Consider the following 143,825-nt stretch of genomic DNA (forward strand, 5'->3'; position numbering starts at 1 on the left):
AACCCAACCCATACCCAACCCATATTAGTAAATAATATGGGTTGAATTATGAGTTGGGTAAATTTAATTTGGGTTAAATATGGGTTGGATAATACGGATTGGGTTTACCCGTTTGCTCACCCTTACTTGTAATGAAGATGTGACCATTCCATTATTTAACCCTAAGATGTAACATCATGTCTTGAAAACCATTTTTTTTTTTTTTTTTTTTTTTTTTTTTTTTTTGTCACTTAACATAGATAAAATTATCATAGTTGGTGTGGTCCACAATCAAATTATGACCTTGTTTTTGAAGTTAATTACATAACCTTACTAAATTTTGATAATTATTGTTTATGGAAGAAAAAGAGAAATTATTAATTAGAAGAAAGAAAGATAATTAAGAAAGGGAGGGTTGGGTTATGATTGTGTCTATACTAATTAATGACTGATTAAGTACTAATCTCATTTTGTTTAAGAGAAAAAAAAAATGATAGAAAGAGAAAGATGGAATTTAAGAAACTTGATGACTTTTGAACTTGGTGGGTATCAATGATTTAAGAAAGTGGTTAGGATTCGTTTAATTTATTTGTAGTATAATTCATTCCATTTACTGGTTAATCACTTTGATACATAACATTCAAGAAATATATAATAGAGAAAAAGAGAAAGAAAAAATCAAACTAGTCCTATATATGACAGCTAATTGCAGCATTGTTTGAATTTGAATGACATTTTATATAAAGGGAAATTCCTTAATCATTGTCACCTCCAACCTCATTGCTAGTTGCAATAATAATCAAGCTTTTATTTTGTTTAGGAAAATGAAACTTTTGACTTAAATTTTGTATGGTTAACATATCCTTAATTAGATTAATTCTATAATAGATTAGTATAACAACTCACTATAATGATAACATGTTACTCTAATGAATCAAATGTTTGTAAATAAGAAATAAGTTTTTTAAATTACTCAATTGTTTTTAAGTATTTTCTAACTTAACAAATCTAAACACAATTCTCGGATGAACTAAATAAGGAAAAGTGAAATAATTTACAAATCAAACAAATTGTTATCAAATCGTTCCACTTTGATTATAAATATGTTACATTCTAATAAAATTAGATATTGGTTGATAAGTGAGGACAATATTTTAATCCCTTAAAAACAAAACAATCATTTTATACCCTCTATCTTAATTTATAAATTATTCTTTAAAAAAAATTATTAATAAATATATACAACTTAAATAATGTTTCAATTTTTATCTTTTGACTCGATTTATTCTTGAAAATGATTAATAACTCCTACATTTTAAAAGATATTTCTTTTACGAAGAATTAAAAATTAATGTATATTCAATTTTTAACATTATTCAATTGAAGGTTTAATCATGAAAATAATTTATTTTTTTTTTGCTCATTTCAATAAATTTATTGTAAATTTATAAGAATTCAAACTAATTAACTTCTTGTTAAGAAATATTTTGTAATAAAAACACAACAACCTTCAAAAATTTCAAATTAATATAATAATTATTTAACAAATATTTAAAATATAAAAACCAAAAAATAATTAACTTACTATATTTTGTTGTTTTAAATTTATATTGAAACATTAAATCAAAATTAATTAATTAATTTAACATAATATTTTGAAAAAGTTTTAAAAAATATTATATTAAATTTTAAAATTAATAAATGATGCATTTTATTTTATTTTTATCAATTGAGAGATAACACTAAAAAGGTGGTTTGATGAGAGTTATTTGAGAATTTTTATTTTAAAAATATATTTTTTATTTAATTCATCAAATGGACAGCTAAAATACAGTTGTTTATTTGTATAAATTTAAAATAAATAAAAATACTATAATAATTCAACTATCTCCCTATTCAGGTAATTTACTTTTCTTTTTTTTTCATAATATTTTTACCTAATAAAAATCTCAAATAATTGAATAGCATGCCTTAAATATTTTATTATTAAAAATTATTCATCTTCTAAAAAAATCCAATTATGGTTTTGGGGGTTATTGGTCGGATAGACATCACCACAACTATCCCAATCCTTCCGTTTGTAGGACCCACAAATTAATTAAGTACATGTTTGGTTTTGAAAAATCAAAAATGTTCTTCTTCCTTTTAACAGATGGGCTACTTATTTGGGCCCCACTCTAGTGGATCCCACCATGTTAGGCCCTTCTTCTCAAATAAATAGCCAACGGCTTTGCGTTGCTTTTCCCTTGAAAGACGTAACCAGACATTCTGGGTCCCACACGACCAGGTGGCAAATTGACATTTGTTGTGACGACAGCGTTTAGCCGTTATTAATCATGTCTATGGGACACCACATCGACATGTGGTGGGAGAGAGAAGAACTATATTCACAATATTCTCCTCTTTTATTTTTCATACAAAAACTACTCTATTATTAATAAACTAATCTATTGTAAGCACATAAACTTATTAAAAATGAAAATTTGTGAAAATTTAAATTTGTGAGTAGGATTTGAGAGGAAGATGCAAACTATGTGCTGTGTTGTGCTATGATGTGTTGGCTTTCCATAATGAAAAATATGTTTGATTTTCTTTTTTGCATTCTATCCTTACAAAATGGAGGGTAAAAAGGTAATTGACAACAAAGACTTTAATCATCTTAGACTATCGAACTATTATCACGACTTTAAAGATAGAGTAGTGAAATCGAAAACACTCATCGAGATATCAAATGAATTGTCTTCGTGAGAAAATTATACTTTTGTAAAACCATGATTTGAAATATGACCAGAGTTTGAAAGTCAATAGAGTATCAAAAACAAAAACTAATAAATCACAAATCCAAATAAAAATGTTCAAGTTGAACAATTATGTAAAGTATAATTGACATGTTAGACATATATTAGATTTGTTAAAGTTTATTTGCTTCTCACGTTATGTTATAAGTTTTCGAGTTTAGTTTTGCTATCGGAATTATAATTTTTATGACTATTTTAGTTATAAAATGAATTTATTTAGTTTGTTTTTCTACACAAGTGTGAACTGTGTATCATTTTTTCAAACAAAATTTTAACTAGGATTTAGGACGTTTGGTTGGGATCCGATTCTTGTTACAATCAAATATTTGCCAAATATTTCCTTCATAACTTGGATAGATTAAATATCTCCTATAAATCAAAATATAAAAATGTTTTTCATAATTTATTTTAAGTTTAAGTATTACCAACTTATAATCAAGTCATTAAATGAATTATAATAAATTAAATCAGAATAAAAACAAAACATAAAAGGAAGATTTTAGTCCGGACAAATCATAAAAATTGAAATCAACTAATACAAATTTTAACATTTTAAAATTAAAATGTAATAACAATTGTACTTGTAAGTTAAATAATTTAATTTAATTTTCATAACATTATTATAATTATTATAGTTAAAATTGATACCTGTGAGTTTTAATTTTAAATGAAAATAAAAACTAAAAAAAAACAATTTTCAAACACGACAAATGTCATGTTTCTACATCGGCTTAACTTAAGGTATAAACATGTTTATTCCTTATTATAAGTACAAGTTTAGGGTTACATCATCTGATAATGAAATAAATAAATAAATAATTAAAGTTATAAATAGTCTTTTTATTTGCTGAAAAATTATATATAAACAGTCTTGATCAGATAACAAATTATTTATCCAGATACAAAGGAATGTGGGACTGACTAATTAATTTGTTTATATATATATATATATATATATATATATATATATATATATATATTTATTAGGAGATAAGATTCAAATCTTATCCAATATTTGTCTAGGTTTTGTTTGATTTAAGCTTTAATTTCTTTAGCTTTAAGATTTGTCTAGGCCCTAATATATATAATAGGGTAATTGCCATCTCATAACTTAAAAAGAAAATATGCTTAGAATAAAAAAAATAGTCTAAACATTATGAAAAAAATAAATTAGTTTAAACTAACTATATATATATATATATATGTGTGCGGTTACATGATATTAAAAAACAATCTACAATGAGCTCGCTCCACTATACAAACTTTTAGAGTGATAATTGCATTAGAGTGCTGATGTAAATAATTTTTATCTAATTATTTAATGGGGTGTTATAGATACGTATTTATGATTTATTTTCTAAATATGAAAAGAAAAATTGGCGATATCGATGAAGTTGATAGATGTTATATTTTGGTTCCAATACGATAGTTTTGATCCTGGGAAATGATTAAATATAGTGAATCTGATTTTATTGTAGATCATAATTGTTATATGGTAGAAGCATTACTGAGTTCATGGTTTATTATATTGAGTTGTGTTACAGTTTAAACTTCAAAATTAAACAAAACAAAAAAATTAGTAAGCAATTTTGGTGAAATAGATTGACTGTGTTATTGAAATTTTGTTGAACAGTATATTAGTATTTAGTTTTACATTGGAGGGGGTGAAGAGGCCTTAAGGGTTGTAAACGTGATAAAATGTCGGGATGCGATGAGTTTACTTTAACTTTTTTAAAATGCGTAACATTTTTTTAAGACTGAAATTATGGAAACAATTGATCATTTATATCGATTTTCATCATTTGATAAGAGTTGAAACTCTATTTTGATATGTCTCATTCGTAAAGTTCCATAAACTATTCATGATGTGAAGAATTTTTACATGAAGGTAAATGAAGATGTAAATCGATTTGTTAGTGTTGACGGACATTATAGAAGTCGAATACTTTAGTGGAAGACGAGTGATTCTTTTTAAATACAAATGGTTTGATGTCCATTCGGGAGATCGGTGAATAAAAACACACATACATGATTTTATAAGTGTTAATGTGAACCGCACTTTAAAAAAATTAGAATCATGAACCATTTATCTTAGCAAGTCAAGCGAAATAAGTGTTTTATGTTTCTATGGCATCAAGGTCGGGTTGGAAAATTGTGATGACAGTAAACCCGCGTTAAATGGGAAGGTTTATTGCGACAACGGCACGACATGGTCCAAACATATTGGGATCGTGGTTCGAGACCCCACTGTGATATCACATCGTTTGCTGCATCGGTCAGACTTGAGCTCCACTGATATATAGCATCTTTGAAAGTTGGTAACGGTAAGTGTTAATATCTTATTATATTAACTTTTATTCTCTAATACATAATAATAAATAATGAATAACTTAATCATGTGTCTTTGTATAATCGTTTTGGGTAGTGCCGGAACCTATCGAGTATTATCAGAAATAGATAATGGAACATGTTAAGGTGGATTGAGATAGGTTCCGATGTGATATCAACCGAAATCATGTTAAAGCTCGTGATGGAGATGTAGTAGCTAGCAGAGCACACATCCCGGATGAATATACGAAAGATGATTGGAGTTATATTTTGGATCATCACTTTCTCTAAGACGATTTCAAGGTGAATTTTTAAATTCTAAACTTTATACATCCTTGTTTATAATGTAACTAAGTATTAATTGATGTTTTCAAAAATATGTAAGAAATGAGAGGAATTCAAAAAATAGGGAAAATTTTCGAATGACACATCATGCGGGAGAGTGTTCATTCTCTCAGATAGCAGCAAAAATGATTTATTCGAGATTCAATAATATGTTAACTATATTTTGATAATTAACATTAACATTTAATATTCATAGGAGAGGACTACGGGTAAGGCACCATCACACATTGACCTTTTCTACGAGACACGCAGTAGAAAAGGAACATGTGATGACTCTACTCGTGTGGTGGATCTTTATATATAGGAAAAAATTGTAAGTGTACTTTATATTTCACTTACTTATTGATGTTATAATTAACTAATCAACTTTTGTTTCATTTTGTAGGATGTGATGCGTCAGATGTTCGAGAGAAATCCCTATATGTCCGTTTTATGAGCTGACCGAGATTATTTTTAATAGACAAAGGCATAGGAGGGTCATTGGAATTCTGAGGTGAGGCCCACCCAGTTTAGAGGAGATTTGTGGGGTGGAAGGCAATCGCAGCTGAGGGAGCAAGAGTATGAGCAGTTGCGTACTGAATTACAAGAGGAGTTTCGAAAATTGAACAGCTGGAGTCTCTAATACATGAGCAAGAAAATGTGATATAAGAGCAAAATTTTGAGTCACAAAGACAAACACTTGAGTCACAAAAACAAGCTTTTGAGACACAAAAACAAATGGAAATACAACTAGAAAGACAAAGAGAAGAATTCTAGAACCAGCTGGTGATATTTATGGCGAGATATCCTCCACCTCCGGATCAGTCTAGTATATGATATATTATTTAAACTTGCTTTTATCTTTTAATACTTTGACTCGTATATTGGATGATTGGGATTTTGATTTATTGGATGATTGTATTTTTGGATGAATTGAGTTATTGAATGATTGTATTGTTGGATGAATTGAGATTTAAGTTTATTGGATTATTGTATTTTTAGATTATTGGGATTTTGGTTTATTGGTATATAAAATTTGGTTTTTTTAATTTGTATATGATTTCCGTCTGAAATTGTTTTCGTTTAAATCGCTAATATTTGATTTCATAATCGCTGAGAGCGATAGGCTTCTGCTTTCGGTAAATATTTAATACTTTCGCCGAGAGTCTGTCTAAAGCTCTCGGTAATTATTTAACACTTTCTCCGAGAGTAGAGCAATGCTCTCGGTAAAAGAGTTACATTTTCGTCGAGGACACTCATTGCTCTCAGTGATAATTTATCTCCGAGGGATATAAATGCTCTCGGAAATACTATTTTTCTTTCACCGACAGTCGTATCACCAAAACATTGTGAGAGTATTTATCGTTCTCGGTGAACCCTAACACTGAAGACATTTGTCTTTTTTCGAGGGTTTTTGTTTTCCTTAAAAATTAATTTTTTTAAAATTTTGTTAGAAATCTAGGATTTGGTGGTGCTCCTCGTGTACTTGTATTATGCCAGAATTCCACTTGCAAATGATTTCCAAGACCTCGGAAGAAAGAGGAGAGAGACAATTCAATTGATGTTCACCAAAAAGACCATTCAATCCATGTTTATTGTGGGATCAACATCCCATGCATTGATATCATTGTTTATTAAGGGTTGGAAGTTTGGAGGCAAGTATTTATTTGAATGGTTTAAATTATAAGTTGTGTTTTAAAACTGTTTGTTTATTTATAACATTTTTTCAGAAAATTCATCCTTTATACAATTCTGAAGTAATGTCGAATATACAAAATTTATTTTTAACGAGTTAAACATGATTGATTTGTCAGAATTTTATGCCATATGACACCATTTTTGTTCTAAAATAAATTCTCGTTTATTGGTTTTATTCAATTCGTTCCGTCACCATTTTTTGTGACTGATATATATTTTACAGTCGCTAAAAGATGGTAATGGAATAAATTCTCATCCCTAAGGGCTCGTGGAGAAAGTTTAACACCGTCCCCCTAAATGCATTTTAGGACAATTTTTCCAAATTCTAATTTTATTCAATGTAATAATATGGAGGCTTAAATAAGCTCTAAAAATATTTCAAATACATAAACAAGAAATTTGAAATCATCAAAATATACTAGCCATAAGGAAGAGTATAACTCATATATATTTGTTGGTCTATTGAAACTTTATTGACTATGAAATAAGGATGCATTTACAATGTGATTTTGGTTATTTAGATTTCAGCAATATTCTCTAACTTTACAAATGGGTATGCTCTAATGTTAATATAGATAAATATATTTTTTTATTCTTCTTTTATCATAATTTATTATACTCTTTAATTTGTATTTTGAATGTTTTTTCCTATTTAACTCATCAAATAATTTATATATTTGGTTACAAAAATATTTTAAAAGATTTAGGAGGATGAAACTATTTTGCTCTTAACCGGTAGTGAAGCAAGCAGAAAAAAAAAAAGAATATTTTTAAATATTGGTTGATGAAATTGATTTTTTTTTGTAATTTGTTTTTCGAAATTAGTTTGATGAACTTAATATTATTATTAGTTTTTTTAAAACGAGCCTTGTAGATGAACATTGGAAGTGCATATTAGAATGAGACGCGAATTCTACATAGATCATTATATATGCACAATTATAAATATTTAAACAAATTTAGTTGTTTGTATTGATTTTAGAAAATAGTAAATATGTGAATCAAACATTTACACTTTATAATGTTACAATTTCATTTCAAGCTCTTATCTTCAAATTTTATGTTGCCTTTTTTATTTATATTTAATGACAACTATTTTCAATCATATCTATATATATATATATATATATATATATATATATATATATATATATATATATATATATATATATATATATATATTTAAACTAAATGACTGTATACCAAGTTATTAAGAATGAAATTATATTTATTGAATATTATGTCATCTTTTAAAAAAAATTGAAGTAGGTAATTTTCATGTTAGGTATAAAATTAGAAGAAAAAAATATATCTACTAAGCTTTTTAATCCATAACTACATCTATTTAAAAAGATTCATGATGTTATTTCTTAATATTTTGTATATTCAATAACTCCATCAATATTATTCTAAAATAATATATAAATTATGCCCTCTAAAACTGAAACTTAAATGTTAATAAATTATTCTGATCAATATGTCAGTTATTGGAAAATTTTACTTACTTAGAAAATGTAATTTTTTTTTTTAATTTAGACTTTTGAATTGTGCAAGAGAATTAAATAATTGAGAATCATATTATCATATCATTGGAGATTAAGTTTTACATTATATTACTTACAAATTATTTTTTTTAAGATTAGTTTTAGTTAGTGTAGTGTCAATATAATTAAATACAATATTTTCTTTATGAAGAAATCAATTTCTAATTTCATTGAAATTATTTAATAATAATTTGTGATAATTTTGTTAAATATTTTTATAATCAGTTTGTTTATTATATAATGTAAAAAATCTAAAATATAAGATAAAATATAGTCTTTATAAGCTATTATAGAATAGATTGAACCTCAAGTAAACAAAGAATTGTCATTCAATTTTGTTTAATTATATTTAATGTAGAAATTAAAATTTTATTTTAACTCGGAAATTAAAACTTACTTTAATCCAATAAAATAAGTCAAATGCTATTAAGATAGACTATTTAGGACATGCATTTTAATTTACATGTTTAATTTTGAATATGTAAATAAAGATAAGAAGTCACTTCTCATAATTAAATAGGATAAAACTTTAATCTATATTGATCATATAAATATTATTATTATTTTAAATATTGTGGTATTTTTTTAAATATTATTTTCAAATTAGTTTTTGTACTATAAAACATATATTAATAATTAAATTTGAACGATTGATTTATAATTCTTTTATTATAATTTTTTTTAATTATTATAAAAAAATTTAAATTTAATTTTAAAAATAATTATCAATAATAGTATTGAAATCTTTTTTAGTATAAATATATTAATTTGAATGACTAATTGTATAACTTTAAGACACAACTAATATAATATATTATAATATATAAGATTATTTTATATTAGAGAATGCTTATAAGAAATAAATTATGTATATTGTCCCATACATTCAAACAACCTAAAAGTAAATTCTTGAAATTCAATTTGGATTTCACTGTTTTTTTTTTTAATTCAACATTTAATAAAAATATATAATCTTAAAAAAATGAATGACTTCAAAACAGAGTCATATAGTATAATCTTGTCAATTTGAAAACGTCCTCCACTCCTCTTCAATCTTTATTTCAAACTCAAAATACATTTTCTTCAATTTCATATTCTCTCAATTTCTTATATCGATTCTCTTATTTTAGTTTGGTTATAATTTATATAGTTTAAACGTTTAATGTATTTAAAATTATAAATAGTTGTGAACTCAAATGTTACTATTTAACATTAAAATACTCTAACTATTCTCGTTCAACAAAGACCTTGCTTTATTAGGTCAAATAATTAATATTTACTATTTAAAAATACGTTTAAATTAATAATTTGATTAAAAACAAAAACAAAAATGTAATTGAAGATGAAATTAATCTATTTAAACCACCAATGAAGCCTAATTTATTTAAAATTATGATTAGATGTATAATGTATTTGTAGCAATATATATAAGTAAAAAATGCCACACAAAAATTTCATTATGATTGTTTTTTTTTCATGCAAAACATTACAATTACCCACATTCAAACGGAAAAACACTTAAAAAATACTAATATAGTTAGAAAACATTTATATTTATTTGGAAGATCTAGACTAAATAGAGTAAACAATGCAAATTGTCATAATCTAACAGTAATGCTTTGTGGAAAGTAACTTAAATTCTCTAAATTATAAAAGGAAAAAAATTACCAATTTTTAATTAAAGGTAATGTATTTTTTTATTGAGTTTTGCCTATATTCGAAACAAATATGAAGATGGACAACATTTATATTTTTTTATGTATATAACTCAAAATATAAAAAAAATATTTTGATCAATTATTCATTTATTATATATAAGTAGTACCATGATATTCTTAAAAACAAATAATGAAATAAATATATTGTGTATACATTAGCTAGGTGAACCTCTTACTATTTTTTTAGTGAATATCTAATAATTAATAATCAAAACCTTTGATATGCTAATAAAATATGTTGTGTTTCATAATTTTTTAACAAATAATAATTTGTATTTCAACATACTAGATGATTTGTGGAAAAAAAAAATTTTGAGATATGACTAATCAGATTATTATTATATTATTTACATAATTATATCATTAACTTAAAATAACATTTCGTCATTTAATTTAAAATATCATATTTTACATTAAATAATATATGGTTAATTTACCAAATTAATTATTATAATTAAATCATTAAAATTATACTCTTCGAACAAATATAAAATTATAATAATGAAAAAATATTAATAACATATAATCTAAATAAAAACATGTCAAACTAATTATTTTTTCTAAATCAATGTAAAAATTATATAAATTAACCATTATCAATAATCTACAATTAAATTCAAATAATAAGATAAATAAATGATGTTTTTAAATAAGATAACAACAATAATTAAAAATATAATATTGTATTCACTACTTATTATCCTAATTGCTAACTATATATAACTATTACTCTATAATCTGTATTTATAAAATTACTTATTTTTTAAAATTTATATCAAATTTGTGAATTTTGAACAACATATAACAATTACTCTAATCTACATTTTTTATTGACTATATAACTATTATTTTCTAATATTTTGTTTATTAATATTTATATTAAATTTGTGGATTTTAAAGATTATAACTATTATATTAATTAACTATTGATTTATATTTGTAATTTTACCCAAATAATATGTATATTGACTAACAAATTACTCTATATCTATTTAGATTTAAAAATCTAAATTAATAAGAATTGTGTGAACTATAATTAATAATTAAATATTATAATATATATAATAGATTAAAAATATACAACAAATGAAATAAAATTGGCTTCTTTAAAGATGTGAATATAAAGATACCTTTCAAATTAAAAGTTTTACATTGGTAATATAGCCCATATTTAGTCATTTGAAAGCTAAATAAAATAAAGTTCCAATTTGGTTAGATTTCATAAAGTATGAATAAATAGTTACCAAATTGTTATAATTATTTTAAGAAAAAAGTTATTAAAAATAAATAAAGAATAAATATATTTTATTATTCATGGAATAATCTGAATAGTATTAAGAGTGTTTGGATTACTAAAATTGATATTAGAATTTTAATTTTATAAGAATAGGTAATAAATTATAATTTAATTCTTATTTTTGAAAAAATTATAATTTAATTTCAATACTTATATTTTTAAAAACATAATAAAAATAACTTTAATATATATATTATTATTTATATTATTAAAATATTAGTTCCACATTATTTATTTAAAATTATTAATTCAAAATATTAATTTACTAAATTAATATATATTGGTTTCACATTCTAATTTTCTAAATTAATAAATATATAAACACATTGATCGTGTTAATGATTAAAAAAAAATTATATTTGAAAAATAAAAATATATATATATTGAAATTATATTTTCAAACTAAAAATTAAATTAAATTATAACATCATATCTGATTTGAATTTTAGTCGAATTCTAATTCTATTTTCAATTTTTTATCTTAAATAAATAATCTATCAAACCTAAAAATTAAACTCACTAATTTCAATTCAAATTCAAATTTTATGATTACTAAACACATATATTAAACAAATATTTTGTAACCTAGTTTGAATGCATGATCAATATTTGAAAAAAATTATAAAATAATCTAAATTTTCATCAAATGTCAATTTTTTTATTTAAACTATTAATTAAAATATAATAATTTATTTTTTTATATTTGTATTATTTTATTTTAAACCATTCAAATAAATCACTTTTGTTAAACTATTTTTTTCCTTCCAACTAATCCTATTATTTTTAAATGATTAAGATCAAACAAATTCTCTTATATAGTTTAATAATGAATAAAAATATTTTTTTAATTTAATTGTTTAGTTAAATAGGAAATTAGTTTAAAATAGAAAGAATAAGAAAACAATACAAAGGATTGTTGAATTAGTGTTTGAAATTATTTAGAACAAAAATCAGATCATCCTCATTAATCTTATCAATTAAAATATTTATATTTTATAAAACTTCTTTTTAAAACTTATAATAAAAAATAAACCAACAAAAACCATTTAAATATAATATTATTTATGTTATTAAGTTAATAGTTTATACACCATCTTAAATTACTAAATTCAAACAAAAATATATAGGTGATGTATGTTGAATTTTGAAATTGAAAAAAATATCAATTCAACTTATTAATAGGCTGGGTGTAAAATGATAAACTAATAAGATATTTTTTTTTAATAAATATTATAATTCCTATGTAAAAATAGTAAAATGGATAAAATTATATTGGTTTGACATTGTAATTTTAATTTAAATTCCAAATTTTAATTTAAATGGTCTATAATCTTAAAAAATTAAAATGATATACTCTGAGTTCCAAATTCATGATGATGAAACATGTTACATTCAGGATTTGGTTCATTTTGATTTATTTAAAATCAATCTTCAATAAATAAATAATAAAAATAAACTAATTTCAAACAAAACAAAGAGCTCTAGGAAATAGGGACAGAGAGGAACATAGAATAGAAATACCAAACAAGGGGAAGAGAGAGTGGTCCCCACGACAAGAGTGCTGAGAAGCTGGCATTACAACTCTCTCTTTCTCTCTCTTGACAGTCTGTCTCTCTCTCTACTCTCTCTACTCTCTCTCCTCCCCACCCACCCACGCCTTCACATTTTATACCCCTTCTCTCTCCACTCTTTCTCTCCACTCGCCTCTCTCTCTCTCTTCCTTCTTTCTCCTCTGTTTTCTTCTTCCGATTATGGCTGAAGAAACTGATCAGAAAAAGGCACCAGAAGCTCCTCCGGCGACGGCAACTACGGTTTCCGATGAGTCACCCGTAACGGAGAAGATTACCATCCAGACTAACCCATCTCCTGTTCCCGAACCCGAGCCAGAATTAGCTGAGAAATCGGTTGTAGCTCCGGTCGAAGAAGTTGCAGAGCCTGAAAAGGCAGCTAAACCGGAGGAAAAGATTGCTGAATCCGCTTCCTTCAAAGAAGAAACTAATGTCGTCGGAGAACTCCCCGATCCTCAAAAGAAAGCCCTTGACGACCTAAAACTTCTCGTTCAAGAAGCCCTTAATAACCACCAATTCACTGAAGAGGAGCCAAAACCCGTTGCTGTAGAGGAGGAGACGAAACCCGTCGCCGGAGAGGAGGAGCCGAAGGCTGTTGATAAAACAGAGGAGAAGACTCCTCCTTCGGTGGTGGTTACCGAGACAGAAGCCTCGGAGAAAGTTACTGTCGCTGTCGTTGAGCATGACGGAGTTAAAACTGTGGAAGCTATTGAGGAAACAGTGGTGTCAGTTACCGCGGCGGCGGTGACGGCGGAGGAAGAGAAACCAACGGTAGCGGCGGAGGAAACTAAGAAAGAGGAAACAGAACAAACCCATGTTGTTCTTCCACCACCATCGCCGGAAGAAGTAACAATCTGGGGAATTCCATTACTCGCCGACGAAAGAAGTGACGTAATCCTTCTGAAATTCCTCCGTGCACGAGATTTCAAAGTGAAAGAAGCTTTCGCCATGTTAAAGAACACAATCAAATGGAGGAAAGAATTCGGAATAGAATCTCTCCTAGAAGAAACAGAACTCGGAACTGGGTTAGAGAAAACCGTCTTCCTTCACGGATTCGACAAAGAAGGACACCCTGTTTACTACAATTCCTATGGAGAATTTCAGAACAGTGAACTTTATCAGAACACGTTTTCCGATGAAGAAAAACGACAAAAGTACCTTCGTTGGCGGATCCAGCTTTTGGAGAAGAGCATCTCTAAGCTTGACTTCTCTCCTGATGGAATCAATACATTTGTGTTCGTCAACGATCTGAAAAACTCCCCTGGTCTACTCAAAAGAGATCTCCGATTAGCCACAAACAAAGCCTTGTTCTTACTTCAAGACAATTACCCAGAATTTGTTTCCAAACAGGTTGTCATCAATGTTCCATGGTGGTACTTGGTTTGGTATAGATTGAGCAACACTTTCTTCAGTCAAAGATCCAAGAGCAAGTTTGTCTTTGCAGGATCATCAAAAACAGCTGAAACCCTCTTCAAGTAAGTAAATTGTAAACACTTATAGTTAACTGATTACTCTTTACAATTGGTAATAATGAATCATGATGAATGGAAACTTGTATTGATTTTTAGATACATAGCACCAGAGCAAGTTCCTGCCAAGTATGGAGGACTAAGTAAGGAAGGAGATGAAAAAGAAGAAGAATTCACCACTGCAAACGAAGCTAAAGAAGAAATCATCAAACCTGGAACTAAACATACAATTGAGATTCCTGTTTCTGATTTGGGCACTTTTGTATGGGAAACTAGAGTTGTTGGATGGGATTTGAGCTATGGAGTTGAATTTGTTCCCCAAGCTGAGGATGGGTATACTGTAATTGTTCAGAAGTTGAGAAAGGTTGGAGTGGCTGAGGAGAATGTTGTTAATGGAAGTTTTAAGGTTAAGGAAGTGGGTAAGATTGTATTGACTTTTGATAACCAGAGCTCAAAGAAGAAGAAGAAGGTTGTTTATAGGTACAAGACAAAGAGTGATTGATTGATTATTGAGAAGAAGAAGAAGAAGAAGAAAGGTTACAACTTTGGTTTGTATTGAAAGTTTTTTATTTTTATTATTCTTTGAGTTTTGATTCATACTTTCAATGTTTTGTTTTTGGGGATTTGTTTGTTTGTTTGTTTGATATGATTTAGGTCAACAATTTGATATTTTTCAATTATTGTTTATATTATTATTATTATTATTTAATCTTTTGTGGAAGTTAATGTTGTTAGAAACTTAATATTGTTTGTTTAATATATTTACATTTTTTTCTATTCTATTTGGATTTGGACAGTTCTATTTGGATGCACTTTTGATTGTTTTTCTTTTTATTTGTTATGTTGGGATGTTCCTAATGTGTTTGGATTTGGTTGTTATTTTAACATTTTTATTTTGGAACTTTATGTAATGAACAGTGTTTGGTCAAAGTTGGATATGCAAAAGAAATTATAAATTTTACTTTTTTTGTTAAAAGATAAAATAAATTTAGAATTGAAGAATCCAATTTAGGTTACATGAATTAATGCAAAGAATATAACTGTGTACTAAATTAATTAGCATTTGTTGATTTGTACCCATAAAGGAAAGAATGCCGATTTTATATCGAACTATAACAGAATATTCATGTATATCACTAAAATAATTTTTGTTCGTTTATATCACTGTAGTTGAGTTTAATGTTCATCTATGTCACTGCTGAACAAAAACATCCAAACCCGTTAAGTTTTCCGTTAAATGATGACACGTGTGATTCACGTGTCATTTTCTTAAAAATTAATATATATTATATATTTGTTTTTATTTACTATTTCTAAACAATAAAACTTAATTTACATTTTTAAAGTATTAAGCAAACAAATTATACATTTTGAGAAGCATTAACAATAATTCACTTTTTTTAATTAATATATTTTCAACATTTATTTTTATTAATATTTCTAAATAATAAAATTCGTTAATAAAAATAAATGTTGAAAATATATTAATTAAAAAAGTGTGAATTAAGTTATCTTTTAAAATGTCTAAATTATTTGGTTAATGTTCTCTGAAATATAAAAGTTTTATTATTTAAAAATTATGATTAAAAATAAAAATATAATATATAAAAAATGACATATGTCATCATTTAACGGAAAATTTGTTTTTGTTAACTAGTGATATAGATGAACATTAAGTTCAACTACAGTGGTATGAACGAAAAAAAATTAGTTCAGTGATGTACGTAAATATTCCGTTATAGTTCGATGATAAAATTGACATTTTTCCCTTAAATTAAATGATAATTCACTGTAAACTAATTTGCATTAGTGAAAGTCAAATGTTAAAATGAAGTTCAAATGAATTTTTTTGTACTTTGTTAATAAAATAAATGATTTTTATTCTTAATGTATGAATTTTGAAGGGTTTTATAACTATGCATTTAAATAATAATTTCACATTACAATTTATCTATATATTTTTATTTTTATTCTTTTATATTTTTTTGAATGAAGAAGAATTAATATGACGTCTCACAGTCATAAACCCGCTTAAAACTCATTACAATTTATCGCTATATAAAATTCTAGTAAAAAAAATTACTTTAAACCCTTAAATGAGAGTAAGAGTGAAAGTTACGATTTACGACGATTTACGACGGAAAACAAATTCTAGTAAAAATAATTCCGAGTTTTCGACTATTCTTACCTGAACAATTTTCAAATTCTTCACTCGCCAATCTTCTTTTGAACCCGGTGATGGTAACTCGAGTATTTGTTAAGTTTATTGTTATAGTGATTTTTTAGTGTTAAATTATTGAATGTTCCGTTATAACTTGAGAAATATTTACTAGTGAAAAACTTTAAAATAAACGAAAAAAATGAAATTATTTTAAGAGAAATGTGTCAAACACTTATTTGAAATCAACTTTATTTTTTCGCATTATAATTTATTTGATTTACTCGTAGTTTTAAAACAAGACATAGCCATTTCAATACTCTTTATTATCTATTTGAAATCAACTTTATTTTTTGGCATTATAATTTATTTGATTTAGTTGTAGTTTTAAAACAAGACATAGCCATTTCAATACTCTTTATCTTTGATAACACATTTCCCAATGCAATTTGGATGAGAAATGTTTAATAATAAATTAATAACTTGTTCACATTTAGATGCAAAAATATCTATGTAGACCCATGAATATAATAAATTTATGGTTATAGGTTCTATCTATTATTGACAAGTGACGAGACTAAGGTATAATCAAGTACTTGACCAATTAATTTTTGGACCACCACAAAATTTCACAACAATTGCATGAGACATTTATTAGCCCAGGAATCATTCATTTTCAAAGTACATTTCATCTTAAAAGCAAGTTTCATTATCAATATTTTTACTATTTATTTATATATTTGTTATTTTGCATGCATTTTAAATTTTCTTCTTACTTAAGACTAATTAAAAGTCATGAAGATAATGGTAGGGTCGGGATTCATAGCGAAATTGTAGAGGACGACAAGTTGCCTTGTTTGGTTTTTAAATTTCAGTAAAATCAACCTTTAATTTGAAATATAATAAATAGATAGGAACTTGTTTGATGTTAGGTTATTTAGGATTTTATTTAGTTTTTTTTGGTAAAAAATAATCTTTGATGAAAAATAAAATAAAATAGGTTACTTAAGTTTTTAGTTAACTAAATTATGAGTCGTGATAGGGGCAATGAATTTGAAAATGAAAGTAAAGTCACGAATCTGACAGAGAAATAAAATAAAAAAAATTCATGTTCGGGATAAAAATCTCCAGAACATCATTTTCCTGAAAAAAAAACCTCTCATGCACATGGACACAAAAATCTCCTGAACATAGCCATGTTACATGGTAATTTTTCCCGATTTTTTTTCTCTCACCTGTACATGGCCACAAAAAATTTTCGAACATAACCATGTTCGGGACAAAAATCTCTTAAACATAGTCATGTTCGAGACAAAAATCTCCCAAACATAACTATGTTCGGAATAAAAATTTCCCGAATATGGCAGATACAAATCTTTGAAGACAGACATTATTCAATATATATATAAATATTCTAACGTTACTATTTTTCGGAAAAAATAAAAAATAATAATAATATTTTTTAAAATTTCCTGAATTGGGTCATTTTTTTAATTTTTTCTTTAGAATTTCTTTGTTTAAATCATTTTTTTTAATTATTATAATATTTTAAATTAAAATTTATAAAAATAAATTAAAACTATTTTATTCTATTGATTGACTTATTAGATAATTAAAAATAAAATTATCATCAAATCAAACAAGTTCTCGCCTTTCTTTCCGGGAATGGTTCTAGCCTGAGATTGTGGCCATATCCATTGTTAAACATACATTTTTAATACTTATATATATATATATATTAATTGGGATTTTTGTAGGATGAATTAATTTATTTATTTTTATATTAAAATTTTTAATTTAATAAAAGTAAATAAAAAATATTTTAATTAAATTACTTAATAGTTAGAATAATATAATAATAAAAAGATAAAAAAAATAAAAAATAAAAACTCAAATCAATCAAACTCTTGTCGACAAATTAAAAAGAATTTTTACTTATAAAGAAAATATTTTATAACACATTCATCTGTCTATCTTTTATGGTCATATTTTCCTCTTCACAAATCATAACACATTCCTCTTTTCTTTGTTGAGTTTTTTTTTCAGATCTTCTTTTTAAATATTAGTATTTCTGAGTTGTTTTACAAAAATTAAAAAGAAAGAACAATTTAGATGAAATTGACACGAGTACTTTATCTGATGATGATTTTGTAAATTATTTGGTCGCAATTTGTCTTACAAAGTTTGCGGAACATTATTTATTGAATAGTTCAACGTTTACCTAAAGATCCTTTCACTCATGGTGTTGAAATTGTACAGGTCTTAATGAATAATGATAATTCATGTTTTCGAGTTGTAAGAATGAATTGTGAATGTGTTAGACGGTTGATAAATTGTTGTGTAACACATTACAATTTAGTTGGTGGACGTAAAATTCAATTGAAGAGGAAGTATTAATCACTTTAGTATATTTTGCCAATGGTGAAAGTATGGGAGCGGTGAACATCTTTTTTTGTGATTCAAAATCTACGATGTCTAAAATAGTATCAAAAGTGTTAAAATCATTAATACAGCTATACAAGGATGAGATGCAACCCATTAATCAAACACAAGTACATGTTAAGTTCACCACAACTAACATTCGAAAATTATTTAAGGTAAGTATTTTTTTTCATTTTTCATGTTTAATAATAGTTCATTTGTTTTATATATTATTAATAAAAAATCCATTTCATGTCTTGTCTTTAATAGAATTGTATTGGTGCTATTGATGACACTCATGTACGAATACATCCTAAGGCAAGTGAGTCACTAAATTGGCGTTGTCGAACTGGTTGTACAACTATAAACGTCATAGCGATATGTGACCACAATATGTTATTTACATATTTTGTCGCTGGTGTTGAGGGTTCTATGCACGATTCATCAGTCCTTAACAAAGTTCGGAATAATCCAATATATGGTTTTCCGCATCCAATACCATGTATATTAATCACTTAATTGTTTTAATTGTGAAATAAAATATGCAACAAAACTTATGTATTATTTTTGGTAGGTAAATATTACCTAGTTGATGCTGGCTATAAAAATATGGTTGGTTACATGACACCATGTCGCCATACTCCATATCACCCACATCACCCACATCAATTTTTGTCACAACAACAACAATCATATAATGCATTGAGAGAACTTTTGAAATTTGGAAAAACAAATGTCACATAATATTTTATTTGGGTTTTCTTCGAGAATTTTCAATTGAAAAACAGTTGAATATTATTAATGCAACTGCGAGATTGCATAATTTTATCCGAATAAATATAATAGAAGAAATTCCCATTAATTTTGATAGACATCGAAATGAAGGAAGAACTGGGACTACTAATGACGATTAGTAGTAGAAGACGATGAAAAATATATTGAACCAAATACCATTAATATTTTTTAAGATGAAATTGCCACACAATTTTATGGTTGTATTAATGAATCTTTAACATTTACTATTTTTTATTAGTATTATTCTTGTACCATATAAAAAAATTATAGAAGGTGCTAATATTAAAATTTTGTTTGATTTTGTTTATACGAATTTATTAAATAAAATATAATAAATAAAACCAATATCCATTTCTTATTTTGCCTCATTAGTCGAGAAGCCCCTCCTCCCTAGAGAATGATGAAATAAGTAATAAACTAATTATGCTATTATTTTTATTAAACTAATCAATTATAAAATATAACAACAAACTAGATCTTAGTAAAAAGTTATTGAAATAAAAAAAATATTTTTTTATTAAAATTTAATATTAAAATTTTTAATATGTAAAATATAAATTTAAAATTAAAAAAATATTTTAGTCTTTTAGAAATAATTTTAAGTGATGTAATGAATAAGAAATGGTTAATTTGAAAAGTGATTTTGTGGAGATTAAATTAAAAATCTTACCCGAACAAATTATATTTAGAAGTTCCGTTGTTCTAATTTATTTTTAATTTAATTCACTCCTGATACCAAAATCGTCCGTAAAATAGTATTTTACATAATTTTTTAAGATTATTTGTATAAATCAATTTTATTTGATTATCAGGTTACCCTAACTATACTTTGACTAATCTCAATATAAATGTTTGAAAATTGTTATAATTTTTTAATTGAATCGATATATTTTCATGAGTTTGATATTTCAGAATAATAAATCTTAAAAAGAAATCAAGACTTTTATTATTAAAAATTATACTATACATGATATTAAATTTTTAGTATATAATTCAAATTGTCATATAAATTAATAATGTAATGCTTAATCTAAGTAGTCAATAAAACAAATATTAAATTGTCAAAACTAAAGCTTCTTATTTTGGTTAATTTAGATTTCACCTGCTTTCCAATCTCATAATTCTTATATAAAATAGTTTAACCGTTTCAAACTAATTAATTTATTATATACATGTCATTTATAAATAAAATATCAACCTCATTAATTTAATTATTGAATTTTAGCAAACAAAATGTTTTAATTTTGACTATTAATTATATAAAATCCAATAATTAAATTAGTATCATTCATAACATAAATAATAAGTTAAACGCGTTTGTAAACTATGTTAGGACAAAATTTCATTTTGTATAACTTTAACAATCAGAAGTTTGAAAAAAAAAATCAGAAATTCAAATTGTAATTTTTTTTGTTTACAAAATATTTTTTTTATTAAATATATATAATTGAAAAGATAAAATATTATGATAAATATTTTTAAAAAATAGGAAAATATAAAATGAACTTGTTTTTAAATGGGCTCAATTAGTAGGCCCATTTTTTTTATTTTATGAAATGATCATATTCCTGAAACCTACATTTTCAGGCCCTCACGAAGTTCCGATCATCATCATCGTCGTCGAGCTCAATTTGCAGTATAGAGAGAAGAATCCTGACGCAGAAATGGTAGACGACAGCAAGGTGGTTGTTCCGCCGCACGATCTGAATGCCAAGTGGGATGCTTGTCTCGATTTAGGTCTCCGTCGATTCGTCTATTCTTCTTTGGGCGGTTCCTTCGCCGGTCTTCTCCTCTTCAGTGAGTGTCATCCCTCTTGTTCCTCCACTTTTCTTCTTCTTCTTCTTCTTATTTGAGGTAACTGTAAAGACAAGACCTTTTTCTATCTATCTATTCAATAAACTCATGTGCGAACTTCCTCTAGATTTAACGCGAGATGGAGAACCGATTTTCTTTTGTAGAATATATAGCAGGATTGGTATTTGAATTATGGGTCTTAGGTTTTTATGCAATTGAGACTTGAATTAATAACTAAATATTCTCGAATTTGATGCATCAGGGAGTCCAGTAACACGTTGGGCATCAGTGGCTTTTGGTGCTGGTATTGGCATTGGATCTGCATATACAGAATGTTCATATAAATTTGATTCATCAACTACAAAGTTGGTAGCAGCTCCAACCAACCCAGAATCTCATTCATCTCTGGTAGGTTGTTCAATGATCCTACATGTTAAATGTTTTCATACTTCAATTTTAGTTTGATCAAAACAAATCTAACTCTACTGAATACATTAGATACATACAGTAGAATAGTTGTCCCTGCACATCATTCTTATGGAGAATCGAAAGAGAATATGTAACTCCTCAATCCTCATATACTTTAGGGTAGAATAAGGGATGAGAATCAACAGAAAATGTGAGAGGAATGACCCATAAGCCCTTTAGATTAGAAAACAAAATCCATTTCATTCATCATTTAACTTCATCCATTTCATACATACATACATACATACATACTACTTCCTATTTATATGAGAAACATAATACTCAATTAGGGTTGAGCAGCCCAACCTGCCTTCCCTCTACCCAACCAAAAAAATCCGATCCGTTGGATGTATGGCCGTATACAAAGTCTTGATGGAGTATAAATAGATCTATTAGGTTCGGATTTATATTTAGACAAATAACCGAACCAATCAGGTCTATGATCAATCAAAATTGGTTACATTTATTCAATTCCAAAACTTTAGTTTTAAACAATTATTATTTGTTGGTACTAATAGACTTGATTTCGTTTAATTAACTTCTTTCAAGTTCACAAACATGTAATGTTTAAAGTTGGATATCTTGAAAAACCAATCCATACGATATAGTTGATATAGGGTGTTGATAGATCATATACCAATCTATTAGGGATAACCGAAACCAACCCTAAATTCAATGTCTAATGGTGTGTTAGAAAGACAATGGAATTATGAAGGGACAAATATTTCTAAGAGACCTGTTTATTACCTTTGGTTATTCAGTATATGCATCCATTTCATTAATTTTTTTATATGATTAATAACATAATAAATACTTTTTTTTAATTTTTGAAGGATGAACAGGAGTGAGAATGATGGTTTTTTGCATCTCATTTGGTTGAGGAGAACCTCTATAAGTTGAGATGAGGAAACTGTTTTTTTCCCTTTTGGCTTTTGACTTGTGGTGTGTAGTTTCCCAGATTGTTCTTAAATTGTTTGGACTGAAATCATCAATTGATGTTGTAATGTGTCTCATATGTCATAAAGAAATGAGATAAATATTTCTTGTTGTTGGAGCTTTGTTTTCAAGTTTATATCATTGAAAAACAAAACATTGTCGTCACACTAGCAAAATAAGATGGTTTTTATTACAAATGCAAACTCCTGAATTGAATTAGGTTTCTTCAGCAGCAAAGCTATTTTGTAACCAACTTCTCATTTTCATAAAAGCTTGTTCTGCATCATCATCTTCTTCAGGAGTTTGAGGTCTATGTGCAAATCCATGGCCTCTTCCTTTAAAGATGGCCAAACTCTTCCCATTCTCATTCTTCTTTACAATACCTTCCAAATCATTGATTGGACAAAGAGGGTCATTATCGCCCACGATAAACAGTATCGGCACCTTCACATCCGTTGCAACAGAGGTGTCGATCCTTGTTCCATAGAACGAAACCCCGGTTCTAAAACTCTTGCCTTTGTCACGTGCAAGAACATCAACAACTCTCCCCCCACCAAAACAAAAACCGATGAGTCCTAGCTTTTTAGAAATTCCTACAGCTTCGAATTCATCCAACAACCATTTCGACGATGCAATTATGTCAGATGTTACCCTTGTTGTGTCCTGCTTGGATAGCCAGCTTTCGAATAGATCTCTTGGCTTGTCTTTTGCCCATGGATCGCCACGAAAGAGATCCGGTACAAGCACACTGCAATTGGAGTTTGTATGAAACAAACACATGATTTAAACAGATAAAAATACATAAACAAAAGTAGTAGTATTTACTTGTATCCATTACAGGCAACACGATATGCAAAATCTCTAGTAGAGGAGTCTTCGAAACCAAAGATATCGGAAAGAAGCAAGATTCCTATACCATTATTGTTCTTGACTGCTTGAAGAAAATATGCCCTAATGCTGACATTACTACTACCACTATCCAACTCATCATCAGTTGAAATAGAAAGTTCCATCCCATTCACAAGTTCACATGATTCATCTTCTTCTTCAACCTTTATTTGGCTGTTCGATGATGATGACGACGATGACGCTTTGCAGGCAGAGTATGTTAGTATTGCAGATGAAGATGATGATGGAATTCGAATGGTGCACGTCCTCTGGACAACAACTGAAGCTTTATGGTCAGTTTAGGTAATATGATTAGGTTTTGGTAATCACATAAAAAGAAAAGCAGCAGCAGGTTTTAATGGATTGAAACTAGCATTGACGCGAGAAGCTTACAGAGAGTAAGAGCTGATGATGACGATGATTATGAAAACAGAAGACTGTTGACAATTGGCGGCGGAGACGATAGTGATAGAGATCAGGTTGGCGGCGGTTACGGAGGAAGATATCGTTACAGGTGGTGGTGGTAACCGTGGATGTCCTCATTCTATCTCAATTTGAATGGACTGACAAACTAAAAATATCTTCAACTTTATAACAAATAATTTACTTTTTTAATTTAATTTGTTAAAACAGTGAAGAATTGGATATTAAAAGACATTTTTTTATTCTTTATAATTTCTAAAAATGGAAGCTTTTTAAAATAAATAATTGTTTGAAGATAAACAATTATCAGTGTCCACACAATAAATAATGTTATGGACAGCCATTCAACAAGTCCCTACCAATTAGATTCAAGAGATAGATAGGCCTATCAGAAGATAAATATATAAATTGACTTAATAATAATATTAAATCAGTTCATTTAATAACTTTAAATGGCCAAATATATAAAATTATTTTTGAAACTTTTCTTTTATATATTAATAGAATCATCATCAAAAAAACAGACATTTAATAATAAAATATCAACATGAAAAGTTGTTTATTGTACAAACCAAACCAATGACAAAAATATACATATTTTTACCAAACAAAGATATCAACAACAAATTTGACTATGCAAGAGTTGATGAATTTCTAGAAGAAACACTGCCCATTTTCGATCCAAATTCCAAACATCATAATAGACGAGATAAACTGTTGTCCAATCGTAATAGTATAAGAGAGAAAATTTAACTGAAAAGGAGTAAATGTATAAGAGAACCCGATAATTCTATGTTTTACATTCTTCAATTCTTAATCCTTGGTTTTTTTACCTGGTCCAGTTTACTTTCGGAGCTCTGTAAATGTAGTTGCATCACGAACCTCCATGTCGAAAAACTAATGCAGATCGATAAAGGGCAGCGACGTGAAGGAAGCATATGAGTGCTATGATGGCATCATCCAATAGACCAATTATTCCCAAGATACCTGAGTTGAGGCAAAATATCGATCAAAATATGGATGTCTATAATAGTAAAACTAAAACAAACGGAGAGAGCTTACCTTCGGGAATTATGTCAACGGGACTGATAATATAGATTACACTGACCAGCATCTGTCCAATGACAATGTTAAAAAAAAAACTTATTTTCTTGTGAACGAAAATTATGATATATTGTTGTTATACATGGGTTTGCACGCATATATGACAATCCAGATGAACAACTTAACTGCCAAGTAAACGCGCATCCTCAGAACAAAAGGAAGAGATCTTTGGGGATTCATTAGATCCCTTGTTAACCTTCTAAGAAGAAAAGGGAGATCTTGCATCCTCTGAAAAAATAATAATTGTGGAAATAGTCAGTTGGATCCTATTATGTAATAGTCTAATTACCAACTAATTATATTATACAAGAAAATGAGATGTCTTTAATCACTCACAAATTCTCTTTAAAAACTCACAATAATGTATAATTATTCTTGAGGAAATAGAAATATCATACTAAGACGAGAAATATGTATATAATCACAAATGACATAATCTATATACCTGGACAAGACTGTTAGTTTGTTGACCAAAGTGTCTATTATATCTCTCAATCCTTCCAAAAACCTCAGCAACTTCTGAACTATTACACTCATTTGATGAAGCCCTACTTGGAATAAGCAGAGTAATTTCTCGACGACACAAAGGGCATTTACAAGGCTGAAAGGATGAGCCATGATCCCAAACCTGAAGAATGCAACGACCTGCAAGCATACACAACACAAGCTACAAACCCAATAGAAAAATAGTGTAATAGGCAGGATGAGGAATTGAGGATTATATACTTCAGTCATTTAAGCTTTAGAAATTGCAGTCCTCTTTCTTTTTTTTCCCTAGTGGAGGCTAGCACAACATTTCACCGCCATGACTCCCAACTTTAATAAAAGTGATTTTAGTGGGAATCGATTGGGTGAAATAGCAGTCTTGCAATTGTGTCATATCGAAGAATTGATCTCAATGGGTGAATCAATCTCTGACTTAATTTCCTGTTACAATCCTAAGGAAACCTTTTCGGATTATGCAAAATGATACACGCAAAGAACTTGAAAGGGGTGAGGAAGATGTGTGGATTTTACTTCTTTTCGGAGCATTTCATTCGTAAGGATGAAGGTAAAAATTACTTCAGGGAACCCGGGAGCTTAGAGCTTGTTTGATGAAAAGAAGGATTTTTGGGGTTATTTGGGTTATATGACTAAAATATCATTTGCATTTAATATTTAAAATGTTATAAAGATAGAGTAAAGGTAATTTGGTATTTTAGTTGATGGATTTGATTGATGCTAGAATAAGGAGGAATTAAATCCAAATAGCCCTTCATCAAACAAAGCTTTAATTTCCATTTGAAAATATGAACTTTGGATTGCTGTTGCATATTCAGCTCCTGTTAGATTGTGACAGCTGCTACTACTCTAATTGGAAAGATTACAATGCCTTTCAAAATTCCATAAACTTTCCAGCAAGCCCATTTGGAAACAGGTGACAATAAGTTGAGGCACAGCCGGATACATTTGCTTGTGAATGCTTTAATTTGAGTTTGTTGAACAGTTGTATTAGATGGTATTGACAGAAAAATGTTGAGCAGTGATCTCCATATATAATACTAAAAATGGAATACATTCATAAACAGAAAGGATTGGCATTTCCCCTACTATTTCAAAGTCATTGTAAAAAGATGGTTTTGATGAGTGATTTCTTTCTTCTAATTCACATGAATTTCAAGTCTACTTATTTCATTTCAGCATGAATATACACATGTCAAAAGGAGTCAATGAAGAACAATTATAATATTATGTAACTTAAGAACCCAGTAGTTGGTGTTTCAACCAAATCACCTTTTTCCTTCTTTAAGTACCCTCCAAATAATTTAAGGTCTTTTTCAAAACAATATTAGAAAAACTACAAATCACTATACAAGTTGAGTCTTGCATTTTCATATTACTATTTTTCCATCTGAAAGAGCACATCAAATTTCCTTTATAACATAATATACCTTTTCTAGTAATATTAGTAACAGAACTACCAAAGCACTCTTTTATTAGTATAAACTTGCATAACTTAGTAAATTCTTTTCAAAGTTAATCTTCTGATTGATGAACAAAAGAATATATCATTTAGAACATATACATTAAGACTCCCAGATGTTACCAATCTCTAACCTCGTAATGAAAAACTGAGTTAATACACTAAAATTACAAACTTGTGATGCTCTAGCAATTTATTCGGTTTGGCCCAATCCTTTCATATAGGTAAATAACTACATGGACAACAACCCATTCCTCCCCTTTTACATGGATGGGCTAAAGTTCATTAATGTAGTTTCAATCTATGAAGTCTGTGTTTCTGTGTGAAGATAATTTTAAATTCATTGATACTTGGAATACATCCATCATCAGGGATGAGTACTACACAATAATATCAAAATGCAAAATCCATAGGTTCCAATTTAGACAAAAGAAGAGTGATCTTACCACATCTCCTCAGTCTGTAAAGCCCTAAAAGCTATTGTTAATAGAAATCAAGACAATTATAATATAGAAACACATGAAAATGTGTCCTTACCTAGATACATTACTACATAGAGCGTTGACAAGTTTAGATAGGAATAATATATTAAGAGATGATTTGCAAGAGATAATAATGAGTTGAAACGATTGGCGATAAATAAAAAAGGAGGAATTGAGGAGAGGTACTGACCGCAGAACCAGTGGGAGCAATTGGCTTGACATGGGGTAGTGAAATTGTTATGGCATATAGAACAGAAATCATTCGTCGGAGGTCCGTCCATCTTCTTAATTAATCAACACAAATCGGAAAAACTTCAAGAAACCCTCCCTCCGACAGTCCTATCTCATTTTCTAACCAGTCGGTTCAGACTTTTTTTTTTTTTAATTAATTTGTTTTTGCTGAATAAGTTCTGACTTACACTAAAATGTTTATTCAACAAAAATATAGATTTGGTAACAAACAAACTAAACTCATATAATAATTAAAGTTTTTTTTTCATAATTGTTTAATTATAATTACAAAAAGTTATTCATATATTTGTTTGGTTTGAGTGACAATTATTTGAATATCCTACTTTAGAGAAGTTGAAAAATCATTTTATACATGGTCCTTTCGGTGCCTCGGTTAATATCGCAGGGTGTCTTATAAACTATTTAATCGGATTGAATTTACCATCTCAAATTTTTAATCTTTGGTGGGACATATGCTGCTCATACCTCCAATCGTGTTAGTGAAAATTTCTCGACATAATGCTTATTTTACCCTAAGTAAATTGCCCTAAGTAAATTGTTTTGGGGTCCATGATATTATAATACTAGGGTGTTCCAACATTTTTTTAAAAATAGATCAATATCAAACAGTACAATAAACACAAATTAAATAAGTGCAGAAGAAGATGAAAAGAAAAGAAAACCAATAATGTATAAAGTAATCATATCTCTAGCAAATAATTCTGTTCAATTATGCAGCTTTCTAAAATCTAAGGCAATGATGTCATGATATTATGTACATGGGTACTTAACAGAGCCAAACCTTCTAAAATTCTTTTTAAAATGAGTACAATGGAGCTTATAATTTTCTCTATAAAAAATAAAAACTAACATTGAGACCAACCAAATTAAGCCAACACTCCCTCCCTAGCCCACTCACTGTACATAATGTATATACAACAACGAGCCTGAAACAACTCTATACCCACCAGAAGCTACAAGTCCAAAAGATAAGGGGTGCTCGCTCGCTCTCTAGCTTGACAGCAATTTTTGGACTAGAGATTAAAACAAAAATCCATCAATTTCATTTTTTTAAACTACACAAGAAAACATTCATTGTCCAGGCTTTCCACGTCATTGCTTCATAAATATCTCAACCGAGCGAGAGCTATCAATCATGTTCCAATGGTTTATCAGAATAAGGATCTTGAATCGACTCATCCTCATTAGAAAGGCATTGAACAGGAACGTATACAAATCCCTTTGGTAACCGTTGGTTCTTCTTCAATGCTTGATCTGATGTCATTATCAGCTCCTTTTCAAATGTTTCACCAAGCTGTTACATTCAATACAATCAGATTTAAATATAGATAGTTTTCATTTATTAATGATGACAGAGACAATAAAAGGGAAAAAGAAAGATTGACCTTTTTTGGCTTTGTCCACTTATCCCCATCATCCAAAAGAGGTCTAGGAACCAACTTATGTCTGTAAGGAATGTGTTTCCCACCAAACAACACCCTATCTGAAGGTTTTTGCATAACATTTTGAGATGTGGAACTGTCATCAGTCTTTTGGTCGTTGTCCATTGACAATGTAAACCTAATGCGTCTCTTTCCCGAAACGGTGGTGGTGCTGTCAACAGTTACATCATCTGATCTCTGCACAGCTTCACTACCAGATCTACAGTCATCAGTGTTACCTTTGACAGAGGTTGTAGCAGATTCTGAACTACCATCTGCTGGGAAGTAGGGGCTATGAACCAGAGCAGATAAAAGCGAAGAATCTCTACTCGAAGAAACAACATCTTCTCTGCAGAGAGATAATTCACGCTGCAAAAACCATGCCACAACACACACACATAACTAAGAGTTGTGTCAAAATATAATGAACTACTCCTAATATTTGATAACGCAAAGTTTCATATTCTGGTTGCAAGGAAATAGACTAAAAAAGATGACTCAATAAAAAACAACAGCAATGCATAAAACCTAAGAGGTAACAGAGAATCAGAGACTGGAAAATTCCAAAATAAATAACAAATAATATATGTATATATATGGGCAAATGCTGGTCAGCCTAGGCTTCATTTGTTGGATAAGATAGTCTAAGGCTTCATAAACGGTGCCCATAGATCACACACATCCATTTTTCACCAAACTGTATGTCAAGTGCCTAATACTTCTGTTGAATGTAATTTAATAAATTCTATGATGTACATTCTATGACGTGATACGAGGTGATGAATATAATGTATGTGTACCCCTTTTTTTACTTTGGATACAACAATGTTGATTAAGAAATGAAAATAACAAGAAAAATACAGTTATTAAACTAACAAGCATGCTAAGTAAATGATATTTTAAATAATCCAATTTTCAGATGGAACATATAATTCTCATGTACAGACAAAAGTTACCACATGGAAAATTATTAGCCACACCTTTACTTTCTCTCTTTTAATAAGTCTCTCACATAGCAGCCGGAGTCTCTCCAATTCAACCTGAAAACAAAAGAAACAGAACATCACACATGGAAGCATCAAAAGAAATACTTATAACGTGGGAAACAGTTTTAAGCCAAGAAATCAACCGGAGACAAAAGGTCATAATTGTTAATAAGAACATGTCGTTTAAGATCAAATTTCAGTGAAATCACAATGGCGCTGAATAATTAATATTCAGCATGCCTCTCACTATCCTCCTTAAGCCAAGAAAAATGCATAATAGGTCAACAGTTACTACATGCATGAAGCTGTATATGAATCCCAGGACAGTTACAACTCCAATTGCTCAATAGATTTTCCTTGGAATTGTTATAGGAAAACAACATGTAAAGAGAGTGGGTGCAAATGATAGTGCCCCATGGTCGTGCTTCAAAGTGGGTACGCCAAATTATTTATGCCACACAATGCTAGAAATGCACAAGAAACAAATTAATCAAAGTTCCTATTTAAACGTCAGTTATTTGCTAGTGTACCAGAAAATAAGACTGCTAAGAAAAGAATTGAATGGATGTCAAAGAAATCACAAGGGGTATCAAGTCCTGCATATTCAGCTCAAAGCAATTCTTGCTAATTTTTAATATGCAAAAGGTGAGGCTGAAATGTGGTCTTCATTTCCAAAAATATATGGGATTCACATATTGAACGTAGACAACTACTACATAAGGTTCACTTACCCTAACTTGCTTTACATTCTTTAGTTCCTCAATACCATGTTTTTGAGTTCCAGCCTGCAGAAGAAATTCGACAAATATAACACATTACAAAAACAGTGACAATCAAACCATTTATATTTTCCTGCCATAAGCATATGTAATCCACCTTTGCTTTCTGTTCAGGACTATGCTTATCACAATAAGCTTTGTGCTGCCACTTCCCACCACCACCAGCCTTGACATGCATGTAGTAGCCAGCACTTCTAGCACAAGAAGGATGGAAGGTACTTGGACAATGGCCATAATTGCACTGTTGATCATAAAAATAAATCATTATCTTACCTTCCCAATAATCTCATTCGAAAACACTCACAAAACAAGTAAATGAAGAAATGGAACACTTCAAGCCAAGAAAAATATCCACCTTTATGCAGACACCTTTCTTACGGCAACAGATGAGGCAAACATCGTTCCCTTTCAAGGTTGAGTCCTATTATTTTTATCAAAATGGAACAATCAAATGCTATACCAAATTTTAGGTTGGCAAAAAAAGGACAACAAAATTTAATGACATTGTGGCCAAGTCACAACAGCTTCTTGTGAATCATGACCAGAACAAATACAATTCCATGTGATCTTCATATTGTGAATACATTAACAGAGCAACTAAAGAAATGAGTTTAATATACCAGTCTGCACACAGGATTCGCTTGACCCCTCTTGAATGATGATTCCATTGTCCACTATAAACACGATAATGCGTGTTAAAGAAAGAAAAAAGAGAACAAATCACATACCAAAGCCATCCATAGAAGATTAAGATTCACCTCTGCACAGAATGCATGGACCCACTGACCATCAACAGACTTTCTGAATGCACCAGTATTGCCACCACATAAACAGCATTCTGCAGCAAGTATAGGCCCATCTTCTGAATTAAGTGCTGGGACACTAGAGCTTCTAGACGTCAATGAATCCTCACAGAGTTCACAGTGCCATGTACCTGCAGTGTTAGTAACACTGCGGTAGCAATCCAAGTGTACAGACACCTGCTGCGGCAAGAACATTATTAGAACAGTAGAAGGTCTTACAAAAGAATACAGTTAAAGAGAGAGTGGGAGAAAAAATAAACCTTGCATCTAGAGCAGACAAGGACAGGGCTCAAGATTGTCTCATTGCGCATGCAAATCTCACAAATTCTGAGATTGTCTTTAGTAATGTCTCCCATAGACTGGTCTGAAGCCCTATCCATCAAGACCAATTGAGAAGACAACCTTGTCGCAGCATCTTTTGTTCGTTGTTGATGAGAGTACATGCTAGAATTCCCACCCAAAGCATCTACTTTTAAAAGACTCTGTACAGAGATGCAAGTATTAGCAGTTGAAGTTAAATGATATACTAGAAGGCTTATCAGCTATAAATAAATACATGACATCATTCATATCTACATTTTATTACACAAAATTGAAGAACTTACAGCCTGTTGTGCAGATTCATCAAGTATGTCTTTCCTGAATGATGAATTCCTAGATGAAGAAGCGACGGCAGCGGCGGCAGCAGCTAAAACTGCCTGAGCTTCTCTATGTCGCCTTTCTTTTCGACCCTGCTTCCTTGTTTCTCTAAGTTCGTAAAAGTACTGATTTACAAGTACAGCGTCCCATTTCTGCTCCCTCACACTATCAATTTCATGTGAAAGAGTATTCTTAACCTTGAAAGCTAAGTTGTCTGCAATGGCATACAAATTAAAATAACACAATAAGATAAAAGAAAAACAATGATTGTTGATAATAATAAGTAATGAAGCTATAAATAGGATAAACATCAACAAATTTCAAGAAGAGAAGAAAAAAGACCAGTTAGGTGTTTCATCGAAAGGACATTCTGAAGTAGTTGATGCTGTTGAAAAATAATTTCTCCTTCAACCTCATCTTCTTCTGGAGAGATTTCTGAAGGACTTAAATTTCTAACCATGTCCAACTGATCCATATTAAATCCATGGTTAGAAATTCCATCAGCTCTGGAAGATGCATACATCATAGAAGATTCTGGGTTCCCTAAAGCTACAATCCGAAATCAATTATCACTAAAACTCAATAGTAAAAATCCAGCCATAAGAAACTGGTCTATCTATCCTTACCATTTGATGCTTTTATCAATTCTTGACCAATAAGAGGGTGAATGAATGCACTATTACCTGCTTCAGTTTTCCTGCATAGGTAGCATTAAGTTGTAAAATGTGCAAAACAAATGGTGGGTCATAGAATATTTCCAACACCAATTGCTACCTCATTAAGAACTCATTGAAAAGCTTACATTGAATCAGGTATATCATTCCTCGTAACTGATTCGAAATTATCCAACATTCTCTGCTCAATATGAGAGGTCTCAGTTGCTAAGCAAACGCTACTTGAAGATTTATCTGGACCGCCTGACAAAGAAATCATAAAGATATTGGACGTAAGACGATAGTTCTTCGATTTTCATTAATTTCAGTAATTTGATATGAGGACATATCATGAGCAATCAAGATCACAAAACTCTTGAGTAAAACAGTATTAGGAAAGGGAAATAAATACAGCAGCAAGTTCAACAGATAACAGGTAGATTATGTCACCTCCATTAAAAGGTTTCTTTAGAAAGAAAAAGTTCCAATTGTTCTTTGCTTATGTAACACTTCATAGTTTGCCGTACAGTAGAAGTGTTTACTGGTTTTGCTTTAATGAATAACTTGGTAATCATATTATTACTATGTAAAGAGGATAGGTTACTATAGATGTTTAATATAGAATTCTATTTAAAGGGAAACCCTTTAGGAAGAGAGAAGTCCATACAAAGTAAAACAATTCATCTAATATTCAACATATCATCCTTTTTCAAAAAAAATATTTCAACATATCATTACACATGAAAATTATTTTTTTGTACTCATCATAATTGAAAAATAACAACTAGTAATTTTCCTATAATAATAACATTAATAGTATTACTATCTAAACTATATCATTGCTCCTTTGTTTCAGAAATCCCTAACCTCAAGGATTGGGTAGAGTTGTATAATAAGCCACCTACTATCTGCCTTTGCCTCATATACCAAACAGAAGATACCATGTAACATTATCTTCTCTGTTGGTACATGTCCATGGACAATAACATTTGCATATTAACAAAAATAATTCTCTATCATTGCTTCAACCCATGGATTGGTCGTCATAACAAGTGAAGGCATACATGAGAACACCCTTTCATCTTTAGGATCGTGAATTTGCTTGGAGTCAAGATAAGACATAAGAGAGGCCTCGCTAGGGGACAAAATCCATCTTGAGTTTTCTTTTTAATAAAAAGTTGACCTTTTTCAAAAAACTAACATCCCATCATCAATACCATTGGTTGCATCTTCTAAACGAAGATGTGTTCATGGATTGATAAAATGTGTAGAATCTACATTTGCTAAAACTATAGTTGACGATATCTTAGTAGTTGGCAACATGTTTGTGATTGGTAGGAACTTTTATCCAAATTGTGGATACTCTGTCAAGATAAATTTTGAGTGCTTGCAATTGAATAGCATGTTTATAGAAACATCTATGGTAAAGGATATCCAACTGAACCACAAATAGAATCTTGAATAGACTACCTCAATTTATTTCTTCATAATCTAGTGCCCATTTTCCCTATTCTACTGCAAAACAAATGTCCTTTATTTATTTTTATTTTTTCCTTGATAAGCTAGCCCACTAAAGCCCAACTGCCTGATGCCCTAGATACTACTTCGTTCTTCCGCCGAACTAGACAAAAATGCCCTTAGGCCTTATCTTTTATCTTTTGCTTTCTTTAGCCTGACGGCCCTGACCTAATCAATCCCCCTTACCCACTCGTAGATAAGGAGATTGAACCACTCTCAAATGTAAGGCGACGGCACAGCTCGAAATCTCTTCCCCAGGGATCATCCACGATGTCTGACCAAGATACATTCGTCTAGAAGTAACAGTTCGTTGCTTGGACCATATGACACATATGAAAGACAGTTACAAACACCGATGAAGCAGTGGTTCACTTCGATTCCCACCACATTATACAGAATCAACTACAGTGCTTCGAGGATTGAAGATTTTGTCGTAATCCCACTCATTTCCATGGTGATGTAGGCTGCTGGAAATGAACTGAATTTGCAATGATTCACGAGTGCAAGGAAAGATGGCTAGGATATCACTTATACAGAATTCCATTTAACGAAGGCAGAGAAGAAAAGAAGAAACCCATAGAAAGGTAGACAAATTCATTCAATATTCAGCATACTACTAATCATAACTGAGAAAAAAGTTCTACTAACAAGTAACTTCCATTAAATAATATTTACTATCTAATATATATATTGCCTTCCATCTGATTTTACAAAAATAAATTATTTTATGAACAAAGTGATGTCATCAAGTATTAGCAGAAGCTAAGCACATCCCAAGGTTTAATAACCCTGTTATCAGGAGTATTTCCAACTAATTAGGGGTTGACACTGATGACCAGAGTTGCATCATAGGCAAACTTTCAGCAAAGAAGATACGTGATTAGTTGTCAATAACCAATCTTCCAAGTGTCAAAATTGAGCAAACGAATGGAAAGTGCGTAGAAGTTTGAAATTTGATTCATTGATTGAAGAGTTAGAAAAACTGGACAAGTACTAACTGGACAAGTACTAGGATAATGTAGTCCTTCCTTACAAAATGTGGAATTATGATATGTTATTAAGAATTAATATATAGATGATATGACAGGATTCCTAGTTTTAAGGTATCTATCTACCTCTTATCTTTATCATTCCTAGCTTCTAGGACTTAGTTAATATTACTCCAAGTTACCACATCTAATCCAGTGAAAGAAATATAATATTAGCACTGGTAGCTAAAGGAAAAGGTGTATATCATTTAAATAGGAGGTTGTAGTTTGACCTGTATCATTCCATAAGAATACACAACATGATATTCAAATTTTGATATGGCTGGAAACAGGTAATGTAATGATAAGCTCTTTGTTACTAGTTTGCGGTGATCAAGAATTTAAATCCAAAAGGAAGTTAATCCCACAAGAACTCAAAAAAGTGTTGCTTTCTTTGTAATTTCAGAATACTAAGTTGCAACAATAATATCCAGACACCTAAATACACATTTTGTTTTATAGTATTTTCATTTGAGACCAAAGAGATTTTTCATGACTAGCTCCAACATGGACAGAAGCAGCATGTATGACTAATAATGAGTTCAAAACAAGTAATCTATGTAATACCTGGTGGAATTAAATTTGACAACTCAGTAAAGGAAATTATATTAATGATTCATCAACTATACCTTCAACTTTAGGCGAATTGCTAGACAATGTATTTTGACCTCCAACAGGCTCCAATGCCTTCTGCATATAGAGAACTACATTAGAAACAATTTTCACATTTATTGTTTTACCACTTTCCACCATTGAATAAACAAATGGATCATGAAGACTACTAGACAGACAAAAAAAAATTGCTAGTGAAACTATGAATTCAATGGCATGCTGACATTGAGGTAGGAAGCAAGGGAAAAAGTAGAAATCGCAAAGAATATGACACATTTGACAAAAGCACTAGAATGTTGTATAAAGCAAAGAGATGGAGCAGCTTCAATGCTACAAAATTATATAAAGTAGTGAGTATGCTCTCTTTGTCTCATCAGGAATCAGTTATTCTTCATGCATAGTTGGATCACAAGTATGTGTATAACTGGAAATGCTATTTAGCATAGTTTTGACTATATTATTTCCTACTAGATCTTTCTTAATTAGCCTTTTGAATTCATTAGTTTTTTTAGTTAGTCTTTTTAGTGTTTCTTAATTAGTCCTTGCCTACGAAAGGCACAATAAAAGAGGGAAAGGTAAGAGTTTTCATAGAATGGGTACCTCGATTTACTAATTTTTTTTATCAGAGGTTAAATCGATCAGAAGAAGAATCAGGCAAAAAGTTAGGACACGCTTATGTGTCTACTCAAGGCAGTTTCATTATGTAGTAAAAACTAAAAGCAATACAACAAAATCTTCGTTCACACAGACAATAAACACATTTTCCTTGTACTGGCGAGAATTACATCTTGCTCCTACTTTTATTGCTTTCAAGATATTTGTATTGGGGATCTTTCATATGGTGATGGTGCTGTCAAGACATCCTTGGTGTAACATCACTTACAAAATCAATGGAAGCAAAAATGAAGAACACAGATAACAAGCCAAATGATAATGTTGCTATACTAGAAAAATAAAAACCCATAACTATAACATAACTACAATCAGAATCTTCTTCTAGTGATACCTTTGAAGATTTTATTTTAACTTTAAGATTTTTCTGCAAGGATCCTATATAAGCATGACGCTTGAGCCAGGACACAACTTCACCATGCAAGTCTGGCACAGGAGAATCATCCTGAGGGAGCAAGAAAATTAAATAAATGGACATCAGCACAGGGTCTTAATATAGTGCAAGCTTAACCATCACTAAACCCAATACCAACATGTACAGAGCCCTTACTATGAGAAAAGCGGCCAACGAATCAAGAGGTATGCTAGTCTCTGAAGCTATATCTTTCAAATTAACCTTGCCTTGATTAATTAACTGTACATAATGGTATCATTACAAGAAGAAACAATATTATCATGAACTTCTTTCCTTGCATGTCAAAGCAATAAAAAATAATGTATAATCACATATGAAAGGCAAACAACCTCGGTCAGAATGATTCTGATGTTTGGTGATTCCTGTGTCTCCTCCTTAGAGGAAGTTCTTTCAAATGCTTCCACAGGAACTGGAAGCTCAACATCGCTGCACTCAGTCTGGGTCCTAGAATTAGATCCAGATTCATGCAGCCCACAATTGCTAGGTGGACTACCATCTGGCTTACCATTATCAGAACCAGTTCCAAGGTGAAGTATGATTTTGTCTCCATTTTTTCGACCAATCTTTAACTTGTGTGGTCTGTTTATTGTTACTGTCACAGATTGATGCCTTGTACTGCATGGCTCAGAACTAACTGTTGAGAGATCTGCTGATTGTTCATTGCTGCTACCATTCTGCACACCTGAGTGTTTTGAGCAAAATGCACGTAATTCAACCTGTTCAGGAGAATGCATGTCAAAGATTGCTTAGGTTGAGTTATATCCAAGCAATAGAAGCACACAAAAAATAATTTTAGTTGTATCTGAAATAACATGAGACTCTTACTTCATCACACCCAGATTTCCCCCAGACCTCCATTCTGTGCATTGCTTCCCTTGCACATATAGGATGGAAAGAAGTTCTACAGGCTCCTATAGAACCAAAAGACGAGGCTTAAGGGGAAGTCCAAATTTCAAGCCAGAACAATGTAATCAACCAAATATAAACATGTAAGCAACCAAATGCAGATATTTACAAGAGTAACCATTTCAGGTATGAAGCTGACAGTTGATGAAAAGACTGAAGTGTGGCATCCATATGGCTATAGAGCAAAGCTATAGAAGATTAAGGAGTTTCTTAAAATTGATACATCAATAAATAGTTAATCATTTTACTCAACCATTTCAAGCCATGCAACAGTACTAATTTTAATTTTCTTCCTTTCCATGTTAGGAGTTAATCCTATTAGTAACATGCATAAATGCAAAACAATGGATTAACTCCCTGAAAAGAAGAAATAGATGATAATGATCTCAACTTCTTACATGCCCGAGTAAGTAAAAGGCAACAAATAATAGAATTAACACTTGGACACTGAATCAATAATTTTAACGTAAACTCACCATAACTCTACAATAAAACAAACAAATGCTAAGGAAGATATTATTCCCTGTTCGTACATGGTAATTGCATAACAAATTACAAACTTTGAGCAATGAAGAACTATTGCCATCAAGAAAACATTTTTTTATCCAATTTAAGTTAAATCTCTGCTTGTGGTTAAATAATGTAAATATAAGATTTCAACATAACTTCTACATTTCAATCAAAATAGTGGTCCCTATCTAGTATCAAAGCTTTAAGGCCAGAAAATATAAGCTCCCAATTTCTAGTTCTATTCCATATGCCAAATTGGCTAACAGGTATTGTACCAATACATCACTCCCACAAGCTCCATATATGTTCATGGTAGCTGATCAAATTTACAATCTTGTGTTGGCATGATTTTGAGGACAAAATAAATAGTTTTTTAAGGAGTTGGTAGAAGTTAGAAATGTTAATAAGTGCAAGTCCACTCATAGAACTCACATAAATTCAAATATTTTTTCTAATGAAAGGCTACAACGTTGGGCTCTGTTCTCAAATCTAAGACTTTCATATTTCCGCAGCCTTCCTTTTGCACCTGCTTCCCCTCATTAAAGATTATTTCCATACACATGTTAGGGCCAAGAGATGTATATTCTTAGTAATGTTGTTGAAGACGGTCCAGATTCAGAATGAAACTAAATAGTTGTAGAATCGTACTCAGCAGATTATGAGACTTTATAGGATCGTGTCGGCTTTTTAGAGTACACAAGCCAAAAATATTGGTAATTATTCAAAACCGACATCTTGCAAACAAAAGAAATTGTATGAAGAAAGTGGAACATGTTATTTGTGATTAACAGAGCATCAAAATATCTCTTATGATGTATCCATACAAAGAAAAATGTAAATGGACAAGTTATTTACATAGAGGAGAACCAAAGCCTCAACCAAAAACTGTTAAGGTTGTCAACAAGGATATAATAACTCGAAGATATATAAGGATACAACACACTGATATCAAGTTCGCATTGATCCTCCTGCTACATAAAAAGGACGCTAAAAGTTCTTTTTAGTCTTCATCAGGATCTTCCATCATTTTGGAACATTATTCTATTTTTACATCAGGTAAATCAGCCACATAATGGAAATAGTTGTAACTCCTCTATACACATGCATTTTTTTCTGTGAGGGGAGGGATGTTACTCGCATATAATTGATTTGGAACTGATTAAACAAAATACATACTACACGTAGCTGTCAAATCTAAGTCATAATTAATGCAAATCATCATACAAGGGATGAAGAGACGCTTAATAACAGAACCTGATCGCACCAGCACATAGTCGTCCATCTTTACCAACCATAGAACTATAAGAACCTTCAGTTAAGCACCTAGTTGTCTATCTTTACCAACCATCATAACTATAAAAACCTACAGTTACAAGTAGCAGAATATTTTTCGGTAACATATTCTCTAAAATTTTAAGTTCAACTCCAAAAGAAATCCTTCACACTCAAGGTATTCAAAATCCTTCCACAAATAACCATTGCAAGTATAAAAATGTACACAACTTTAGGTAGTTGTATTCATGTGTGAACAATAGCATAGCATAATCAATCAACTTCGAACAAGTTTGTCTTGGTGAAAGATAATAATGATTTACGCTACGCCCACCAAGTTCGCAATATAATTGAATATTAAGAACATGAGATACATGCCATGACTAACTTGGAATAAGAATTGAATAGGAAAAACATCATTAACTGTGCAATCCTCCGATGGTAGAAATAATATAACCAAAATACATAGTGAAATCCTCAGATGGGATAATAGTGACATGGCAACTCATAGATCAACTTAACTTTAATGGCTATAATGTCGCAAAGAGTAACAAACGGGGAAAATTAATGCTTCCATTGTGTGCAGAAGGTAGACTGAACTTGTATATTTTCCACTGAAGTCATCTAGACAAAGCCCTTTTTAAATATAACATTTATCATTCCCACTCTAAGCACTTTTACTATAACAAACTTTAGTCGAGTTATCCTTTTACAGCGTAAATACCAACTTCATTTAATACAACTTTTGGGAAATGGTATCAATTAGACTGTTGTGTCAAACACTGATAAAGACAAGCAGATATCCAAATTAGGGAAAGGAGACAAAGTGCAAAAGGGTAAATAATAATCCTTCCTTTTATTGCAATATATCAAAACACTGATTGAATTGTGCTAAAGAAAATTTCAGTGTGGGGATGACCATATAAAAGAATGTCAAAAAATTGCTATGAAACTGTAAACAGAATAGAATCTGAATGGCATGTACATGGTTTAATCTGTTGCTATGGTGAAAATTAGCATGTATTCCAATAGGTGCAATAAAAGCAAGAAGTCTTCCTCACCACCGAATAATGAAGTACATGATGAGAATAGAGATGCAACACACGTACCATGGCTACAACGAACACAGGCACCATGTTTCACCTTGCAAAGATAACATATTAATTTTCTCCGTGTTTCTTTTATTCCATCAACATTCATAATCGGCTCCATTGTTCTGGTATCCGTTACAAAGACCTCAGGGCACCACTGTGAACAAAATAAGTGAGCAAAATCCTTTACATCGCAGTTTTCATCCACAAAATCTCTTTTGTGGACTGGCTTCAAGGCACCACCAGGTTTGGGGCAAAGTAAACAAGGTCTTTCCAAGCTGGGGACTCCATTCTTCTGTTTACACCATGAACACAACCAAGAATCAGCCGCATCCTCTTGCACACCATAACACCTCTGATGAACTGCCATGTTACAAGAATTGCAAACAATTATACGGTTCAGTTGATCGCCAGAGTCACCCAAACAGCAATAATGGCACAAAGATGTTGACCCTTCAACTGGAGAAGCAGCAAGTAGTCTCTCTAAACCAGCATCTCCACCTAAAAGTTTCCTTTTCTTAGATGGCCGCTCAGAACTCAGATATATCTTGTTCTTAGCACACAATAGCCACTCAAACCCGCTAAACGGATGTTGCTGAAGTAAAGTAGAAGGAACAGAAATATCCTCTTGATTCAAACAATTAGCTTCTGATCCTGAACTATCAACATCCATAGATTGATCAAGATTTTCCTCTTTAACAACAGTAAAAGAATCAGAACGAACTCCATTTTCATTTTCATTTCCGTTTCCATTTCCCCCATTAGCATTTATAAGTGTTGCCAAATTGCCAGACGTACAAATCGCATTACCTGGTACTGGAATTCTAAAGTAGTTCTCAAAATCAGAAAAGCAAAAATGAGACGTCCTGCTTAAAAAATCAATATCATTAACTGTCAAAGTTCTAAAATATTCCTCCATCTTCCCCCAAAAATTAGAACCTCGAGTCTTCTCCAAACCACCACCTCCCTTAACATTAGCCGCTGCACCAGAACTAGACTTCTTCTGCCTCTTCCGACCATCACAATGCTTAGTAAGCGAATTTGCCAAACCAGTTGGAAGTATAGGTATAGAAGATACATTAGCATCCTCAGTATCAAATGGAGACCTGTCAGAAAGTGCTTTCCGTGCCTGCGTAAACAAGTCCACTCCTACAAACTCCCGGTCGTTGCTGTTGTTGTTGTCGGCCGGAAAATCCGCCGGAACCCTAGAAACTGAACAAGGCTTATTATCATCGTTTATATCACAAGCCATGTCCGTATCGATGTCCATTTTCTCCTTCCGACGGTGATATCTTCCTCCGGTCATCTCCTCCCTTCTCTATCAGTCAATTTACCGTTTCATTTCATTTACCATCATCGCAAACCAACCACAGCCTGTAAACCTAGGTATGTAACCACGAAGGAGTGTAAACTGGGAAGGCGAAGGGAGATAGGTATAGAGAGAGAGAGGAAGATGAGGCCGTGAGGATGGATGAAGGGAGGAAGATGAAGAGGAATCGCGGCTAGGGTTAGGGTTTTCTGTTATCGTTATTTTGTCTTTTTCTTGGATCCGTTTCTTTTTCGAGTGTCCTGTGAATGTGATGCAGAGTGGTAAGGGATGAGAGAGAGTTGCGTATATTGCAGGCAGACACGAGGCGGTTAAAGCTTTTCGATTTTTTTTTTTTTTTTTTTTTTGGAATACTCTCTAGGGTTAGTTTCGGTATTTATGACGTAATATTTATATCCTATTTACACGTGGCCGATGCTGGGCATATCTGATCACGATCTTCACGGGTATATTTTTTTTTTTTTCGAAGAAAATAAATATTATTTTTTTAAACCGGCCAAATCCATTTGTTTAAAGTATCCACGGGGACATAAATATTTTAATAAAAAAACTTTTGAATTAATATAAATTGTAGCCGTGTAGGAAAATATATTATTTATTAACTAATAGAAATTTAAATAACCGTTATTTATTTTTTAAAACATTGATATAATTAAAAATAAATATGAGAAAATAAACAATAAAAATATTTAGGAGTAAAATTATAGATGAAATAGGAACAAATTTTTTACTTGAATTTTTTATATTTTTATTTAATCTATTTATTCAAGATTTAGAGTTTGTGACTTAAAATAAATTTAGAATGAGCTTAAAAAAAAATAACAATAAATTTTTGAATAAAAATAATGGATAAAAGTAGGTTTTATTATTATTTTTTTTTTAAATTATATAATAAAATTATATTAAAAATTTTTAAGAAATTAGGAGATGATGTCACATTTTTATTATAAAAAAATAAAAAAAAATAAAAATTATCAACCAAATTATTTTTGTTTATTTTTAAAAAATATTATTTTATTATATATTAACACTATTTAAAAAGTTTTATTAAATAATTCAGTTTTTAATTTGAATATGAAAAAAAGTATTTAGATAATTCAATTAGTTATTTAAATAATCTGAACATCATATAGTTTTAAAATTAATTTTTATTTGATGTGAATATAGTTAAAGAAACCTAATTATGAAATATTTTCTAATTTTAGGGTAAGGTGAAACAATAAAATGATGATATTTTTATATCAAACATATAGCTTTATATTTCAAATTGGTGTTATTAATTCAAATTTACAATATGTATTTATTTCTTTATTTTCCTCCTTACCCTATATATGTTTTACAATCTATTCAATTTTGTAAAAGGAAAATATTCATTAAAATAACTTTATTAATAAAATTATGAAAATTTAACCAAATAAAATAATTACGAGTATCCATAAAGACTATATATACTAACAAAATGTGTAATTTAATCAACCCCAATTTAACTAAAAAAAATATTTTTATGATTCAAATTAAATTTTGGATAGCTAGCATTATTCCTTTTTAATGATATTCTTCATAAAATCTTTTAATTTTTTCTTAAATTCATCTCTTTAAAAGATAAATTCATTCTTACTTAAATTACCGAAAATAAAATTGGTCATTACCATCTCTTTGACATCTTAGCTAAGTCTATCCTTGATAGATTTTCAATCACTCAATAAATGTAGCTTTACTGTTCATAGATTTTCAAATCCAATCAAACTTATATTACATAATCTTATTTAATTTGGATTCAATTTTTTTAAATAATCTTATTTATTTAAAAAATAATGATTGGTGAGATTTTGAGAATACATGGATTGATAAAAAATACTTATATGTATTAATATATAATGATAAGATAAAAATAATAGTTTAAAATCGATAATATTTTAGTATTTTAATTAATAAATTTAGTGATTTGATAAATAGAATAAAAAATAAAATAATATTTAATTAGATATAGTTAAATAACATCACGATCAAACTTATAATCTCAATATTACTATTAATACAAGTCAAGTAACATAACATCATTTTTATTTATATTATAAAATATAATAGTTGTTTAAGTATAAAAAACATACATTCACATTATAAGAAATCAACAAATTAAATGAATGATAACCAAAATTAAATAGTTAGAAGGATCTCAAGAAGATGATCAACTTTTCAACTTATTCCGTCGACTTTTCTTAAATGAATTTCCGTAATTGTGTTGCATATGATATGCATCGATTGAATACGTTTCGTTATTCATTTTTAGTCAAAATAAAATAGTTGATTAAAATATAATAGAGATAATGACACAACAATTTATGTTTGTCATATTTTATACTTCAATCCAAATTTTCGAACAACTATCGAGAAACTTACACATCACTAATCTATATATATATAATGATGCTTAATTTTTAAAGTGTCCGGATTGCCGGGTCGATAGCTGTGGTTAATTTGGATACTTGGGTCGGATTGTGGGTTGACCCGTTTTTAAATTTAAAACGGTTAAAAATAAAATTAAAAATGCTAGAGGTATGTTTCGAACTTGCAACCTAACAAAACAAGTACAACTCTTTAACCAACTAGGCTACAAAGACTTTATATTTTAAATTCAACACTAAATTTGATAAACGCGGGACGTTTTAATATTAATATAAGTTCAACTTTTTAACTAACTAATCTATATATATATAATGATGCTTAATTTTTAAAGTGTCCGGATTGCCGGGTCGAGAGCTGTGGTTAATTTGGATATTTGGGTCGGATTGTGGGTTGACCCGTTTTTAAATTTAAAACGGTTAAAAATAAAATTAAAAATGCTAGAGGTATGTTTCGAACTTGCAACCTAACAAAACAAATACAACTCTTTAACCAACTAGGCTACAAAGACTTTATATTTTAAATTTAACACCAAATTTGATAAACGCGGGACATTTTAATATTAATATAAGTTCAACTTTTTAACTAACTAATATATAATGATGTTGAGTAAATAGATACTTGGTTCGGATTGTGGGTTGACCCACCCATAAACTTAAAACGGTTAAAAATAAAATTAAAAATGTTATCTGTAAATTTTTTCACTATTTTTTATATTATTAATCGTGCAAATGCACGGGATAAATGCTAGTTGGATCTTAGTAATGTTCCATAGAAAATTCTAAATATTTGTCACTCTACGATAAAGTAAGACATCAATTCCAACGAATAAGACAATGGTCCGAATAATTTATTGATAGAACATTCTCAAAGATATTAGTTATTCCAAAAAATTGGACTTACTAATTATAAATATGTCCATATGGGAATGACAATTGTACCCTAAATATAAATTATTATTTTTTTTTTTTTTAGGCAAACTCATTTCTTTTCAAAAACAAGCCAAGTCGATAAACTCGAGATTTTAATAGTTTAAAAAAAAAACTCACATGAAACTTGTGAGCATATTAGTCTCTTGGTGGATTTAACTTCGTTTATGTAATAACAAAAGTCAATAGAAAGACTAATCAAAATGTAATATTTTTATTAGAGAAGACTTATAGTTCACATAATTTTTTCATAAAAAATCTCTCTATCCAATAAAAGGATTACTATTATGCAAACATCATGTGGGATTATTCAAAATCATTAAAAATATTCCGAGATATACTCAAGATTGTGAAATCAATAGGATATAGCAGGAAACAAACACAACCTAGCTTCACAAATATGATCTTCATCCTTGTTGTCACCCTCATTAATAGAAACGAATTACTTATGGGACAACTCATCTAATTTGATGAAACAAAAATGTCCATGAATTTTAAAATTGGCTAATGGAAATGATAATAATATGATTGTGACTTAGCCAATGAAATTATATAAGATGACAAAAATCAAAATGATGATACTTTTTATTTCTAAGAAATGTGAACTTTCTTTCACTGGTTTTATGATTAGAATTAAGCCAAACAAACAAACTTAACTATTTATTATTATTATTGTTGTTATGAAATCTAAGGCTTTTCTTCATTCGGTTGAGTTTAATCAAAATAATTTTATTATCCTTTGACTAAAATCATTAATTAAATATTAAATTATTGTTAATATTTAAATATAACTATTTCTTCTCACAAGTATTTCAAACTATAATCGAGTATAGTTTGAATTCCTTCCATGAAAATAGGATTTATTTGGGTTGATGTTATATTATGAAATTTTATATATGAAAAAATAATAATAATTTAAGTCTTTTAATTAATAATTTGATTATAGACTGGACATCAGTGTGTTAGTTCATGCTAGTTTTTTAAATTTAATATATATATATATATATATATATATAAAATTTAATGATAATCCATGGCAATCACTTTATTTTTTATTAAATTCAAACAACTCTAGTGATTAGTGATGTGGACTAGTTTTCTTAAGAGAAATAATTCTATTGACTTGGATTGATTTTTTATTTTATTAATATCAATGAAACTTACACCTATTTTAGTAAAATAAAGACTACTTTCTTTAAAAAAAAAAATTGGAAAAAGGGTAAAACCATTTTATTAAAATATCAAAAGTAGGAGAGTCAACAATAAAAGCTAGACAAACTCTAACTATGATTAAAAGATGACAATCAAACCACCCTAAAGAAACAAATTAATAGACATCAAACATACGAAAAACAAATATTACAAACAAAAATTACAAATTGTATCAAATCCTAATTATCTCAATCAAGATTTTTATTTCCATACCAACCTGATGTTTCAACAAGTTGTCTTACTCTTCCTATTGTCCTTCCTCTTTCCTTTTCCATTCCTCTTGTAATGAAAGAAGTGTGAACTGAAAAATGATGATGAGTACTGTATATTCTTATTTTGATTTTTTTTCTTTATATGACCCCGTTTTAATTTGATAAAATAAATTATTCTTCAAGAATTCTGAGCTCCAACTTGAATTTCAAGATCATTGTCTTTATTTTTTTTAGTTTCAGTTTTAGAATCCTCAACAACTTTAGATTCCTCTATATCAACCTTAAAAAAAATCTCTTCTTCCTCTTGATTAACCTCAGTATCTTCCTCTCTGTTTTCATCAGCAACCACTTCAACTTGATTTGATTGAGAATCCTTAATTATATCTTCAATATTATTAGGTTGAGGTTTCACCTCCTTCATTGTACTATTTTTGTCTTGTACATAATTTTCTTTATCTTCTATTTCTTGATCTTTAACCACATTTTGCTCTTTGATAATAGACACATCTGTTTCATTTTCCTACATCTTAACTTTCTGACCTTTATGAATTTTTTGATCTTATAAATCATAATTTGGACTTGCATGTTGGAAGATATTGCAGAAAGTTTATCTATATGCTTTCACTCATAAGTGATTTCCATGACACTAGATTTTCCTTTTCTATCTACTACTATCATACTATTCGATATCATACTATTCGATAGTGTGCTTCTAGGATGCATATTCTTTTAAAAATTGTTCAATACATTGTAATTTTGTTAAATTTCTTCACTAATGTAACAATACTCTAGCAAATAATTGTTAATTAATTCATTATTATTTATATATATATATATATATTATAATTACTTTAAAGATATATATATATAATTTTTTTGAAAAAAATAAAATTATATTTGGGCTGTTTAAAAAATATAACCCACCTAGTTTTGTATAAAAAAATTTAGAAACACTTATTAGTCAATGGTGTCTTTTGATGGGCCTAATTCCACTTTTCTCTTTCAAAGTTTACCTTCATAATTTTTTTTTTAAAAGTTAATAAGTATTATTGGCTTGATTTGAATATAAAAATATAACAAAGTTATTTAGTTTTATATAAAACCAGTGGCATATTAGAATAGATTAATTATAGTTTTATTCCTTTAATTTTCTTAAAATTACAATCAAATGTATCTTTGAAATATAAAAAAAATAATATATTCAAGAGAGTTGTGATAAATTTTATAAGAACACAAACACACATTATTATATTGTAATAACAAATGTTATCTAACCTCAAATAACTCATTTTAAAATTGTAGCTTTAGACGACAAAAGAGTAAATAATTGACCAAACAAAAATAGTCTATTACAACTAAAATAAATATATAAATAGCAAGTTAAGATTGTACAACATAAAATTCTGTACAAAAATACACTACACAGATGAATCAGTACAGTTAATATCGCAAGAAAACTCATCAATTCATTCGAAATTTGGATTCAACATAAGGAAATTGAGTTACTAGTGGTCAAACATTGCAACATTGTAAAATCGGTATGACTCGCGAGTCAACTCGCTAAATTGTGTAAATAAAAAATGTAAAACTTTTGCTCATTTCTATTTGATTATTTCAAATATCAAAATTTAAACATAGATTCTTTCAGTTAATTTGTATTTACTATACCTTTTCAACTTATTCAAAATCATTGTATCTTTCTTGGTTGAAAATAATAAAAAACTTGTCTCTTTTAAAATTTTACAAATCAACTCAACAAGGCTGATTGATTGAGAAATTTGATGAAATGACACTAAAGATGCCCCTAATTGCTAAAAGTGTCCGCGCATAAAATAAAAAAGCACTGGTGACACTTTTAATTTTTTTTCGGACGATTTTGCCCATGAAGCGAGACGTCCACAATCGCGAGACGCAACCGACATTCACGAGAAGCAACCGGCATTCGCGAGACGCAACCGGCATTCGCGAGACGCAACCGGCATTCGCGAGACAATTTAATTTTTTTTTTAAATTTCGTCTCGCGAATGCCGGATGTGTTTCGCAACGGGGGCATTTTCGTCCAAGAAAATAAAAGTGTCACCAACGTTTTTTTATGCGCTGACACTTTTAGCAATTAGAGGCATCTTTAGTTTTAGTGTCATTTCATCAAATTTTTCGATTCATTTAGATTTACTTTTATTTTATTAATAATAAAATATAATTAGTTACATAAATGTTGAAGAAGAGTTGTTTATAATATATAAACAATTTTAATGATTTTATAATTAAATATTATTTTTAGATAAATGAGAATTTTATTTATTTAATCATTCTTATACATTTAGGCTTCAATTTAGAGTTTTATTTTAGCAAAATAATATTTATTATTATTATTATTTTGAGTTTGATAATATAATTTGTCTTTCTTCAACCTGAAAGGAGAAACCGTGGTATAAAGCTTTTCGAGAAATGCAATACAGCCTGAAAACATTAGTGTAAATTATAGCAAGCTCTTGATTGAGAGATCCTGATTCGAAATTTCTCGATCTTCCTACAGGAGAAGAACGCAGTTCATCGATTCGATTGTAAATTGTTGAATTACATCAACACTCATCCATGGATTTAGCGGAGCTGTGGGCTATCTTCGGACCAGGCGTTGCCGGCGCAGTCTTTGGTGCCGGATGGTGGTTTTGGGTCGATGCTGTCGTCTGCAGTTCCGTTAAGGTCTCTTTCCTCCACTACCTTCCTGGTAAATCACTTTTCCCCCTCTTTATATAACATATGTTCGATAATTATCGATTTTGGGGCTTTGGTGCTAACTCTTCCGGTTTTCTTCTTTATATAAGGTATATTTGCTTCCTTGGCTGCTTTGATGTTTAATTGTGTTAGACGAGAAGATATTGATTACTCTCCCTATGAAGAAAGCGAATGGAGGTTAGGGCTTTCTTTCCAAATCGCTTTACTAGTTTGTGCATGTATTTTCTGCTGAATTAAGCTCTTTGCAGTTCATCATTTCACTATTTTGATGATTTCTTGGAACTTCCTACTGGTATGTTTTGTATGTTTCATTGAAAAATAATAAGGATACTGTCAAATAATTGTGACTTAACAGCAATAATTAGACAAACATATCTACAATTATAGTTGAGGCATGCGGTGGGAGTTCGATTGCCAACAAATTCTTCATGTTAGGGCCGCTATAAAAATAACAACTTTCTTTGGATGCTCTCGAAAATAGTGTATACAGTATAGGCTTGAATAAACAGTTCATTCAACCAATGATATAATGTAGAAAGTTCACTGTTAAAAATAAATGATGAATGCGATGCTTATTAATTCTTGGGGAGAAGCAACTCTGTCAACATGTCACATACAAAATTGAGTTATATGAGTTATATTTAAGATAGAAGTTAAACCCCATTTAAAATTTGGGAGGATAGATTATCAAATCTTAAATATCTTTAGAGTGTAAGTTAGTTAAGGTACTTTTACTTGATACTAAAAAGACGACATAGGCACTGAAACATGAGAATAGCGATGTGTAAAGATTTATAGTATTGACGACTGATGTTTTAGATGAAGATACAATTATTGAATCTAAGAGAGTTGATTTGTTTTAAGTTTTAACATGTCTTTCCCTTTAAATCCCCTGTCGATAAACCCATCTTTTCAATTGATCATGAACATGTGTATGATATACATGAAAATCATGATATATTTGCATTGAGGAAAAGTAAAAGATTTAGAAAGGAAACCAACCTAGTAGATGATTGTTATATGTTTTTAGTTGATTTGTGATCCACTTACTTATTGTTAGGCTATTTCCTTACCTGATGACCCACTTGAAAGAGGCATTAAATAATGAAATTATTTCAATATTGATGAATCATATTTAGAATATAATATAATTATCTAGTGGGTCTAAACCAATAGATTGTAAATGGATAATTTTGAAGGAATTTAGATGTAGATGGAGAAATTCAAAGCTAGATTGGTAGCTAAATATTATTATAAACAAAGAAAGACACAATTTTGACACATATTCTCTTGTGGCTAGAATATCTTCCATTATAGTTTTGATTGCACTTGCTCCAGTTCATAATATGGTGATACATATGTAAAAACAACTTTTTTTAATGGAGATTTAGAGGAGGAAATATAATTAACCCCGGTGTTTTATAGCACTTGGAGATGAAAATAGATTATGTAAGTCAATAAAATCATGGTATGGACTTAAACAGGCATCGGCACAATGGGTAATATAACATGATTGTGTTGAATGAAGCTTATACGTGCATTTTTATAATATGATGATAAAATCTGTGGTGTTATCCTATGTCTGTATGTGGATACATGCTTATCTTGGGTACTAACTTAGGAAAAGTTGTTGAGCTAACAATTTATTCTTAATTTTGGTATAAAAAACTTGGGTGAATCTAATATGATATTATGAATTAAACTCACTGATCTAGAAACGATATAAAATGTCTTAAGAACATTTTGATGAAAATTTATTGAAAAAGTAAAGAGTTTTGTGATTCTAAATCTGTTAGTACTCCTGATGACTTTAATTACATTGAGAAACAAATATTGGCAGTAGTGTTTCTCATTTGGAATATGCTAAGAAAATTGTAGTCTCACGTACTTAATGAATTGTTGGAGACCAAACATTTGCATATTTAGTGAACAAATTGAGTAAATACTAAACACTCATAATCCTAATAACATTTGATTGCTTTGAATAGTCTTGAAATATTTACGTGGAATTATAGATTTTAGTATATATTATTGTGGTTTTATTGCTATACTTGAAGGGTATTGTGATGCTAACCATCTACAAGTGAATTTGGTAAAGTAACCATCGTTGTCATCCAAGCAGACCTGTATAACTTGGTCTACAATAGAGTGTGAATCTATTACTCTCGATCTAGCTGGCTGTTAGGTTGAGTGACTTAGAAACCCTCTTAGATGATATCCCTTTATGGTGGAAGAATGTGCCATATGTAGCAACTCATTGTAATCGTCAAGCTGCAATAGCTTAGAGCTAAGAATGAGAAATTGAGAATTATAATGGAAAAATCAACACATGCATGTACAACACGATTATGTAAAGAAAATGCTGAAACATGGTTTGATATACTTCTTTGGAAGGTAGGAGATGAACTTAATGAATCCTTTGAGAAAATCACTAAGCAAGATGCTTATGTGCAGTACATGAGGGGAGGAGACTCCTAATATAAAAATTGAGAGTAATGGTAACCCAACCAAGTACGTGATTTTTTACGGAATAGGTTCATACGGATAACAATAAGTCACTTGTCAAATTCTTGACACACTATCCCAATATATGAAAAGTCTAGTGTAGGATAGTGTAATACAATGTTTGGATAACGAGCTTAACTCGTAATGAATTTATAACTCATGCGTGAGCGGTGTGTTTAACTGTAGCACACACTTGATAGAATTCACCTATATGAACGTGGAGGTGGGCTTACCTCTATTCACACAACTAGGCAAGTTTTCTAGAGCACTCATGAAATGCAGGATCAGTGCAAGGCGGCGGATTAATTTATCAAATGGATGGCGGATTAATTTATCAAATGGATGGCGGATTAATTTATCAAATGGATGGCGGATTAATTTACAAATGGATGGCGGATTAATTTATCAAATGGATGGCGGATTAATTTATTTGAGGCAGCAAAGATTTCAGACACATCTTACCAAAATTAAGGCCAACAGAGATTTCAAGTGCTGCATAATTTGCAATAAAAGGGAAAATGCAATTGAATTAACTTTCCTCACAGATTCCAGCTTCTCTTGTTTAATACGGACAGCGTCAATTCTGCATAACATGGAGAATATCTGAAGTGTTTGATGTAAAGAAAATAAAAGGTCGTCTAGGTTATACCATTAATATAAATTATTATCGCTGTGAATAAAGTTGACATCTTCAACATGAATCTTATATGTACAAAAGTAACTTGCTTGATGTCTTACATAAATTTGAAGTAACGTAGTTAAATTTACACTTAATGAAACCCAAGGTAGGCTCTTCATGTTTAACCTCTTTTTTTATGATTAATTTATTTAGTTAATATAGATAAGACACCTTAGGTTATTTAACCATTTTGATTTCAGAATAAATTTCTGTACCAAATAAACCTCTTTAGCCAGTGCTAGATGTCTTCTGCATTTAATAGTATAGATTTTTAGGAGCTAGAAGCAGTTATAGCCCATGGTGTTGCTCGACTCCTTGGTGAGCATGTTAAGAAGATGAGTCGGGGGAGCCATAGCTCTCATTGGCACCTTAGTCTCGTCTTTTTTCCTTTGTTTTGCCATGGTGTACGGGTTTGATTTTCATTTGTGTGTTTCTTCCCTTTTGTTATGTACTTTACTTAAACGACTTCTTTAATGAATTGAACTTGGTTAAAAAAATAGGAGCTAGAAGCGGTTATGGAAATCTGACATTAATTGGCTTCATTTGCAAAACATCATTTCTGCTAGATTTCTCATCCATCCAGATTTAAGAAAGGTGGTTTCTATGAACTTTGTTTGACTCAGATACAAAATTAATTGACTCAGATTTAATTGGCACTTTATATGTTCATTCAATTTCAAGAGGCTTTATGTGATAGGCATGCAACCCATATGTAGATCGATCAATACATAACGATTAGCATGAAATGACGTTAAATTTTGATAGCATATTAATTTCAAAGACTTTTTTACCCTATTTTTTGTAGCTAATGTTGGAGAATGCAAAAATTTCAGGTTGAAACTTTGGCTTTTCATTGCTTATGTTGTATCATTCGTCTCCTTAGCGGCATCTGTGGGGCTATTAATACAAGACGCACTGGTGAAAACAGGCCCCTCTGCATGGACAGGAACAGCTGGCGTCTTGCAGTGTGTGCTTGTTTTGATAAGGTATATATTTTTTCTAAAGGCATTCAAATTAAAAGAATTCCATGCTAAAACATGAATTTAGTAAAAAAAATCTGGATATTTAATCATGAATGGTTGGTGATTTCGTTGTTGTTGTTCTTCAATGCAGTGGGTTAATGTACTGGACTTCTCATTCCGAGTGATCTGCTATTAAGGATATCACTCTATTAAGGATTGGTTAGTTTCTGATGATGTATATGTTTTCTTTGCCTTTCTGTGTGGACAGTTGGTTCAAAGTATAAAAAAATCAAACTTATTTACCAACACTTTTTTTTCTCCAACATTGATATTGTACTATTTGCGATAACTTTCTGAACTGACATGTTTCAACCACGGTGAATGAATGATGTTTTATAGCTAAGCGAGCCGCCCTGAATTTCTGTTTCTCCATTTCAAGGTAAGCAAATCTTAACACTTATAAAGCTAATTATTCTTCTTTCAAATCATGGGCATCTAAAAGAAAATTGTTATTTTTTCTTCTTAAGATTTAATGGTCATATCTGAAAACTAATGGATGGGGGTTATAGGAAGAGTAGTGCTTGAGAAGGAATTGAGATATGAGAAAGTGACATGTCCTAACTCCCAAGAATTAATTGCAATTATAGACCTGTCTTTTCTTGGTGCTGTTAGTGTTGTTTTTTTGTTTATTTTTTGAAATTATGGAGAATTAGCATTACACCCCACAATTATGACCCTCTCCATCCATTCAAAACGCTTCCAGGGAATAGAATTTGTGACCATTTGATCTCTTAGGTCGACTCTTCTACCGTGTCACTCTGGTGGTTATGTTTTAAAGTCCCGAAACACAATCTCACTTCATTTTTTTCAATCGTGCTAGCTAAATAGGGTTTTAACCAATAATTTTTGCTTAGGAAGCCGACACTCTAACTGATATCGACGTATAAAAGATTTGTTAAATGAGAATAATGGAATAAGATAATAAAGGATAAAGATAAGTTTTTGGTATTAAATAAGCAAATTGCAATAATTGGACCTATTTTATCTAATACCATAATATTATACATAGAGTAGTCTTATTCAAAATAGGAAGTGGTGGTTGCAGCTTAAGTGGGACTCTTTTATATTGTTTATAAGACACACATCTCTTCCATGTCTCATCAATTTCACCATCTTTTTTCTTGTAGCAAATGGACACAAACATATAAATGTATATATTAATGTTTGTTTATGGGCCCAGTCTTAAAACGACTTCTTCTCTTCTTATGGGCCCAATATTAAACGAGTATATATCTATTTGGCCTAAGGTTAATAGTAAAACTGAGAAACGAGATTTTACTAAATAAGCGAGGGCGGGCAGTGGTCGCAGTTTTGAAAAGATTAAACCAACAGGTCGAAGGTGAAGTTATTCTTGAGGCAAAAGCGGTGATAGACAGCTATCTCGGATAAACACAAGGCAAACGAGGTTGTTAATATTGCGAAATTTGGATATCTTGACCCTTTTTGGAGGCTAACGTGTCCTTTAATCACTTCAAACTTTGAAAAGCAAAACTCTTTTAGAAAATGATATGTTTAATAATATTATTATTATTTAACTAATATATTGAAAAGGTTAACAAAATAATTTTCACTTAAAACCGAATTCTTAGGTGAAATTAAGACATTTTGTCCTTCTAACCCATTTAATCATAAAATATGGGATTTTATAAAAGCAAATATTGAGATTTATTTGTAAGAGTATTTAAAAAAATTAAAAGTTATTATAACTATTAAATTCATACAAAAAAAAATAGTAAAATAAGATTATTATTATTTTGTTAAATAATTCATTTAAATTGTGACCGTCAAAAACAAAACAAAAAAAACATTAATATTGGAATTTACTTCAAAACTAAAAATAAAAAAGTGATTCTATTGAGACTTGAGAATTAAAGTTAAATCAAAATATGTATTTTTAGTATTCAAAATTTTAAATTAATATTGAAGTAATCTTGTTAAACTGATTATATTAACATTCAAATTTGAAGAGTATAATATATATATATATATATATATATATATATATATATATATATATATATATATATATATATATATATATATATATATAAATTAATGCATATGCTTTTATTTATATTCTTTTGATAGCCTTATTTTAGTGATTTTAAATTAATTCAGATATTTATTCAGAAAAAAAAAAAAAAAAAACATGATTGCCATGTTAAACCTTAGCTAACATTAAAATTATTAAAATATATATATATATATAATTGTTTAGCATTATAAATTATTTATTTGAAAAAAATATATTATGGACCCCAGCATATGTCCAGAGACTAATTGGGTGTCTTTTTCTTCATACAACTTTTTTGACCACTCAAATGAAAGAAAACAAGGTCCTAATCCAAGATCCTCTCCAATCTTTAAATTACCATATTACCCTTTTTACCACGTGGCCACATAGACTCATCCAGACAAAATTTTATTCAAAAATAAATAAATATAAAATTAATTATTGATGTTATGTTTTCCAATAATATTCAATATTATAGCTTGTAATAGCAAAAATAAATCAAATATTTCCAAAACCTTTCACAATCATTCATTTTCATCCTCCTATATACAAACACAAACTCAATATGACTAATCAATTCCCATCTATCTAACTATCTTGATGATCTATCTCTATATTTCCATTTTTCTTCACCACCCAATAATAATAATTAACCAATCATTTTTTACAAGAATAAATCAAATCACCCGCAGTGGTAGGAGAGATTCGACGACGATGATGTTGAATCTTCTCTGAAAATTCTGAAGATGAAATCGCGGAATCTCTTTGAGTAAAGCTTAGGATCCACAGCAGATATCGAGGCTGGATCGGCTTGCAGGGATTTGTATGCATGTTCAAGCTTCTTGCTAATGTCGTAATCCTGCAATATGTCGATTATGCCAAAATAGATAACGACATTGTGTATATGATGATGACCAAACGATGAACACGACAATGATGATGGGTCGAAATCGGTCCTCCTATCCACTCTTTCAGCCCTTGCTGGCATGTTTGCTCCTAATCTCATTGCGGGTTTCCTGAATAAGAGTCAATTTCCACACAAAAATTAAAATAAGAAAACAAGATTTCATTATTGATAAGAAAAATCAGCATGTGAGATCAGATACATAAATGGGCATTATAGGGCACCACTAAATTATTGACACGATACCAACTCTCAATAAAGTCCAAATTATAATGGAATAAATTATTGCAATATTTTGTATGTGGTTTCTTTAATATAATTACCTGCCAGGTAAGACATCATCATCATCCAATATTTCTTCTTCTTCTTGTTCATGAAGAAAAGGCATGAACTTGTCATCACCAGTTTTCGTATCGTCTTGGAAGTGAATACCCACTAAGAGACTGTAATCCATTATCCTCGACATTTCCAAGAATTCACAATCCCGATCAATTTGCCTGTTTCAATAACAACAACCCGTCAATCCAATCCAATCCAATCCAATCCAATAAAATCATTATTCAATGCTGCGAATTCTTACTCAATAAGTTCATTGAACCAATCCTTGGCAAGGTGAAAAACAAAATTGAGATCGAGATCCTTTAGGGTGGTGGTTTCATCAATCTCTTCTTCAGGCTTATTCGCTGTCCGGCCAAAGGATGATCCTTTAAGGTCGAACCTTCTGTGTATTGGATAACCCGAGCATAAAAAGTTCCCCATAACCACAAATCGTGTCTAAAACACACAAAAAAGAACATAAATTATAACACAAAATTTGAATCATAAATAAATAAATGTATTGAGAATGAGATATACCTTAAAGCCGCCAACAGGTTTGACACAATGGACGCCAAAGAACTTGGTCACCAGTGAATTTTTGTGGCAACAGACATGATGATAATAATTTGGTAACATCTTAATGAGCACCTGGATTTGAATTGAATATAAATATGTATCAGATCTTTTGGATGATGAAGATATATATATATATAATAATGTATAGTGAAGAAGATAACCTTAAGTTCGGATTTCTTGATTGTTTTAATCATGAACCTATCATCTTGTGTAAGGTAAAAGAAACTTCCACTCTTTCCTGGAGATGAAAGTTCTCTTAAAGCCCCGTTTCCACAAATTGCTTGCATGTAATCATTAGCAAGATCGACTTTAAATAGTTCCCTAAGATGTCTGAATACAATTGGGCAATAATCTTTCCATCGAAATTCACTAGATTGATGAATTGGTGTTGTCTTTGATCCTTCTGGAGGAAACCTAGTCCAAAACTTCTCGTTTGGATTAAAATCACTCTGTTTCAGTTCTCGATCAATTAAGGCATGCTTACCAACTGAATACCTAAATGCAGTATAATAGATAAGAAAATAAGAACCCTAGTAAACAAAAATACCTAGATTGATTGATTCAATACCTGATACCAAGTTGAAGATTGAGCATCAAAGAGTAATTCTTATGCCCTTCTGAAATCATCTGTCCAGGCTTCTTCACCTCCCCATCGAAACAGCATGAACTAGGGCGAAAATGGCGAAATCCACCTTGTCTATGGAACATCGAAGCCTCAACATTGTCAAGTATATCACAGGTTATATCGCCTGCTTCCCCATCCGATTCCCATATGCAGATTCTCGGTAAATTCCTACCTGTACAGCTGCTTCCTCTCGATACTTCAACAGATGATCTCTTCGTCGGAGTATTATTTCCAGGATGGAAAGCCCGATTCAGAATCTCCATCTGCATCTTCTTTATCGGTTCTTTACATTTCCATTCTCCATCCTTACTCCATAAACCACTAAAACAACTTCCATCAAGCAAAGTAAACACACCATTCCCCTTCGGAAATCCATTCTCCCAACTTCCATCATACATATTTCCATTCGCCCAAATCAATCTCCCTCTTCCATTAATAACTCCATTACGCCAATCACCAACATACTCATTCCCACTCTTCCAAACATATCTTCCATATCCATCTTGAACATTTCTCCGCCACGAACCGTCATAGAAATCTCCATTACCATATCGTTTAACTCCATATCCTTGTTTCCTATCACAAGACCAATAACCGCTATACGAATCGCCATTAGATCCAATAAACGTTCCAAATCCATCCATTCTACCTGCCTTAAACTCACCTTCGAAAGTAGCACTAGAAGGCCAATAGAACTTACCTTTACCGTTCGCTTTTCCTCTCTTCCATTCTCCTTCATATCTACATCCGTCTTTCCATAGATACTTCCCTAATCCTTGCGGAAGATAACCAGAGAATCTCCCGATGTATAGATCTCCGTTAGGCAGAAACTTCTCTGATGTATCATCATCAGTTACGCCGTTTGTTGGAGTAACTCTCCGTGTAGCAATCTGCGTACGAGAACGTACCTTCTCTTCTTCTTCGAAACCTTTCATCTTCTTCTTCTTCAACATACTATTCTCTTCATCAAATAGGCAACCGTTTCACAGATTTTGAAGCAATTTGTTCTCCGATGGTTCATAGAATGCGGCTTTCTTCTGTGTGTATAGATTCTTGTGCTTTTAATGAATGAAACGGCTATAGCCTACATTGAGGTATGGAGTATGGCGGCTTATAGTGTATGAAAAAGGTCGATGGATCATTTGAAAAGATGAAGGAAGAGGAAGAGCTACCGAATAGATAGGGTGGGAAAATACTGTAGAGAGAGAAAATCTGTAAATTCTGTCTGTGACTATGTGTGAGAGAATGTACGTTGATTGTGTGAAAGAGAAACTAAATATCAAAAAAAAGTTAAAGGAGGGAGGGAGATACTATAATATCTACAACTATCCCTTAACTTTTATGTATAGTATAATTTCATCCTTCAATTTGAATAATAGAATTTAAATAGTATATAAAACCCTAAAATAGCCTAATGTTATGATTTCGATTCTCACTAAAAATATATGAAAATAGTAATGAAAAAAGGGGTGGAGGGGATCCGTATATATTGTTTAAAAGGTGTCGAATAAACGAATAAACTGGAATACATATAGGACACACCGATGCTTAAACTTTTTCTCAAGATATCTTTAAAACTCTTAGGGTCCGAAGTATATAGACTGCACTGAAAGCGGTTAGGAAGGCTCGGTAGACCAACAAACCAGACCAATTATCTATTTTTTATGCTAGGTTCCTTAATTAAAATAAATTAATTAGACTTACTAATAAATTATCAAATATAGGTTATTACGAGAGTTTTGACATTAATAAATCATTATTATAAGTTTTTGATTTTTATTGTCGTTAATATCGTTTTCGTCATTATTTTTGGAATTTTTGTTCTTGACAACTCTTAACTTGTGATTATGTAAGTTAAACTTGAGTTTGAATGAAAAGTTTATTTAACTAAGCAACTAACAATGGAAATATGAGAAAGTTGAAAAGGTAATTTCTTTTTTTAATTCCACTAACACTAATGGTGAAAAGAGATTTGAGATATTAAATTAAACATATATGTATATATATACTAATGTAGAATTGCCAATGAATTACTATATTCACTTTGCATAGAGAAAAAGTTAGTGAATTAAGGAAATATATGATAAATGTGAAATTTGAGGAGATGACCTTACAAAGGACTAAAATAGCCGGTGACCAGCGCATAATTTTAAATGCGTCGATGACTATTTCATATTTTTTTTACGAAATTGTCCCCATTGCGAGACGCAACCGGATGCCCTGTGAAAAGTCCACAATCGCAAGAGACAACCGGCATTTGCGAGACGTAATTTTTTTTTTGAAAAAAATTCGCGTCTCGCGATTGCGTCTCACAACGGGGGCAATTTCATAAAAATAAAATAAAATAAATAACACATTTAAAATTATGTGGTCACCAGCTTATTTACCCCTATTATGACGATCATCTCGTCAAATTTCCCTAAATGTTTGTAACACATTTTTTTAACGATTAACTATTTTCATACTGATTTGTAACACACCCTAAGTCCCTAACATGGAAAGTTATCAAAGACTCGATAAAAAGATAGAAGAAAACGCCAATTTCTGGAGAAAAACAAACAAACTATATGATCCGACAATTTGACGTTTGTTATGTTATTTAGAGTTTAAACAATTCCATTCACACTAAAATTGATTTAAGAAGGAAGTAAATACACATGAAGAAATGATTATACAGATAAATAATGGTAAGTACATTTATTATTATAAGAATTTTTTAATTATATTTTTTATGTTAGGAAGCTACACTTTTTTCACTTAAGTAGTCTAGTACTAGAGTTATTATTACAAAACATTAAATATAATCATAACAATGAACAATGATGAAAATGTAAATTAAATGTTTATTGGGAAATGAAGATTAATTTTGTGTAATTAATTATGAGTAAACCCAAGAATCCACTCATTTTAGGATCCTACTTGCTTAAAATTTAATCATTTTTAAATATTAGATTTGAAGCTGTTATTGATTTACCTATATTTTTTCTTAAAAAGTATTAATGGTATATTTGAAAAATATGTATTAATCAACCCGTTAAACTCAGAAAAATTCAATTCAATTTATTTGGGACGGTTTTAAATTGCCATATCTTCTATATTGATTAAAAATATATATATAAAGAGAAAAAACACTAATTAGTGATGAAATAAATATGGGATTCATTTTTATACGTCTTTTCCCTTAATAAACAAAGATAATGGCAAGATAAAGGATATTTTTTTATGGGGAAAATGCAAAATACTAATTATAGACAAACCAAACATAAAGAAGAAAAATAATGAACCACTCAAACAGTCAAGATTGATTGGTGCCTTTCTTCAATCTTTATTCACTACCAACATCCTAAAATAACAACAAAGTAGAATAAAAGCACAAGATTTTGATTGTAATAATAATAATAATTTCTCGATAAAAAAAATAGGAATAATACAACCACTACCGATTAATATAACGATTCAAACCAAACATCTATAACTGCGAGCGAGCTGGTTTTTACTTCTAACCTTTTGTTTTCTTGGTGAGAAGTTGGAACTAGCCCCGGCATTGTGTTCTTCATCATCGTCGTCATCATCATCCTTGATCGAAAACTGCCATAATATTTTCCCAAAGGAATTTGGGATGAGTTATTCAATTGTATAATTCAGTTTGATGTATTATTATTATTATTATGGTCTGCAGAGATTTGGCCAAAGATATCAGGACATGAATCCCAAGCCCTCTTTTGCCTAGCCTCCCAATAGCCACCAACGTATCGATAAGTATCGCAACCTTTCTCCTTACTGAACCACCCTGGCTTCCATCCACTTTCCTGCATCTTCCGAGCCTATTCATATAGCATTCTCAATCGTTAAATTAGGTGAGTTTCTACAATTCAATAGGAAAACTGGAAAGACTTGGATAAATCTTCTTTCATAACCGGTTTGCCAATTCTAAATAATGTAGAAGGATATTTTGGTTGGGTTAATCTCAAATAACCCAGATCAAACAAGGCACTAATTAATCAACCATGTTCGAAACTCTATTTCACAAAGGAAATATGATAAAATATTACCTGTCGCTGCCTCTGCTCCAGTCTCAACTTCTCTGAGTAAGCCATATCATATTCCCCATTTTCCAAGCACCTCTGATCTGGTCTCAGCCTCGAATCAGTTGGTGGCAGCTTCTCCTGTGTAATTTAAACGCTGATATAAAGACCATTCACTAACTAACAGTTTTTTGAGCTCGAGCAGATCACAGACACAACTAAACAAGTTGGTTGTTTTTTAAGTATTGAATCACCTTGAGGCCTGGAGTTAGTTCATTTAAGGTCATGGCAAAGCGAGTGAAATTATATCTCGTAGGGAATTTGGGAGGCTGGCTCCGTTTCCATAGCAGACGGGCTTCTGACAAAGATTCTAGGCCTTTCCCTTTGACAGAGCAATCCCCAATTATGTAATACATGCTCTCATCCCACTTTCCAAATAGATTTGCCACTGTTTTTCCATTTTTATCCTGAACAACTCCATGCACCTGAAAAATTAACAGTATGTTTGTTCATACATATCTACAAGAAAAGTCCAAGACATTTTCTAGTTCTAAACCCATTATATGGAAGGCAAAAAACAATAGGGTCTGTATTCCACCTTTTTAAAATTTTCAAGTAATTTATAATCATTAACTTCAAGTCCATTTGATTTACTCTACAATATTTAGTATCCATCCATCTTAAAATCAATTGATGACGAGGAATTCAATATCATGCTGAACCAGTTGGAACTTCCTTAACTTACAGAACCAAATTATGTAAACCAGAACCACACTTAGCATACATATAAGGATGACATAGGAAGCATAAGCACCTGGTGAGGATTTCTGTCTATGATTGACTGTTCCTTGAATTTAAGCTTGCAAGAATAGTTTCCATTTCCCTGTATACGCATTGTGCCATAGTGATCACAGTACAACTTGCCCAATATAAGGTTGTAGATCGATGTGGTCACCTGGAAACAGAATCCTGTATTAAACTGGATATAACAAAACCCAATAATACGGGGAATTAGACAAAACTTGCTTCTCTTTTACCTTACTCCATCGAAAATTTTCTCCATCATCAAATTCCAAGGTCAAAATACCAACAGGGTCAAGTTGAATTGAGCGACCCCAAAATTTGCTTTTCAAGTCACTATCACCCCAAAACTTCCATCCAGTACCCTCACAATGGCATGCAACAACCATTGGATGATGACTGACCTGACATGATAAACCAACAGATAGGCATCTTATTCAATTCATTTAAATATTGTCACAATAAAGTACAAAAAAAACGAACTGTTTTTTTCAAATACCAAGGGGGGAAGATTTTGGGGGAAAGTGTGTATGCAAACAAATACACATATCATTGAAAAGGGTAAGTCCATGGATACGTCAGTATTTTGTAAATTTATAAGATTTTGTTTGAACAAAAGGTTGAACATTTACAAATCAACTGTTTCATGTAGTCCAAAGGAAGTGAGGAGGTCAACTATAAACGAAAAACCTTTTTCTGAAAGATGCATTGAATGAAAATACGCACAGACCAAGTACTGCACTTTGCATATTATACCTTCTCAGAAAAAAACCTTAGTCCTTTATCTGGGTAGTTCGCCTCGTATGTCTCTCCAAGTAATGGATTAAATGGTTTGCAGTGTCTTTCCTCAGTAGAAGCATATCCAGATACTGCAAATGCAGCTACATTAAGAATCCTCATAAGATTGTTCCCCTGAAAAAAATATTATATTGAAGTAACAAAGATTAATAAAATGGAAATAATACTGAAGAGGCAATTTGAAATGGAAGTAAACTCATTAACCTATAACTCAAATATCGTTTAGAAGAGTACATAAACTCAAAACATACAAATTGAAAAATGCAAAGGAGAATGTTCCATCAATTCCAGTTATTGATCATGCTTCTCAATTATATCTTTGTCATTTTGTTTTCATCTTCTAACATCCCAATCCTTCCTTAATTGCTATTCACACCTCTGTATCTGTTAGTTTCGACCCTCAGCTGCACTCCCGTCACCCCTCAAAAAGTGTCATCTTTTTGCAATTCTCAATGATTCTCCCATTGTCAAACATACGACCCCCTCTGCCGAAAATTCCAGTCATCCTCATTGGTTCAAGCAACAACCTTTCTCAGTGAGACCGTCTTCAACAACAACCTCCCGAATCTTCAACAAGAAGCCTTCAAGACTCCACTGCCATCATCCTAAAAAATTGTCATCAATTCACCTTCTTGCTGGTCTTCCTCCCACTCAATCAAGGTTCCATTCGACTTGTCTCCGCAACCCAAGTGGTATCAGTCTTCACACAAGAAGAATCTCCTAAGCTTTTCTTAGTTCTCTCTCTCTCTCTCAGTTGGCCACCTCTTACATAGGGTCAATCACACTCGGGTCGGGAACTCTTTTTTTGTGTGTGCCAGAATAACAAACTCCCTCAAAACAGGGTTCTCGCATTACAAAGTAATCTCTTGTAGTCCTTCACATTTGACAGAGGACACAATTGTCTCATTGATTTTGGGACCTCTTATCACATGGCCGATAATATCCCTCTACTACATAACTACGTACCTTGCCAAGAGAATTCCATTCAAGTTGTTGACGAGTCTGTCTCCAAAATTGGGTCGTGGCTTTGTGCACATCGCCTCGAGCAAGCTCCTTCACCTGTCTTCCAGGTTTCCTAATATGAGTTGTAACTTGTTATGTATAGAATTGTTGACTCGTGGTCTGAAGTGTGTTCTAGATTTTTTCCTAATTCTGGTAATTTCAGAGCGCACATTCGGGGACGACGATTGGTGTAATAAATTGTACTCGGAGCTCTACTTCATCAAGGGACTCTACCTCGCCGTAGGGATGCATCCAATGATCCAATCAGCATGTTCTCCTTTCCAGACTCCACAAAAATGCCAAATCATGTTATGGCATTTTTGTCTGGGTCACCCAAATTTTTGGTTCTTGCAAAACTAATTTTTTGACCTTACTGACAAGGATATTCAATCTTTTCATTGTGAATTTTGTTAGTTTGCCAAACACATACACACATCATTCCTACGGATCACTTATGCTTGAATCCTATCACTGATCAAGTTTTTCAATCAATATCTTTTGTTATCATTTTCTAACATCCCAATCGTTCCTTATGCTATTAACAAATCTGTATTTATTCCCCCTATTTAGATTCATCTTCAGAACAAAAAAGCACATGGTCCTCAAACTTATTGACGAATACTTAAACAACTCTACTAAGAAAATAAAAACAATAAAATTTCAAATCAACCATTTATTCACCACCAGGTTGAACAACTACAATATATTTATATAGAGAAATTAAACACATTTGATGGAGAACAACTCATAGTGACTTATGCTTAATCAAGTCTTGTTCTATCAAATACGAAGCAGGTGTAGAGCAACCAATTTCATTTTAAAGGAAAACGAACTCTAATGACTTATGCTCAATAAAGTCTGATTCCATTAAATATGAAGCAGGTGCAGAGAAACCACTTTCATCTAAACCACCATTTCATCTTGGCCATGATTAACAATTGAAATGATTGCAACAGCTTTTTAGGTTAATTTCTAACTTTTAACAGCTAGTTTGGTGGAATCATCTGACGTGAAACTTATTGTGGTGCAACAAGACTGCATTCATCAAAGGAACTATGGGTCAAATACCAGATCTAATTAAAAAAAAAAAGTCCTTATGAGAAGTTTTTTTTGGTACTTGTGAACTGAATGATTCCATCAGAACCCAGATACTAAATAGCTGGATTCATAACAACTGCTTCATGTATCATACAAAAGATCAACCAACCAGTTACAGACTGCTCAAGTTGTTAACATATATTACAGTACCTTTCATGTGATGTTATTTTAGTCCATCCATGCCAAACCTTATGTGGTTAACAAAGCTCAACAGAAGGAGCATAACTCTCATATATGTGCACCATATATGTAAGGTTGCTCCTCACAATGACTTAAGACTACACTGAACATTTGTTATAAAAATGTTCGTCATAAAGTCTTTAGAATACACACAAACCTCATTATTTTAACTAATGGAAGAAAGTCATAAATCAATTAAATAGAAGAGAATGTATAAAAAAAATATGTTAGTCTCCGGATCCAAAGGATATATATAGCATCATATAGCCAATATATCAACATTTGGATTTGATCTACCACGAGGAATATATTAAAGAGATTCTGAAAAGCAATGAGTGGAGGGAATGATTTAGTGCTGGGTAACAATATTGCTTTTGAAGATTTTATTGGGATCTGTAGCACAAACAGCATTATTCACATATGCATGCAAGGCATTTCATACACAAGATCGTTATAATCACACAACAAAAGCAATGAACCAGGTTAGGAAAGGAAGAAGTACTGGCCAGAAAACTCACCCTTTTACCCCATTCATTGGCACGGTCAATGAGGTAAGAATATTCCAAATCTTCAAAACATTTTTGAAGTGATGACAGGGGCTCATTAAAGTAGACAGGAAGGCAGACTTTTGTGAGGTCCTTTCCGATGTTATCTTTGATCATTGACCAGAGGCTTATTCCCTTTTCTTTTTCTTTCGGCTCAGGCAATTTGCTGCGGCGCTTGACATGGGAGAAGTTCTTTCCCACAGATCTAATGAAAGGGTCAAGATCATCTTCAGATTCAAGATTATGAAGGCCTTCTTCAGAAAAATCGGAACCACTACTTTTAAAAGAACATGATGAGAGAAAATCTTTAGTATCAAAGAAAGCATTATCCTCATCTTCTGTTTCCTCCTCTGCGGCATCAACTCTTTCATTGTCATCTTCAGATTCACTTCCGCTTCCTTCTGTCAAAGGACAAAAATGCTCATTGAACACAACTATAGCATGAAAGGAGTACCTAAAAACATATACAAATTTTATTTTTTGAATGATTTATCATGATTAACAATAGAAAATAATAATACAATTCAGGCAATGCATTTGTCCTGTTACTTCCTTCAACAAGTTTTACACCATTTAAAGCTACAACAAACAAACCTAATTGTCACATTGGAAAATATGTATAATCTTCACATGTGCACACCGCATATGGAAATACGTCAATTCTTGTCAAATTGACCTAACAATTGTCAGAGATTGTTCAGGTGAAATTTTTTTGAATGAGAATTGTAATTTTTGGCCAGTAATCCAATGAAACAGAACTCTAGAAGCTACTTTTACCAATAATATCAAGAGTCATATGCAAGGGATTGAAAAGGGGGGTTTGAACAGAATGGGACCATTTCTATTTGATAAGAATCTAACATTTCTGTTGTTCTTTTTCCTATTCTTGCTTTCTTGCTTTTGTAACCAATGAACGCATCTTGCGTTCTTTCTTTTTCTAATATTTAAAAACCGACCTTCTTAAAAAAAAGGTATTGATCTTCCATATTATAAAAACAAATATAATCAATAACAAACTGACCAATCCAGCGTTTGATTATAGTTATAAATAAAGAAGCCTGCAGGCAAAGAACATCTTGAAACAATTTTATGAGATTCCATAAGTTATAAGAAAAGACATGTTGAACAATAGCAAGCAAATATAAGAATTAACCAATTTGGTAACAGCATAACCATTTTGTGAGAACAGATAACGGTTGTAATGTCATACCACTCGATTTTTCTTGCCTTAACCTGGATGAAGACTCGGACTCTTTCAAGTTTCTCTGGCTTTCATCCACCACCGTATTCTCTAGGTCAACCTTTTCTGTCTACAGAAACAGTCTACATTACTTCCTCAGCAAAAACCACAAATGACATTTAGATACTTTCAGTAACTATTATTTACCAACACAGACATCATTTACCATGATGGACCAAGAAAACACAAGTCATAGCTAATATTGCAGATACTAATCCCAACAACTAGTAATCACCATTTGTGAACTACCTAGTGGTCTTGTTGGCAAGGAGAGGATAGTCTTTTTTGGGAGACCACAATGTATGATAATATGTACAATCAAACATCACCAAAACATGATTCTAATCTGCCTTTTGATAGCTATTTGAAGCTTTATAAGTTCTTAAGATACATTTGTAAAACAGGCTTGAAAAAAGGTTATTATCTAGCAAGCAGAACCCTCTCTAAGTCTAAGTTATGCAACTTCAGATGTTTGAACAAACTGAACAACTTGTCAGAGTACCATTTTCACTTGGATGTTCAAAATATGGTAATAATCTACAACATAATGCAGGAGCGTAATCACCAAGTGTGTGAAAGAAAAGCCAAAATCCCATTATATATGAATATCCTCTCTGTCAAGAAAGCTACCGAAGCAGAAACATATCTACTGCCCCTCTTGCCAACAGTTAGCCACTTAATTATAGTTCAGTTGGATATCTATACAATTTTAACTAATATAGAAATGTGTAGAAGTGAAATGTGCAGAAAATACTTGTAATAATTTGACTCCATGATTGTTCACCTATTTAGTTTAAGCATAATCAATAACCTGGAATAGTTTTGTTTTTTTCCATTGGCTTCAGAATGGCTTAATGCCGTTTACCATTTTCTTGTCTATCACTTCATGCCTCTGCTGGTCATTTTCTTGTTATTCAGATTTCCACAGTAGCATATGTATAAGATTCTCAAAGCAAAAATCATTTTGAATTTCAATTTGAAATGGTATTTTCCCCATCACAGTTATCGTGCCTTGATATATTTCAGGATTTAAAAGGTAAGGTTTAACGCCAACAAATATGTGAACAAGCAACACAAGAGCCTTGCAAGAGAATTTCTTCTGAATCATCAAGAAGTTAGCTGGAATGCTATCATGACTAACAATTGTTTCTCCCCTGCTGTGTTATTATGGTTGATAGCCAAGTTGTAACTTTAATATAACATACACTCAAACACCAACTTGTGCACGTAAATAAGGTAAAGAATGGTGCAGGAAAGCAAACACCAATTTAGATGTTAAAAGAAAGAACAAATCTTGGAGCAACATCAAACAGAAAATGCTAACAACATTCTATTGTAGATTAAAACACACTTTTCAACCACAGTCCTTGGTTTCGTGTGGAGTCAATGGATTTCCTTGTAACTTACTTTCCAAGTACTTTGTATACATTTTGAGACACGAAACCACGAAAACACATGTAAATCATATGTTCACTCTTGAGAATAAGATGCAGAACATTAAGAATTGTGGAACCTTCCATTATTTTCTGTATTTCTTATGCTGGTTCTAGTAGAAGAAATGATAGTGTTGATACAAATATCATAAATCAACATTAAATTCTTCTCATTTTTGTAAATGGTCCGAGTATGAAGACTCGAACCCTCACCTTACAGACATGAGTTCTTGGAAGCTAAACGAGCCTTCCAATAATCAACATTAAATTCTTGTTAGCAATTTAAATTGCCAAAGCCTTCTTAACCATTTAGGTAAGGAACTAGATGTAAATGCTTGCTCAGAAGTTGATGAGATTGGTCTTCAAATAATCTTTTGTACTAAGAACTTTTGTTAACTTTTATTAAACTGTAGTACCTTCAACCTACTGCTTGTCACTAACTCACCTGGATATTCAGTCCAGATAACCACCTTTCTAGTTGATTACAATTTTTACCATAATTTAGTGAGTTTTCTGAACCATTAAGAGGAACATTTATTGTTAAGCTTTTGTCATGCCAACCGAAGTTCTTGTAGTACAGATATTTACATGTTTGGAATCTTTGATTCTCCATTTTAGAAGATCAAATTTTGTGGCATTGCAATTCTAATGTTCATGTCTATTATTACTAGTATATGGTATAAACAATAATGTGTATGCAATTCTAATGATTGTATCTCTTCAAATAAAAAATAGGTTCTACTCTTTGATAGTCCTGCTGTAGCAGAAGGAATGTGAATCAACATTCCATGATAATTGCAGACTTACCACAGAAGGAAGATAAGTTATTTAAAAAAAGAAGACACCAAATGATGTTCTCCCTTACTATAATAATGGAATAAGAGTGGAATTACAAGGTTATACTTTTTAATGCCTTTAGGAACTGTTACTCAATTGGTCAGGAATGGGCTTGGATTCCACAATGGAAGTATGTGATTCTAGTGTGGGGTTTAATAACTCTTAGGCTCTCCAATCTTTCAATTAACTTTTGAAGTGTGGTTCTCCTAAGGGTTGTACCAGAGTCCACTGCGTCTTGCGGGAAGTGATGGTAGAATTTCAGTGTTCCAACGGGGTAAGAGGACTAGAGCAAAGCCAGTTGTGGCGATCTAGAAAAGTAGGGTTAGGGTTTGAGAGTTTAGATGAGAAGAGAGAGTTGGGGATGAGAATCTCAAGAGTTGTAACTTCAATTACTAGTTTCAATCAACAGTTGATATATGTACATTATTTTAGTAGGCTACTCATATGTTTTGGTTAGTAGTATAAATGACCGATATTGTTTTCTCAAACAACAAAGTTACCATTATTGTACTTCATTATCTAAATTGTGCTACACTTATTCTTTAGAGGCTTCTATTGAAGTTTCCCTCTTGTGCCACGTGTCATGTTTGATAGACTACCTCCTCACTTCATCTCAGACACTGATCAAGATCTAATCTCTACTGTTTATCACATCAATGCTCTCCCTTAATATAATAGATTAAGAATAGACTTTACAAGGTTTTCCCATTTGATACCTTTAGGAACCTGCTATAGATTATGCATTTTACAAGGTGTCAAAAATAACGTCTCTCACCTAACAATCAAATACCAAAGAGTGTGGAGATAACACCTTTCCCATTGAATTTCTATATTTCTTGTACCTCTAATTGCCGCAGTGTGTCAATAAGGAGCAAGTGCTTCTGTTTGATAATCATAAGCTGGTTTTGTAAATGAGTGAACTCTGTTTTCATGATCTGCTCACTATCGAGGATAGCTGCCTCATTCACTCCTTCATCTAACAAGCGTTGTCGAAGCGTTTCTGTTGATACAAAGATATTGTCCATAGAAGCCATTAATTCACTGTTGGACATCCTGGGGAACATATCCTTTACCGCATGCAATGCATCTATCCATGCCACCCGATCTTCACGTGTTTCAGCTCTCAAATGAAGCCTTTTGGTGCCAGTGAAAATTGAGAATCTCTTTTCATCTGCTCTACTTTCACGAATTGAGGAGACCTGCAACAAGAAAACTAAACTTCAATAAACATGTAGAAAGACCTCGTGAATAATCCGAATCTTGGTCAGTTACTGATTTGCTGATTCAAAGTGAGAAAAGAGGTCATTTATTACTCTAGAATTGTCATGAATCGTCATCAGAAAATGACTTCTCTCCATTCTCCTTAATAGCATCATAATTATATTGTTGTCTGGAAAAGGATGTTACTACAGGAGCAATCATTTGAGCCAAAACTTCACTTCAAGGATGATGATCATCAATTGATCACCTATTCTGAATGCCTACCTCCACATAGAAGGAAGCCATAGAACATGACAAGGAGAGAACTCCTTTTGGAGGTGCATATTTTCTTAGTAGGAGGTGATTTGAATTTTCTCCCTATATATTCATATTTCTAGTTCAATGAGTTAAAATATTCTAAATAGGCACATAGCTCCAAAGGTCCACACTTCTCTTGGGTTTATCCTTAAATGACTTTCATTCTTCTGAAGTGACACTAAATGACTATTCTAAGCACATGAAATCAGAACGCATCCTAGTTCATCATAAAGACTCATGAAACATACAAGTCAAGCTCTGTAAGGTTGTGCACATAGCAACTCTGTATACATCGGTCAAAATTTTGATAAGGTTGTGTTGGCAAAGTGGTGAAAGAATCTTGTCCTCTAGTGCAGAACATATCTACTGTAGCATAAGCTGCCAAACATTGGGAAACTAAAAGGAAAAGGTTGATTAATAATACCAGAGACTAATTTATGGCTGAACTAGTGACTTAGAAAAGCCAACCTAACCTATTGGCTGAACCTATGGTTGAAATAAGATGGTAAAGAATGAAATGTCAAAAAAATTAGTCATTTAGAGTTCCATTAATTCGTCAACCTTACTTCATACGTTAAATTCTTGACAGATCAGATACTTTAGTCATATAGTTCATCGGAAATCTATTGGGATTAGACATAAATTGTAATTGAGATGCTCATATGCGGATATAGAAACTGATTATGGCTTCTCCAGACAAACACAGAAGAAATAAAGAAAAACCTAATTGAACAAGCAGATTAGAGGAAATTTGAAGTTAGATATTATATAGAAGTTAGATAGAGAAATATCCTCCTTATTCCTTACCTTAAGATGAATTTCACCAATTGGATTTCGTCGAAGCTGAGAACCTCCATTCTTATGACGGGAGATGATTCGCAGCGACTCTTCTCCAATGATTTTCGATCCCTTTTCCGTCTCTGAACTGACCACAATCTTATCAGGTCCATGGATCTTATAATACGATAGAACACCATCTTGCAACACAAACCATCTCGGACGCCAACCTTTGCCATAGTTCACCCACTTATGTACAATACCAGAAATCCCATTCCCAACTATATCGTTGATCTTCAGCTCCCGCTGATCGCCTGAAACCAACTGCATCACTTCTCGTTTCCCCGACGGCCACAAGCTGAGCTGTTGCTCCGCGGTGGAAGTTGAAGACGGCACCACCACCATCCTCTGACTAGTCCGATTATATTCACCACCAAGAACTAGATTATTATTATTACTATCATTTCTTATAGAATTAGATCTGGAGCCAGTTCCGCCGCTAGATAACGTAGTCAACGGAGAATCCATCATATTCACGGAATTCTGCTGGTTTACGGTTGAAACGCAGCAAAATGGATGCATAATCAAAGGCTAACTAACAATCATATCATAATTCATAAGAATTTTTCAACGATTCTCAAAACATTCATGCTTTGAAGAGATTGATAGTTTAAAAAAGAGAGAAGAACTCAAAAGAGAAATGATACTTGCGCATGTATTAGGAAATGAATGAACCTGTTCTCCATTGACAAGTATAGAGAAGTAATGGAAGAGAAGGGACACGGCATCGGTAATCTCGCCGGAGGGGAAAGAATTCCGGCGAGAGTTGACGCCGGCGGTATGAGTTGGCAACGCGTGAGAATGAAACAAAATGTTTTCTCTTCTCTTTCTTTACTGCTCAGCGTCAGATTTAAATATGAGGCGGTTTGTTCTTGCCTCTCTCTTCTGAGACTTTATCCTCTGCGCTAATGCTCACGGTATTCAAATCTTATCATCACTTTAAATTATGACACGTGGGAGTTATCGGTCAAGATCATTTCCATTTCTATCTTATTATTCTTCTTGGAAGGGCATGTATTTTCTTCAGTCTATAATATTGTCTTATTATTTCAAACAATTTAATCAATTTTTTATTTTAAAATATTTTTTTTCTTTCCAGTCAAGTTTAATTTTTTAATGAACTTGATTTTTGTTGTAGGTGATAAAAATGTGTGCTATAAATTCAATTTGATATGTTTTTTTTTATATTTGGATTAGTATGATGTTAGATTTATAGTCTTTTTAAAGTAGGTTTTTTTTAGTTTTTTTTTTAAATGAGAAAATTACCATATAAGCGTTTTTAGTGAAAACTAAACCCGTGATCTTTAATCTTATATATAAAAGAACGAGAATTATAAGATGAATATCTGTTTCTATATTTTTCTAGTGGACTATTGGTTGGATCGGAGAATATTTACCTTCACCAAAGTGGCTCGGTGGAAATGGTCGATATAAGAGACTAAAAAGTTCACAGATTCAATTCTCACTAGAGACGGAGGGTCATGGTTTTAGGGGTGTAATGTTAGTTTTCCTTAATAAAAAAAACGAAGAATGTTTGATAACTAATATAGCCCGTTAAGAATTATTTACAATGTCACTATTACGATCATGTCGGAGATTAGATACGAAAATATGTGAATTCGTATGAATGCTTTATTGTTCTTCTCGAAGACTTTTGAACCAATTAATTGTATTTATGTTTTTTATTTTTTTATGTCATACTTTTTTGTTATACTTAAACGAATTTTTTATTTATTAAATGGATCGTTTTAAATATATATATAAATAATTAAAGTATACTTTAGTGAGAATCTAAATCAAATAAATTAACATGATGGGTTGATTATTAAGAGTTTAATGGAAATGATTTGTGTAAAAATTATTTCTGTGTTATTATTGGAACAATGAGTTTCATATTTTAATTCTAAGTGTATTGTATAAGAATTGTTTTAATGTGGTTATTTTTTTCTAAAAAAAGTATTATAAAAGGGTAGCTTAGCTTATGCAACTAAACATACTAATTAAGTAGTCAAAGTAGATCATTTTACCAGCTCTTAATCCGGAAAAGTGGATTACTTTATGTTATCTTAGAATGCAATCACTAGGGAGAGATTTCATTCACTTTTTACTTTATAAAGTGATTCTATTTTGAATTTTACAAGAGATTAAAATAAGTGTGGTAATTTATACGACCGTTTTTTAATGTTAAACTTTGTTATCGAATAAAACCAATTGAATAGATAATCGGCGGTTGTTTAAAATTTTCTCATATCGACATTAGATATATTGCGCATTTCATAATTCAAAACGGGTCGGTAACTTGTAAACTTAATATAAACATAAAAAGCATAAGTTAACTAATTAATTTTTATTTTATAACTAAATGACAGAATCAGCTAAAATCATATTCTAAATGCCTCCAATCATTTGAAGAAAAATAGTGGTAACATATCAAATTTGATTTTAAATCATCAATAAAGGACATGCTTTAGTCATAAAGGAGCACGTCACATATTTCATTTAATTTAATTCTTGATTGTAAAAGTGATTTGTTACTATTTCATCCCACGCCTTACAAAAAGAATATATATATATTAATTATAATTATCACAACTAATAATTTATTTTAAACAAATTTTTACAATATGACGGTGAAAATTCAAAAAAAAAAAAAAAAGAGGCGCTAAAGTGCACTTAAGCTTAAGTCTTTTTTTCTCTAAGGTAAAAATGTTACCTAACTTCTTAATTTCCTATTTTTTTTCTTTTTTAATTTAATTCATTACTTACTCCAGTAATTTAAAAAAAAATAAATAAGTATATTCGCATTTATCTGGTCTTTTTATTTATAATTTTTTCTTATTTTTTTTAGCAAATACAAATTTTTTCACACACCCAAACTCTAATTTCTGATCCGTCGCTGTGCTTTAACCCTGATCCATAAATTGTAAGACTTGGATTATTCGTACTCTTTAAATCTTAAGGACCTATTTGTACTTTCAACAAAAGTTTAAGGGGCTTTTGTTTTGCTTTTCAATTTATACAGTATATATATGGTTTGCACATTCCAAGTTAGGTTGGGTGTATTTCTGTCAACAAGAATAAAATTTTCATATTAATTAAAAGTTTGATGCTTATAAAAAAACTCATTTGAAAATGCACCTAAACCTAAAGAAAGAAACAAAGCTATAAACAGTTTTGAAATAATTATCCTTAAGGATTTAACCTCAAATCACGAAGTCACACAGTTATGATAACGTTGAGAGTCGGCTGAGAATGATGCAACATATGAATTAGTTTAGATTCATTCATAAGATCATGTAAACGAATTTTTTTCACTTATACCATTCAATTTTTAAAAGAAAATAATTAATCAACTAAGTTAAGCTAATTTTGTTAATTTTATTAAAATATTATATATTTTTATATTGTTTTTAAAATGATTAGAAAGAACTAAAGAATAAAAATTTGTATAGTGTCCCAACAATACCCAACCCTCAAGATTGGGACTCGGGCTTGGTAACACAGCCCCATAGTGGGAGATCGTCTCGTCTCATTATCTGCAAATCTCTTTCAAATATTAAACATGATTTTCACTGAATTCTAGTTGAAGATAACATAATAGACTATTTTTTCTTAAATCATGTCCAAAACTAGAGCTAATCCTCTTCTACACACTACCATGATTGGTCCTACCATTTAGGACCACCAGAAAAAAGATGTGCAACAACAAATTTTGAATCTTCGTTAACCAAAATTGTCGCTTAGGGGGCGAGCACACCACAACCATATTTACTAATTGCATATCACAAAGACTATAGGTCTCTTGCCGACAAGAACACATGCAATAAAGTTAAGATAATTAAAAGTGTCATTGAAGAGGTAATATCTCAAATTAGTTGGAGATTTTGGTTAGTTTTGAAAGTGACAAGTAGATATGCTTATTTAAAAGTGTATTTATTGTTATTTGGAGAAATAATTTCTCCTATCCGATTTGAGCATGCCAATGGCTTAGTCAAGGAAATTACTTTCACTATCCCAATGATGTTCAATTCAATATTCTATATGTCTTGGACAACTGGATGTCCACCTATATACAGTATACAAAACATATTATTGAACTAATTGGTTACAATAGTGTCCATTTTTAAATACATTTATTTATTTATTTTTTATATATATTTGCATAAACAATTTTTTGGGTTTGGATATGGGTTTTCGTTTGAATTAGACGAAAAAATGTGATAATTTTTTAGCTCATATGCTATTAAGAATAACGGCCAATTTTCCTGGCGATCCCATTGACTATTCAAAACGAATCTCAAAAAGCGTTATAATAATAATATTATGAATATTATAGCATTATTAATGATACATATCGAACGACTAATATTATATGTATTGGAGATTCAATGATTTCTCTAATTAATTAAATATTTATTCATAAATATTTTAATAAAAACTCATATTCTGAACAAAATCTAGATGCAAAATATGTTTTTAAATGGGCTCATTTATATGAATTATTATTCCAAATTAAAATTAATTTTGACAAGAATTTACACTTTTTATACCAAACAAAACATAATTCTCAAAAGAAATTGAGATAATAATTTAACATAATTTTATATATTTTTTTTACAAATGAAATGTGATATTAATGACTCTTTCACTTCAAATAGAGAAAAAGTAAGATATGTAAACTCTTTTATCCTAGTTATTATACTGAGAAAATAAATAAAACAATTTAATTTTAAATGATAAAATTATTCATCAAGATAAAGAATAAATAAATAAAGAGTACTAGATGAGACATATGGTAGATGTAGACAATTATCTCGAATATATTATTATTTTTAAATTTTGATTTGAAAAGATGTACGTAAAGATGTAGACAATTATCTTGAATATATATATATATATATATATATATATATATATATAATATTTTTTTAAACTTTATTTTATGTAAAAGTGATTTTGTTTGAAAATATTAAGTTCAAGATTAAAAAAACAAACAATTATTAATAACTTTGTTTTTTTATTAAGTATTTAATTTAGATAAAATAAAATTTTAAAATATACTTTAATTATATATATATATATATATATATATATATACCTACTTAATTTATTTTTTTCAAATTCAAGTTCAGTGTCTTATAGAACCAAACTTCATATTAATTATTAAAAATAGATGGGATCTAGTTATCAGAAAGAGTTAAACCTACTCTAAATTAAATACTAATAATGTTTATAACATTTAGAGTTTTTTTTTTAGTTTAGGCAAAACATAAGGTCATAGTTGTTTATTTGGATTATTTTGAACAAATTATTAAAATAATTTTAATATTTTATATTTTAAAATATTATAAAAATAAAGTTTAAAGTATTTAATGTTTTAGTTTCGATTTGAATTGATGTAATCCTTTTTTTTAATTAAATGAAATAAATCATATCAAAGGAGCTAGTTCTAAAAGTTGAAACAAATCTTTTATTTTCGATTTTTTTACTAATTTATATGAAGAGTTTATAGCTGAGATGGTGCTAAACACTCCGAAAAATAATTTAAATAAATAAAAAAGAAGAAGTTAAAACAATATTAAATTATTAACACTTTTATCTGAAATAATAAACATGTTAATATATAAATATGGATTATAGTTTCAACAAGAATTGTATTTTACTCATTTGAGCATAATTTATTAGTCACAATTTTTACATATTTGAATAAATTCTAGATAAAAAAGTAATATAGAAATATTATTAACCCATAAAAATAACAACAAACTTATGAGTTAGAACATCCCAATTATAATGAAAACATATTAATAAAATCCAAGTTTATTAATTATTAATCAAATTGAATCTTTTCTCTAATTTTATTATTTAAAAGAATTCACTAACTTACCAATAAAAATAATAATTTAATATATATTAAAATAAATAAATAACTTACCATGTTAAGGTAATGATTAAGTTAAATAAAAAAAAATAGTATAACAAATATCAAGATACAATCATTTAAGAAAATAAAAATTACAAGTTTAATTCTTATTTAAAATATTTTAGATCCACGTAGAAATGAAAATCATGATTATATAAGATAATGTTTGCTTCATATATTTAAACAAACAAAATTTGTAAAAAAGTATTATTTAATGAACCAAGTTATTAACCAATATTGAATTGGGTTAATTTATAAAATAAATTGGTATATGTAGAGAAAGTGGTATTGGTCAAACCTAAGTAGCTAGGTTTCTTAAAATGTTATTTGAATTAATTAGCTTTCCATTTCCATGTGACTGACTCCCTTATTATTCTTACAATTTTATTTATGGCTGCCTGTTCTCTCTGCTGTGCTGCCATGTTCTTCACCCCCATCCATAACTATTTATTTTGAACTTTTCCATACTAAAATATATTCATTACAACTCATCAAATTAAACCAAATATATGACTACTTTTGTTTTCAATATAGAGTGTTTACAAATACCAACCAAATATTCTATAAAACCATTAAAATTCGTAAATAAGTCACTTGACATCCGTCAATAGAGCTTTCGTAGACATAGTCACATAGGCAAGACCAATCGGGTTATAGTGCAGTCAATAGAGCTTTTGTAGGCGTTGTAAACATGGGCAAGACCAATTGGCTATAGTACAATTGGTATTGTTCTACGCCAACCGATAAAAGTTCGATTGACAATGAGTCACTTCAACCGGCATGTGCCCGAATGATATTTCTCAATCTTAACTCATTTGAATCCGAATATTATAAAGACATGATAACATGTTAATTTACACTTGACAAGGTTCGAATTTAAAAATATAAAACAACATTTTAAACCCAACAAAAAAAAAAAAAAAACCTTTTGGGATTAAAGTAAATGAATCATTGCTATTGATTTTCGTTTTAAAGAATAATAAATAATGACCTAAAAAGTTTATTAAATTTTGCTTTAAAGAATAATAAATAATGACTTAAAAAGTAATTGCTAGTCTTGTATTGTTTGGTAGACAAAAACCATTACCTGTTCACAACTATCTTAGAATATTTCATTTATATATTTTAGTTATTATATATTGACAGTATATGAAATTTGTACAAAATTTAAAACTTAAGCATTTGTTAATGGTTTACTTGTTTTCTTCATTTATCCATGGTTTTGTAAATAAGGACAAATGACCTTGTTTTAAAACATTATTATTATTTTTTGCTAAGGTTCAAAATGAAAACATTATTAATTTGATTATGATAAAGATGTTCAAGTTTGAGTAATATACTAATTTTAAATTCTTTGAATATCTTAAACAATATTCAACTCCAATCATTGCATAACTTGAAATCTCAAACTAAGAAAAATAATTAAATAAAAAAACTACAATCATGAATATATATATATATATATATATATAACCTAGAATTTTAAATCTTAATACTAAGTGGAAGACATGATAGGGTTTGAGCACATGGGATAGAAGAAAGTACATTTGTTTATGGTTTAATCTTTGGGACAAATAGTGACAAGATAAAAACAATGTTTTTGAACAAATATATATATATTTTTTAATATTTGTATATAAATATATTAATTAATTTGTGTATTGTTATTATTACTGGTTGGAACTTGGTATAGACAAAAACAAAAAGTGACATCAAAATTTGTAGCTTTTCCATGGTACACGGATGGCTTATAATTAGACCTCAATTCTACAAAGAAAAAAAAATACATAAAAAAATATTTTAAATACTTTTATTTTTAATAATTTTATCAATTGAACTTGTAAATATTACAATTGATTTAAAATAAACAACTTGTTTTTTTTTTTTTTAATTTAGAAAATTAACACGATTTTTAAAACAATGAAATCCTATTTATATATTATTTTTAATTAAAATTGAACAAATAAACAAAAACTTTATATTTTTATACTATCTAAATATATATATATATATATATATATATATATATATAAGAAAAGTGCATTGATTCAAATTATAAAATGATATTGCATTAGATCAAATCATCCCAAAACTAATATTATTGAAATAAAAAAATAAACAAAATTCAATATATATATATGTATTTTTAATTTAAGAAGATTGCATAATCAAGTTGACCATATGTTCAAAGGGATCATATGTTCAAAGTGAAAATAAAACTCAAACCTTTAATCTTTTACATCCGATTTTTGTTACTTGAGCCTATGGATGACAATGAGGTGAGAAATGTGTTTATCATTCCCTCTCTATTCTATTTCGGTGATTTTTTTATTACAATCCCGTCTTGTTCGGTTTCGAAGAATCTTTATAGGTCACTGTTATATATATTAAATTTTTATATTATTATAAAAAAAATAAACTTAAATTTTTTTTATAAAATAGGAAGAATAAATTAATGTAGAGTGAAATTATATATTTAATTATGTTTATATTTTCGGGACAGAATAAAGGTAAGATCAATGTGAAGTCGAGAGACACAAATATCTTCATCCTATCCCGGGTCAACTATCGGTCAAACCGGGGAAAAATCACAACTAACGAGATAATTTGAATCAAAAACAGCCTTGGGCAGATTAAAATTTCTGAATTAAAACTAAATACTTTCTTAATAATATAAGATCTCACACTCAATTAATGTACTTAGTTTTATAAACAAGAATAATATGATAGAAAACCAATTAAAGATCATTAATGTTAAGCATGTCCCATTTTCAATTATCCCTTGTGCTAATTTTCTTAAGAAATTTGGTTACAACATATGGAAGTATGGCCCAGATTATGTCTTCTCATGCTACCACGTGCATCAATAATAATGATCTTGATGACTGAATTTGCTGGTCAAGATTTACTTCAATTTATCTTTTATAGTAAAAATAAATGAAACCATCAAAAACTCATTAAAAGAGTTTTACATTAGAAATCAAAGTTTTTTCATTAAAACTTTTTAAATATAAATAAAAGGTCGTGATTATATGAATTCGAGTTAGATTCAGATGAACTAGAATCATCCCATCAATCAACATTGAAGGTATTTGGTATGAATCTCAGATCTTGACCATAAATGGGCAATAAAAGTAAATAATACGGCTATAATAATAATAATGTTTGGATAGAAATATAGAATAAAAGATTGAATGATTGATTGATTCAAAGGTCAAAAAGAAACAAATGTGAGCCATGTGTGAATGACATTATCAACAAACAAGATAAGACTATCTAATCCGATTAGAAACAATGGTGGGGGCTTTTGAAGATTCATTTCATAATCAAGCACACAATATGCATGTGTAATGTAGGGTTAACCCCTTGTTAGCGTCTAATCGAGTTTGAATAACAAATCACTTTACCAACCAAAGAATTGCACATCGACCGACTAATTTGTCGTAACAAATGTTATAGAAAATAGATTAACCGCAAAATACCCATCATTTAGAATAACTCCCTTTGATGGGCGGTTGAGAGGAAGCTCTATGCTATTAAACAACTCGGGTTTTCCTTAAACCAATAATTTACCTATTCTTAGGTTACAATTGCACATAATTCCTTCACATTACAAATAAACCCAATTCTTTGTCACATTATTCAAATCATCGAATAAAATACTAAAATACCAATTATTTAAAAGAAAGAAAAGGACATAATAGGTATCACTTTCTGAAATTGGGTTTGAGTATGTATTAGGACGAGAGAACGTCGATATGTATCTCCTTAGAAAAACTTTAACTTAATTAAATATGTATTCATAAACTTGTCGTAAAAACCCAGATCCAACCTAAGAAAATGTTTCCAAATTGGTATATCCCTAGCTAGTGTCTAACTTTATTTTCAAGAACCTACATACATAATACAAAGATATTTTGAAAATAACCCAGCAATAATTTGCAACATTACAAAACACAAAAACAAAAGTTTTTTATTTTTTTATTTTTTGTTAAGGGTGGGATGTTAAGACTGACCCAATATGTATTTACCACATGTACCAATGACACTTGAAAACAAAAGGATTTATTAGGTCATTAAAGTGTGAAAGAGACTTGAGCCATATTTCCCTAAGCCTATATTTGCTCTTGAAGTTGAATGCAAATACTAGACATTTTACCTAGCAATAAACGGTATTCATCTTTTAACATAGACAACGACGGAGACATAACAACAAACACAGGATCATTAAGTAATTCACGAAGCTGGCAAGAAAGACTAACCACCCTTGGATTATTTCCACATGATTCTGAGATCGATTGAAGCAATTTTGTGTTGTTGTTATGTGAAGGAGGGACTAGAAAAGGATGTTTAAGAATCTGTGGTATTCTCCACCTGTCATTTCTGTCCCATGCCAAACATGTCTTCATAATGTCGAGAAGCCATGGATTCGAAACAGATTCATATTTGATTTTGTGGTTTGGATCTGTTATAACTTTGAACTTGGCCCAGAATGTCTTTGATTCTGAAAATGGGGTTCTTCCATACACCATTTGGTAAAGGATGCAACCAAGTGACCAGATGTCTGATGGACGCCCACACTTTATTATGTTTCCTTTTGCATCTGTCTCATTGCACATGTATGCTTCTGGTGACATGTAACTTAATGTACCCATCTGTATCACACAATAATTACAACATTTGTCAAACTCCCATATCAACATTTCTTAATAATTTAGCCAAAAATCATCTCAATATTACCAATTGAAGAAAAAATTGCACTATAATTCATATACCAAAATTGCTGCCACTAAAGACACTAACAAGTTGTATTCTACTCATAGTGTGGATACAAAAGAAATAGGGAATCAAATTTAAGAAGAAACCTGTGAATCCCGTTGAATGTTTGTTGTATCGCTCATGATAGCTTTAGCAATACCAAAGTCAATTAGTTTCAGTGAACCTTTAACAAGAAGAAAATTAGCTGGCTTTAAGTCTGAATGTACAATACGTTCTTCGTGTATTGTGTTGACAGCTTGCAGTATTTGCTACAATGTTAAAAATTGTATATATCAGATTTCCTTAAGGATGATAATAAATTGATTAGACCAGGAAAAACTAGTTACATGTTTGGGGAAAAAAATACAATGAGGATAAAGATGATATGAAAAAGGGGAATTTGTATCTTATCTTACATTCTGTCTTTTTAGTTCCTCCTTTCCTGTAAGAAATGATTGTTCTCGCGTTCATAATTATTTTTAATGCAAAGTTGAACAATATGCTCTATGAATAATATCAAAATGATGCTAACTATCCTTGTATTGTCTATGAATCACAACCATGAATGATTTCCTTGGTTCATGTTTCACACAATAATAATCTAATAATATAAAGACAGAAGGAAATTCAGCAAAATATTAAAGAAAATTGTGTGAGTTTAAAATAATGAATCTGAACCAAATTACTAAGTGATCCTTTTAAGAAAAGCAAAAGGTTAACTTGAATTATTTTGGTTATAAGAAGTTGGTCCAATAAACAAATTCATTGTGGACAACATTCAGATACTTGGTATACACCATTGTTTGTATTATTTACAATCAATTTAATGAATACAAACTTTGACATTTAAGAAAAGAAAATTCAGTCCAATAAATGCAAACATTGTAAGATGTTTTCCATGCTTCAACAGCAGAAAACGAAGGAGGTTACAAATCTCCTCAAAGGAATGTCACAGAAATAAGAAATGAAAGGAAAAACAGAAGTATGCCCACAAAAGTCAACATGATAAATAGTTAACAGTAAGTTTCACATGTCTAAGATGTCAGGATACTTCTACAGGAATCTATTCTCACATTTTTCACGTTTTGCATTGCTAACTACAAGATGAGGCAAACACATTAATGATAGCTCAAATGAAAAGAGTCACAACCATGACTGAAGTTTATGCTAGCTTTCTAAACTAAAAAAAAAAAAAAAAAAAACTACAAGATGAAGCAACAAATTAAACGAAAGTGAGAAGAAAATAATATTAAGTTAAATATAAATCATGAGAAACAAATTCAGCCTATTGAATAAAAGAAACATTTTAAAGTGGTACTTGTAAATGTGAAAATGGCATTTCCAAACAACCTGCCAGTAGAACCGAAGCCAATTTTCATCTATTGTTGAATTGGTGCCATCTATTTCCCTCCATTTCAGGGAAAGCATTTTGGCCAGGTCAATTTCTCCATACTCAAGCACCATATATATGTAACTGTCTTTTTTTACTCTGCCATCCTTGTTCATTGAACCACTCACAACTTCATGGAACAAAGCTTTATCTGTCACCTAAGAAGGAGATTCATTTGAGATGCAATTTGAATAGTTTAGTTTCTAAAGCACAATAGCTACCAGGTGTAGTATAATAACTAGTACCAAATTCTTATAATTCAAATTTTAGTTTAGTCATTTAGAAACTTCTCTTTCTTACCAGTTCTGCTACTTTAAAGTCTAAATGTAAATAACTTTAATATTTTTATCCAGCAGATTGTTTAATGTATCCAGAATGCCACAACTTCAAAATTAAAACTATATTAAATTGTCATAAGATTTTATTCAAGTGGGGATCATGCTATAAAATAATGATATTGAAGATATATAATTTCAGTTATTATAGTTCAAGTCATGTTAGGCCTTGATATAAGAAAGTAACAAAATTTCTAACATGGGAGGTCCCATTTGATTGCACATATACCAAATTTTTGAGTCAGCATTAATTTTGCTACACTACTCTCCACCTAAAAGGATTATTTTGTCAAAATTTAATTTGAAGGACTGTGATGAGCCCATCAATATAGTCTTAATAACTAAAATCTGTCAAAATATAAACACATACAAGGTTTATTCATAAATTGTGTAAGAAAAAACAACACTCTCAACTTGGGGGATGGGTCTTAGATAATTTTCTGTAGCAATCTTGTGCTTTCTTTTTGGCTCATTTATGGGACACTTGGGAACCACTTTGGCCATTTGTTTTGATGATCACCTTCAAGCATCTCTCGCCTTATTTATTCAAGCTTTGATTATTCAATATATATATCATCCAAATCCAGACAATAATATACATTATAACTGAAATGACAAATAGATAAATCCAAAACTAAGAAGCCTCTATCAATGTTAAATTGGTGATTGCATGCTTTAGTTTTCAGCTTCCAAATATGATAACCACTGCCCAACAGGTTACGATAAAAAGGTTCTATGAAGTTATTCTTTGTTTCAATAGACCAAGACATTGGTATATGCAACATCAGCAACACGTATACATTGTAACCAATAAATTGTGCGATGTTATGGTTTTTTTGTTTCAGTTTACCAAGACAAGTAATTGATACAACATGCATACCTCGTAATCAATGAGTTGAATGATATTATTCTTTCCCTTCAATTTGTTTAGATACTCAATCTCTTGGCAAAATCCGTAAGCAGTAGCATAGTCACGACCCTTGAGTTTGATTTTCTTTAGAGCATAGATTGTGCAATCAGTTGAAATAACTTTGTAGACTTCACTGCTTCCACCACTCCCAATTTTGCCAAGTCTTTGGTAAAGCTTTCCATTAACCTTGAAATCCAAATCAGGAGCATAACCTTTTTTATGAGATCCAGCTGCTGCTTTACTACTTGGACCCTTATCTTGTTTTTCAGATTTTGAAGATTCAATCAACAAATCAGAAGTTGACCTCTTGGGTAATACATCCTGAGAATGTATGCCATCATCAAGTTCATGTAATCGGTTCAGTTTGTTATCAGGGGAAGGATTTTTTGAAATGTCACTTTTTTTCAACATTCTGCATTTTTGCTGTTTACCCATTTCATATTCTTTAGCTTCCATCTGACCTGCTCTGGAGTTGACATATTGGGCTTCATTCATTAGGTCCACAGTCATCCTGCTTTTCCCTTGGCAAATGGGTTCGGAAGTTGTTATGCACTCTTTGTTAGATTCTGTATCGGCGCTAGGCCCAATATTCACCTGAGAACAGGGATGGGCAGTTGTGGATTTAAGCAAAGGAGCAGAAGTTGAATTGAATGTTGTGGTTGCACTAGATAACCCAATAATTGATGACTGAGGGTGGCTAAGGTCAACAGGCAGTAAATCTCTGAACTGGTACAGCTCGTCCTGAAGTTCTGTTGTACCTTTTGCAAGCAACAAAGAATTGACCTTACTATCCTTGTCCTGGTTTGTGAGATTCTGGTGCTTCAAGTTATGGCTGATAGCAGTTACAGCCCCTGGTTGATTACCAGAGAAATATTCAATTTCTTCCAATGTAAACAAACTCTTATTAACAAATGAGTTGTCAATTCCAGTGATCATCTTTTCATCAACCTCTAAAAGAAAGCAGAATCCAAGTAAAAACATTTGTAGAGCCTACTGAGAACCTAATATGATGTTCAACACTAATAAATCTTTCAACAAGGTCCATAATCTACATAGAAGAGAGAATGGAGTAAAATCTTACCATGGGGTCTGGAAGTGTTTCCCAAAGAAAACTTAACTTTTCTTACACAATCAACCAGTGGGACATCTTGAGATTCTAAAGTTACATTTGAATGTTCATCATTTTTCTTACTCCCAGCTACTAATCTATGAAGGTCTTCCTTAGCATTGTGAACACTGAAACCATTATCATATGTATTTGTCATTGTACCAGTAGAGGAAAGTGGTGTGACTGATGGACCTTCTTGATTTTCATCCACAATAGTTGATGCTTGTTCATCAGTTTCCGTTGCCTTGGACTTCATACCAACATCAACATCTGATACAGAACTCTTTGATACTTCTCTATGCCGAACCACTGAACGCCTAGGCCTTATAACTGTTATTGGCTTTGTTCCTACAGAAATTCATAGATTCATAAGATTTAAGCATAATATATGGATTTAGTGAAAGGGTTTTTCTAGAACTGGTCAATCCACTTATCCACATTCCAATTACGCCCATATTGTATGAAACAAAAAAGAAATTGGGGGAATTTTATTCATATTATGCTCCTAAAGCAAGTAATAGTCGTATAAATGAATAGGGAAATTAAGTTTAGAAATGCAGATAGGGAACAAACCTAGAGGACGGTGACGCTTGAAGGCGGCTTGTACTTGGCGAAGTAAAACCCGCTGGGAAGACGATGAGAAGGAAGAAGAAGAAGAAGAAGCGGTTGAAGTGAAGGAACGGTGAAGATCGGTTGTGGTGGATGAGGATACAGGTTGGGGCAGAAGGTTAGGCTCCTCCTCCTCCTCCTCCCTCTCCATCGATGGATCTCAGAAGCATTTCTGATTCATGATTGTGTGGAAGAAGTGAAGAAGGTTTGAATTCAAAGAATGGATTAACTACTTCCATTGATAATCCATGATTGATCACAGGCCCGATTTGGACGGACGAAGAAGAAGAACACAGGAGAATAGAAGAAATCAAATTTTGGTTATTTTGGCGCTCATATTTATCAAAATAAAATATTAATTATATATAATAAATGGATGACAACAATTTTTAAAATTATTTATGTGTAGTATTTGTCTAGTTAAAATATATATCTATTTAACTAATGGATGACAACAATTATTTTTAATAATTTTAAAATAAAATTTTAAAATTATATTCTTAAATATATTTTATGATTTATTAAAAATAAAATTATTAATCTTATTAAAAATATTTTTTTTTCTTAAACTATTTTATTTTAAATATACAGTATTAATATTTTGGGTAAAAATTAAATGTATAAAATAATAAAATTTTAAAATTAACTAAAAATTTACGATAAAAAGACCGACATGCTGCTGACAGATATGAAATAGTAAGCGTGATAGCCCTTTCTTGAGTGTAATTAAGCCTCGAATCGAAACAGAATATTTAAAAAGTAATTTCTTATTTATTTAAAATATTTAAAAATAATTTCTAAATAAAATTCAGAATTTAAAAGACTTTTAAAATTTTAAAAATATAGAGCCAAAAGTTATCGTGGCGTTAGAAAGATAAATGTTGTAATTGTGTGAATCCCAGAAATAATTAAAATAAAACACAAGTGTAATTTTGCCTGTAATAAAAAATAATAATAAGCAAAAGACTCAATAAGGCTAAAGTTGTTTGCCCATATCAAACGAGGCATAAAGTTACCTAGAGTAACTCCCGGGCTAATGCTCAAGCTAACGACAAGGACCCACGACTCTCACCGCTGACGAAGTGTCCGCGCCTAACCCAAAATGACGATGTTTTGTCATTTATCGTCTTCTTCCTCACGACAATCAGATAAGAACATCTGTGATGTTATATTTTTTTTAATCAAACTTCGCGAATGCTTGACTAAATGATGAAATTCAATAAGGAGAATGACCACCTTACTAGTGTGATCAATTCCCCTATATCCATAGCTCGTCCCATTAGCTATGGGGATAGAAATAGGCAAAGTAAGTTTAAAAACAATTATGTTTTTTTGACTAAATTCGGTCGACTTTGACTTCAAATCGATTTTGACCGGGATTATCGACCAAAACAAATGAAGATCACCAAGCAAGCCATCATCAATCAAGTTGCTACGTATAACCACAATAAAATTTTCTAAGCTTTTTTATAAACCTTGTACTAAGTTGTGTTCTAATTTACCTAAAAGCAACAACACAGATATAGAAGTGTCCTCCAAGTCATTGAAAGTTTTCATTCATGCTACAATTAATGTTATGAATTGAAGTCGAAAATTATGCATATAAGTTCATGTGTTCTTGAATACCGTATAATTCCTCGATTTATTGATTTAAAATTGATTCTAAGATGATTTATGAATTTTCTATCAAATCCAATTGAATCAATTTATCTTAAATAAGAGAAGTCGAAATTTGATTTTAAATTTCCTAAAAACCAGCTTTCTTTAACTCAATAACATCGATCTCAGGAGTATCATAACACGTCCTAAATGATGTTAAAAGCATTTTTAATCAATCTCAAAGTAAAAAAGCATGTTTGCCTAAATTCTATTTCTTTTTTTAAAAAAAACTTCTCATTTAAACTTAAAAATGATCTAAAAGTGTAGCTAATTAGGATAAAAATGTTAATTCCAATTTTATATGCTATAAGTAAACTTTTGACACAAAAAAATAAGAATTGAAAATCTAAAAATTGAAAACCTAAACTTCGGGCACTTTCTGTCGAAGCTCAATCGACCGTCCTCTCGATTGAATGACGTCTCTAGACTATCACCAATGGGTTCTAAATGGGGAGACAAAGATCCTCATATCTTCATAATCGTGATCAATGCCCTCTAGCCATAGACCAAAACAGTTTTGGTCTTGAGTATAGGGTCAAAATTAAGTCAAGTCGGTCAAGGACATAATGCATTGACCATGACGCGCCAGATCCGGCCCAACAAATCCCGAACTAGCCCTGCCTAGGGCCCGTTTGTTTATTTGTTTTTTAAATTTTTTAAAAAATTAATTTAGAGATTCTAAACTATTTTTAAAAAAAATCAAAAAATAAAATAGAAAACGACTTTTAAATATTTTCAATAAGATATTTTATTAAATGCTCGTTTGGATTTATTTTTAAATATAATTTGTTTAAACTAATATTTTCAGGAACCATTTTTCGGCATCAATTACCAGCATTGACGTTTGTTTAATATTTTAAATATTAAATTTAAATATATGTCTAAATTATAAAATAATTAGGTAAATAAAACGTAAGAATCCCCTTTTCTAAAATAAACTTAAAATTTTATGAAATAAAAATCAATTTTAACGGACAGGATTGTTATTATTTTTAGTATTATCAAACATCTAACCCAACAAAAATTCTCTAATAAAATTAGGTTAAATTATGTTTATACTCGTAAAACATTCTTAATTTTATTTTTTACTAATGGCCAGTCTTTAATCATAAGATTGACTATTAATTTAATTTAATAAATTAAAATTCTTTAAATCAAATTAATCACTTCAATCCTCCATCTTTTTAGTTTGAGAAGCATTAAGTTATGAATTTTTTTTTATAGTTAACCTAAAATTATAATTTCAAATTAATTATTATAAAACAAAATTAAGTTAAACCAAACCACCTAAGAGTAAATAAATTTAGTATATTAATATAATAAATAAAAAATATAAATAAATTTTGTTCTACTGTAATGTTTTTTTATGAGGGTTTTTTTTTTTTTTGTATTTTATTCAATATAAACAAAAATAAAATTAATAGTCTTTTATTTAATATTTAATTTAAAATTTTAATATTTTTAGTAGAAATAAATATTATAATAAACATTAAACTACACTATACATTATAATATTCAAATATTAGTCTCTAAATTAAGAACACTTTTAAAATAAAACAAAATTATTGGATTTAAAATTGTTTTAATATTTTCAATAATGAGTTGTTTGATTTGATCTTTAATATATACCCTCTTATAGATACCCTTTAATGATTTACACAATCGAGTTATTTACTATTTCGGACTTATATGTAAGTTATCAATTATCATTTTGGCAGAACATTTTTTAGTTTGTTTATCAACCATCGGTTAATGATAATTATCGGTTAAGGATAATTTTAATTGTTGCTCAGAATATTTAGTAGAATTTTTTTTCTGATATCATCTCATTGGTTTATTTGGTTTACTTATTTCAACACTTATCATTTGGGAACTCAAATGAATTTGTTATTGGAATGACCATCAACAAATTGCATGTTTAAAATAAGACATAAGAATAGAGAAAAAAAATAGATAAAAGGAGATAAATTAATTAATTAATTGATAAAAAAATATATATATATTTAATTAATAAATTTTAAAAAATATTTAACACTATTAGTAAACATAGGCTAGATAAATCATTTTTAATAATACGTACTATTAAATAATAAACTTTTATTAATATATATATATATATATGCTATTTGTGTAAGTATTTATATATAGATAACTTTTTTACCCATTCACCTAAAACACCTAAAAGTTGTTTTGGTCTTGTTTTTTTAATTTTGATGTAAACTCATATATTACTTTTTATTTTTTTTCAATCATCTAATTATTTAATTAATCAATTAAAATAATAAAATATTTCTTATTTTAGTTTTATAAATTTTAAATATAAAAATAATAATTAAAAACTTAAAATAACTTATTTTTGCATGAAACAATCTCTTTACAAATATATACAATAAAATCTCAAACAACCAAAAATATATATTATAGTGGGAATCTGAAAATTGACCGTTGTAACACACTAATATTTCTATTTATCTCTAATATAATCATTATATTATTTAATTACAGCATTGAAAGGGGAGACATTGGAGAAGTATTATTAAACTTGTAATTAAATATGAGAATATTAAAGTACAAAAATTACAAAGGGTGTTATGATTTTGAGGTAAAAAAAGGAATCATTTTGAATCAGCTTTATCTCCCCTCATTAATCAGTGTTCCCATATGGTTAAAATGCTTTAAGCACTTACCCCAAAAAAATAAACACAAAACATATTTAATGATATTTTATTATCAAATTATTTCACATTAATTAGTTAGATTTTTAATGATATTTTATCAATCTATTGTCCACAAATTCTTTATACATTCTTTTATTATTTTATTTTTTTTATTTTAGAAAATCACTATGCTACACATACATGACTTCATCCCAGTTAATTATTAATATTATTTGTTAAAAAAAATATAATTCATTATTATTTTAATTATTAAATCACTTAATTAAAATATTTTTTTTTATAAATTTTAAATATAAAATAATATTTTAATAATTAAACTTAAATCATTTTTAATTTTTTTTTTCATTAAACATTTTTTTTTCTAATTTGTAATTATCTTTTTTTCTAAAGAATTTGTGATTTAAATAAATAAAATTTGAAAAATCACATTTTACATACTTTTATTATTTTCATCTAATTTTTTTTTATATTAAATACGAATAAAGAGTTTCAAATGAAAATTAATCTTTGTTATAATAATTGGTATGTGAGGGTTGGTTAGACTTTATTTGGCTTTATTTATCATGATAAAAAATATTAAATAATTTCTTTTTTCATATATTATTTAACTTATTTTATTCACTTTTATCTAATTTAATAACATTTTTATATTAAATTTTAATAAATAAATAAATTTTTTATTTTATTTAAAAAAAAAAACAATTATCATTATAATTGGAACACAATATCACTTTTCAAATGATAATGTATTACAAATACTTATTAGTATATACAAAAGAAATAATCTACTAGTCAAGTCTTAATTTTAATTTTAATTTTTGCTCATGAGATTTGAATATGTGATAATATTCAAGGATGGAGTTAAACTTCTTCAAATTAAAAGACACTTATTTTTATGTCATCCCTCATCACAATAATTCTTAATAAAAAAAAATGTTTATAAAAGTGAAAAAATACAATAATTTGAAAATTTACTCAAATAACTTCATTTATTGGTCAATGAGCTATTTTGATCGTTTTATATGTATATTAAAATATACTTTTCATATATATATATATATATATATATATATATATATATATATATATAATAATTCAACCTATTGAATAAAAACCCAATTTCATTTTTCTCTTCCTATAAAAAAAAAAGTTATAAAGAAGTTAAAAAATCACTTTTTTAGTCTCTTCCATGGTTTCTTTGTTTTTTTTTCACCCCTTAGATTTGAGTTGGTGTTATATTTTGTTCAACGCGATATCTTATTTAGTCGAATCAATTTATTATTCCGAATTTTTGTGATCCGAATAATATTTTCAATCTTTAGTAGGTCGTTATTGTTCATATCTTCCGATTGTGTTTGTAATATTTTCTCGAGTCTATGTCCGTCCCATTTTTAGTAGTAAATGAGACAAAATTATCCGATTTAAAGTTGTTGTCAATAATGACTTATTAGATTTAATCTTTAATATAAATGGATTTCAACCTTTTATGCCTTGTTTACCAACAATCGATTAAGGATAATTTTAATTGTTATTCAAAATATTTGAAATATTTGGTAGAGATTTTCTTTCCTTAGTTTATTCCGTTTGTTTTATTTCAACACTGATCATTTAGAAACTTTCTAAATTAAATGAGTTCATTTTTAGAGTGACCCTCAACAAATTGATTTCCTTATTGAAAATTTTAATTTTGTAAATTGTTGTTACAATTTCATATCTATATCATCCATTGTTTGTATTGATTTTTTTAAATATTATTTTATATTATTTATTTATTAATTTTTTATACGTAAATCACAATTGATTTAATGCTAGCGGACAGAAAATGTCTTCCTTAATTCTTATAAATAAAATAAAATCCCAAATAAACTATCATTTAACAATATTTAGAAAGAAAAAACACAAGAATAAGTTTAAATGTTTTTTTAGATGAAAATATACAGAGAGAGAGATGGACCAATCTGAGCCGTCCTTTTGCTTTTATTTAAAGGTTGTTTTCTCTCCACAATATTAATTTATTCATATGCAGTTGATAATAATTTATGTTTGAAACATAACTAATTATATTAATCATAAAAATAATGGAATTTGTATAAATTAAAATAGATGTTATTATTGTGATGTTGAGTAAACTTCCTAAAAATACAAATAATTAAAAAAAAATTGAATATCATTGTTTTAAGTCACCTACCCAAAACATGAGTATATATAACACTGATTTTATTATTTGAAACTCATTATATGGTAACTTTATAAATACAAATTGTAACATTTAAAAATACATAAAATGAAGAAGATAGCCAGAATAAATATATTTACTATAATATCATTGGTAAAAAAACAATTATATTTTTACATAAGGTTAAAAGAGACTAACATTTCAATTTGAGTGATCATGATATGATGGGGTAGAATATTGTATTAATAAATCTTAATTTATACAAAGAAAGATATATAACAATTTAAAATGTTTTTAATACAAATTGAATATGGAAGGATCTTGGATGTTTTAGTAGTAATGGTAAAAAAATACAGTTTAAGCATAAATTTATTATTATTACATTTTATTTTGTATATTTTAAATTCAATTGGATAGTTGTAATAATTTTGTATTATAAATTAATAAAAGTTTTAATATATTTAATTATGAACTTTGTTTAAATCATCAAAGTGCATTATTATTTTTAATTTTCTAGCAAGAGATATGATTGAGTTGTCCTAAACCAGACAATATATTTTCAGTAGTAAATTAGAGAATAATATAATTATTTAATCCTACTATACATTTAAATAATAATAGACTCTATGGACGTGCTAAATAAAAAAAAAGTGAGATTAATGAGTAATTATTATTTTTATTTTAAACGAGATAGATGATTGAATGGTCCTAAACCATACTTTTTCAGTAGTGAATTAGAGAATAATATAAATAAAATAAAAATGATTGTCTATGGACGTGCTGAATAGAAAAATGAGATTAATGAGTAAAAATGATGAAAATGAAACCAAAAACATAATGTCTCCAACTTGCCAACGATATAAATGTACAGTATATGGCCCATCATGATATATAGGATGAGTTTTTACAACATTAATAATATGTGTTTGAATCATAAATTTTTAACTAAGTTATATTTAAAAACATTCTTTTATTTAAATTTATATACATATATATAATCTTTAATAAAATCGATTTCATTTATCCATGCTCTCTTTGTTCCCTCTCACAGCGTAAGGGTAAATCTGTAATAAAAAATATTATTACGAATTTGCCCCTCCTTGTGAGAAAGAACATGTGAACAAAGATAAATGGTAACAAAGATAAATGGTAGCAGACAATTCGATTTCCTCTTATATATATTCACATATTTGCTCTTTTTTCTGTTCAACTTAAAAGTTCTAAATTTAAATTAATCAAGTTAACACTCTAAGCTACTAGTTATTATCTCAATTACATTTTAAAAAAAAACTTATTATAAAATTAGAGATTATTATTGAAGCCAAATAGGATTTGAGGCTCATTATTGTAGTTATTTAAACGAGATATGTCATCTTTTTTCTAACCTAGCGGCAACAAGAGTTATTCTCAGTCTTTTAAGGTTCTGGGTTCGAACCCGTTAGACGACAAGTTATGCACCTAATTAAATAATTAATTAGTTAAATGTGTTTACATGTTATTTGTTTAACCCACGTGGATTATGCACACTTCAAAAGAGTTGCGAAACTCAATCTTCTCAAGATAAAATACAAACGAAATTCGTTAAAATTCGATAGTTAAATTAATCTACATAAAACGTGATATTTGAGAGAATAGGGCTTAAGTCATCTCAATTAGCCCCAATTTAACAATTTGACATTTACAAAATAAATAAATTTTTGTTTCCAAACAGATCTAAAAAAAAGTACCCTCTCTCTCATGGCACTCTTTCATTTAACTCCACGCCGAAGATCGAGACAGTTACGTCCTTCTTCTTCTTCTTCCCCGTCCATCTTCTCTCTCATCTTCATGATCTAAATCCACCAATTTCACTACTCAAAATCTCAGATCTCTCCCCAAAAATGGCGAAAAAAACCAGAAAACCCACAAAGAAACTCACCAAAACAGACAACCCAAATCCCCAAACCCAACAAAAACCTCAATCTTGGTCTGTCGTTAGAAACCTCTTCACCTGCAAACATCTCCACGACCAAATCCTCCAACAAAAACAACCCACACCTCAAATCACCACCGCCGCCACCACCACCACCACAACCAAGATGAACCACAAGAAACTCAAGTGTTCCGGGTCCCTTTGCAGCAACACAAAAGTAACACAGAGGCCAGAACCATCTCCATCCCCTGAAGAACACAGAAAGAAAAGGTCAAGCCTCACTGCAAGCTCTTCAAGTCACAATAGCTCAAGTAGATCCATTAAAGCACCTCTCAGTAGTATCGAAACCTCTGATTCTTCTAATTCTAACTCCATTACTTCGTTTAAGAGGATCCCATTCAGAAGACTTTCTGGGTGTTATGAATGTAGAATGGTAGTTGATCCTATTGCAGGTATGGCTAGAGATCCTTCTCTTAGAGCCACCATTTGTTCTTGCCCTGTCTGTGGTGAAATCTTCATGAAAGCTGAAACCTTGGAACTTCATCAAACTGTTAAACATGCTGGTAAATAATAAATTTACAAACCCATATTTCATTTTTACAATAATAACATATGATTTCTTGATTTGGTCAGTGTCAGAGCTGGGTCCAGAAGATACAAGCAAGAACATAGTAGAAATCATATTTCAATCAAGCTGGTTGAAAAAACAATCCCCTGTTTGCAAAATCGACAGAATCCTCAAAGTAAACAATACCCAGAAAACCATAACTAAATTCGAGGAATACAGAGATTCAATCAAGACTAAAGCTGCTAATCTGCTCAAAAAGCATCCACGTTGCGTCGCCGACGGGAACGAGCTTCTTCGATTCCACTGTTCTACACTTTCATGTTCGATTGGACTTGACGGTTCTTCTAATCTCTGTAACTCGATACCCAATTGCAGCATTTGTGGGATTATCAAAAATGGGTTTCGTCAGTCCGGCGGGAATGGAATCTTGACGACGGCGACGAGTGGGAAGGCGCACGACGGAGTGGCGGTGGTGGAAGGGGAAGAGAAAAGGGCGATGCTTGTTTGTAGGGTGATCGCCGGAAGAGTGAAGAAGGGAATGGAAGTGAATGGGGAAGAGTATGATTCTGTCGCCGGCGCCGCCGGTGTTTATTCTAATTTGGATGAATTGTTTGTTTTTAATCATAGGGCAATTTTGCCTTGTTTTATTGTTATATATAGGGGATTTTAGGGTTTTTTTTTGTTGTTGGTTTTATTGTTGTGTTTAGGGTCCAAAATCTCCAAGAAAAAATGGGAAATAATTAGCAAGGTAATGGGAAGCTTTTTGAATGGTTATTTGGTTTTCATTAGTTCAATTCTTTTCGTATATTAGTTGGTTATTAGAATGGTTTGATAGATTTCGTAAGCTCGGTTGGATTGAGTCGGTAGACTATTTGGCTCGAAATGAAATGTAGGACCTTCAGTAATCGCGGTCGATTAATGCGTTTATTTTATAACACTATGTGAGATCTCTTTTGAAACCGGTAAAAGCAGTCAGTGAACTCGTTGATCTTCCTTGAGGATTTTTAAACTCTTTAATAATAAATTTTATGTTATGTTTTTTCGTTGGTGAATATTTTTTGTTTATATTTTTATTGTTTTTTTTAAATTGTTAATAGTTGTGTTTTAGTGTATTTGGTGACAATATAAATATTTAACTTCAAGTAATGATATGATCAAATTATAGCATCTTATATTATAAGTTGTATTCAATTAGTGTAATTACAATATATCCAAATCATTTGTAAAAAAGACTAATCAAAAGAGCTTGATAAAATTTCATATAGTACAAATATCTAAGATTTCAATATTTTGGTTCATGACATTCTTATCATGATTGATGATAATAGAATAATTCCCCTCAATCAACATTTTGTGTTCTCTAATCAAATGAGATGTATGTTCTAGTGTAATTCAATGATCCCGGTTCATAGATATCTTCAAGTTTGATCGATGGAACGTACTCAATGTGTTGAACAATTCAAATGAGAAGTTACTTTGTCGCGGTCTATATTACAAAATCTAGCATAATGTATTTTTCATTGAACACATTTCAACAATTTTGTATAGAATAGTATGAAATAGCATTTCAAATATTAATTATTAGTACAATATTTGATGAACATGGAACCTACTCCAAACATTTAACTAATTAGATAGTTTAAATTTTAATAATTGAACTATGTTTATGATAAGTGATTAAGTGTTAACTTCTCTATATAATTAGTTAAGCTTAAACTTGGTCAATAATGTTCTTGCTTAAACTAAGTTGCAATGAACCAAATATGGTAAGAACATTAATTGTCTTAGTTAATTAATTATCATTTACTTAAAATTGAAATTATTTCTAAGTTTCTTCTTTGACATGTATTTTATTTTCTTAGTTTAATGTTTTTTGTTTTTTACACCTTGTAATTTGTGAATATCATAAGATTAATTTTTTTTTCACTGCAAGATTCCTATTGACTTCTCATTTAAGAAGAATTCAATTGAAATTTCATATTTCGAGGCATAAAATTAGGATATTATTAGATACTTAGCAATATAACAAATCTTTTAAATATGATAAATAGTTGGCTAGATTGCCATATAAATATACAATAAATGACAGATTTTGAATTACTAACACAAAAAATCTCTTTTCTTTTTTATGATTGATCATCAAATTATTTATTTTTATAAAATTTAAATATAAGCATGGAGAAGATGCCCTTTGGAATAACTTTTGAACAATTATTTTGTTTTATTTTATTTTCTAGGTAGATTAAAATGATATTTTAATTTAATCTAAATAATTTATTTTTTCTTAAAACAATAATTGTTCATTTAACTGTAATCCGATTTTTGGACAAAATCCCTAGAAAAAAACATGACACAATTTCAAAGATTTTTTTTTATTGAGTTTATTGCATGTAGAAACTAGCTTGAATCCATACTATATTAATATGACCTTAATTGAATAATAGGGTTTTTAGTAAAAAAATAAAATGAATAAATTTAATATTTCAAGATAAAATACTTTATTATCTTATCTTTTTATTAATATATATATTAGAATGGCTCATAAATTTTTTATTGAGGAAAACAAGCATAGTGAAAGCCTGTCCTCGTTTCCCGCCGCCACTATCATTGGAATTATATATATCTATTTATTTATTATTTAATTAAATTAATACACAATAAAACATGCACTATAATTAAAAAAATTAAACTGAATTTATGAGTGCCTTGTTTTGTGAACATAGCTAAGACTAACATTAAAAAAAAAAATTAGTAATTTTATTTTTGGAAATATCTTTGGACTAGTTTGATTCATCTTATTATTAATTAATCAATCAAGTAAATGTAACCATTGTGCATGCTCCATATATATATATATATATTTATTTATTTTATTCAGCACAATACCCGCCAAACATAATTTTTAAAAATAATCTTAAACAGCCTTATAACATGCACTTAAATAAGACAGTAGTAGTACACTGACTGTCTGTCTTCTGAGAACTGAAATAATATATTTTTTTATAAATAAATAACTTGGAACTTTGGTAGATGAATATATTAATAATAATTTAAATATTTTGTAATTTAGCCTGTAAGTTGTCGCGCATGGAGATCTTATTATTAATCTTTTATATATATATATATATATATATATATATATATATATATATATATATATATATATAATAATAAATAATATAGCAACTAATTTCTCCTCCATTTTAGATTAGATAAAGTTAATACAAATCTTCAGAATCATGCCCCGTATTAATATGTTTTTATTTGAAATATAAAAAAATTGGAGAACTGAAATCAAAGATGCCAAAAAAAAGTTTATAATAACAAGAAAGACAGAGTTGATGGGCACAATCAAAGCTTGGCAGGGACTAGCTAGGGATAGGACAAATATATTAATATTTTTTTTAAAATAAAAATATATATTTTTTTAATAATAATATACAAAATAAAGGGTCCAGGGGAAGCAGAGAACCTTCTTGGTTGTCACATTTTGCAGTTCATAGTGCCAACAAAATATGGTGGCAGCTTGTCCTTCCTCTTTTAAAGTCTAATTTAATTAAATTAATTTAAATTAAAGTACGTAGTACAATAAAAAGGGGGAAAAATAAATTCAAATTTCATATTACCCATACATACATTTCACTTCTTCATTCATATATATTTCTTTCGCTTATCCCAACATTACCTTTTTATTTTATTTTTTATTTGGTTTGTACATGCATTATCCCAAAATCAAGAAATGATTCTATCATTATTGTTTGTTAATAGATTTGCAAAGTATGGTATCATTAAAAAGTTGAAATTATTATATTCAATTCCCAATATATATATAATTTTTTTAAGCAACTTGAATGATAAAGACATTAAACATGATAATCGTGATACAAAAGTTACAAACCAAACATCAAGAAGAAGACATGGATGATGCTATTAGATTTTGTCATTTAAATTGCACCAAACCAAAGCTAAAAAAAACTGTTTTTCACATGGATGTTGTTTCCCACCATTAGATTAGATTTAAGATTGGATGGTTTTGATTGATCCATCTGGTGTTTACCACATTTATATACAAATAATGTATATTATATAATAAGATATTTTTGGTCATACACAAAAGAAATTTCATTTCATCTCATGTACACCAATCGACCGACCAATGAGATGGCAGACAGACAGATTAGACTAAATCATTATCCAACAAACAAAATCAATTAATACAAACATACATACATGTTAGACAATTTTATATGGGGAATTCAAATAATTATTAGATGGAACATTATTATTATTATTATTATAAATGTTAGTTTATTTATTATTTAGGTTATAAATAATATAGAGAATAAAAACAAGCAGGACACACCAGCAAGGAAATGAAAGGAAAAGTGATTATAAAATTGTCTATAAGTCATAATACCATGTCAATCAATGATTTTGATTCATGAAAACCCAACCCTGTCTCGCGGAATTAGCCTCAATTCAGACCCATGCTTAAGGAAAACATTACCTGCAACAACAACATTCAAACATTTTCATTATTCAGGTTCGTTGGTTGGTTCAGTCGAAACCTGGGATTTTAAAAACATACCTGCACTCTGTTGGGGATTGATTCCTACACCATCTGCAACCAAACAAATATACCCTCGTTACCCATAATGTTTCAACACAAAGAAAAAAACATATTTTTTCTAAACTATATTTATCAACAACCATCCATCTATCTATCATGGTGAAGTCTATATATAATTTCATACCTACCAACCAAATCAAAGAAGAACTAGGGTTGGGAATTCAGATGGAGATAACTATTCACAAAGGATTTTGTTCGAACTCATCTCGTGGTTTCATCACGTTGTTATGGTTCTGACCGATTAAGAACGAGTTAACAATAATTGTGAAATAAGTGGATGAGACCGAAAGACTTCTTTTTTTTCTTTTTCTTTTTTAATGTTGGAAGTTAGCATGTCTCTTTACATTCATGACCTCCACTTCAACCTAAGACGTTCTAAGTGGGAACAAAACCCGTAACATTTGATCTCTTAAGAGACCAGGAGACTTTATGATAAAACAGGATTGAGACAATTTAGAGATGGAGAGAAATTGACCCAACTACTATCCTCTTATTCATCACATTGTCTTATACTGAACTACTATATTCTTGTTCATCATTCCTCTATATTGATTACATTGTCTTATATTTATACTACTTTACTAACAAACTCACTAAACTACTAATCAAACTCACTAAACTACTAATCAAACGGGACAATACTCTCCATTTAACTTAAATCGTCCTGGATAGAAGCTGAAAATCTGAATTGCTTAGGCCTAAATAGTGAATATAGCAACAACTCAAGTCTATAAAGTTGAGGCTTGGTCGAACTTGTCGAAAAAATCAGCATGAGTGAAAGAGTTGAGGCTTAGTTGAACATGAAGGAAATCAGGAGCCAACAAAAGTCATAAAGAGTTGAGTTTGATTAAATAATTATAAAAGCCCATATCTTCTTAAAATCCCAAATACACCCATTCTTCTTTAAATAATTAGTTTCCTTTTCAAAATCAGCCCATCAATTCTTCTTTTTATTGCAGCTGAACTACTATCTTCTTATTCATCATTTCTCTGTATTGATTACATTCTCTTATATTTAAACTACTATTCTAACAAACAAACTAAACTACTATTCAACAGACTAACTAATACTAATTATCTCTAACCATACTCGTGACAGAACCAGAGACTATAGCCCTCACCAAGATTAGTTTTCTTTCTCTTTCGATACGTCTCACCTATTCAATAAGAAGTGATAGCGAAGCACTCTATCATCAAATTGTAAAGGTTCAATGGCTAATTTGTTGTTGCTTAGGTTCAAGCAATGTCATTTCTTCTCCCGTTGCATTGAGACCCGCATTATCTCTCCCAATCGGACTCTAGAAAAAGGCAATGGAGATTAGTTGATTCCTCCTCCTCCTTGCAGTGCAATGGAGAAGGATGGGCTTTTAGTTCATATATCCTCGCATGTTGTTTCCCTAGACAGTCCATTGGTCTTCCAAAAACATGCTACAGTTTTCCTATTTTCTAATCAACGCAACAAATGGAATAGCCAAATAAAAAGGTCAACAATGACATTGATCGGTACACCAAGTTGTTGAAACCCACAATCATATCCACATCCAAATCATTTTCTAAATGAGAAAAAACTACATTTCCTTTTCGTACCAGCAAAAGCAAGTGAAGTTAGATGGTCCTATCAAAGATGTCGGAAGACCTCTTAGCTTCAAACAAGATCTCAATTATCCAAAGCATCCAAACTTGAAACATAGACATTTTATTAGAAGTTAGTTAGTTACTAGCACTTAGTCCTATAAATGTTAGCAACTTTCGTGTACTAGATATGTTAAGTATGTAATAAGATTTGTTTTCTTCTAAATGCTTATTCCCTTATCTTCTCTTCTCCCTCATTTTTCTTAAATGAAATTCTGTAACAGAACACAAAGTAAGGAGAGGTGAGAACATAGAAATGGATCCTTTCATTCCACAATAAGGTGCAATCAAGGGTTCATGAACAGAGGTGAGGTCATACGCATTTCCCTATAATCCTGGATAGAAATTTGGAATTTTCAAGATGAGTATCGTTGGCTATATTAGGTTCATGTGGCATAGGTGGGTTTGTTGTATATACTGAATTAAAACCAAAGGTACCTCAGCAAAAAATGATCAAGAACATCAGCCTCAACATTTTCCCAAATATATCTCTGTGAATGAAAACCCTGGTGCTAATCATGTTTCACTTGACTCAGCGTGCAATAAGGTGCAATCAAGGGTTGTTATTGACCCCAGCTCAGGTTTTGCTCACAATGTTACGATTAGAGGAGGGGAAGGAATGTGCCTGGTGAAGATTATTACCAAAGGCGAAGATGTTCTCAACCACCACCAAAGACTGTTTGCTTCGAAGATATAGGTGCTGCACTCTAATGACTGAGTTGTTCACAAGGAAAGCTTGTTCTTATACTATTCATACGTACCAGCTACGAAGATATATGTGTTGCACCCTAATGACTGAGTTGTTCCCAAGTGAAGAAAATCTTGTTTTTAGACCATTCATATGTACCAAATGAAGAAATTAAAGAAGAATTGAGGCTTTACGAAAAAAGGGTAAAACAAAAGATAAAGAGATGTGAGAACAGAAAAACTTATTCAACATAACTGCCTCTAATACAAGATCTCTAACTATTTATATATTTCATCTAACAATACTAATAACCATGTCACTCCCTACCCTAGTAACCCTACTACTATCTATACCATAAAACTATTGTATAAGATTATAGCTTTCTATTGATTCCATCATGTGAAGTTTAAGTTTGTTCTAAAATTCCAATATTGCAGATGGTTAAATTTATGTGCTAAGCATGAATGATCAACTTATGGTTCTTCAACTATTCACAAAATGAAACTAAAAATCTTACTAACCAGTTACTTGATCGTTTTTGGAACAATTCAGACAACATTGTTTTAGTATATATATACTACACCACCAATCACAATCACATATCAATTCGCTCAATTGACAGTTAGTCAATCAATTACTATAAATTTGGAGATTATAGGAGATAACTTGGATCCTAGCTTACACCGTAAGACACCAAAACAACAAAACCGCAATCTAATCACAATAAGAAAACGGTAAGCAATAGATCATGCAAAACAAAAACAAGGCTGTTTCAGTGAGTGCAAGCATTCGTTCGGATACAGTAAATGCATGTAAGACAATGCAAGCAAACAATACCATTGGTAATTATGGCGCTGGTCTGTGGAGGGACCTTGAATTCTTCGGCAGCGAATTTAAGAACAGCAGTGAATGGAGCAGCTTCAGGAACGCTAAATCTGAAAGAAAAGAAACAGAATCCAATCGATTAAGAAACAAAGTTAATGATCGCAAATCGTAGATGATAAACTGAATTGTTACTCACACTTTGAATGGTAACTTTGGATCGGATGTGAGTGTGACCTTGAACGACACCTTTCCACCAGCGCCGCCTCCGCTCGCCATTTCCTTTCTCTCTCTCTCTAGGTGTTTTTGTATTTCGCCTTACAGAGAAGAAGACCTCGCCGAAATTGAACTATCGATCGCGTAATTGTAACGCAGAGGAAAATAGTTAAATCGCGCGATATTATATCGCGGTGAACTCTCGCGTTCTTCCTTCAGAGTTCAGACACCCCTTTCAGCCTAAATAATTAAAAATATATTATTATTTTTTACATAGTTACTTTAAAATATTTATATTTATAAACTTAAAAAAAAAAAAAAAAAACATTTTCAACATAAAGGGAAAATTTGAGGAGATGACCCTAAAAATGTGTTAGATGCGGAGAGTGCATAGGTTAAAAAAAACGCTAGTGAACCCTTTTACTATTTTTGGACGATTTTGTCTATGTCGAAGGTTGCGTGACGCAACCGGAATCGCGAGATGAATTTTTTTTTTCTTCGTCTCGCAACTGGAGTTGCCTGATGCAACTGGACCATTTTCTTCCAAAAAAATTCATAACTAATTTTTTTTTTTAAATAAAAAAATAAAAAATTACGTCAGAAAACAAAAAGAGGGTCACTAACGCTGACACTTTTCTCATTTAGGCCTATTACTGGATCATTTCTTCAAATTTCCCATACAAGCATACATGTCTTTCATTTATTAAATTAAAACTATATATTTCCAAAAAATTATATAGGTTTGTCCTATTTCCAATAGACCAATAGACTTGTACTATGAACTTAACAATATAAATTCTCTAACATATATTTTTATTGAAATAAATGAATTAAAATGAGAGTGATAGCATTTAATTAGGCTTAAATTAATTGGGGCACCATGGTAAAAAAAAAATTATATATTATATAATCCTATTTCTCTCTTTTTTTCATATTTCTATTTAAGTAACTACAAAAGTAAACAAAGAAAATAATATACTCAAACTCATAAATTTTAGAAATTTATTTTTCTAAAAAAATATTAATTAAAAAATAATATTAAATAATAACAATAAAAAAAGTCATATTTACACAATAAGTTACATTAATTCATTATTTTAAACATTTTTATTTTATACTTAAATTTATAATATAATTTCATTTTTTACTGTAAAATTGTTAAACTAAATTATTTATAAACTCTTATTTTAAGGATAATAAATTAAAATTCTTAAAAAAATAATTAATTTAAGAGTTTACCTAAATTAAATTCATTAATATTATCTAAATTCACAAGATTTTTACTATCTTTGTCAATTTATTTTATTAATTTATTAATAAATTATCTAAAATCATAAAATTTTAACTATCTTCCCACACTCCTTTCTTTTAATAAATTATCTAAATTCATGAAATCATACAATTTTTAATTATTTTGTCAAACTCCTTTTTTTTAAACTCTTTATTCATTAACCATTAATTTTTTGTATAAACGAAGAACAAGCTTATCAATGTAATATCTATTTCGGTGTTCTTAAGAATGCCTTAATTTGAAGTGGATATCAGAATTTTACACAAAATTTAAAATCACGATTTGATTGCTTATTCGAATAGCAGACCGTTAGCATCGTTTAAAAGTTAAAAAATAGGAAGCAAATGTAAAATGGAATAGATGTCCAAAGAAAGTGTTGGGTGAGTCAAAGATACCAATATGGGATGGCACCAAAAACAAATGGACAATTTCTCTCCTTTTTAGGTAAATATTTCCTCCTCTTTTTCCACAGAATTACCCATTTTTACTTTGTCTTTCACCCACCCATATAGGACTGGTTTGGTTGGTGTATTTGGGGGAACATTTATAGACATTATTGGTGCCAGAAGATAAACAAGAACAACAACAATATGCAATCATACATAAACTACTCAGAAGATTCAACATAAACCAAGAACCCAAATGAATAAACAAACTGATTCCATACATTGATTTATTATGCAATTCAGAAACAAATGAATTATTCCATTCTACATCTCTTTCAAACAACAACTAGCATTCAAAATTGTATCACCCCAATCATGCATTTCATTGAGAAGGTGGGGGTGAGAAAGCCCAAATAATCAAATCATAGTAACAAGATGCCCACCCACACCATCAACTGCAAAAACTAGCATTTACATTGTTCTCTTAACCATAAAAAAAGGAAAAAAAAAATTGAAAATAGCAAGCACTGTCTGTAACCATATCTTTGCTGAATGAATAATCGAAATGGGTCAATTCAGATTACAGTTTTATGCGATAGGCTTATTGGACAGCAACAATTGGGGACTATAATCGTGGCGTCGTGCCGCTTTCTTTTGCATCCTATTATATTGAATGTTCTTTTCTTTCCATGTACATAGGTCGAGAGGAGAAAGGGTACCTTAAAGAACTTTATTCGTAAGCTCGCTCTTCTTCCTCTGTCCGGGTGATGATAAAAGAGGCAAAATTGGTTCACTGCATAGTTCTTGTTAGCTTACACTTTGAAATGAAGATTGTTGGTGTATAATTCAAGCTACACAATTTCAACAGCTCTGCAGCCTTTTGTTTCAGCGCAGCTTCACAACCGCTTTGTATTACCAAAAGGAGCTTAGCAGCTAGACCGGCATCCACAGCAATTGGAGCACATTCTTCCGGGGCGAGATTGCAGACGGCCCATGAAATTGCAAGTGCCAATTTTGTGCAGTTTTCAGAAACCTTCATCAATAGCTTCACCATGGTGGGTATCGTGCTAACGCAATTCTTGAGAGCCGAGCTTCCTTCTGGAAGCGTAGAAACGTGATTAAGGATGGCAAGTGCGAGTTCTGAACATTCAGGATTCAAACTTGGTAAAAGCTCGACTAATTGAGGGATGGCTCCAATGCTCACAACTGAAACCTTCACCCTGTTGTAAGAAGATATCATTTTGAGTAATCGAAGTCCTGCCAAGACTCCTTTCGGGTGTCTCTTGTCCTTCACTAGCCGTAAAAGGCCAGCCAAAAGGCTCAAACTCGAGACGATTTCAGATTCCACCTCATCATCCCCCATCAAGGATTCTATCAATTTCGTGCAATTGACTTTTGTTTCTATGGATCCCTCGTTCAACATGTCAACCATCAAAGAAACCTTTGCGGGTTGCATCAAGAATTTTTTCGATTCCGAATCAAGATTCAAATTCACGAGAATCCCAATTGCTTCTGATCCAACAGCGTGTGTGGTGAAAGGACCCAACAGAGAAGAGACAAGAGCAGTTCCACCCTTTTCAGCTACGATTCTCCCAGCCGAACTATGAACTGACACAACTTGTCTAATCTCCTTTAGAGTTTGAACGCGCACTTGCCCTTTAACCTTCTTAAGAGTTTCAAGTAGTTCCATGGCTCTACCCTGAACATCTTCTGATCTCTTCTTCATTGCAAGGTATTTCTGTGAGTACCAAGTGTAGATTAGTTGACAAAGAGTCGTGTTTGGAGTTACCGAATCATCCCATAGCTCTTGCATTGTCGTGGGACAAGTAAAATGCCCCATCGAGAACCATTTTAGTATATTGGATCTCTCATACGTCTGTCCTGTGCAGAGAGTCACGGGATCTTGCATTGGCTCTAATGAAATCGGGCAGATAAACACAGACGGAACTTCAATGGAATCCATCTCTTCAATCATCTTTTTCAGATCCAATTTCTCACCGCTACAAATCAATCCCCCACCCCCACATCCAAGGATTCCATCCTTCACTGCAGTATCCAGATCCAACACATGCCCACCACTACCCAATTCGTATTTCACATCCCCTCTCCTTCTATTAGATGGTTGGTACATCGGCATTTTCACAATCAATTGGTGAATGGATAAAAACAAAAGAAGCTATAAGACTGTGAATTTAAAGGGCACTCGTGTGGAGGGGAAAGAAAGAGTTAATGTTATATGTCTTTCTCTAGTCAACAAAAACCTTGAAGAAGCAAAGACCCTCAAAGTGACATCTTTTCCGGAAGGTCTCTTTTTGCTTTATATGAATATCTTTCTCCTTCTCCGGTCAAAAGAAAGACATAAACATCATTCATCACGATCCACACGCATCATTAAAGATGTAAAAATCTTCTCAAGTTCCAAAACTTCCTTCCTCTACAAGCTGAAAAGACAATAATAATTAGAGAAATGATTCAGACCCAGATCATAAAAAGGGGTTAATAAAAAGCAAAATAAGATGAAACCCATCATCATCATCGTCATCAGGAATGAAAAGGGTAGAAACTCACCGGAAGCAATGAATTGTTGTTCCTACAGAGTTCGATAAGTAACTGTAGAGGGTGAATTGAAGATATAAACAAAGAAGAAATGAAGGAGAACCCAGAGTTGTTTTACACTTTCAGAGAGAGTAGTCAGTCAGAGAGAGTGAAAGGCGAGTAGTAAAGCTATCATCCCTCTTCTTCTCTCTCTCTCTCTCTATCTCTGGCGTTGGACCCGCCTATCTACTGTTGCATTTTTTTTCGGGTAAGGTGCCCAAACGGAAGCCCTAAAACAACTGCTCTTACCATTACTACTATTAATAATATTATTACTTCTTTGTTTGTTTTTTTCTTTCTTTTAAAATAATATTCTTAAAATCTAAATCTATACCATACAAGCCTAAATATAGGCTAAATGGTCAAATTAGGGTTCTGTATTGTGTATTGTGGTCAATTCTGATTTTGAAATTCTTTTATCGAAAAGGGATAAAAAGGAAAACGGTTAACAAACGTGGGTTAATTCGATACTACTGTAGCACTACCTGTATCTCACTCATTAAGTGACACCTATACACAAAAGTAAAGTATTACCTCTCTCATTTGTTGTTTTTTTTTTCTCTTTATACATGTGGCGCTTTCTTAATGGATACATGCACTACATATACTGATAGTATCGAACTAACTCAAACATGGGCACATAACTACTCGAACTCGAACTCAGGACTTTTTAAAGAACTATTTCTTGCTGTGGTTAGGTTAGAAGAGATTATATTTCTAGCATAGCAATTTTTTTCTTTTAAACATCCAAGTTGGAGTTCTTTATCGTTAAAGTTATACAAACGAAATTTTGTCTTAATGATTTCAAACCAGTTATTTACGTGATATTATAAATAAATAAATAAAAGATCGCCGAATTTAAAAAAATCGATCGTTAAAATCTTAAATCTACTTAATTTCATTAGTTAGATTAGTGACATGAATTTTTAATTTTTTATTTATAAATGTCACATAAATAACAGGTTAACGACGTTTGAAATCGTTAAGACTAAATATCGTTTTTTTTTATAATTTTAAGAAATAGATTACATAATTATTTGGATTAAATAAGATTTCAGAAATCTCAATTTAACTGGAATAAATTGTATGCCAATATAGTTCTTTGTATGAAAATAATTTAATCTTTAAATAAAAACTTCAATGAAACGTCACGTAATTTGCAGACAAGTATGAAAGTAAGGAATAATAAATAAAAAAATAAAGTCCAAACAAAGTTTTGGTCAACATCTCTTTCTTAGAGATTACTCTTTATCTAACTTTTGTGGTAAATTAAATTAAATTAAGATGATATTTTTTTTTTTTGTTAAGTTTATTCTTTAGATCTATAAGAGGGTTTAGTTGAAATAAAAATAAAATATTAAAATTTAGGTCTATTAGATAATAATAATAATATTTTCATTTAAGTTACTCTATTTAATTAAATTAAGTGAATTATTAAGTTTTAAAATTTGATAAAATAGTTCAAATAATCTTAATACTAATATTATAAAAATTAAAACAAAGACATTTTAATTGAAGATTTAAATAATAATATTTAAAGAAATAAATAAGTTAATTAAAAAAATCCCAACTAATTTAATTTCATATGATTTCTTTTAAAGAAAAAAATGAATCTTAAACAGTGTATAAAATTGTATTAAATATTTATAGTAATGAGGATTGTAAATATTTATAATTCAACACTTATTTAATATCTTATAAATATATTTAAAAAATAAAAATCACATTAGTTTAAGTTTCAAAAGTTTTATCAAAGTTTTTTTACTAAAAACACTCTAATATTTTAGGTGAAATGACATAAGCTTGTGTATAAGATACAATTTATTTAACTTTATTATAAAATAATATATAATAATAGTATTTAAAAAAAACAAAAGATTCAAACTATCAAGACTGGATCTCACAGTCTTGGTCAAAGAATTACTAAGGCCTTGTTTGATTTTAGGAACTAACTTGAATAAAATATTCTAGAGATAAGAGTAAATAGTTAAATATATTTAATATTATTATTAACATACCAAACAAGGTCTTAATATAGAATTGGGAAATGTGAAAAGAATTACCGTGGCAAAAGAGTTTGGGAACAGTGCCAGCCAGTATTGGGAGCAGGTGCACCACACGTGCAGAACACGCTAAATTTCTTTTCTGCCCTTTACTTGTTCATTTAAGTATATAATGGTCCTTCTATTTTAAGAATATTTAATTTAAGACGTGAACTTGTAGGATGTTTTGATTATTACAATCTTATTTCTTTTCCATCATTCAAACACAAAACTTAAAATATCAAATCAAAATACTCAAATATATTTTTAATTAACACAATTTTTTATATTTAAAATTTAAAATAAATAAGTGATTTGTTAATTAAAATTATAATAATATAATTGAGAGATATTTTTGTTTTTAAATAAGAGTTTAACTAAGGGCTTGTTTGATGTGTGGTTTTTTGGATTTTTTATAATTTTATTCTAAAATTTAACTATCATTTCATACATAATTTTAACCATCTAATAACTCAAGTTCTATATATTTAAATATCAAAATTACCTTTTATTAACTCAACCAAATGAAAAAATATATATATTTTGATAATTTAACCCAAAAAAATAATTTTTCAAAAGTATTTACCATAAGAATATTGTAAAAAAACAAAAATATTATTTTCTCAAATAAGCCTTAAGAGTTTGTTGAATGTAGGGTTTTTTAGATTTTGGTTAAAAAAATTAGTTTTTTTTAATTAGTTGAATTATTAAAAATAGTATAAGGTATTTTAACATTTGAATGAATAAATTGTGATATGATATATGAGTTTTGTTTTTTCAAATTACATTTTACCTAACCCAAAAGACAAATAAATAATTTTATTGAATTTTTTGTTTGTAGATTTTTATTATATTAAAAAAGATATATATTACAGAGAAGTCACGGACAAATGCATAAAATGAAAAGAAGCAATGTCAGAGATTGGTCTGGTCAACAGTAGGTCAACAATTTCAAATGGCGTCGTTTACCCATTTCTTTTTACCCATTAATTTCTCATATTTCTCTTCTCCACCTTTGTTTCATATTAATTATTTTTTAAAATATAAGTTTATAATTTGTGTAAAATACTTTATTAGAGTTATTATGTCGTGGGTTTTAGTGTTAAAGTTTGATTTCTTACAACAATTATAGAATTTTAATTTTTTTATATTTTATTGTTAAATTGTTTTGTTTTCTACTCCCCATTGCATAACGGATATGTTGAAGTCCTAGTCAAAGTATGCTTATTAAACAAAGTGATTTAAGTTAAAGACTATATGTTTTTAAAAGAAATGTCACTTTAGATGATTATAAAGTTTTCATAAACTTATTTCAAATAAAGGGTTTAAGTCCTTAATTTGAATTTAAACCTTATTAACATATTATTTGGATAACCATTTGGATATTTTTAAAGAATTTTGTTTGGTGTATATTGTTTAAAAAATGTTAATTTTAGTAAAAAATATATTAATTATGAAATAATAAATTATATAAGATTTTTTTTTTTAATGTAAAAAGCTAGTATTGTACTCCTCACATTAAAGGTGTATTTATTTTTTTCTAGTCATACTAAATCTTGTTTTATTTACAATGTATTTCTCGTAATAGACTAGCTGTATTTTCGACTAAAACCGAATTTGAGAATGTCTGTTAAGTTAATACGTTTTTTGTTTCAATCATGTTGTGGATACAAAAATAGGTTCAACAATTACCGCATGAACTTTAACTAATCTTAAATGAATTGTGCACAAATCTTAATTTTATCATAAGATTTAACTATTTTTTGTTACTCAATTACATTCATGCATATTATCTAATTCTAAACATCTAGACATAACATGCTTTAATATGGCTTAAAAATATTAAGTTGGTTGGATAATTTAATGAAAAAAAATTCAAATACTTCAATAAATAATTAGTTGGTTGAAAAACTAATAATGCATTCTCAAACAATTCTTAATACATTTTAATATTATTATCAATAATAAAATAAAAAAAAATGGATGTAATATATGTGTAGTTGGAACTTGGAAGGAATCTAAAAATTGGGTTAGTTGTCTCTTCATTAACTAGTAATAAATTGATCAATTAATGAGTTTAAACACCTAACCAACTTAAGAATTAATGTTATTAGTAGGTCTCACTCAATTATTTTCTTTTGTATTAAAAAATATGAGTTTCAATTAATGAGTTTACTATTTGAACTCAAACATTTAAATCATTAATATTTGTTGTTTATTTTTTCAATTGAAATTTGAGGTCAATTGGAGAGAAGTTGTTAATAGAGGTTCAAAATTGAAATTATTGAAAATTTATTGAGTTGGTTAGCTTAAGAACGTGATTTGGAAAAATAATAATAATAATATATTATTATAAGAAGGTTAATTAATTAAGTTGAGACAAATTTGAGAGCCAATTTTGTGATTTTATATTTTTATTAAATAAAATAGAATAAATGCCAGCCATTTGATGGGAGGATAAAGCTGGAAGCTCGTGGGCATGGTCCCACTTGCTTCCCCATGTTTGACCAGATTTTATATTCATTAATTTTTATTACTCAACATTTTATAATATTAAGTATATTTGTATTGTGTATTAATTTATTTATAAACTAGATTAAAACTCATTTATATACATCATTTTATTTATTTAACAGGAAGAAGTTAGCAATCTCTTTCATTATAATCTCTAATTGAATTGGTGACATTTTAAATGATAATTCAACTGATCTTATATGAAAAATTCATTTTATTTTTATCAAAATTAATGATAAATCATTATTTTATTTTATTTTATGAATTTTTGGTAGTGTTTTATGCATTGCTACCTCAGTTTATATAAATAATTAATTTTATTATGGTTATATTTTTATTAAGAATGCGGTCACAATTACGTGGTTAAAAAAAATCTTCAAATAAACTACAAATAATTAATAGGGTAACATATTAATCCCTTCTTATTTTACTTTTTTTTTAAATAGTTTATTTATATTAAAAATAATAAAAATTGTCTAACAACAAAACATTAAATAATAAATATAAAATAATACTTCAACCACATTATCTTATAGGTTATCGAACTCTTAAGTACTCGAGAAAACGAGTAACTTCCCGAATAAATATCGGAAAACATTATAATAATAACATTATAAATGATATAATTAAAGATTCAACGACTTATTTTCAACCAGATAGTTCACCATAAAATAATTGGGATCATAAACACACATATGTAAGTTTGTCATATCAGTTGTATCAATACAAATTTTGAGCAACTAGTCAACTACCAAAAAACTCAGGTATCACTCAATGAATCGCATTAATATTTCAAATAAAACTTTAGATACTAGTCACCTCTCGACAAAGCAAAAAAAAAAAATAGAGTTGTCGATTTCAACATTTTCGTGATACGTACGACAACGACTTACAATAATATAACATTTTTTTCATGCACATATCATCTGTAAATATTTCACCCCAATAATAACGTTTATCATTTTTTAAAAAAAATCTTAAATTTTAAACCAATCAAATAGTTCAAGTGAGCATCAATCTTAACATTTAAATTAAATTTCCGAAGTTCGATTTCCAATAATATATTCCCGATTAAATCTAGGTCATACAAAAAAATAAAAGTTAAACCAAACAAGGCACGATGATTTGTGTAGTGGTGGGAAGCGTGGGGTTTGGATCAGTTTGCATATGCATTGGTGATCTTGTATATGAAATCTAGTATTTTAATTACCCCCATTAATAATAATTAATTAATAAATAATATTAATAATAATAGCATCGGCCAGTCCAAGCAAAAATTAAAATAAACATAAGACTGAACTAATGCAGATTTGACTAATCATATATTCTTCCCTAGCTACCCTTCATCTTCACAATATTAATCATATTATTTATTTATTTATTGTCTCTATTATTTTATTTTGTATGCTTTTCGCCAGACATTTGACTGCCTCTTTATTTTCTATGTTCATTTTAACGTTAAGGGCTTGTTTGCCTTAATTAAATAAATATCTTATTATTTTAAAAAATAATCATTTGTATTAATTTTGAGAAGATGTGTTTTTTCTTTGTAAACATACTTAAAATGTGTGATAATTATAAAGTGATTTTTTTTTAATTAATAAATTTAATGTTGTGATTGACTAAAAATAAATGAAATGATATTCAATTATAGATGAATTATTTTTCAAAACCCAACCAAACAAGGCCCAAGTAATAATAATAATAATAATAATATAAACAAAATTCTGTTTTTTTTATAAAATAATCCCAGAATAGTTAATGTGTGATAACTAATATGGAAGATGGGTATTAAATAAAATGAAATTTACTATTATTATTTTGTTTTGTTTATCAATAATATTTTATGAGAACAAAAAAAAGGTTGTCAATGGGCTGAAAAAATGTAAGTAAATATAAGTAACAAACAAGTTCATTTAAGAACTCATCTATGTTGATATTTATACTTAAACACAGTTACAATTTAAAAATTATCATACAATTCAAAATATAATAAATGTCACATTAAACAGTAATTTATCTCTAACTAATAAATTAATTTTTAATTTCAATTTAAAAATATTCTTTTTTATACCAACTTTTTAATTTTTTTAATATATATATATATCATCAACTTTACAAATTAAATCCTAATATTTTTTCAAACTTACTCCATTAAAATAAATTATAATAAAATTAATTATAAATCAATAATTTATATACATAAAAAAAATAAATTAAAAAATATTAAATAAATACAAAATAATTTATACACATAAAAAAAATTAAAAATTATTAAATAAATGAAATATTGATAATTTAAGTATTTTTAATAAATATAATTATTGTATTTTTGTTATTTTTAATTTTTTTATCAATATTATTTATTATTATAAATTTATGATATGTAAAAAATATATAGGATAAAAACAAAAAAATAAACATATAAATAAATTATATACAAAATTAAATGTAAAAATTCAGTTAAATTAAACGTTAAATCACCAAAATAAAACTTTAAAATAAATTATATAAAAAAATGTTAATAACTAAATCAAATTATCTATAAATTTGAAGAGCCTTTTTATAATTTTGTTAAATTTTGGATTTTAGAAATGGTAACAACAGATAAATTTGACGAAATGACATAATATTTGACTTTTTGACTAGCACTTTAAATAAAAAAATTTGACTTTTTGACTTCCGCTTCAAATAAAAAGCATTGAAGACACTTTTTTTCATTTTTTTAACGATTTTGCCCCTGTCGCGAGACGTTCTCAATCGCGAGACGCAACTGGCATTCACGAGACGCAACCGGTAATCGCGAGACGAATTTTTTTTTTCAAAAAAAAAAAATTCACAAGACATCCAGTTGCGTCTTGCAACATGGACATTTTCTTAAAAAGAAAGTGTCACCAACGCATTTATTTTAGGAAAAAAGTTCACTTAGACGTATGTACTTATACAACTAGCTCATTTAAACGTATGTACTAATAAAAGATCATTTAAAACGTACGTACTATCAAAAATTGGCTCATTTAACCTCTTTTAGTAACCATAGTTAACTTTTATTTTTAAATTTATATATTTATTAATTAAATATTAATATATTTTCTCTCTCTTTCCTTTTCATTTATTATTTCATTTATTACTAATAAATAAACCCTTTATTTATTTTTTTTATAATCTTTTATTATTTCTATATGAATATTTATGATCGATTATTTTAATTTTATTATATATATATATATATCATTAGTTATTTTAACTCTATATTTCTTCTTCTTTTTTATATATCTTTTTTTCACATTAATTATTAATTATTTTAAAATTGTTTGATCCCAATAATTGAATATAATAATGAAAATTCTTTCAACAATAAAAATCCTTCAACACAAAAATAAATTAATTTAGAATTAAGAATTGAATAATAATAAAAACTCATTAATCAAATATTAGACAAAACAATTCCTTTACTACTAATATAAGTTGTGAATAAAAATTAAATAAAAAATTATTAATTTCATTTTTATTATATTAAATTAAATAAGAAAAAACACTTCAAAAAAATATTACAAGAAAACATAAAATTCATATATAAGTTATTAATTTTTTTTTTAAAATGTGAATTTAAAAAATATGAGAAATAAAAACTAATAAAAAAAAAGATGAAATATAAAAGAGGAATTAATATTAAAATAATAAAAAATTTAAGAATAAAATAATTATCTAGTTTAATTAATGAAAAAGAAGGAGAGAGAAAATATATTAATATTTAATTAATAAATATATAAATTTAAAAATAAAAGTTAACCATGGTTATTAAAAGAGGCTAAATGAGTCATTTTTGATAGTACATATGTTTAAATGACATTTTATTAGTTGATATGTCTAAGTGAGCTAGTTGTACAAGTACATACGTCTAAGTGAGCTTTTTTACTTTATTTTATGCGCTGACCAAAAAGACAAATAAGCTGATCAGCAAGTAGTAGGATTTAAGCTGAAAAGGTTACGAGATGAGTTTATAATAGGTTTGGATATAGACTAAGTTAATGAGTTTGAATATTTATATATATATATATATATATATATATATATATATATTAATATAAAACCATAATATGGTCATTTAAAAATAATTCATCTATGTTTATGCATTTGGAAAGTTGATCTAAATAAAAAACAATAAATAAATTTATGATCAAGTAAATTTCAAATATATTTATGTATTCATTTTTTTTTTGAAATGTTGATCATTTTTGGGTTATTTGAAGTATTTATTTTTTTAAAAAAATAAAAATATTATTTAATAAAAAAAAGTTATTTGAAGTTTTTATCAATTTTGTATAAAAAAAATATGTTATTTGAGTTTTTAATATTAAAATATACACACAAAATAACACTAATTTTAAACCATAAAATATAAATAAAATAATAAACATAAAATATAACAATGTTGATAATTTCATTTAATAGATATTTAATGAACAATAGTGATGTAAATATAATTAACCATGGGTTATATTGTCTTTATTTGCATGAGTATAATAAAAGCCCTTTAAGTCCATTAAAATTTAAAACCATTACAATATATACTAAAAAAAAATAAGAGTTCAAAACCCAACATTTAATTCCTACAATGTTTATTTATATTTAAAATTTAAGTTTTGTAAATAAAGTAAAAATATATTTGGTTAATAAATTTAGTAATTAGATAGATGAAAAAATTGTAAATTTTTTTGGTTAATATATATATATATATGTATAATAAATAAACCCAATATCAACTAGCTCTTATGGTAAAATACATTTATATTAAATTTATTTTGAATAGAAATAAATTACAAAGTTTGTGATGCAAAAATTATCGCATCAAACTCTGAGAGTTATTTATATCGTTTAAAAATGAAAATAAAATATTCGCATAATCTAAATATCTTTATAATATAAAATTTCAAAATTTATATGGTAAATTATTATAACGATATGCGTGAGTTACATGTATAATATAACTAATAAAATGTTAGAGGCAATAAGAGGGGATACTAACCCTAAAGTTCTTTGATTCGAGCCTGTCAGATGACAAATTTTGTCTGGTTAAATAGTTAAGTGTGTTTGCGGCCTACATATTTAATCCGTTATCCCATTTTTTACCCCACCAAGGTAGCTCAGTGGTAAGAGTCGGTTTAAAATGCCAAAATGTCACAGTTCGATTCCATCTAAAAGCGCTTTGAGTTTAAGCGAGGACTATAGCTGTGGATAGGGGTGGTCAAACCTACGGATCGGATACGATCCGGTATTTTAGATCGGATATTCGCTTTTATTTTTTTTAAGAATTGCGATCCGTATCCGATCCGGTATCCGACCACTATCCGATCCGAAAATACCGGATCGGATCGGCCAGTCGGATACCCGCTGATCCGAATTTTTTTCATATTTTAATTTTTTTCATATGCTAGAAAATTAAAATTGTTCTATTAAGGATTTCAATTATGAATAATGACGATTTGAGAACCGATTTAAAGAGAAATGGGAAGAAAAACAAATGAAAGAGACATATTTTTGTTTGGGTTTGTAAAGGAAAATGGGAGAAAACATAAGAAAGAGAGATATTTTGTATTTTTGTTTGAGTTTGTAAAGAGAAGAAAAGAAGAGATACATTTTTGTTTAGTTTGTAATTGTTTAATAATATTTTTATTTGGGTTTGTAAAGAGAAATATGAAGGAAAATATAGGAAGAGAGAGATTTTTGGTTGGATTTGTATTTATTTAATTATATTTTTGTTTGGGTTTGTTTATTTAATAAATTTTAAAAATGAACGTATCGGCTTCGGATATCCGAAATCTTTTTTGTCCGATCTGTATCCGATCCGGAAATCCGGTAAAAATATTGGATCAGATCGATATCCGAATCCGATCCATCGGATACGGATTTTTTCGAATCGGATCGGCCGGAACAACGGATCGGGTCTATCGGATCAGATTTTTTGGCCACCCCTAGCTGTGGAGTGTAGCTCGTGGGGTGTAATGCTAGTTCTACTTTAATTCCCCAACAAAAATAAAAAACTAATAAAATTTTAAAATTACAAAATTCTCACAAACATCAAATAATTTTTACAATTTACAATATCTAAAAATATAATGCAAACAAATTTTTATAAATAATTTTTTATTATTGAACAATATAAAATAATTCATATGTCCATCTTCATTTATAATTTTATTTTATTTTTAAAACTATTATATTTATAAATAAAATAACAATATAATTAAAGTATAGTTTAAACTCATTTTAAAGAATAAAGTTTAACTTACCCATTAAATTTTTATATTTTCTCAAATAATTCAAAAAACTATGATTATTTCTCTCAAATACACCCTGCCATTCTAATTTTAATTTGTATAAATCTCTTAAATTCGCAATAAATGATATTCATACTGATGTATCCGAACATATAACTTACACCAAAAACTTCTTTTGAATATGTATGAACTTCTCAAATTTATACATCACATAATTTTAAAGAAAAAAAATAAAATTTATAATAATTTGGGATAATTACTCTTTGCGATTTAACCCAGTGGACTGGGCTCCACTTTTACAGGTTTACCCCTGAAAAGATTATATATGTTGAAGAAACTCTGCTATTAAATAGCAAAAACTGGAGTTACTGACACTCAATTGGACCAACTATGTTTGGTTTTTTAGTAATATTTATTCCATATCTTCTAAACTATTTAAATACTCTAATGTATAAATGAGTTTTTTTTTTAAAGTTAAAATTATTTTAAATTCGTTTCTTATTATATATGAAAATTTTAATTTATAAATAATATCTCAAAAATTAAAAAAATTATACAATGTATTGAGATTAACTTCTAAAAATAAATTCATTTATATTTTATAATGGTAATAAAAGAAATATTAGAGTAAGCCGAATGATAAACACGATTAGAATAATATATACAAAATATTGTATGAGGCTAAAAATTGTTCTATCCTTTATGTTGGATAAAAACATTTTTTTTTAAAGTAATAACTGATTATTGTATATGACCAAAATATTGAAAAATTTATATAAATCATGAAAAAATACATAAATAAAAGACTTAATCTTGTAATAACTCCTAATATTAGAAACAATATGCAGATATTCTCCTTAAGATTTTGGGTTCAAATCCATTATTTATATATATATATATATATATATATATTTATATATATATATATATATTATGATTAAATGGTTAAGTGTTTGCTGGTTTAATCCGTTGTTCTATTTTTTTATATTAGAAAAATAATTTTTTAAAATTATCCGACTTCATATTTTTTTTATGCTAATAATGAAACGAATTTGATAAATAGGAAAGATACAAATACAATATATAATAATACAAATATCAAATTATTAAAATAAAAATTGAGAATGTTATTCAAATTAAGAAAATTCAATTAATAAAAACAAAAACAAAAACTAGACAAATTTGAAAAGTGAAAAGATAACAACACTCTCTTCTAATTCTTGATAAAAAAAATCAATTATAAAGTTAAATTTATTTATCATATACATGAAGTTTGATTTCTTCTTTAATATTAAAATTTTCTTCCTAAAATGAAATTAAATTTTTAACATTTAAAGTATTCGGGTCGGATAGGTAGGACCATGGGGCGGGTAATTCGGGTGGGGACTAAAACAGATACGGAATAGAAGTTCAAGGGTTGATTGATGTAAATCCAGTGTCATCGTCGAGCTAGGGTTTACTGATTCTATCTGTCTTCTTCCTCATTTCTCAAAGAACTTGAGAGATTCAGTGAGCGCCAGAGAGATGGGCTATTCGATGGAACAGTTACTGCAGCAACTCAAGGTAAAACACCCACAATTATTCCTTTGAAAATGATGGATCTTGATGCGCGATGATGTTCTATCTCGTGTAATTCTGCAATGTGCTTATTTACTTCAATTGAATATGAGCCTTGCTGTACTAAGATTCTGGAATCCTACTTATTTGACATACACTCTGTTTTCTTGTTTCTAATCAGCATTCTACATTGTGGTCTTTGTAGGAACTTCAAATTGATTATAACCGTTATGATCATCCTGTTGTATTGACAGTTGAGGCTCAGGTAGAGGATCATAAGATTATCAGTGTGATGTTCAATTTTTTGAGATAAATGAATTTCCATTGTTCTTTCATTTTGAATTTTTTTTGAATTTCCTATTACCTATCAGGCTAAACATGTTGGGAATAATAAAGGAGCATTGAGCAAAAACCTCTTTTTAAAGGTATTCTCAAGAATTCACATACTTCCTTCTCTAATTTATCCCCTCTCAATTCCTAATAATCCCCTTCCTTCCCTTCTATTTACTGCACTCCCATTACCAATTCCCTTATCACATACTAAGATAGCTGGTTGCTGTGTGCAGGACAAAAAGAATAGGTTTTACATTGTTTCTGCCATGGCCGATACCAAAGTAGATTTGAAAGGTAATATCTTCATTATGTGATTCTGTTACTTATTTTTAGACCCTAAATTTACTGGAATAGCCATGGTTGATTCTTAACTGTCTGCCTTTGTACATACCATGATCTTAGAATTCTCCAAATCCAATAATGATTTCTCTGAGCTAAGTCAACATATTTGTCTCAAACATAATCTCTTAAGAGTTTAGAAGTTAATAAATTTGAACTTTAGCTTGATGTATTTGTCTTAAAAGTGGACCTCAGCCAGTTTTTTTTGTTTATTTAGTGTGTTGTTATTCTATTATGTTGTAGACTTATTTGTTGTTTTGAAGTTGAGCAGTTCTATCTCAGAGACTTGGGTTGGGAAAGACAGGCTTGAGAATGGCTCCTGAAGAAGCGTTGCCTGAAATACTTCAGGTACTTTTTGTGCTATAGATTGTTACTTTAGCTCTAGCAACTAAGAGAAGAAACAAATTGTGAAATTTTGGAGAATTTTTGTTCATTAGAGCTACAGAACAAACAGGATAGTTGCACAAATATACAAATAATCAAAGGGAAATCAAAATGGAAGTACAGGAAAAGAGATAAAACAATGTTAGACATGCGCTGTCACATACTTCCAAGTCAGGATCCTTAGCAAAGTACATTCATCATAGACCCAAAAAAGAGGCCAGACTCGCATTCTCCTCTATTCAAAGATGTCAGCGAAATGAATAATGTCTTCCTCCCGGTGATATCATTGCATTTGCATTCCCCCCTTTGAATACTTCTGCTGCTAGGCCCATCGTTCATGTTTCTTTCTAGCCTTGAGTGTTCCTTCTCTTCTAATGATTTGCTCATTTTCTTTTCCCTCTTCTTCGAAGAACAACCATCTTGTTAAAAGATATATTATCTATCCAAGGTCTATCATCTTCCTTGTGGTTTTATGGTAGGTTTGATAGTGTAAGTTCTTGTGGATATATCCAATCCTGTGTTTCACCTTACCTATAAAAAATTCACGTGGAAACTTCCTCCACAGTTGTAAGAAATCCACCTGATTTAAAGTAGTGTATCTTCAGGATGACTGAAAGGCATGATACGGGGGTGTTAGAAACTGATTCTAGATAAGGTAAATAGCATAAAAACCAAAGTGAGAAAAATGAGAGGTGGATGCACTTTTTGATATGCAAGCAGAAGATTAATATGTTACATTTAAGCCAGGCTTTTTCAATCTTTTTTCATAAGCTTTTTTTGTCTGTGAAGTTTATATTATGGCCCCACTAATAAGCTCTGAAAATGAATTTGTTATGATTTAACTTGTCTTAAATCCTTTATTGATTCCTTATAAGAAGATGAATGAAAGGATATGGCCACATTATTCTGTTCTATAGCTTTTTAAGGATATGCACTTCTTGGCATGAAATATTGATCATGTTTGTTGATCTACTCTGACAGGTTCCACTTGGTTCCGTTACACCATTTGCACTGGTGAATGAATCGGCCAGGTATGCCTTTTTCTCATCTGGGGAGGCTTCTAGAGAATCTTGTAATATAGGATTATACCCAAATGTTATCATTTTTAATAGTTCCTGCAACCTTATTTTGTAAAGGCACGTCTCTTTACTGCTGGATAAAGGATTTAAAGATCAGGATTTATGTATCTTCCATCCTCTGTCAAATGATGTCTCAATAGGTAAGTTGAACGAATTGTTCTTTAATTTCTTGTCCTTTCTTGTACCATTTCTGATACATATGTCTCCTGTTTCCAGCTCTTACAGCAAATGATCTAGTCAAGTTTTTTAAATCAATAGGGAAGGACCCTGCATATGTTGACCTGGAGGTAGTTAAACTATATCTTGTTTAATTTTCTGGTTTGATTTTATTATTTAATCCATTCTCTTATTATTTTGTTTATAGGCTAACCCACCAGTTGGGAAAGATCAACCTCCTGATCTAGCATCTTTGGTACCATCTGATGCTGTAGTGCTGCTGACAAGTCCTTCTGAAAAGTCTGAAGCGAACCCTATTCCTCTTAATGATAAATCTGCACCTGCACCTGTTAAAGGTTTGTGGTTCCACTTTTTATTGTTTAATCTTCAGTTGCTAATGGTGTTCTTCTCTCTTTGATGCAAAGAAAACAGGTAAATCATCAAGTGTTGCGCAGAAGGAGAAATCTGGAAAAGGAAATCTGGAAAAGGCAAAGCCTACTACTACTACCTATGCTGATTCTAAGAGATTTGTTGAAGAAGTACTGGAAAAGGTTAGAGGAGTGATTCATTGGTATTTGTTTTTTCAGAGTTGATTTTAAGTCTTAAAGTGTTAATTGGATTAAATCATAATACAGATAAATGTGGAGATTGAGCGAAATGGAAAAGAGAATGGTGCTTTGACTACATATAATCTTAGGTTGGAGTTGGAGACTTTGGCTGTGAGTTTTCTCTCTTTTTACTTGCTCATTTTGACGATTGTTGAAGGATCAAAACATTTTCCATGGTTTACGTTGAAAAACTGAAGAGAAATGACTTGGTTTTGCAGACGAGCTTCAAGAACATGGCATACACAGAAGGTTTTCATGCCGCTTCTAGTGCTACCAAGCAACGCAGTTTTGGGTGCCTATAGATTGATTGAATTTATAGCTGTTTTGACATCAAGATCAAATTGTCTTCCATGCCTTCTCTTTTTTTCTTGTTTTTGAATTGAGAAGTGTTAAGTCTTTTATAAATATAGTTGTTTTGGATTAAGGGTCATTTTATTATGTTGTTTCAGATAATATTATCAAAAGATTCAAAACAAATTACAAGAAAACATCTTGAGCTATAATAATGTTATCTTCTTCATTTAGACATCTTGTTATTTCAAATAATGTTATCTTTTGTATATTATTATTATTATTAGTGTGTTGATGAAAAAGTTGTACACCTTTTGATGAAAAAGGAACAATAATTTTGAGTGTTTTGTTTGCCTTGCTTGCACCCATATATCTTTTCTTGACATGGAAAAGAAAAGGAAGAAGATGAAACAACATATCTTCTCTTTATGACTGCTCTTTTGTTTGGTTATGTACTCACAAAGATTTGATCTTCAAACATGGCACTTAGGTCTCCTTTTCCTTTCCATTTTACTTTTGTTGGCAGTGACATTAAGTTTAAATTGTTCTAGGGATCGAAATCTCGATAGAATTACTTCGTTTGAAATGAAATCATTACAAATCGTATCTAAACTTAGTTTGACCCAAATTCTTTATCGTTTTCAAATAGAGTCATTATCTTCTTTCTGAAATGATTCAGGAGTTCCATTTGAATACTATAATCTAGTGCTATCTTAGTCATATAGTATTGTTGTAACCAGGCATAATGCATAAGATATTGGAAATGGCTTGTACTTTTAGATTGATAATTCAAAATTTAAAGTTTTTTTTTTTCTTTTATCTTTTTTTATTTTGACATGGACATACTTTTGTTCATAATAGCATTAACATTCGATGATTCCTGTTTATCTGCTCCTTCAAGGCATAGCATTCCGGGATTTATGTCTTCTCCCTACCGAAATCGTTCCATATAAGATTCATGATTGAAAAATTATAGTGAAATGGAAGACCATTAATTAAGTTATTTCATATCATTTATTGATTAAATTATTTTCCAATGAACCAAGAATATGTTTAATAATTAGTAATCCGCATAAAGTTTCGAATTACTAATTATAGTGCTTTCTTTATAGGATGATTTTAATGTGAAATGGGGGGCATCATATATCAGTATCAACCCCAATATTGCTAGTGTATTTCTACTTTGTGGTTGCATATTTTGATCCTTTTAATAACTTTTTAAAATGTTTTTACTCTATTTTTATTAGATTGACGATAGAGAACGGGAATTTGGTGTTATAAATTGTGTCGGGAATGATATACTAACATGTGATTAGACTTAATTTCCGTCATCCTTCGTGACACCCAATTCTAATTCTTTTATCGTCACTTTAGTTATTTAAGAGAATTTATTAATTAGGTTGAAAACCATAATAAGTTGATTGATTCTCCTTTATATGATCTGCATGATCAACCGCAGTATCAAAAATGGAATTTGAATTGGGTTCCTTTATATGTATATATTGTCATCCAATTTATTGATTCTAGGTTCATATTCCACTACATAATATGCTAATTATGTTGTTTCAATTTCAAACAATTCAAGCAAACAGGACTTTAATAACACTTTTCTAATAAAGTAAAATTATTATTATTAGTTTGTATATTTGAGAGAAAGTCACTAAAAAAATGTTGTAGAACACTAATATAAAGAATAAGTTCATGTCATAAGTTCTCAACACAACCTCAGAATTATCTGAAATAACTATTCTTTCAAACTTGCTAACACATATATATTTCACTTCAATTTTTTGACAATTTTAATAAGAATCGTTTTTTAGACAACATGAAGACTCATAACAAAGTGATAAAACATATAAACTCATATATGTACGTATGAGTTCACGTTTCACATCCAAACTATTTACTCCGAAACAACTTATAAAAACGGGCAAAGGAAATTTGGAATCCAAAACTAAAAAAAAGATCATATATCCCCTAAACATTATATAAAATTACTAATATTGAAACTTATATGGATGAATAATAAAGTTGAATATGCATGTTTTATTTGTGTTGATATATAATTAGTTATTGAGATTTTTTAAATTAAAATAGAAAGATATTGAGATGAAACGATCAATTGCACAGCAACAACAAAATATGGTCTTAAGGATAATAATGTTATAAAATTGAGAGTGTAGATAAAGTTTTCAAAGTCTAAGGGGTTATAAGACCTTTAGTTATAAGTTGAGGGACTATATTTTAATCTTATTTCCTTTAAAATGATTATAATCTTTCCAAATAGACAGTGGGATGAGTGAGCTTTCACGAAAGTCACTGTCACATAGCTAATTAATTAACAGCCTATTTGATTTTTTATTTTTGAAAATTTGCATTTCATGAAAAATAATTATTATTTGATACAACTTCTTAGTATTTAATCCAATAAATATAGTTTAGTATTTTAATTATTATTATTAATAATAATATAACGATGAAGTATTAATTTATTGGAATTTAATTCAAATAAAGTAATTGAACAAGATCATGTACGTGGGGTGGAATGTTAATTCTACTTAATTAAAAATAATAATAATAAATTTAAATAAATTAATTGTTTCTTATTTTATTATTGCAATTATTTGTTACTATATTTTAGTTTGGTGTGATTGATTTAAAAGACAATATATTCTTTAAAAAATTGAGATCTTTTATCATTGATTATTGATATTGAAAAAAAAATACACATTATATATATAATGTGGACAAAATCCAAAAGAGTAACACAATCGAAGTCATGTCATTATTATTTGCCGAACAAAATTGAAAAAAGAATGCAAGTGAGAATATTCATACTAACTATCCTACATTTAACAAATTAATAATAATAAAAAATAATTATTATAAATAAATAAATGACACCAACTTGGATTTATCTATGATGTGTTAGAAACCCTAAATTGATCATTTGTATAATTGATCAATGGCATCAAAGTGGAAGATATATTTATAATTTTTGTTGGTATTTCATGATAATGGAGTGATTCTTCTTCTTCTTCTTTATAGTTTAGTGTAAGAAGACGTGTACCTCAATATTAAATTTTAGTTGAAGATAAATGGAGGAATTAGTAGTAATTATCTTCTCTAATAATATAATTATGAATATATTAATTAATTACGTCATATATATATATATATATATATATATATATATATATATATATATATATATATATATATATATATATATATATATATATATAAAGATTCCCTCCAAAAATATTTGTTTACTTTTTTGTTAACAATGGATATGGGAATCTCTTAATTAAGAATCAAAGCAAAATAATGCATTCAACCCCACCACTAACACTATGCTTTCCAACTCCTTTCATTTCCAAAGGAATCCAGCTCAATTATTATATTTAAATCTTAATTCTCATTCATATATATATATATATATATATAAATATATATATATATATATATATATATATAGACAACATTTATATCATGACAAATACTAAATGAGTTAAATATGATCAAATTTATTAATGAAGTTGATCTAAGAGTCTCATTTATTTAAGATCTAATATATATATATATATATTGTCATATACTATAAAATAAAATAATATTAATTTTTCGTCACTTCAATAGTACAATTTGTATTATTTTTTATAAAGTTATATTAAAGAGTTGTAAAAAGTTAAATAAAAAAGAGTTAAATGAGATATTAATTAACTATAATTATAAAATTATATTATTATAAGATTAAAATATTTCATTATTATCTAACCTCTCATATAAAACTTGTTTCATTTAAATTCTTCAATTTTTGTAAATTTAACTTCTAAGCATTCTAATTTTTGTAAAATAATATATAAAAGTTATTAAAATTTTAAAAATAACATATTATATTTAAGATTATTTATTTTATAAATTAATGAATATTTTAAAAATAAATTATAAAAACAAATATATTTATATATATATTTGTTTTATAAAATAATATTTTAAATAATTCATTAATTTAATCAATAATATCACTTGGTGTTTATACAATTTAGTTACAAAAACATAAAAAAAATCCACAATAAATAAGAAATTAAATACAATATTAACACTTAAAATGAGTTTAAGCAGAATGTTTTACAAATATGAATTAGTCTTCCAACTAATAACATATGTTAATTTTTTATATTTAGTTTTTTTATATGATTTATTTGTATGTTTAATTTTTTATTTTTGTTTTATATTTTTTTTATTAATACCTTATTTTACATATTATGAATTTATAATAATGAACAATATTAATAAAAAAAAACTAAAAAATAACCATATAATTTTATTGGGGTCAATTTATAAAATTGATAAATATATATGTATTATTAAATAAGTTAAAAATTTAGTGTAAAATATAATATTCTTACTTAAAATGAGTTTTTAGGTTTAAGATAAATTACAATATTTACTACATTTTGAGTTTGAGTTTTTGGGTTAGAGATGTTCTTAAAACATTAAATTTAGGGTTTAACTTTTATCTAGAAAAAAAAAGGCTTAATTTTTTTTGATTTTATCCACATTTTTTTGAAAAATAGTAGGATGTTTTTTTATCAATTAAATTGTAGTTTGTTTTGTGTTTTGTTCGGTGCACCATGTTGTTTAGTAGAATTAAATTTTTTATTTTCGATCTTTTAAACTCCAATAAACTGTTTGTTACTCATATCTTCTAACTATGTTGGTGTTTTTTTTTCGAATTCTGTGTCCATTTCTTTTTTTATCAACAAATAAGATGAAAAAAAAATTAAATTGTGAGGTTTTTCTTCATATGCTTAATAAAAATTCTTTGAAACTGATCTTAATATACATTTTTATAAGCATCAAATTTTATGATTTATATTAGTTTCTCACTATTTTGATTATATATTTGAACACATGATAATATTGATAATCAATTTTCGACAAATGACTATTTATTTGTTATTCAAAATATTTAGTAGAGATTCCAACACTATTTCATATTCATTCGATTTACTCTAATTTATGATATTTGGACTCAACTCTAAAAGAATTGATTAATTCATGGTATCTTCCTCGTTAAGACTTGTACTTTTATAAATTGGTCATAAAATCTAAATTCTCAAATTCATTATTTTTTTTATGAACAACTCAATAAAAAACAGATGAACCTATTAATTATTTCTTTCTTTCTTGTGCATGCAATATATAATGCTTGTATTTCACTCAAATTTTCTTCAATATCAAAATAAGCTTTAAATAAATAAATAGTGAAACACGCATATTAAAATGGTACATGAAAATAAGTTAAAACATGGTATAATTGCATGTATTAAGCAAAGAGACGTTTTTCAAGTAAAAACCCTCTTTAATTAATTATTTGTATATATATATAGTATGTCTGTTTTATTCAATTTGTGTGCTAGTGACGTCTCTCTTTAATTAAAGTAAGTGGAAAAAAACCAAAAATAAGAGACGTGTAAACTAGCTAATTAAAAAAAATTGAAATCTTTACTATTTATATCCAATAAATGGCATTACTTGTAAATTTCAGCTACAATAAAAGTTCCATTGATACTTTCATTCCTTATATAAAGGAGGACATGCAATAAGTCACTTATTATAATAATTGCAAGAAACAAAGAAAAAAAATGACCATGAAACAAGCTTTTGAGAAGGCCAAGCCATACTTGGGAATAATTTCTCTTCAATTTGGTTACGCCGGAATGTACATAATCACGATGGTTTCGTTGAAGAAAGGCATGAGCCATTACATACTCGTGGTCTATCGTCACTTAGTCGCAACTCTCGTCATCGCCCCTTTCGCTCTTTTTCTCGAACGAAAAACTCGCCCAAAATTAACCCTTTCAATCTTTCTTAAGATAACCCTTCTCGGATTACTAGAGTAAGTATATAAGTATATGTTTATTAATTATTATACGACCTTACTTTAACACGATCTGAATTAATTAATTATTTATTTATTTATAGGCCGGTAATCGAACAAAATTTGTACTATGTTGGTATGAAGTATACCTCGGCAACATTTGCAGCTGCCACGGTCAATATTCTCCCTGCCATTACTTTCATAATGGCGGTTATTTTCAGGTATTAATATTATTCCCAACAAAATATTATTTATTGAATTTTTTAAATTTATTTGGTATAAATTATTGTATATATTATTATAGGATTGAGAGAGTTAATTTGAAGCAATTACATAGCATTGCAAAGGTTATAGGAACAGCTATAACGGTAATGGGAGCTATGGTGATGACTTTATACAAAGGTCCTATTGTTAACATCTTATGGTACTCGAGCGCTGACGGCACCTCTCATCACGATGATGGTGGTGCCGCCAGCGGCTCCGATCATCATTGGGCTATCGGAACTATCATGCTCCTTGCTTGTATAGTTGGTTGGTCGGGTTTCTTCATTTTACAATCGATAACTTTAAAGCAATATCCGGCCGAGCTTTCGTTGACTACTTTGATTTGCTTGATGGGTATGTTACAAGGAACCGCGGTTGCGCTCGCGTTTGAACGCGATATGAGTGCTTGGATTATCGGTTTTGATTCTAAGCTTCTAGCTGCTGTTTATTCGGTAAGTTAAAAAAATTTGTACAAATTAATAAATATTTATAGACATGTGTTTAATTGATTGGAATATTGAAAAAAATAGGGAGTAGTGTGTTCGGGTATCGCTTACTATGTACAAGGTGTTGTGAATAAGTCTCGAGGCCCGGTTTTCATCACCGCGTTTAGTCCTTTATCCATGATTATCACTGCGATTCTCGGGGCTATTGTTTTGGCGGAGAAAGTTCATCTTGGAAGGTACGTAATTAATTAATTAATTAATCTATTTATGTTTTTTTTATTGCGTAACACAAAATTAAACGTGACATTATTTGTTTAACAGCTTGATTGGAGCGATGATCATAGTTGTGGGATTGTATTCAGTCGTGTGGGGAAAAAGCAAAGACCCTCTTCCTAATGATGGTCATGATCATATCAAAGATGGAAAAATCCAAATCCAAAAACATGATCATGAACTTCCAATTGTGGTTGGGAATTTATCAAGAACGAGTAGCGTTAGCGATGGTGGTCCTATTAAGGGTTCGATCAAAATATCCTTAACCAATACTTAACTCGATTAATTTGGTACTCTAAAGTATTTGCGAGATAAATTAACCTAGCTAGGGATGGTTGATTGTGTGAGTTTTACCTAGCTTGGTTCAAATATTATTATAATTTTACTTGTAAGGGAATGTGTAGTTTTGTATCAATGAGATTTGATATGGAATGTTTGCATATATACATCTATGGTCTTGTTCTTATTGGTGTTCTTCTTGATGTTATTTGTTTTGTTGTATTTTATTTATTTAATGTTCTTTTTAAGGTTGAAAATATACACTATTTGTGGAGAATGAATACCCAACTGAATCAAGTATGTAATGGGCTGGTCTGGGCTGGGCTTCATAGAAAATGTAAAAGAAGATAATGGGCTTAGTTTTGGATTTGGGTTGGACTTAGTAGGACTAGGCCTGGAGGAACTGTTAATTTGTCCTTGTCAGTTGTCACTCAAGTAAAGTAACTTTCTTATTTGTATATTTCCAAATATTTACAACATCTAACTATTACTTTTTACTTTAGCAAATGGGGCTAATATATATATTCACCTTTAATTTTTTTTTAAAAATTTTGAGATTCACCCTTAAAATATAAATATCTTAAAACCCTGAGAGTATAAATATTTTAAATTAAGAAATGATAAAGGTAACGAGAATATAAAGAAAGCAAGGTCAGAAATTCTACGTTGTAGAAGAGAAAGAAAAAAAATCAAAAAAATCTCTAATTAAATTAATTTTTCGCAATTTTCTGTCTTTCCATCTCTCACTCTCCAACCAAAAAAATGTAATATCTGAATGATTTATTTCATTAATTAATCAAGTAAAATAGTTTAAAAGTGAATGTTAAAAAAGTAAAATAAAAGTAAAATATGAGTTGATGGTCAAATAAGAAACCTGTGAAGTGAAAGGATAAGCATAATTAAAATTAAAGTACAACATCATCATTAAATTAAACCCAAAAATGGGAAAGATTAATGAATTCAAGGATAGGATGAGTCACCCGTGACTGATTGTCAAAAGATAAGATTGGACATGCCACACACACAAGTAAAAAAGTAAAAACAATCATCATAGTCAAATCAAATTATTATGTAATCTTATTTATTTTAATTTTCGTTCATTATAATTCTCGAATTTTGGAGAAGAAATTTAAAACAAATAAAAAAAATAATTAATTTTTTCTTTTTTCTCTTTTCAATTTTTATTATTTTTCAAACTAGTGACATTTTATTCGTTCACTTTTCTCTTTCAAATTTTCTCTCCTATTACTCTTTAGTATTTCATCTTTTTTTTAATATATCACTCTATTTATTATAAAAATAGTAAAATATCTTATATTTTAAATTGAATGATTTGATGGTAGAAAAAAAAAAAAAAAAAAATTTTTAAAATTAAACTATCAAATACTGAAAACCCAAGCTCTATTTTTCTTTCTAATGTGAGAAAAGAATAAAATATAAATGTTTAAGTTGACAGTTAGACTAACAAAAAATAAATATGAGAAGTGATCCGAGTATTTTTTGTTATTTATTTTTAGAGTAAAATGTTGGGCTCTAATATTAGACACATTATTAGAGTAAAATGTGTTATGGGCTCAATGTTGGACCAGGGGTGATTATCCTGTACTAAACTTGTTTTAAGAAAGAATGTTATTCATATTCTGAATTAATTCTTCAAATTTTAAAATTTTACTATTCTAGATAAAATTAATTATATATATACAATCTTATAAACAAGTAAATAACATTCTAGTGAAAAAATTTTGTTATTTAAAATTTATTCAATTTTAGATAAACTTTTAAATAATTAAATTCTTATGATTTTGATGTTTACTCGTTTTTTGAGTTTATAATTAATTAGTAAATTTAAGTAAATTTTTAATTTTAACTGCGTTATTATAGAGATTAACACATACCAACTAAACTAAGATCAAGATTGTGTGTTTGATCTTGGATTTTATCTGTGTTTTAGATAATTTTATATTTTTTTTTTTGTCTAATTTAAGTTTTCTAAAAATTTATTTTTAGAGTTTAATGACTATCTTATCTTTTAAATACTAGAAATAAGATATTAAATAAATAATATTGATATTTAAATAAATAAGTAAAAAGTGATTGGACAGATGAAGAAAAATAAAAATTCATTGGTTTTGGGATAGATGAAGTGTGTGGGCATGGTGAATCCAAGATATGATGACCAAAGCAATTACCAACTGATTTTGGGAATATTTGAATTTGTAAATAATTAAATTCATAAAAATAATAATTTAAATATATATATTAAAATATAAATATTTAAATTTATATCATAATAATTAAATAATTAAATATAAATAATTATATTTGAATGTATTTAATAATTAGTTATAATATTAATAAAATAGTTAAATATTAAAATAAAAAATACATTTTCTTTTATAAAAAATAAGTTTCAATAATAAATTTGAGAATAAATTAGAAAGTAAGACTGTAAATAAGATTATATACTAATTATATAGTATTTTAAATTTATTTCCAGTTTATAGCCTATTTTTTTTAACTATACATTTATGAGATATTTATACATATATCTTTATGTGTAAATATATTTATAAATAGTTTAGGATGTTACTTTTGTATAATTAATAATATATATTTCTGTAATATTTTATGCAATATGAATTTAGATATCAAAATTTTAATGCTTACTTCTAATTTAATATATTTTAGTAAAATATATTATGATTAATAATTATGTAAACTATAATTAAGTGAGATATTTTTTTCTTAAAAAATTAATGAAATATTAATTGTCCTTTTAAATAATAAACAGTCCTTCTATATATTATTTAATATAATAATTAAAATATGAGAAAAAACTATCCTTTTTATTAAATATTAATAATAATTAAGTTTTTTCTATTAAATTATTTAATTAAATCGAACTGATAAGGTAGTGTGAGCTTTACTCATCACTGTACCCGTGACAATTCACATTGCAAGATTGTTTTTTTTTTTTAAACATTTGTTTAAAAAATTGTTTAGTAAAGACATATAAGTTATTTGGAGTTATAATTTATTTAATTACAAATATATTTTAAATTAAAATTTAATAAAATAGAAATATTTAAACATATTAATTGATTTGTTCAGGTAAAATTCCAAAAAAGCTCATATCAATCTTCAAGAGATTGTTGTCCTTATTTGTCATATTTTAGCAAGAAATAATATTAACATAAATATATTTTAATGTAAGAAGAATCTTATTTTTATTGAGAAAAATAAATAAATGATAGCTGGAACATATAATAAATAGGAAATTAAATACTTTCCAACCAAGAAAATTATAATTAATGAAATTTATAACTATTTTCCAAACAGGACAATAATGTCATTCACTTCACTCATGATTCATGAAGGAGACAGACTGTGGTCTGCATTGAACCAGAAAAAGAAATAATAGTGTTCTCTCTCCCTAAACCCAATGATCCCCATTAAAACAGAGAAGCTCGAGCTTCTATAACAGAGCTCATCCTCTTCTCTACGCCATTTCCATCTCCTCCCATTGGAATTAACGAGGCAGTTGAGTAGCCATTACAAGAAGAGATCTGCTGGTGGTGGTGAAGAAGAAGATTATTACAGCCTGAGGAAACAAATGGGATTACAAGGGCTTGGTTTGGGGATTTACAATAAAAATGTTGATATGATGATGAGGAAGAGGGTTATGGTGATTGTTGATGAATCGTCTGTATCTAAACATGCAATGATTTGGGCACTCACCCATGTAACTGATAAGGGTGATCTTCTCACCCTTCTTCACATTGTTCCTCCTCCTCCTCATCATCATTCCTCTACTTCTAGTTGCCTCGCAAACTCTCTTGCCTCACTCTGTAAAGCTTGTAGACCTGAGGTATATTCATATTCATTCACTGATCTTTGCCCTAGTTTGGAGGATTCATAGTTGATGTTTTTGTAGGTTGAAATAGAAGTGATAGTGGTGGAAGGACCGAAGTTTGGAACAGTAATGAACCAAGTGAAGAAGCTGGAGGTATCTGTGTTGGTTCTTGGTCAAAAGAAGCAATCTTCATCACTCATGAACTGGTATGTATGTTTGTTTTTGTAGATTTGTGGGTTTGATTTGTTTGATGATATGTGTTGGTGGGCATCATCAGTTTGGTCGGGCAGAGGAGCAAAAGTGAAGAATTTGTGGAGAAATGCATAAATGGAATGGAGTGTTTGACGATTGGAGTTAGAAAACAGAGTACAAGTGTTGGTGGCTATCTAATTAGCACCCGATGGCATAAGAATTTCTGGCTATTGGCTTAGTTTTCCTTCTTTTATTTTGGTTTAGTTTTTAATTGGGTGTTAGTTATATCAAATATTTAGTACTAGATTTGATTGTAATGGGTAATGGGTTATGGGTTGCTTGGAATTTCATAACATTGTAATTGGATTTTCCCTTAAATTGGTAGATTTATTTGAATGCAAAAAATAGAATGGTAGTAAATTGTTTGACTTATAGTTGTTGTGTTGACTAGAGAGCAAATGGGTGTAAAATATTAATATGAATTTCTAGATACTAGGGAAATGAGATCATTTATTAATGTTTAGGGTTTTAAATGTAAACCATATTAAATTATGTATCTGAAATCTGAATGGTTCTAAAAAGGCAATTGAATTTTGTCCACATCTTGGTGAAAGTTTGAGCTTAGTCAAGTCAAACTTCAATTTCTGGATTTTAAGACATCTTTTAGAAAACCTAGATCATGATCAAATTGAGTGTTTGATTATATCATAGTAGTTTGAAAAGTTTTTTTTTTATTGGATATGGTTGATTATTTATAGTTTTATTTGATTTAATTGTTATAATGATTTTTATATTTAAATTTTATAAGAATAAAGTAAAATATTTCTCAAATAAATCAGATCAAACTAACTTTTGTTAAGTTGACAGTTAAGTAGATTATAAAATTAATTTTTGGTTAGGTGAGGAATGGGATTGATCACCCACATATCATAAAAGATTAGCAATAAAATAAAATAAAACATATCATGAAACATGTGACATAACTAACCTGAAAACATGAAACGATCCAATAATAATTACATATGAGTTTGAAAAAAAATGTTGGAATGAGCTTAAAAGAAATTTAAGAGTGAACTTAATAAATATACTCTTTTACCTTCAAAGTTTTCATTTAAACGTTTGTTACTTTCACCAATGACGGCTCGGTCTAAACTCGCGCTTTAATTTTTGCGACGACCGTTGCGCTCTCTTATTCATCTGGGCCTGAAAAATGAGAAATTATGGATGAAAATGTGAAAAAAAGTTAATAATAAATTAAATTAAAAAAAAGTGTGAGGTCAGTTTCAATCGTAAAATTTATTTAATATTTGATTTCGAGTGACTCGAAATCATGCAATTAAAAAAACTCAAACTGAGCTCTTTTGATTTACATTTTCCTAAATTTGCTTTTAACAAATATTTTTTTTTATCACAATATGATTATTTTAAGTTCTTACCATAAAATAATTTAATTTAATAATTAAAATATCATTATTTCTATTAATTAATAAGCTTATGCGTGAGTTTATGCATCAAACACATTAATTAAAAAAACCCATAATATCCCCCCAAAAAAAGTGTAATCAAATAAGCTTATGCATGAGTTTTATTTTTTTTTGTTAACATAAAATCTTATTTGGTGAGGGCAAAGGGAAATTCTTGGTGAAGCTGCCGAAGTGAGAAAAAGACAAAAGAAAAACAGAGAAGTGAAGAGAAGATATGGGCAGCGTTATGGGCAGATGGAAAGAAGAAGATCTAGCCGCTAGATCCTTGACCAGCTGATGCCCGAGATGACCCTTGATGTAAACCCTAAACCCTAATAAAACCCTATAAATACTAACTCAGATAGAATGTACCAAACAAAGTCTGAAGAACACAAGATCTTCCCCCAACTCTCTGTTCTTCTTTGTCAACCTCAGGTAATCATCTATATGGTCTATTTACAGCTTTAATAAACTATAACTATAATAGGATGAGCTATATATTATGTATTAGATTACTTTGAGGTAGATATCTAGGTCCCAGCCTGTTCGAGCCCGTTAGACGACAAATTTCGTTCGTCTGGTCGAGTATGTTTGCGGGCTATTAACTTAACTCGCGGGATTAGTGGCACTCCTCTCTAAGTTAAACCTACCTTCTCAAAAAAATTCTAATACATCTTCAATGTAATGCAAGGAGTATCTACTTTCTTATTGATGTTTATGTTTTCAATATGTTTGAATAAATGCATTTGATTGAATAGAAGTTAAGAAGATTCATACTAGATTTGATGAATATGTCTTGAAATGCTAAATTATAAAATGCATATTGTATTTGAGAAGTTGTTTTCATTTTCATGAATACTTAGAGTTGATTTGATTTGGTGGTTAAATAACTTGGAAGAAAGAGTTTGATTTCGTTTAAAATGATATAAATGAATAAAATCTCGATTTGATGAAAGTAAGAGTATGTTCTTCGTTATCTAACCATAATTAAATAATTATTAACTACATACTAAAATACACTCTCAAAATCAACACTAATTATCAATTTTTAAATAAATTGGGAAAAACAAAATTTCAAAATACAAAATTTCAAAATAATTGTTTGAATTGATTTAGAAAATGAAATCAATTTATGTTAAATTGTATAAACATAACCTATTAGAGTTTTTGAAGTACAATGAATGAATAAGAGGAGGAACATTTTAAGTTGAAATAAGTGTAGGTGGGTCATGTTTGCTGCATTAACAAACAAAAAAAACTTAAAAAAAAAAATATAATTTGTACTTTTATTTGTAAACAATTTTTAACTTAATATTGAGTAATTTTGAATATATCATGACATAATTCCTTAATATAAAATCATTTTATAAGTGAATATTAAAGTATGATATAAGTCCCTCATTAAAAATGAATTATGACTATTGGGATCTTATTAGTCAACCCTAATAACAAGCAATATGCAAACATACAAAAATTAAAATAACCAAATGATAGAATGAAAAATAAATATTTAACTAGATACAACTAACCACCATGTGAATATATTCTATACATTTAAGGTTTCCATTTGACATAAATAAAATAATGACTTGTATAAAATTCTAACACAAATTAAGGTCTTTATTTATATAAATAAAAGTATAAGAGCTGATTAAAATACATTGATTAAATATATGATGGTAAAATAAAAGTAGTTAGAACTTTGGCAACCCATTTTTGTCATGAAGAATTTCAAGCTGTTAAAGGAGAGAAGTGGACTGAGAATTCAATTCTTCTTCCTTTAGATTTCTCCGTAAAAACCCACCAGCTATCTCTAGTCACTTTCACTCTTCTTGAAATCGAATTCCATCTACATTCTTACGCTGAGTTCTTCTCATGTTTGGTTGATATTCTTCGTGATCTGCAAATAAGGTGCAGATTTTTGTTTCCTTCAATGGTTTCCTCTTAAATTAGGTGTTTTCTGAGATGGGTTTCTTTAGTTTTGTTTCTTTCTTGCATTTGTTGTGAATTGTGTTATTTGTGCATGTGGGTTCAGGGTTTTTTGTTTTTGTTTCCAGGATCCTTGGACTTTGAACAATGAATCATTATCTTGTGGGTGTTCTTGTCCCTCTTTTAATCACACTTGTGATACGTAATTCCAAGAAAGAGAAGAAACGGGGATTACCAGTTAATGTTGGTGGGGAGCTTGGATATGCTATTCGAAATTCCAGATTTATTTCCCCAGTTGAAACAGAATGGGAGGGTGTTTCTACACTTGCTGAGTTATTTGAATATACATGTAATAAGCATCAAACCAAAAGGTTGCTTGGAACTAGGAAATTGATTTCAAAAGAGATGGAAAAATCTGAAGATGGAAGATCATTTGAAAAGCTTCATTTGGGTGAATATGAATGGTTAAGCTATGGAGAAGTGTTTGAAGCTGTTACCCATTTTGCTTCTGGCTTGTCAGCTATTGGACATAAGAAGGAAGAACATGCGGCCATCTTTGCTGATACACGTGAAGAATGGTTTATCGCACTTCAGGTACTTGTTTTTGTTATTTAATAGAGCCTTCGTTTATGGTATAGCTTAACCTGTGAATGTTTTTCAGGGTTGTTTCAGGCGCAACATTACTGTTGTGACCATATATTCATCTTTGGGTGAAGAGGCACTATGTCATTCTCTAAATGAGGTATCTCTTGATCTTGCTCTTGATTCTATATATGAAGCAATTTTACTGAAATCTTCTTGTGCAGACGGAAGTTACAACTGTGATTTGTGGGCGAAACGAACTGAAGAAGCTGATTGGTATCAGTGGACAGTTAGAGACTGTAAAACGGATTATTTGCATGGATGACGACGATTATGATATCACTAACTGGAATATCATGTCATTTTCGGAGGTTAAGAGAATTGGAAAGGAAAATCCTGTGGAACCCGATATGCCTCTTTCGGGTAATACTGCAGTCATTATGTATACAAGTGGGAGCACCGGTTTGCCAAAGGTTAGCCATAATCTTAATCTCTGGACAGCTTTTGGTGAATGCAACTTCTAATCAATAGTACATATTGTGTCTATACAGGGTGTGATGATGACACATGGTAATGTGCTGTCTACTATTTCAGCTGTGATGAGAATTGTTCCTGATATTGGTTTAAAGGACATTTACTTAGCTTATCTGCCAATGGCACATATTCTCGAGCTAGCAGCTGAGGTAAAAATATCTGAAACCGAGCACATATTGTTCTTTTCATTGGTTTTTTGATCGATTTATTTTAACATTTGTAGAATATGATGTCTGCTGTTGGTACTTCAATTGGATATGGAACCCCTTTGACACTAACTGATACATCTAGCAAAATTAAGAAAGGAACCAAAGGGGATGCTTCTATGTTGAGACCAACATTAATGTCAAGTGTACCCGCTATTCTTGATCGTGTTAGATATGGCGTCCGTAAGAAGGTGATTTTTTTTTTTATATAGATTTCGTATATTTACTTGAAGAATGGAGATGAAAGTGTTTTTTTTTTCCTTAAACTGACATAGGTAGATGCAGCTGGTGGATTATCGAAGACATTGTTTGACTTGGCCTATGCACGTCGATTATCAGCTATAAATGGAAGCTGGTTTGGAGCATGGGGTATTGAAAGACTTGTTTGGAATTTTTTAGTATTTAGGAAGGTTAAAGCGGTTTTGGGTGGCAGAAATCGATTCATTCTGTCTGGAGGCGCTCCTCTCTCGGCTGATACTCAAAGATTTATCAACATCTGTTTTGGGTTAGCATCATCTTCTAACCCTTTTCTATCTGAATGAATCTTCAAAGGATTTTTATATGTAACTTTTGCCTTAAATTACAAACCAGAGCTCCAATAGGTCAAGGGTATGGTCTTACAGAGACTTGTGCTGGCGGGACATTCTCAGAGTATGATGACACTTCTGTTGGCCGTGTTGGTGCCCCTCTTCCTTGTTCATTTCTTAAGGTAAGATTTGTTTTTTTTTAACATTATTGGTTTATTTATATAAAATGATTTTCTTAATTCTTTGTTTGTTGATTGTAGTTAATCGATTGGCGTGAAGGTGGGTATTTAACGAGTGATTCTCCAATGCCTCGAGGAGAAATAGTTGTGGGAGGACCAAACGTTACAATTGGATACTATAAGAACGAGGAGAAGACAAAGGAAGTTTACAAGGTTGAGGAAATTCATATATTGTTGTTGTTTAGTTCTTTAAAAATATTTAGTAATGTTCTTGGAAATGTGTAAAGGTTGATAAGGCAGGAATGAGATGGTTCTACACTGGCGACATAGGTCAGTTTCATCCCGATGGTTGTCTAGAGATTGTTGATCGTAAGAAGGATATCGTCAAGCTTCAACATGGAGAGTATGTTTCTCTGGGAAAGGTACAATAATTTATCTTTCTTTTGAATCAATGAAATAAAATTTTGAACATTTTAAAACTAACTTGTTACAGGCTGAGTCTGTATTAATGACAAGCACGTTTGTAGAGAATATAATGGTGCATGCAGACCCGTATCATAGTTATTGTGTGGCGGTTGTGGTGGTTTCTGAGCCGGCTTTGGAAGATTTGTGTTCGAAGAAAGGGATCGAGTTCAGGGACTTGGCTGAGTTGTGTGAGAAGGAGGAAATAGTGAAGGAAGTGCATGGCTCACTCTTAAAGGTACTTAAGTTTATTTATATACTTTTTAAAACAACAAGATTATAATACGGGTGGAGATGTATTTAGGTGGGTAGGGGAGGAGGTTTGGAGAAGTTCGAGATTCCGGCGAAGATCATATTGGTGTATGAACAGTGGACGCCGGAGTCGGGGCTTGTGACGGCGGCTCTCAAGCTGAAGAGGGAGGTTATTAAGAAGCAATTCTCTGCTCAACTTGCTCAGCTCTATTCTTAAAAAAAAGTAAACAACAATTGATGCTTTTACTCTAATAATGCTCTGTAATTGGGAGTGTTTTTCAAATTTTTAGGGAATATTTACTTTGTTTTGAATATCTTGTTATTTATTTCTATCTATTTTATGTACTTGATCTTTTTAAATAGAAAGATTACCTTAACATAAACATATTTATTATCCTTATTTTTAAGTGGTCTTCTCCATGTCACCTAACTAATATATAAGCTTCATCACCCTATGGTCAGCCTTAATTTTAAAGTTAGGCTAAAGGAGACCAAAACATGGTTAGAAACTTTGAAGACCATGAAGGTGTGTTTGACTTAAAACGAATTGCTCGTGTTTCAAGTCATAGATTTAAATCTCGAATTTTTGTTATTTTTCATCAATTTTTAATATCTTGTGGACATTTGGTAGAGGACTCGAACCTCCACAATCTATAGTATGAGAATTTAAAGATTTCGAAAGCTGGTGTTTGAAGATCTTGAAGTTGCATTAAACACTAGTAATAATATCATTGCCAAATTGCAGTTTTCAAATATGGATTTGACAAATAGTTAAAATAAAAAAGATATGGGGTGAGAGAGGCTCGAACTCTCGACCTCAGGATTACTCAGAAGCTATGAGACCTACGCGCTAGCCAACTGCGCCACCACCCCTTGATGTTTGTTGTGGTAAAGATGGGAAATGTTGTTGTGTCCAGAATACATGTGCATATAGATCATGCCATTTTTACCTTGGCTCTGTTAATGAAGGAGAATCCAATGTCCTTATCAGTTATCATGGTAAGCATGGAAGAAGTTGGAGTTTGATGTGTGGTTATAATGAAGTTGAATTGGTAGATTATATTCCATATTTCAGGATGGGAATACTCTTGTAGAACATGGCTTACTTCTTGTAGAACATGGCTTACCCATCTTCACCA

General features: G+C 29.5%; 16 protein-coding genes and 1 non-coding gene across 19 annotated transcripts; 8 read left to right on the forward strand and 9 right to left on the reverse strand.

The window, feature by feature from the left end:
* The first annotated feature begins 13,383 nt into the window (after positions 1-13,383).
* On the forward strand, positions 13,384-15,505 carry LOC124945536 (patellin-3-like). The gene is made up of 2 exons (XM_047485991.1): positions 13,384-14,729; positions 14,823-15,505. Exons 1-2 carry the CDS (start codon positions 13,438-13,440, stop codon positions 15,223-15,225), a joined length of 1,695 nt encoding a protein of 564 aa, XP_047341947.1. The 5' UTR covers positions 13,384-13,437; the 3' UTR covers positions 15,226-15,505.
* A 6,191-nt stretch (positions 15,506-21,696) lies between these two features.
* LOC124944979 lies at positions 21,697-23,413 on the forward strand. Its single transcript, XM_047485332.1, has 3 exons — positions 21,697-21,894; positions 22,154-22,299; positions 23,193-23,413. Exons 1-3 carry the CDS (start codon positions 21,762-21,764, stop codon positions 23,205-23,207), a joined length of 294 nt encoding a protein of 97 aa, XP_047341288.1. The 5' UTR covers positions 21,697-21,761; the 3' UTR covers positions 23,208-23,413.
* LOC124944976 (carboxymethylenebutenolidase homolog) lies at positions 23,409-24,817 on the reverse strand. The gene is made up of 3 exons (XM_047485330.1): positions 24,577-24,817; positions 24,121-24,452; positions 23,409-24,043 (listed from the first exon to the last, which is right to left on the reverse strand). The coding sequence occupies exons 1-3, from the start codon at positions 24,724-24,726 to the stop codon at positions 23,512-23,514; spliced, it is 1,014 nt and encodes a 337-aa protein (XP_047341286.1). The 5' UTR covers positions 24,727-24,817; the 3' UTR covers positions 23,409-23,511.
* Positions 24,818-25,347: 530 nt separating this feature from the next.
* On the reverse strand, positions 25,348-28,515 carry LOC124944977 (E3 ubiquitin-protein ligase RNF170). The gene is made up of 5 exons (XM_047485331.1): positions 28,346-28,515; positions 26,156-26,355; positions 25,837-25,938; positions 25,669-25,720; positions 25,348-25,593 (listed from the first exon to the last, which is right to left on the reverse strand). The coding sequence occupies exons 1-5, from the start codon at positions 28,434-28,436 to the stop codon at positions 25,481-25,483; spliced, it is 558 nt and encodes a 185-aa protein (XP_047341287.1). The 5' UTR covers positions 28,437-28,515; the 3' UTR covers positions 25,348-25,480.
* Positions 28,516-29,058: 543 nt separating this feature from the next.
* Positions 29,059-43,366, reverse strand: LOC124910660. 2 transcript variants are annotated; one of them, XM_047451336.1, is made up of 19 exons: positions 41,731-43,366; positions 38,759-38,844; positions 38,263-38,649; positions 38,069-38,152; positions 37,853-37,963; positions 36,864-36,921; positions 33,838-33,952; positions 33,662-33,732; positions 33,378-33,584; positions 33,002-33,249; positions 32,657-32,878; positions 32,352-32,573; positions 32,214-32,267; positions 31,949-32,014; positions 31,691-31,834; positions 31,546-31,599; positions 30,809-30,868; positions 29,793-30,197; positions 29,059-29,701 (listed from the first exon to the last, which is right to left on the reverse strand). In XM_047451336.1, the coding sequence occupies exons 1-19, from the start codon at positions 43,016-43,018 to the stop codon at positions 29,537-29,539; spliced, it is 4,047 nt and encodes a 1,348-aa protein (XP_047307292.1). In that variant the 5' UTR covers positions 43,019-43,366; the 3' UTR covers positions 29,059-29,536. The 2 variants fall into 2 exon arrangements, with proteins under 2 accessions (XP_047307292.1, XP_047307290.1); XM_047451334.1 differs by having other exon boundaries at positions 36,864-36,924.
* Positions 43,367-50,253: 6,887 nt separating this feature from the next.
* On the forward strand, positions 50,254-55,032 carry LOC124945565 (transmembrane protein 50 homolog). The gene is made up of 4 exons (XM_047486019.1): positions 50,254-50,523; positions 50,621-50,708; positions 54,549-54,701; positions 54,829-55,032. The coding sequence occupies exons 1-4, from the start codon at positions 50,391-50,393 to the stop codon at positions 54,860-54,862; spliced, it is 408 nt and encodes a 135-aa protein (XP_047341975.1). The 5' UTR covers positions 50,254-50,390; the 3' UTR covers positions 54,863-55,032.
* Positions 55,033-57,241: 2,209 nt separating this feature from the next.
* On the reverse strand, positions 57,242-60,419 carry LOC124945905 (phosphatidylinositol 4-phosphate 5-kinase 1-like). Its single transcript, XM_047486427.1, has 6 exons — positions 59,118-60,419; positions 58,711-59,044; positions 58,511-58,621; positions 58,236-58,429; positions 57,979-58,152; positions 57,242-57,767 (listed from the first exon to the last, which is right to left on the reverse strand). The coding sequence occupies exons 1-6, from the start codon at positions 60,125-60,127 to the stop codon at positions 57,434-57,436; spliced, it is 2,157 nt and encodes a 718-aa protein (XP_047342383.1). The 5' UTR covers positions 60,128-60,419; the 3' UTR covers positions 57,242-57,433.
* Positions 60,420-62,437: 2,018 nt separating this feature from the next.
* On the reverse strand, positions 62,438-74,312 carry LOC124944678 (oxysterol-binding protein-related protein 1C-like). 2 transcript variants are annotated; one of them, XM_047485001.1, is made up of 10 exons: positions 73,459-74,312; positions 71,976-72,332; positions 68,834-68,933; positions 67,597-68,021; positions 64,757-64,912; positions 64,237-64,404; positions 64,014-64,154; positions 63,454-63,684; positions 63,227-63,340; positions 62,438-62,998 (listed from the first exon to the last, which is right to left on the reverse strand). In XM_047485001.1, exons 1-10 carry the CDS (start codon positions 74,008-74,010, stop codon positions 62,816-62,818), a joined length of 2,427 nt encoding a protein of 808 aa, XP_047340957.1. In that variant the 5' UTR covers positions 74,011-74,312; the 3' UTR covers positions 62,438-62,815. The 2 variants fall into 2 exon arrangements, with proteins under 2 accessions (XP_047340957.1, XP_047340956.1); XM_047485000.1 differs by having other exon boundaries at positions 67,597-68,024; positions 73,459-74,311.
* Positions 74,313-83,506: 9,194 nt separating this feature from the next.
* Positions 83,507-88,753, reverse strand: LOC124909909 (serine/threonine-protein kinase MPS1-like). Its single transcript, XM_047450537.1, has 6 exons — positions 88,486-88,753; positions 87,886-88,260; positions 86,775-87,655; positions 85,520-85,717; positions 84,277-84,438; positions 83,507-84,066 (listed from the first exon to the last, which is right to left on the reverse strand). The coding sequence occupies exons 1-6, from the start codon at positions 88,670-88,672 to the stop codon at positions 83,527-83,529; spliced, it is 2,343 nt and encodes a 780-aa protein (XP_047306493.1). The 5' UTR covers positions 88,673-88,753; the 3' UTR covers positions 83,507-83,526.
* A 7,988-nt stretch (positions 88,754-96,741) lies between these two features.
* LOC124945282 lies at positions 96,742-98,296 on the forward strand. The gene is made up of 2 exons (XM_047485684.1): positions 96,742-97,509; positions 97,580-98,296. The coding sequence occupies exons 1-2, from the start codon at positions 96,915-96,917 to the stop codon at positions 98,182-98,184; spliced, it is 1,200 nt and encodes a 399-aa protein (XP_047341640.1). The 5' UTR covers positions 96,742-96,914; the 3' UTR covers positions 98,185-98,296.
* Positions 98,297-101,651: 3,355 nt separating this feature from the next.
* On the reverse strand, positions 101,652-105,647 carry LOC124945947 (ubiquitin-fold modifier 1). The gene is made up of 4 exons (XM_047486483.1): positions 105,486-105,647; positions 105,302-105,399; positions 102,103-102,135; positions 101,652-102,021 (listed from the first exon to the last, which is right to left on the reverse strand). Exons 1-4 carry the CDS (start codon positions 105,563-105,565, stop codon positions 101,954-101,956), a joined length of 279 nt encoding a protein of 92 aa, XP_047342439.1. The 5' UTR covers positions 105,566-105,647; the 3' UTR covers positions 101,652-101,953.
* Positions 105,648-107,442: 1,795 nt separating this feature from the next.
* On the reverse strand, positions 107,443-109,947 carry LOC124945747 (U-box domain-containing protein 30-like). The gene is made up of 2 exons (XM_047486236.1): positions 109,748-109,947; positions 107,443-109,620 (listed from the first exon to the last, which is right to left on the reverse strand). Exon 2 carries the CDS (start codon positions 109,314-109,316, stop codon positions 107,970-107,972), a length of 1,347 nt encoding a protein of 448 aa, XP_047342192.1. The 5' UTR covers positions 109,317-109,620; positions 109,748-109,947; the 3' UTR covers positions 107,443-107,969.
* Positions 109,948-122,042: 12,095 nt separating this feature from the next.
* Positions 122,043-125,497, forward strand: LOC124945775 (prolyl-tRNA synthetase associated domain-containing protein 1). Its single transcript, XM_047486269.1, has 12 exons — positions 122,043-122,174; positions 122,374-122,433; positions 122,540-122,593; positions 122,735-122,795; positions 123,112-123,188; positions 124,206-124,255; positions 124,361-124,443; positions 124,520-124,590; positions 124,668-124,815; positions 124,892-125,010; positions 125,095-125,178; positions 125,286-125,497. Exons 1-12 carry the CDS (start codon positions 122,136-122,138, stop codon positions 125,367-125,369), a joined length of 930 nt encoding a protein of 309 aa, XP_047342225.1. The 5' UTR covers positions 122,043-122,135; the 3' UTR covers positions 125,370-125,497.
* Positions 125,498-130,997: 5,500 nt separating this feature from the next.
* On the forward strand, positions 130,998-132,697 carry LOC124945774 (WAT1-related protein At1g21890-like). Its single transcript, XM_047486268.1, has 5 exons — positions 130,998-131,263; positions 131,350-131,466; positions 131,550-131,961; positions 132,040-132,191; positions 132,277-132,697. The coding sequence occupies exons 1-5, from the start codon at positions 131,010-131,012 to the stop codon at positions 132,503-132,505; spliced, it is 1,164 nt and encodes a 387-aa protein (XP_047342224.1). The 5' UTR covers positions 130,998-131,009; the 3' UTR covers positions 132,506-132,697.
* Positions 132,698-135,896: 3,199 nt separating this feature from the next.
* LOC124910591 lies at positions 135,897-136,953 on the forward strand. Its single transcript, XM_047451262.1, has 3 exons — positions 135,897-136,375; positions 136,442-136,566; positions 136,638-136,953. The coding sequence occupies exons 1-3, from the start codon at positions 136,121-136,123 to the stop codon at positions 136,789-136,791; spliced, it is 534 nt and encodes a 177-aa protein (XP_047307218.1). The 5' UTR covers positions 135,897-136,120; the 3' UTR covers positions 136,792-136,953.
* A 2,773-nt stretch (positions 136,954-139,726) lies between these two features.
* On the forward strand, positions 139,727-143,031 carry LOC124945025 (long chain acyl-CoA synthetase 9, chloroplastic-like). The gene is made up of 12 exons (XM_047485389.1): positions 139,727-139,926; positions 140,073-140,538; positions 140,606-140,686; positions 140,751-140,999; positions 141,078-141,209; positions 141,284-141,457; positions 141,542-141,771; positions 141,858-141,975; positions 142,054-142,185; positions 142,260-142,394; positions 142,466-142,672; positions 142,739-143,031. The coding sequence occupies exons 2-12, from the start codon at positions 140,092-140,094 to the stop codon at positions 142,901-142,903; spliced, it is 2,070 nt and encodes a 689-aa protein (XP_047341345.1). The 5' UTR covers positions 139,727-139,926; positions 140,073-140,091; the 3' UTR covers positions 142,904-143,031.
* A 443-nt stretch (positions 143,032-143,474) lies between these two features.
* Positions 143,475-143,559, reverse strand: TRNAM-CAU. Its single transcript is given in 2 exon segments — positions 143,475-143,510; positions 143,522-143,559. It is a non-coding gene; the product is annotated as a tRNA-Met (tRNA).
* Between the last annotated feature and the right edge of the window lie 266 nt (positions 143,560-143,825).

The sequence above is a fragment of the Impatiens glandulifera genome, chromosome 7 (assembly GCF_907164915.1).
Source record: "Impatiens glandulifera chromosome 7, dImpGla2.1, whole genome shotgun sequence".
Taxonomy (NCBI): Eukaryota; Viridiplantae; Streptophyta; class Magnoliopsida; order Ericales; family Balsaminaceae; genus Impatiens; species Impatiens glandulifera.

Bases quoted from the DNA above. Each gene is read 5' to 3' on its own strand.
- LOC124945282 (XM_047485684.1), top strand. From the start codon at position 96,915: ATGGCGAAAAAAACCAGAAAACCCACAAAGAAACTCACCAAAACAGAC. The intron at 97,510-97,579 runs GTAAATAATAAA...TGATTTGGTCAG, and splicing joins TCAAACTGTTAAACATGCTG to TGTCAGAGCTGGGTCCAGAA.
- LOC124910660 (XM_047451334.1), bottom strand. From the start codon at position 43,018: ATGACCGGAGGAAGATATCACCGTCGGAAGGAGAAAATGGACATCGAT. The intron at 38,845-41,730 runs GTACGTGTGTTG...TTGGTTCTATAG, and splicing joins CTGTGTTCGTTGTAGCCATG to GAGCCTGTAGAACTTCTTTC. The intron at 32,574-32,656 runs GTTTATTTTTTC...TTGCCGCAGCAG, and splicing joins TTGTCTGCTCTAGATGCAAG to GTGTCTGTACACTTGGATTG.
- LOC124945905 (XM_047486427.1), bottom strand. From the start codon at position 60,127: ATGTTGAAGAAGAAGAAGATGAAAGGTTTCGAAGAAGAAGAGAAGGTA. The intron at 58,153-58,235 runs GTAAGAATTCGC...TTATTGAAACAG, and splicing joins TGGTTCAATGAACTTATTGA to GCAAATTGATCGGGATTGTG. The intron at 57,768-57,978 runs GTAATTATATTA...ACTCTTATTCAG, and splicing joins GATGATGTCTTACCTGGCAG to GAAACCCGCAATGAGATTAG.
- LOC124944678 (XM_047485000.1), bottom strand. From the start codon at position 74,010: ATGCATCCATTTTGCTGCGTTTCAACCGTAAACCAGCAGAATTCCGTG. The intron at 72,333-73,458 runs GTAAGGAATAAG...TTCTTGTTGCAG, and splicing joins TTGGTGAAATTCATCTTAAG to GTCTCCTCAATTCGTGAAAG. The intron at 68,025-68,833 runs GTATGACATTAC...GTCCTTTGACAG, and splicing joins AAGGCAAGAAAAATCGAGTG to AAGGAAGCGGAAGTGAATCT.
- LOC124945747 (XM_047486236.1), bottom strand. From the start codon at position 109,316: ATGCCGATGTACCAACCATCTAATAGAAGGAGAGGGGATGTGAAATAC.
- LOC124944979 (XM_047485332.1), top strand. From the start codon at position 21,762: ATGGTAGACGACAGCAAGGTGGTTGTTCCGCCGCACGATCTGAATGCC. The intron at 21,895-22,153 runs GTGAGTGTCATC...TTGATGCATCAG, and splicing joins CGCCGGTCTTCTCCTCTTCA to GGAGTCCAGTAACACGTTGG.
- LOC124945774 (XM_047486268.1), top strand. From the start codon at position 131,010: ATGACCATGAAACAAGCTTTTGAGAAGGCCAAGCCATACTTGGGAATA. The intron at 131,962-132,039 runs GTAAGTTAAAAA...TGAAAAAAATAG, and splicing joins TTCTAGCTGCTGTTTATTCG to GGAGTAGTGTGTTCGGGTAT. The intron at 132,192-132,276 runs GTACGTAATTAA...TTTGTTTAACAG, and splicing joins GAGAAAGTTCATCTTGGAAG to CTTGATTGGAGCGATGATCA.
- LOC124945947 (XM_047486483.1), bottom strand. From the start codon at position 105,565: ATGGCGAGCGGAGGCGGCGCTGGTGGAAAGGTGTCGTTCAAGGTCACA. The intron at 105,400-105,485 runs GTGAGTAACAAT...CTTTTCTTTCAG, and splicing joins CCAAAGTTACCATTCAAAGT to ATTTAGCGTTCCTGAAGCTG. The intron at 102,022-102,102 runs GTATGTTTTTAA...TTGTTGTTGCAG, and splicing joins CAATCCCCAACAGAGTGCAG to GTAATGTTTTCCTTAAGCAT.
- LOC124945775 (XM_047486269.1), top strand. From the start codon at position 122,136: ATGGGCTATTCGATGGAACAGTTACTGCAGCAACTCAAG. The intron at 122,175-122,373 runs GTAAAACACCCA...TGGTCTTTGTAG, and splicing joins AGTTACTGCAGCAACTCAAG to GAACTTCAAATTGATTATAA. The intron at 122,796-123,111 runs GTAATATCTTCA...GAAGTTGAGCAG, and splicing joins TACCAAAGTAGATTTGAAAG to TTCTATCTCAGAGACTTGGG.
- LOC124945536 (XM_047485991.1), top strand. From the start codon at position 13,438: ATGGCTGAAGAAACTGATCAGAAAAAGGCACCAGAAGCTCCTCCGGCG. The intron at 14,730-14,822 runs GTAAGTAAATTG...ATTGATTTTTAG, and splicing joins ACAGCTGAAACCCTCTTCAA to ATACATAGCACCAGAGCAAG.
- LOC124944977 (XM_047485331.1), bottom strand. From the start codon at position 28,436: ATGGACGGACCTCCGACGAATGATTTCTGTTCTATATGCCATAACAAT. The intron at 26,356-28,345 runs GTCAGTACCTCT...GTATGCTTGCAG, and splicing joins TTGCTCCCACTGGTTCTGCG to GTCGTTGCATTCTTCAGGTT. The intron at 25,594-25,668 runs GTAAGCTCTCTC...GCCTCAACTCAG, and splicing joins CGTTGACATAATTCCCGAAG to GTATCTTGGGAATAATTGGT.
- LOC124909909 (XM_047450537.1), bottom strand. From the start codon at position 88,672: ATGGAGAGGGAGGAGGAGGAGGAGGAGCCTAACCTTCTGCCCCAACCT. The intron at 85,718-86,774 runs GTATGCATGTTG...TCTCCTTCTTAG, and splicing joins TTCAACTCATTGATTACGAG to GTGACAGATAAAGCTTTGTT. The intron at 84,067-84,276 runs GTTTCTTCTTAA...TGTGTGATACAG, and splicing joins ACATTCAACGGGATTCACAG to ATGGGTACATTAAGTTACAT.
- LOC124944976 (XM_047485330.1), bottom strand. From the start codon at position 24,726: ATGAGGACATCCACGGTTACCACCACCACCTGTAACGATATCTTCCTC. The intron at 24,453-24,576 runs GTAAGCTTCTCG...GTTGTTGTCCAG, and splicing joins ATCATCAGCTCTTACTCTCT to AGGACGTGCACCATTCGAAT. The intron at 24,044-24,120 runs GTAAATACTACT...CTCCAATTGCAG, and splicing joins GTTGCCTGTAATGGATACAA to TGTGCTTGTACCGGATCTCT.
- LOC124910591 (XM_047451262.1), top strand. From the start codon at position 136,121: ATGGGATTACAAGGGCTTGGTTTGGGGATTTACAATAAAAATGTTGAT. The intron at 136,376-136,441 runs GTATATTCATAT...ATGTTTTTGTAG, and splicing joins GTAAAGCTTGTAGACCTGAG to GTTGAAATAGAAGTGATAGT. The intron at 136,567-136,637 runs GTATGTATGTTT...GGGCATCATCAG, and splicing joins TCTTCATCACTCATGAACTG to TTTGGTCGGGCAGAGGAGCA.
- LOC124945025 (XM_047485389.1), top strand. From the start codon at position 140,092: ATGAATCATTATCTTGTGGGTGTTCTTGTCCCTCTTTTAATCACACTT. The intron at 142,186-142,259 runs GTTGAGGAAATT...AAATGTGTAAAG, and splicing joins AGACAAAGGAAGTTTACAAG to GTTGATAAGGCAGGAATGAG. The intron at 142,395-142,465 runs GTACAATAATTT...AACTTGTTACAG, and splicing joins AGTATGTTTCTCTGGGAAAG to GCTGAGTCTGTATTAATGAC.
- LOC124945565 (XM_047486019.1), top strand. From the start codon at position 50,391: ATGGATTTAGCGGAGCTGTGGGCTATCTTCGGACCAGGCGTTGCCGGC. The intron at 50,709-54,548 runs GTTAGGGCTTTC...CAAAAATTTCAG, and splicing joins TATGAAGAAAGCGAATGGAG to GTTGAAACTTTGGCTTTTCA. The intron at 54,702-54,828 runs GTATATATTTTT...TCTTCAATGCAG, and splicing joins TGTGTGCTTGTTTTGATAAG to TGGGTTAATGTACTGGACTT.